The sequence below is a fragment of the Diabrotica undecimpunctata genome, chromosome 8, assembly GCF_040954645.1.
Source record: "Diabrotica undecimpunctata isolate CICGRU chromosome 8, icDiaUnde3, whole genome shotgun sequence".
Classification (NCBI taxonomy): domain Eukaryota; kingdom Metazoa; phylum Arthropoda; class Insecta; order Coleoptera; family Chrysomelidae; genus Diabrotica; species Diabrotica undecimpunctata.
In genome coordinates, this window is record NC_092810.1 from 107,545,267 (window position 1) to 107,689,445 (window position 144,179).

Below are 144,179 nucleotides of genomic sequence, written 5' to 3' on the forward strand. Positions count from 1 at the left end.
CATCAACATTCCCTTTGCATTTATCCCTATGCCGGGTCTGCTTCAATAATTTTCTCGGTAGGTTTCCGCCATGGGTCATAACAATAACAATATCAATCCATCCACTTCACATACATGTCCTACGTAATACGTAAGTGTCTCCCACCATGTCTTCCTTTCCTACTGCTTCCAGCAACTTGCAACAGCTATTCTTCGTATATGGAGATTACTATTTCGACACTGCAACCACTGCATAAACATTTTAACTTAGGCTCCCTTACCTTGGCATGAATTGGTACCCCTCGTAGATTTCCACTAATATATCCATTCTTAATTTTATCCTTTTTATCCCTTTACTCAGCCTCTAAGCATCATCATTTCTTCACCATGTATTCGTTGTTCTTCTCTCTCTTTAACTGCCCAACATTCAGTTCCACACATAGCTATTCCTATAGCAGTTTTATAGAAAATTTTCTTTTAGTTTCATTGGGATATTTCTCTCACACAACATACTATTTTCCTAGTTCCATTACATCCTACTACTTACAAATCCATCTATTTCCTCATTATTCTATAATACTTATCCTAGATACTTTAAAACTATTGGTTTTAACAGTCATTTCACCATAAAAAAGTTATCATCTTATTTGCAACAGCAACTACATTTTTAAATGTCAGATCTTTGATATAAATTATTGATGATTTGATTTTATTAAAAAATTTTTTGCTATTTTATTGGCTTTGGATTGCTTGATTCATTCAACCACAATAGATAATAAATACTGTTTGATAAATATAAAAACATGATGTTTTCAACAGCAAATATAATCATAGGAATAAATTATTCCATTGTATTACTGGTTGCATATCATGATTCACTCAGTTATTAACCAAACAATATGCCGCCAAACCATAACCTTAAAATATTTGTTTTTGTATATAAACTAAATAGGAAATTTTAGATTTAATCACCAGAATGAATGAAGAAGCTATTATTGGGTACCTAGATTTATAAAGAAAATGAAATGTTTAATTAAAAAATATTTGTTTTAGTAAACCAGAGGGTTACCTCGATGAAAATAGTTTGGACAATCCAGAAAAACAAAAGAATGATTCCAATCCGCCTACTATTCCTGAACAGAAAACAATTGAAAGCGAAAAAAAGTTAGAGCTTCCAGGAAATTGCTACTGGTAATGATGCTTATTTCTTGTTAAATTCACTACAGTTGATATTTTAAAATTTTTTTGTTTTAGTGGCAAAGACAGGAATTTGAATCTTATTGAGTTATTATGTGCAAATTGTAATCGATGGTACCATGAATCTTGTATTGGCCATCGGCTGGGAAAATTAGTACCATTTATGTCTAATTATATTTTTCTTTGCAAAAATTGTTCTCCAACAGGGCTAGAAAGCTTTAAAAAGAGTCAAGCACGTAAGTTTTAGTTTGCATTTAATGTTTAGATCATATGAATATCTCCAATTCAACTAGAAGTAGGTTTTCAATAATATTTGCACATTTAACTAAATTAATCACATTTTCACCAGTCTAAAATGAAAAATAGACCTCAGTTCTCAAATACCACATAGACAAATTTAGGCCGTTTTATTGTCATATCAAAGCCTGACTGCTTGTCTTGATAAATCATTTATATATCAGACCAATGAACCCGTCTTAAACTTGTAAGCTAAGTGAATTTACCTGTTGGTAATTATGATCAATGTTACCTAAAACTAAATCTTTAGTTTAAAAGTACTTTATAATTATGTTGATAAAACATCTAACAAGGGTGATAGAACAACAATTGACAATAAAACTATGGTATAGAAAAATAGAACAAAATAATTGATCTGGATAAATGAGATGAATGAATTCTGAAAGATTAATAAAAAAAGTTCTAACCCTAAGAACCATAGAGTGATACCACAAAGAATAGGTAGACAAAGGCAGCAAGATCAAATTGAAGACATAGGCAGAAAACGGGAAAGGGATAGAAAAAAAGTAAGGGAAATATTAGGAACCAATTAATAAAAGAGTTGACAGATTCTCAGTTTTATATGTTGAAAGCTTGACAACCAGAAGAAAGATTTTATAAAAGATAAAAAATTTATATAAATTGTTCAGTCTTCAAAAGTGTAGTGTAGTAGTAGAAAAGAAAATAAAAATTTATAAAAGCATCTTGCCTAAGGATCTTACAAATTCTCTACTAGCTCACAGCTTTCCAGAAGTTCCAGTCTTTTAGATGATCATTAATATTGTAGTTGAATTTGAATTTTTAGGTTTCCATTTTAATGGTTGTATTTGTATTTGAGACATTAATTAATCTTGTTTAATATGAAGGCTAAACAAAATGTTATGAATCCAATTTTTTGTCATCTTTCGCAGATCATCTGCTTGCCATCATGTAGTGGTATTCCTCTGTTTATCTGTTCATGGTCTTCATTAGGTAGACTTGTGTCCACCTTCCATCCTTCATCCTTGCCACGTAGCCAGCCAATGGAGCAACATCTGTAACTCTGGTTCTGTTTTGTAGGCGTTTCGTTTGTGTTCTTGTTTTTTATTGTTCCTCCTATGATTGAACACTTCATCCATCTTTGTAATATTCTTAGTTTTGAAGCATTGTTTTGAACACATTGTTTTTTCTTAGGGACGGTGTTGGCTCACTGTAGGTCATTACTGGCAGAACACACTGAGTGAAGACTTTCTGCTTCAGATTAATCAATATGTTGCTATATTTAAATACTTTGCTATTTTTAACAGCTCCGCATGCTGCTCATCCATGTGTCATTCTTCTTGAAACCTCGTCTTCTTAGTTGGCCTTGCCCATTCTAATTTCGTGTCCAAGGTATATATGTATTCATCAACAAGTTCTACTTCATCTTTCTGTATTTTTAAATTGTTACTGGGCATGCACATGCGGTTCGTCTTGTGTTTTGTTTGGTGGATATTCTTCTTCCTTCAGTACCCCATCTGATTATCTAACATTGGTGATCATATTGGCAATAATAACTTTGTTTACGGCAACTCGTAAACAGATTAGCGGATGTTCTCGATACCACTTTCGGAGATTTCAGAGTCATGATGTTCTTCTTCCATCGATCTTGCCCTGTATTATGAGGTGTAGAAGGTTAAGCTTCTTTGGATGACTCATTACATGGCCGACATATTGTAACTTTCGGATTTTTATTGTTCTTGTTATTTCTGTGCTATTTTCATTTGGTGTAAAACTATTTCATTTCTTATTCGATCAATCCAACTTATCTGCAATACTTGTCAGTAGATTCACATGTCAAAGGTCTCCAATTTTTTCATTAGTTTTCCATTTTTTTGTCAACATAAAAACAGAAGTCATCTGCGTATTGTAAAATGTTACTCCATTTCCATAAGTTAAATAGCAAGGGACTAAGAAATGAGCCCTGAGGTAAACCTTTATTAACTATCCTTGGACCAATCAGTGAATTATTTAGACAAATATGAACTTGTCTATTTGTAAATGGATTGCCTAGGATATAAGCACATTTACTCAGCACTCCTAATTAAACAAGTTGATCAAATAGAAAATCAAGAATAATGTTATCATATGCACCAGAAATATCCACAAATAAAGCAGCTATATATTGGTTTTACAATAAGTTAACTGGATATCAGTAGCTAAGTGTGAAATGCAATCCATATTGCCTTTTCCTCTACGAAACCCAAGTTGGCCGTCTGGGTAAAGGTTTTTACTTTCCATCCACCATTAAAATCGATTTTTCATGATTCATTTAAATGTTTTCAATATACATAACATAAGAGATATTGATCTTAGGACATTAGGATCATTAGCTTTTGGAATAGGTATTACAAGACATTGCTTCAAAGAATCACAATTATCCTGTTTAATTAAAATATTGTTAAAGACATCACAGAGAAATTTAAGTGCTATCGTAGGCAAATTATACAGGGTGAGTCATGAGGAACTTGACCCAACTCAGGGAGCGTATCATGTGGCCACTAAAAAATGTCAACTCCTCTTCTTTATTAATTAACAGGGTGATTTGTGTAATTGACCATTTATTTCATTTTACTGTAGTGTTTATACGGCTCATTTGATTTTTTTAATTTTTGCATGATACAGTACACTACTATCAAGCATTCGACTGGTATTAGCTAAACTAAAAAATTCCAGGACTGGCTTTGGAAAAATTAATTTAGGGATTCGTATTAAATATTACACCCTGATGATAAACTGAGTCACTGCACAACAAAAAACAGTAACTACTAACAATAACAAAGAACAATAATTTAAAAAAAAACTAAAAATATGTACATAGTTATGATAAACCCATAAATTAGAACTGGAAAAGATACAATAATGGTAACAAAATAAAAATAATTCAAAATAGATTTTCGAAATGGAACCCTGCAGCCTGTACACATTTTTGTTGCCGAATTGTTAATTGACGCATTGAATTACGGATACTCTGGGGATCGTTTCTAATAGTATTACAACAATGTATAATTCTATCAATTAATTGTTGTCGGTTATTAATATTCACTGCGTAAACTAGTTGCTTCAATCGTCCCCAAATATGGTAATCAACGGGATTGAAATCAGGGGATCTTGAAGGCCACGAAATAGGACCTGCACGTCCTATCCACCTGTTGCCATAAACATTATTGAGATGTTGTCTCATTGCCAGTAAAAAGTGTGGGGGTGCCCCATCATGCTGAAAATACATCCCTCGGATAGCAACGTTCGCGTTGGCAAGCAAATTCGGCAAAATATTTTGTAGAAAGTTCAAATAGACCTGCCCTGTTAAAGGACCATCAAAAAAGTGAGGACCTACTAATTGGTTATTTATGACACCAATCCACACGTTAACCGAAAACCTTAACTGAGAACGACGTTCTCGAATAGCATGGGGATTTTCTTCTGCCCACACATGTGAATTTCGTGAATTATTTATCCCGTCTCTGGTAAATTGGGCTTCATCTGTAAATAGTGTCCTGTATAGCGTTGGTCGATTATTGTTAATCCATCTACAAAATTCCAACCTATCGATCTCATCTCCAGCATGTAGTCGCTGAACCATTTGAATGTGATATGGGTATAGATTATTTTTTTGTAAGACTCTACTTACTTTTGATTGAGTAACATTGAGTTCTCGACTTACTTGTCTCGTGCTTATTGTAGGGTTCATAGTAACGGCGTCCATAATGTCATCTTCCTGCGCTTCATCTACATGTCGCTCTGTTGTTCCACTAGGAAAAGTGCCATTTTCTCGCAAATAATTAAAAACTGACCCAAATGTTGGATGACTGGGAGTTCGACGATTAGGAAATCTCCTGCGATATTCTCTACTAGTCCCATTACAGAATCCATAAACAAATATTATGTCTGCATATTCTGTGGTCGAAAACTGATGTGGCATTTTGAACGAAAGTAACAAAAGCTCTACCAAAACTAACACAATGTACTTAACGTAGATATGACAGAAGAAATATGTATTCTTGTACACATAAATAACAATTGATAATGACAATAATGACAATGGGTATAAAATATCAAGAAACGTCAAACGGTCAACGCCAACCTTCATTTTAAACTTTTTTAGATTTATTTTTATTTAGTACAGTTGATGCAATGTATTATTATTTGACATAAAATTTTAATCATTTACAATCAACAAAAACTAACACATACAAGAGGTTTGACTTTTTAATCAATTTAATTTATTATTTATCGAAAATAATGCCCCAATACGATCTATGAGTAAAAATTTAAAATTGAAAAACAATTGATTCTATCGTAGAGATAATACAAAGTGACAGTAAAGATGTTAATTTTCTACGTATTAGATTATGTTGTAATAACTCATTTTAATTAAAATGTTTGAAATTTATAACATTTGTTTAAATTATTACCTTATAATTTGATACTTCATTATGGTTGTTCTATTTTTGGTAAGATTTGATCGTTCACTAAAAATTTAATAAAAGTGCGACAACATAGTCGCATATGTCGTTTTCATTGGCTATTTATGTAGTTTGAAAATCACTTATTGCATTTTAAAAAAAATTTATACAGGGTGTAATATTTAATACGAATCTATAAATTAATTTTTCCAAAGCCAGTCCTGGAATTTTTTAGTTTAGCTAATACCAGTCGAATGCTTGATAGTAGTGTACTGTATCCTGCAAAAATTAAAAAAATCAAATGAGCCGTATAAACACTACAGCAAAATGAAATAAATGGTCAATTACACAAATCACCCTGTTTATTAATAAAGAAGAGGAGTTGACATTTTTTAGTGGCCACATGATATGCTCCCTGCGGGACTCTACATATGGTAGAAGTATGTAAAGTTCCTCATGACTCACCCTGTATATCATAAGATAATGGATACCATCAATCCCAGGGGAGGATCTCTTAGAACACTTGATATTAGCAGTTAGTTAATTGATATCTACTAATGGGAGATGAAAAAAAATGTGATTTAAATTCATCCTCAGTTTGATATATTGATGAAGGAACATAGCAAGGAGCTATTTTATGAATCAAATTTTCAACAATAGTTTCATTGTGCACATACAGATTTTTATTTTTTTTTTAATTTTCTTAATTCTATCCCATATTTCAGTTAGATGAGTTGGAGTGTAACGTTTTAATTCCCGACAATTTGATTTGATATTTTAACTTTCAGATTTATTAAAATAATAATTTTCTATTTCAGAAACCCAGCAAATGTGTGTGACAGCAGTGGCGAATCTTCAACACAATAGTTTTAGAGAAGGTACAAATAGACTCTTATTTAACAAAGAAAAAGAAATTATTCCATACATTGACCACCATTGGGAGGCATTGACGACAACTTCACGAAGAGTCACGCAAAGTTGGCATCTAACAGTAACCAAGGCACTAATTAAAGACATCCATATTCTCTTTCTTTTTGAAGACAGCCCTGCTGGGAACATGTATGGTTTAATGAATACAGATTTAACTCAGATTAAGCCTAATTATGAAGCTATGATTAAAGGCGGGATGTTGAAGGTTACTGATATGGGCATTCAGCACAGTAAGTATATTTTTTTATTATTTTATAGTATGTTTAAACTTTAAACAATTACATTTGGTGGACAATGTTAATTAGTTATACAAATTATCAGTTTTTAGTAGATTTATGATATAAAAATAATTAAAAACGGCGAAACAAGTATAATTATTTTAACCAATTGTTTAAAATACTGGGAAATAAGTAAATACATCGTCATTACAAAGAAGCCACCTAAAATTTTTGGTATTTTTTAATTTTTACGAACCCAACAAAAAATTGATTGTCATTAGATGTTTATAATGTTTAAGAATATATTCTAAAGCAGTATGCAACATTTTTCTTAAGTAACAAATGTCAAAAATACTTCTCCCAAAATGAAGATTTTAATTGAAATTTCAAAAATTAGCATTGTAGTTGTTGCTGTTTTCTTTATAAAAATTACAATAAAGTCGTGATTCTTAATATTCTGTATTATCACCTCTAGTTGGAATTACACTCCTCATTCGACTTGGAATTAAATTGATCAAATTCTGGATGTTGTCTTAAGGAAAAGCTTCCTGTTCTTTCCATTCTTAAAGAATTATTGGAGCAGGTATTTTGTTTCTTAGTCTTCATTTGAGTTGTTTCCAAACATGCTCAATCGAGTTTAAATCTGGGCATAACCGACGGTTTCCAGATATTGCGTTACCATTCTGGCTACGTGTGACAGCGCGTTTACTTGCATGAAAATATAAGTTTTCACCCACAAACCAAGCAAAAGGCATTACGTGCTCATCTAGAATTTCGGTAATGTATCGGTGAGCATTCAACGCTCTTCTATCAATAAACACGAGATCAGTACGGCCTTCGAATGAAATGCCAGTCTGAAACATTACTGAGCCTCCTCCAACGTTCGACGAGCAACACGTGATCGTCGAACATAAGCAGCAAATTACGATACATTAACCCCGATTGTCAGCAGTATTGCAGTTCAATAGTCCAGCCGATCAGCAGTTTCGACACATATTGCAGACAAGTTGTCATCAATTAATTTCATATAAATACTGTAAATTTTCATTTTAAAGTCAGTTGTAATTATATTAAATAAAGTGCTGTTACTCTGTCAGTTGTACCTTTAAAAGGGCCTTTTTAAAAAGTACCTTCGGGAGTGACAACCCTTAAGTGGCGCATTCAGTAGATTAGTGGGAGAGTCTCCAGAAGATCCTCGTCGTTCTCAAACGTTTACCCGCTACCGAACCCAAATCCAGGGAAAACTGCAGCTATTTAACCCACGGATTCCAGGCAAATTGGCACAGAAACATATTTATGAAGAAAGCTGAAAAGAAACTTAAAGAAGAAAAGAAACTTGTACCTAAAAGGAATGCATCCAAGCATCATCCTATTACTGTAAGCAAATTTCATCTTATTTCTAATTCTAATATCAATTCACAAGTATCATCCTTTAGAATAAGCGATTCTCTTTCAACAATTTTTGAATCTAATATAGAATCTAGTGAAAATATTAAACCAGATTTACATTTAGTTGATAATAATCATATTTTTAAAACCACAAATTTGTTTGAAATACCTTCTATAATTATTACACCAGCATCCATTTCAAATAATTCTAATATGGCACCCATTTTTGATGTTAATAAAGACCTTTCTATCGTACCAGAGTACGACGGCAATCCAAATGAACTCCACAATTTTATTGATGTTATTTCCATGCTTCTAAACCATTTCTGGGATCATACAAATCCCGAAAATTTTCAAAATCATATGCTTACCCGGGGAATTATGAACAAAATTAAAGGAAGAGCCAGAGAAATTATTTCTGTATACGGCTGTAAAGACTGGCCGTCAATAAAATCAATTCTTGTCCAAAATTTTGCAGACCAACGAAACGAAAACTCATTAACTAGAGATTTAGTTAACCTTCGGCAAGCTCCAAACGAAAACCCCCATCAATTTCATGAAAAAGTTATGAGTCTTTTAAATACCATTTCAAATCATATTGAATAACACACGGAAAACGAGGAAGTTAAAAGAAGTAAAAAAGAATTTTTCCAACAACAAGCTCTAACCACATTTTTGGCAGGCCTAAGAGAACCCCTAGGATCAACGATTCGATCCATGAGACCACCCAATCTCGCTCTTGCTATCCAATATATTCAGGAAGAAAATAACATTAGATATCTCCAAAAAACTCATAATTATTCCTTGCCATCTTCTAATAAACCATCTGCGACTTCACAAACACAGAGATCCAATTTAACTCATACACCTGCTCCTACACGATGGCAGCCTGAGGTGCCTAAGCCCCAATGGCCACAGCCATTCTTTAGACCAAATCAAATCCCTGTGCAACAACAATCATTCAATAATAGTCCAAGAGGGACATTTCAACCCCCTAGATTCCAACAAAATCATCAACTCACTCCATATGCACAAAATTCTAGGGCTAATCAACCCAATTTTCATAAACCAGTTCCACCTCAATCATATAAGCCAACACCTATGAGCGTATCTACACGCCAAACCGGCTTTAATAGACCCCAATCTCAAAGAAACTTCCGCTTTCAACAAACTGCCAGCCCCCGATTCACCGTAGAAGAACTCTTTAATATCGAACAAGAGGAAAATAATTACGATGAAGGTATAGACAATGACACATACCCAGATTACACTTATTATGAGCAAGAAAGCCAAGAATATGAGGAAGATGTAAATTTTCAAACGTTTCAAGACGAAAAAGAAGAAACGTAGTAGAATTGCATTCCTATGCCGACAAAAGAGAGCTTCCTTACATTAAAATTCAAAATCCCCCTCTTAAACTTCTTATTGATACAGGAGCCACTAAATCTTTCCTTAATCCTGATATAGCCAATAAATTCTACAAGAATAATATTAAATATGAACCATTTATCGTTACATCAATTTTTCAAAATCATTCACAGGATTATTGTGTAGAAATCCCAATTTTTCCCGAATTTAACTCCGATATTAACCTAAAATTTTATCTTTTCAAATTTCACAAGACATTTGATGGTCTTATCGGCCTCGATAATCTTAAACTTCTAAAAGCAAATCTCGATTTTACCCAAGCTACTCTTACTACAGAGCATTCTATTCTTCCTATTAATTACTACGTCACAAACAAAGCCCAATTCTATACAGTCCAGCTAGAGCCCCAATCAATTACCCAAGTCCGCTTACCAGTAAAGGAAACATCAGGTACAATCGTCATCCCAAGACAAGAAGTCGAAGGTGCCATCCTAAGAGAAACTCTCACCATTGCCTGTAATCAACTCGCCTGGACCGAGCTAGTCAATAACACCGATGAATACATCCAAGTAGCATTAACTGATCCCATCAAAAGTCAACCCATAAATCTCGAGGAATATCATATATATACGTCAGATATCATACCTACCGAAGACAGTAATCTAAAAGATGTCGATCCTCTCCTTAGAACCGATCATCTTAATACCGAAGAAGAATCTCACCTAAGACGACTGTGCAGGAAGTTTGCAGAGATATTTCATCATCCAGACGATCCTTTAACATTTACTAACCAAATAAAGCACCATATACGAACCAAAGACGAAGTTCCAGTTTATACCAAGTCATATCGGTATCCACACATCCATAAAGAAGAAGTACGTAAGCAGATCACTTCGATGCTTGATCAAGGAATTATCAGACCGAGTCAATCACCCTGGTCATCTCCAATCTGGGTCGTTCCAAAGAAACCAGATGCCTCAGGAAAAATTAAATGGAGAATAGTTGTCGACTACCGGAAGGTGAACGAGAAAACCATCGATGACCGATATCCAATTCCAAATATAACAGACATTCTGGACAAACTAGGACGCTGCCAATACTTCTCAACCCTAGATCTAGCCAGCGGATTCCATCAAATTGAAATGGCCGAAGAAGATATCCAGAAGACTGCATTTAACGTTGAAAATGGCCACTATGAATACATGAGAATGCCGTTCGGACTCAAAAATGCACCCTCAACATTCCAGAGAGTAATGGAGAACGTACTAAAAGGACTAATAGGAGAAATATGTCTGGTCTACATGGACGACATTATTGTATTTTCAACCTCTCTTCAAGAACATATGGTAAATCTTAAGAAAATTTTTGAAAGATTAAGAGAAACAAGATTTAAGATACAAGTTGACAAATGTGAATTCCTTAAGAAAGAAGTCGATTTTCTAGGTCACGTCGTAACCTGCGAGGGAATTAAACCAAACCCGACTAAGATTAAAGCCATCATAGACTATCCTGTACCAAAAACAACAAAAGAAATTCGAGGATTTTTAGGATTACTTGGTTACTATAGAAAATTCATAAAGGACTTTGCCAAAATTACAAAACCACTTACCATATGTCTTAAAAAGGATGCAAAAATTGAACACACCGAAGAATTCTTAAACTGTATCAAAACCTGTAAAAGCTTATTGATTAATGAACCACTTCTGCAATATCCAGACTTCACTAAACCCTTTAACCTCACGACTGATGCAAGCAACTTCGCTATAGGAGCCATACTATCACAAGGTCCAATAGGAAATGATAAACCTATCGCCTATGCATCCAGAACTTTAAATGAAACAGAACTGAAATATTCGACTATCGAAAAGGAGATGTTAGCAATTGTGTGGGCTACTAAATACTTCCGCCCATACCTTTTCGGACGAAAGTTCAAAATTTTATCTGACCATCGACCTCTACAATGGCTATTTTCACTTAAAGATCCAAACTCAAAGCTTGTCAGATGGAGATTAAAGCTGGAGGAATTTGATTACGAAGTAATATATAAAAAAGGCAAATCCAACACCAATGCAGATGCTTTATCCCGTGTCGAAATTCACACGAAAGAATTAAACAGTGTAGACGAGAATATGGAAGAAATAATGAAACTCCTCTCAAAAGATGACGATGATATCTCCATGATTAATCACCCCAGTTCCTTATCCGATCTGGAAGAATTTCTAACCGACCCAGCCGAAGAGTCTCAAAAAACTTTGAATCCGTCAACCCCTTTAGGTGACTTAGATAAAATCATCCAAAAAAATCAAACTGCAACGTTAACTCCCGAAGAAATAAAGATAATAGACGAAATCCTACATGAAGACAGCAAACAGCAAAAATCTAAAGCTCAGCCATCAAACTCCCAATACTTACAAGAAGATAACGATACAGATGTAACCAAACATTCCACGGCAGAAAATCCAATAATGGGAATTCCAATTAGCGAGAAACCACTAAATTGTTACAATAATCAAATAATTCTCAAGATAGTAAACTATAGCCCGGCGAAACCAATCATAGAGCAGTGTTTTGTAACAAAGAAGAGAATGTATGTCCAATTGGGAAAAAATGATCTTCACAACGACATTTTCCAGTTTTTCAAGAACTATATAGATCCGAAAAAGAAGTACGCCATTCTGTTCGAAAATGATGAACTCTACAAATCCCTATGCAATATTCTACGAGAAACTTTTAAAAATTCCGCATTCGATCTTGTCAAATGCAACAGCCTCCTAGAAGATATAAACAGCACAGAGAGACAGAAAGAAATTATAGAGAACTACCATCAAGGGAAGACTAACCACAGAGGAATTAACGAAACCGAAGCTCAAATAAGAAAACGCTACTACTGGCCTACGCTAAAGAAAGACATCGAAGAAGTTATCAACCTTTGTGATACGTGCCAAGCTAACAAGTATGACAGAAATCCAATTAAGCCGAAATTTATGGTAACACCAACTCCAACAAAACCGTTAGAAATCATTCATATGGACACATTCCAAGCTAACGGACAAAAATTCCTTACAATAATTGATGCATTCTCGAAATATGGCCAAGCATATCCCATAGAAGGATCCAACGCAATAAATGTCCTTAATGCCTTCATGCTATTTATAACCCACCATGGACTCCCACACATGATAATCGCAGATAGTGGAACCGAATTCAAAAACGGCCTTGTTCAGGAATTTGTCGATACACACAAAATTTCGATTCACTACACAACACCAGATAATCCACAATCGAACGGAATGATAGAACGTTTTCACTCTACAATTTTGGAACACCTAAGAATACTTAGAGAAAAAAGGAAGACTCTGGGTATTAAAGAACATATGTTGTATGCTATTTTAGGATACAACAATTCCATTCATTCATCAACTAAACAAAAGCCAATCGAAATTCTAAATGGCCATATCGATCCCCAAGATCCATTTGACATCGATATTAACAGAACTCTAATAAATAACTATACACAGAGCCACAGATTAAAGACAAAAGAAATCTACAGTGAAATAAACAAAAAGCTACAAGAAACCAAACAGAAAAATATTGAAAAAATAAATCAAAAAAGACAAACACCAATAACTTATAAACCCAGCACAAAAGTTTACACTAGAAAAACAGTAAAAAGAAATAAACTCCTTCCGAGATTTTCTTCCCGCATTGTGAAAAATAATAATCCCGTAACAATAGACACTCAAGATACGTCAATACACAAAAAGAACATCAAACACCAGCCAAAGACTAATGCTAAAACTGCTTTACAGATGTACCTTAGTAGCAGCCCAACAAGTTCAAATTCAAAACCTGAAGGACAATCCAGGAATCCTCCCAGTTAAACTTGGACAAGCGAGGATACAGACCAGCACTCATGACTTCATCCACTATTTCCATCTAGAACCCATCGCAGAAGAGATTGAATCCATAGAATCTCAGTATATCACCACCAACAGAGCAATAGAAAATGGACTTAGTCAACCATATTTTGACAGCCTACAAAACTTTGATAAAACTGTACAGTACCTCCTCCAAACAGCAAAAGAGAAACTAGACACAATATATCCAAAATCCAGAAGCAAAAGAGGACTTATAAACGGATTGGGAAGTGTAATAAAATCTATTTCTGGTAATCTAGATCAAGAAGATGCTGAAAGATACAACGCTGCCATTAAATCACTTGAAAATAACCAACAGAACATTATTACTAACATCAATAGCCAACTCAGTCTCAATAAAAGAATAATGACAAATTTTAACCAAACAATTTCATTACTTACACACAACCAAGAAATCATAGCTGAAGAGACAAGCAAAATTAGCTTAGAGATGAACCAATTCGTTTTCGATTTTAATGATTATATGCAAGTTCGAAATATCCTTGACCAGATAAATCTAAATTTACAAACAATTATACAAATACTGGATGATCTACAAACAGCAATTACATTTGCAAGAATCAAAACTTTACACAACGGTCTCATTAAACCTGAAGAAATAAAATGGACCGTGCAAAAGATGCTTGAACACCACCCTGCATCACAGATTCCCTATATTCAGGAAGAAGACTTAACCAAATACTATGAAATCATAGACATTGATGGTTACTACACGAATCACACCCTTGTTTTCATTTTACATTTTCCTATTCTTCATTCCAAGTCGTTCACATACTTCCATTTATACTCCCTTCCAACTAATAATCACACAATAATCATTCCACCTGGTCCATACCTAGTCCACAACTCAGACCTTTTTCAGTATATGGATGTACCATGCAAAAGAAGCGAATCCAAATCATTCATCTGTCCTGAGAAATTTCCACAAGAGAATGACCAGACTAATGACTGCATCATCCAAATTCTCCAGTTAATCAATGATGCTGCCCAATGCCAAAGTGTTCCCGTCACTGTCACTACAACGATCATTCAAAAAGTATCCGATGCACACTACATTGCCGTTTTTCCAAAGGCTACGAAAGTATCTACCCATTGCACCACCACTGAAATAGAAGTACTCGAAGGGACCTATCTAATTGAGTTACCGCCAGGATGTGAACTACGAACCAATAATGAAGTTTACATAAATTCCAAAACAACAATTAAAGAAGAACCACTAACATTACCAAAAGTCAAGACCACCACCATTCTGAAGAACCACCCAATAGTCAAACCCCTAAAATTGGACAGAATTCCTTTAGACGAACTACACAAGTTATCACAGGAAGAAGAAAGGTTCCAATCCATCCTTCCAACACAAATGGACCACAGCTACATATGGACACCACCGATATATATCCTGGTAGCAATCCTTTTAATTTTTGGTTTTCTCAAGCTACGCAAACTGAAAAAAGAAAAAGATGAGCAGAATCCAACCACAGCAGAAGACATCCCTGACCAAAGCCAAGAGTCCTCAGAAACAGTTCACAGAGTTTTGTTCATCCCTCACAAAACTTCCCCAGGGGATGGAGAAATTACGATACATTAACCCCGATTGTCAGCAGTATTGCAGTTCAATAGTCCAGCCGATCAGCAGTTTCGACACATATTGCAGACAAGTTGTCATCAATTAATTTCATATAAATACTGTAAATTTTCATTTTAAAGTCAGTTGTAATTATATTAAATAAAGTGCTGTTACTCTGTCAGTTGTACCTTTAAAAGGGCCTTTTTAAAAAGTACCTTCGGGAGTGACAACCCTTAAGTAGCATATCGCTCTCTACGTCTTCTGTTCGTTTTGATGCGACCTTCTGAGCCATAAAGAACCATCCAGGATTCATCACTAAATAAAACATTTTTCCAATCGTCTATCGCCCAATCGCGTGGTCTCCAGCAAATCCAAGTTGGTTTTTTCGATATGCGGCTGTTAACAAAGGTCCTGTTGCTGGGCAGCGTTCCCTTAGACCGAATTTCCTCAACCTTCTTCTCACTGGAGATGTGCTTCATCTCCACCCTTGAGCATATTAAAAACGGTTTTGGATTGTTCTAGCTGTAAAGTACCAATTTTGCAAAAAGTGCGTTTTAAAGAACGGTTTTCTCTGGCCGTCGTGATTTGTTTCGCGCCTGATCCTAGTCGTCTTTCGTGAGATTCAGTTTTTACGAATGGTTGGTATGTTTTTTGGATCCTACAACGACTGACTCCAAGCTATCTGGCCACTTCTCTTTGACTCATTCCATTATCAATCAAAGTAACAATTTGAACAGATCTAGCAAATCTCTCACCCATACTTTAAAATTGAAAGCTAAAATAACAGTACAATAATGAAAGATTTTTGAAAAACAGAATAACTGTATTCTAAGAAAAACAATGTACAAACAACACGTGCATTCTCCGAAGCCGTAAAACTGATGCAATAGTGGGCACAGTGGGAGTTTAGTTACAATAAAATAAATTGCATAAACTTGAAATTAATGAAAAATTCTTATAAAATTCTCTTGGTGGCCTCTTTTTAATGAACGCAGTGTACTATATTAATAGGAAAGTCACCCCTTACATACTTCATCTAATTTACTTACCGTTGCACTCATCCGCGTCATAGCCCGTGAGGTCACATGATACCAACACGAAATATTTAGGCGGTAGGTGTGTTCTTTTTTAGAATCACTTTGCCGAGTACACTGGCATTAAAGCCACTAGACATATTTTATTATATACGCGTAGAAATAATGTTTAAAGATTTCTATTAATGTTAACTTAAAGAAATACACAATAATATGTTTCATTTAATTTGTATAAATACATTATAAAGCGTTTTTATGAAGAACGTTTGTTCGGAACACACTGTAACTGTAATCGAACGAAGGTGACATTTTGGCATAAATTGGTAACACTTATTTGACAGTTGCGGTGTTGATTAATGTTAATAAGTAATGGAAAAAGTGTGTATTCCATTTTACATCTTTATACGACACACACAAGCGGCTCAAATTGTTTGTAACAAGATTATTTTTTAACTCTTGTTTTGTTTCTATTTATTTACATTAAATATTTATTTGTTTTGTTGTATAATATAATTTTGCAATAATTATGTGACCTATTTGATTTCAAATGTATTCAGGAATTTTTTATACTTTGGCAACTATGTCAACTTCGATCTCTGTCAATGATAATGACGTGCAACGGTAAGTAAATTAAATGGACTGTACTAGCCATTGAAAATTAAAAACACTTCCAACTAATTGGATTTCTGTATTACAAAATCTATTGTCATAAAAAATGTAAAACTGCAAAAATAGACATATCAGTCTTAGTTTAGGGTCAGCTGGGTCACCGTAGCCTTTTCAATTTTGATGGGTTTACCCAAGTTTTTTTATGTATTTTTGGGTGCTGATTATGAATTTAGAGGATTTCTATCCGAGTGGTCAAACAATTGTTATAAACAATTTAATTGCTTATAGGGCTCTAGATCGTAAACTAAAAGAGAAAATTTCAAATAAAATTTGTTCAAATTAGATAAAAGAAATAATTTGTTCATTAAAAAGAAACAAAGAAAATGGGCTTACTTAACTTTAATCGAATAATTAGAACTCGAGATATTGTAAAATTAATGCAAAATGGTTGCAAAATAAGTATTTTTCGATCTTAACTCAGCTTCTACGCGTGCAAATAAGGTTTACGAAGTATCGTTTTAAAGTTTAATTTATAGACTTTGGAAAAAAAATGTTAAATTACTCTGTCTTTATTTGTATTAAAGCTATATCCGTCTAAATTTGTAATTTTCTTTAAAAATTTGTAAATTAACATTTAGGAAAATGTTCGTAGGTTTATTTTTATCCAAGATATCGATACTTTAATAGCGCGCTCTGAGGTGCAAGATCCGCTCGAGACAAAGTGTAGTGAATATATATATATATATATATATATATATATATATATATATATATATATATATATATATAAACTAAGGCACACTCGAAGAGTGGTGGGTTTTTCGGTCAAAGTGGAGAAATAAAAGACAAAGAAGGTGGCTACTTCATCTATTTATTGAAGACGTTTCGCTTTCTGCTCAGAAAGCATCATCAGTTCATCTAAAAAGAACAATATGAAACCAAACATCCATAGAGAAGTTACAATAAAAGTGTGTTACCTTACAAATACATGTAGCAGTCAAAGATGTTAAAATTATGAAAAAGCTTACGAAACTGGACATTTAGAGTAAAGTTGTATACAGCAATTAATTGAAACTTGGTATAGTTTGCAATTTAACAAAATTAACACAGCAAAAGAACATGTGATAAACATACATGTATATAAAAAAGTTATTATAAAAACTTAAGTAAAAAACATTAAGATTTATTTTAAAGTGTAAAGAACTAGAAAGATCATGAGAAAGCACTTCCAACAATTTATTTAATCAATTAGATTTTAAATTTAACTTTAGGCAACATTATAAGTTATTTAAATTAATTTAGTATAAAGATAAAAAAATAAAATGAAGTTACCAGTCTTAAGCTTACTGAGTCTCGCCGATAAATGAATTTACAGGTTTAACACCCACGCAAACAACGTGAATAGAGATGGCCTTGAGGTCAAAATGACAAGAACAGCAAGGCGAAATACCAACCTCTATGTAATAGGGCGGTATATTCAAAAAATGTGATAAATTTGGTTGACAACTTGTCGTTAAGAAATCAAACAATGAAAGGAAAAGGTGGTTAAGATCACCATTTATCCTACAGTGATTGATTTGTCAACAAAGAACAAAGCATGCGAAGTCAAACACAAAATCATATATTATAATAATATGACGTCACTGGTTAGCCAGCCAACAGGTGAAGATTAATACAACTTCCACAGTCCAAAGGTTCAAATCATTTCGGACCGTAATGAAAAAAATTCTATGAATCAATTTCAGTTTAAAATTTTAACAACCAAGTTTATCAAAAAGAACAATTACTTAATTATGTAAAAGTGATATTGACAAATAGTTAATAAAATGTAAGTTGATGAATCTAAGTTTAAGAAAGAATATTTATTTTATTTTATTTTTATTTAAATTTATTCTATGAAAATATTATAAAAAAAAACCCATTCTGGGACCAAATTTGAGAAAACAACATATCAGGCCTAATTCTGCAAAATTAATGCATGATAAATTTGGCTCAAATTACTAATGTCGGTTCTCTTATTAAGGGTATTAGGATGTTTTAATATTGAACACATTTCTAAAAACTGCCTTTTAACGAGATTACGTTCAGTGCCAAGAATTTTAACTTCATTAAAGTTTACTTCGTGCTTAGTGCTAATAGCATGTTGGGCAAGAGCACAAGTATGTTTAGATAAATTAATATCACTGCGGTGTGTCGTAAGACGTCCTCTCAGTGATCTCCCTGTCTGACCGATGTAACATGAGTCACACTCAGCACAAGGTATATGATATATTACATTAACTTGTTCCAGAAGGGACAGAGGTGTTTTAGTTTTAGAAAACAAATTCCTGACAGTCTTAGCATTCTTAATTGCAATTTTAACCGGTACGTTGTTATGTTTGTACAGTTTAACGAGTTTCTCAGTAACTTGAGGAAAATAAGGTAACGATGAGTAATGGGTAGTTGGATTCCCAAGTACAGTATTAGGCAGAACAGTGTTGTTAATTGAATTATTTGATATTATTCTAAGTTGGTCACCATTGGGTATGTCATTTAGAGAAGAACCATAGCTTTGAACGAAAAGGTATTTATTAATAAGGGAGGATGGATAGGAATTCTCAATCAGAATATTCTTAAGTAATTGTAGGGATTCCCTTCGATTAATCGGATGTGTCAGTCTATTTAGCCTGCAGCTTAAAGCTTTAATAAGGTTTAATTTGTATTTAAAGGGATGACAAGAGTGGTAGTTGAGAAACCTATTAGAGGCCATTGGTTTCCTGTACCAACTTGTAGTTAGGGTGTTATCTCCCATTCTAATGACACGCATGTCTAAGAAGGGAATACTATTTGTAGTCCTCTTCGAGTGTACCTTAGTTTATTTTGGATTGACGGTCGTACTCCTTTTCTCGATATATATATATATATATATATATATATATATATATATATATATATATATATATATATATATATATATATATATATATATATAATGAACCAGAAGTATTTGCTGACAACGTAATGAAGTAAACGTTAAATATTGGGTTTGCAGCAATAAAAAATGAAACGTGTACTATTGTAATTTTTAATCCAAGCTTTCGGACATTGGTTATTTCCTTTATCAGGGAGCTACAAATGTGATGAATGGTTTGTTAACGTTGGTATAATTAATTAAAAAATTCGCTACTTACAAACTTAATGAGGTTGTATCATCAATGATGTTATATAATGTTGATAAAATTTATCACAGTCTGTCATCTTTGTTTAATATAAAACCTATTTCTATATTTAAAATTCAAAAATTACTTTACATTCACAACACTTAATTATTATAAACACATTCATGATATTGTTATTCTTAATTTTATGCTATCGCCATTAGTTTTTGTCAAGACAATCCAGTGGTTTTTATTATTGGTTTTTCAAAACTCTTCGTGTGTAAATTTAAAAATATTCGTATTAAGTGAAAATCCCACACCCCCAATATCAAGCAACTGGCAGTACAGCAAATTATAGGCCTATCATTAGGTGTATCGTGGCAATATAATTCTAAAAACGTTACAATTGATTGTGATTTTGTTTTGTATGACCCCAGTATCTGTGTGTATACAAAAATTACTAACTTTTAAAAAACTTAATTTGTAAAACAAAATTTTTTAAATGTCAATTGATAAATTATTGTTTTTGTTATTGTTGAATTTATCTAGTAGTAACAAATAGGAGAACATTTCATTTAGATGACCAATATCCGTTCTATGATTCATTGCATTGTTATTTTGGCAAATGTAGGCCATTTCAAGAAAAAGTCTTTTGGTGATGTTACTTTCCTGTTCTACTACTTTGATGTTATTGTAATCTATCCGATGCTCATTTTTAACTGCATGTTCACCCAATGCACTTCTTTCAGGATGTAGTCTATTATCAGACTTGTGGGATGTAATGCGGTCTTTAAGGCATCTTGATGTTTGACCATAGTAACTAAAATCATAGTACTTTTGCAAACCTATTTTGCAATATTTTACATAAACTTTTCATTCGTTAAATGATTCAGAATTCATCTAGATACAATAGTTTACATATAATAACATTGTAGATAAAAGTTTTCTGGGTTAAACAATTTCAATTTTGCAATAACTACTAAGTGAACCTTCTTGAATTTTTTTTAGTTGAATATTTGTGATAATGCCCATTCTCGCGCGAAATGGAGTGATAAAGCCAGAATCTCGATCTTTGGGAGTGACGGAGTGGATTTTGTTCGCCGCCGACCGGGGTAAGACCTTTTGCCCCAGTGTACTACGGTCACTATGAAACATCCTGTGAGTGTCATGGGATGGGCTTGTATGACCACTATTGGAGTTGGACGTTTAGCAGTAATAGAGGGCAATATTAATGCAAAAAAATATCAGGAAGAGATACTGCAAGCCAAACTGCTCCCGACTATCAGAGATTTGTTTGAAGGGGATGCCCAACAATGCATCTTCCAGCAGGATGGAGCGACTTGTCATACGGCTAAGACTTCCATGGAATGGTTGAGAAACCATAACGTTACTGTCCTGCCTTGGCCTGGAAATAGTCTCGATCTAAATCCAATAGAAAATTTATGGCCAAGGCTGAAAGTGTCAGTATCATGCCGAAACCCAAGTACAAGAGAGAACTGATAGAAGCCATCATTACACCAGAAGATTTGACTCGTCTCGTGAACTCCATGCCTCACAGAATCGAACCTGTCCTAAAAAACAAAGGTTATCCCACCAAATACTAATTTTCTTTATAATAACCATTGTACCGACGGCTGTTTTATTTATTTTAAAATTTGTATAGGGTTTTTCATCTTAAAATAGTTATTAAATATTAAGTAGAAGCATAAAACGATGCAATAAAATTATAGGTAAACTTATAAATAACAAATCTTGTGAAAAAGAGGAATGCTGATAACAAAACTAGAATTTTTGTATTTTCCAGAATTTTGGCCACTAGTGTACATTTAAGAATAGGAGAATACATTGACAACAGTTTCATCATCATCATCATCATCATCATCATCATCATCATCACTGGCTCGACAACCCTTTTTGGGCCTTGGCCTGTTCTAGGATTCTTCCCCATTCCGATCTGTTTATATCATTTTCTATTTGTTCTAAGTATCTCAGTTTCGGTCTTCCTCTTGTTCTTTTTCCTACTGGCATCTGTTTGAATATTTTGTTTGGTATTTCGCCTTCTTCCATTCTTTCTACATGTCCTATCCGGATCCTGGTATATTTTGTATAGTTCAGAGTTGTATCGTCTTCGCCACATTCCGTTTTCTTTTGTGCCCTTATATTTGACAACAGTTTACCTGTCAAAAAGTGGCCGCAAATATGTTTAATTCAATTAATGGTAATTCATTTTTGAATAAAAATTTTATTTCGTTAATTTATTTTTTAAATAAAATACGCTGCTCATATCGTATATGCATATTTTTTATATAAAATTAAAGCTATTTTTTTATATATATGATATAGCGTTGAAATATAAACAATATTAGTTAAAAAAACTCGAACATCGCTGTAAAAAACTTCTATTGTAACTGACTAGTCCGAAAACGTTCTGAACTTTACTATAATCCATTTGGATTTTTTAATTTAATTTTTTAAATAAATACACCCTTTACAACAGAACTTTTTTGTTTCGATGTTCGAGTTTTTTTAATACAGTTAGCGCGCAACGACACTGGTTTGACAAGGATGGCCAGTGTTAGAATATTCTACCAAGTTTTAAAGCTCGTTATACTGTTATTGGGTAAGTTGATTAAAGTAAAGTTTACTTTTTTAGAAAAATGAAGAAGTGTGTGTTGTAGTTATATGTTGATAATATGTATATTATAACACTATATATCGACACATGAACTCACACAACTGACAATAGCCATGTTAATCCAGTGGCGTTGTTTGCTAGCTCTGTTTTACTTTATCGTTGTTTTATTCCTCGAACTTTTAACAGCTGGCGACTCTAATTTGCGACCATTTTATACCAGGTAACTTTATATCATCACATTCAAATTAAAATTGAGGCGGTGGCTAGAATAAGGGCCTATAGGCCAATGGGCCTTCTTCCGGAGAACACAGAATTGAACTCTTTATGTTGTTCTCTGTCAGTCTACCAATTTTTTCTACGATATTACGGTTTTTTACGTTGGTATAACACTTTCTTTAGTGAATTGTTGGCACAGCTGAGAAAGATTTGTTTGTGCCTTTAAATCAACTCTGTTTTGGTGAATTTCTGACAATGTGATTGGAGTTATGTTATATTTTAAACTGTAAGTTTAAGTGTATTTTAAAGCAATGGCTAGTTGTAAAGCTATTTTAGATAACGCGGTGTCAAAAGATGCCAAAAAGAAAATTGTTCTAACAGGTTGTATGGCATTAATGGAGCATCCAGAAAGGTATAGAAAGATAGAAAATCCCAAAATTAGCAAAAAATATCACTGGAAATACAAGCTTTAAACTTCTGGTTGTGATGTGCCCATGTACCGTTCCTTTTTTGTTGACTTATATCAAGTAGGAGTGAAGCATGTAAGAATATTACAGAAAAAAATTGGTGAGAAAACTCCACTTGATGAAAAACGTGGAAAACACTCAAATCAAAGAAAAATTTTCGGTGATGTTTATTCTATGGCTTTAGAACATTTAAAATCTATTCCTCCTAAACAAAATCTGTTAAACAGTGACACACCTGGAAAAACAAACAGATTGTACTTCGACAACCCAGACCTAACGATTAAGATCATTTTTGAGCAGTTTCAAAAGTTGTTTAAAGACACTACTGGGAATAATCTTACCACGAAATACAAGACCTATTTCAAGTTTTTCAGAGAAACTAATTTTACGTTCAAAAAACCGAAGACTGACACATGTGATTATTTTCGTGAGTATAAAATCAAACTAGAAAAGAACTGGAATAATGAATGCTTTGTTGATTACGATCTCCATAAAAAGATACTCGAGGCATATTCCAAGCTAAAAAATGATTACTTGAGAAAGGCAACAGATGATAGTAGCATTCTTGTCCTGGAATTTGATTACGCACAAAATGTACCGCTGCCAAAGCTCAGCATAACAAAACAGTTTTATGAACGACTTTTATGGATGTACGTATTCAGTATACACGTGCATAATGATGGATCATTATAATGTATATGTCTTCATATAATCTCAATGTAAAAAGGGAGCAAGTAGTGTTGCTTCATTCATCTTTGACTGTATTCACAATAAATTAGCAGATTATCCTAATACCAAGCATATTGTTCTTCTATCAGGTACAGCTGGAGGCCAAAATAAAAATCAGACTTTGTTATGGTTTTGTTCTTGGATATCAACACTATACAGAGTCGAAGTGACATATTTATCCTGTTTGTGGACAATCGTTTAGTCAGTGCGACAGAAATTTTGGGGTTATAAGACAGGCCTTAAAAAGAGGTCAAGATGTCGAGGAACCCAAAGTCTACTAGATAATCGTACAGTGCAGACAAACTCCTTCTCCTTTCTGCCTCAAAAATAAGTCCTCTACTCTATACTATAATATATGACTGGGATGCAGCACTTATTCCTCATTTTTTGAAGAAGCCTGTGAATAAAGATTGTAAGTTTAAATTACAACAGTATCGCGTGCCGAAGTATAAACCTTGTGGGACACTGGATGCTTCTAAAACCTACTTTGAAATGTATACCCCTTTTAAATATGCAAAAACGTTGCCACTTGACCTTACTCTTACACCTTTGCCTCGGGTTTCTATTAATCAGTCTAAAATCAAAGACGTAAGAGACTTACCTATTTCAATATTTAAGAGAAGAAAGTAGAAACTTCTACAAACTTTCATTTCAAGAAAGCATACCGGCTGAAAAAGATAATGAGAGTAGTGCTGATGACTCAGATGGTCAGGAAATTTAGCGTAAACAAAATAAAAGTTTTCTTGTTGTACAAAGACCTTGAATATTATTTTAAAACCTTTGTATACTATAATATAAATACAACTGTAGTATACTATACAACAGTAAACATTTATAGGTTTTTCTTCTGCATAAGACGTTTTAATCTGCCAAATGTGTTCTCCAGAAGAGGGGCTTATGTAAACTAGTTTTAATACTCTTCATTTGAAAAGAAAAAGGACATATTTTATAAAGGTGTTCTCTATTATTTTATCAATGGATCAAAATTCTTAAAACTTAAACACTTAAACAATGCAAGTAGTGTTGTTTCGCCTAAGGCATGGATCTTAAATATTTGAATGCTTGTTTCTCAAAATACACTTTTAGCAGGTAGGCCCTTCGTATAGCTATCGCCTCAATTATCTTTAATTTCATATAAAAAACATGCACATCACATATATTATGAGCAGCTTATTTATTTAAACAATTAATGAATGAAATGTTTGTTCAAAAATTAATTACCATTAATTGAATTAAAACTATTTGCGGCCACTTTTTGACTGACAACCTGTTATTAATGTATTTTCCCATTCTTAAATGTATGTAAAAACGTTATGAACGTAGTGATTTTGCAATATTTGGGATCTCGTAATATTATCACCAAATTTATCAAAAGTAGTTGTTAGATATCTGTATCAGAGTATCACGACAACTTGTTTTGCCAATCTTTCTGATCTACTCGTATATCACTGTATTTTTTGCCGAATACATTCAACTATGTCTATGATCAAAATGTCTGTTTATTATTTCGTGATGATTTACACGTGAAGAACGCTAAAATATACTATATTATATGTCTAGTACTTTGAATTTTTTCGCTACACGCTATAAATCAATTCTTAGGATTTCTGCTACTCGATTTGAATTTAACTGTAAATAACATTAATTTGGTTAACTAAAAATTTCACAAGACTTTTACGTAATTTACGTATTATGCAACAAATGATTTAATAACTATTTAATAGTGTAAGGACTTGTTTACATACTGTATGAACAGTTTTACTATTACATAAACTTCTTACCAATTGCTGACATTTTACTGTTACATCTGTCATTTTTATACGTTTCACTTTTCATTACCAAATTTAATTTCCGTCGTATTTCATTAATAGTTGCCAAATACTAAATATTTTAGTAGACATCTGTCATTTTTTAAGATTTTTCAATATTCCTGTCAGTTCGTTAGCCAATAGTTGTCAAATGCAAGTTCATTTACCACAATAATCAACAATCTGCAGTTGTCACTGCTTTTATTGTTCATCGATTACTGTATGTAATAATAACTACATGCATAATGGCACGTACAAAAATTATACAGATGAGACCTGCACGTATGTATTGCGATCGTTAACTGATAATAAATACTGTTTATTTTTATTCTTATAGGCCAGTCATGAATAACTTAAATGCGTGTTGTTGCATTATTTAATTGTAAAAGTTGTTTTGTGTACTCGAATTGTAATTGCGATACGCATTTTTTGTCTATTTTTAAATACATTTATTTATCGTTTTAATAACTAGAAAACTCATTAGTAGAAAAAAAATTTTTTGCAACAGATAATGATAGAATTTATTTTTAACTTTTTTTATGTGTATTTAATAATTTAATTTAACTTCTTCTTTTAGTGCCGTCTCTAATTGAGGTTGGGGATGACTTTTGAAAATTCGTCTCTCTCCTGTGCTTTTCTTTATTATATATTATTAGGGTTTGGAGGTCAACTGTTGTCCAAATCTTTGATTTTATCCTGCCAGGTCATTTGTCGTCTGCCAGGACCACGCACCTTATATTTTTCTTTCCGTTATTAGTTGATTAATTTAGCTGGATCACTTAATTTATCATATCACCATTCTTATTGCCTTTATCCATATATACGAGGTCGATTAGTATTAATTTTCTTCGTAAACATGTCTTCTCTAAGCATCTTTTTTGTCCCTCCAGACCCTCTGACCCTCCAGATCTTTTTTGGCTCTCATTTCCGACTTTATTCGCGCGCACTTTAAATTTTATCCTTATTAAATGAATTATTCATATTCGTTCAGACAAATGTATTTGATCAAATTACCAAATATTACACAATATGATTTCAAACCAATGGAAATTTCAAAATAAATATGGCAACCCCTTAAATGATTTGTCACTTAATTATTAACAGAACTTCGACTTCCTCTAAGCAAAATGGATATGTACCGACATTAACACGCATAATATTCGGTTTAAAACAGTTCATTATCAACCTGTATGCGTTCACTGCTGGACATAGGTCTCCCTCAGCTCTTTTCATCTGTCTCTGTCTTGTGCAGCTTGTATTCAGTTATTGCTAACACGCTTCAGGTCGTCAGTCCATCTAGTTAGTGAGCGTCCTCTGCTCCGTAGGTAACACACATTGGTCAAAGATTTTCCTTTTGAGGCATATGGGTAGATCCGATTTAAATACATAGTTTAATTTACCAAACCCTGCCCAGGCTAATCTTATGCGACGTGGGAGCTCACATGTTTGGTTATCTCTGCCCAACCGAATTTCATGTCCTAATCTAAGTACTTATACGATGTAGTCTGCACAATATCCCTTCCATCAACAGCGATGTTTCGATTTGGTGCCATATTAGTCATTATTTGCGTCTTGTTCATATTAATCTTTAGTCCGACCTCCAAAGAAGCGTGATATAATTTTTCAAACATTATTATTCCATCATCCATACGATCGGCTATAAGGACGATGTCATCTGCAATTCTCAAATGACTGAGCTTCTCTTCATTTATGTTGTTGTCATGCTCGTTCAGATGTACCTTCTTACAAGTATATTCTAAAACCGTCGTGAATAGCTTTGGAGAGACGGTGTCTCCTTGATGTACTCCTCGCTCTATACAGAATTTATTTGTTTCTTGTTCAGATAGGCTTACGCTAGCTGTGGCATTTTACTAGATATATTTGATTATATTTGAGTATGTATTTGGTTATGTATAGCGATGGTCTATTCGACATTCTGTCAATGCTTTTAAAATTGTCTGATGGCTTATGGTATCGTATGTTTTCTCGTAGTCGAATAATACCAGTTCCAATGGTTTTTTGTATTCTTCAAACTTCTTTATCAGGTTCTTTATCACTAGTAAGTGGTTGTTAGTGCTGTATCCCGATTTAAATCCAACTTGTTCTCTAGACTGATAGAAGTCTAATTTAGCGTCCAGTCTTTTTTTGATAATTATTGTGAAAAGTTTATATATGTGTGACTGCATTGTTCCATTGAGAAGGAGTTTTTCCTTGGTAGATGCATTCGGTGAAAAGCTTGGCCAAAGCCTGAATAATCTTATGTCCACCTAGTTTGATCGCTTTTGATCACTACATCGTCATCGCCAGGGGATTTGGTATTTTTCATTTCTAAAAGTGCCGTTTTGATTTCGTATAGAGTTATTTCTGGCATTAATTCTGATCCCTGGTTTGTGATTTTGGACAGGGGCTGATCTTGCCTTTCGTCGGTGCTGTCATACAATTCGCGATAAAAGGATTCGACAACCTCAAGGATTTTGGGTTCTATCAGTCCATTAAATCCATTATCCTAGTAAAAATTATTAGATATTCGAATACTAGTGCAGATTCGCACTGAATATTGTGTTTTAACCTTCGAACAACTCATCAAGAACTGTGGGTGCCAATGGGTAACAATATAACTACCTCCGAAAGTTGGAGCCAATAGAGAACGATGAAACTCACAACTTTCTTTGGGATCCAATTGTTAGACCTCGTCTAGCTCAGTCTCTCAGGTGTGAGAACGTCTTATCTTAAAATTAAATCTGAAAAATGTGTTTGGCTGGGACAAATAAACCAAGATGCTAACTAATCATTATACATAAAAAATATAATTTTTTTTAATACTAAATCAAAAATAAAGCAAATCTTCCCTATAGCTTTACAGAAAGATTTTATAATGATACTTATGGCATTGCGATAGATTCGACCGTTACTTGATGGAAGTTTATTTTATCAAGCAATAAAACACTGAAAACGTTTGTTTTCATCACTTCCAAAAAGTTTATTATAATTTATTATCACTACAGCTGTTTCGGCAAAGTGCCTTTCTCAAGTGTGATAAAATTCCAAATTAGTCTTAAATGTGATACATAAATTATAACAAAATTTGTGGAATTGTTGAAAACAAAAGTTTTCAGTGTTTTATTGCTTGACTTATGGCATTGTTGTTTCATGTACTATTGTCTTCGTGCAGTTGGATCACAAATTGAACGTAGTTGGCGTATTTTTTTGGCTTCTGATGATGGTTTGGCAGGTTGGTGGAGATTTAGAAAATTCCACCCAACAAGGGGGAATAAGAAAAGTTCAAATTAGTCCAGAAAACTAAAATGATAAAGCTTGAGTTAGTGACTGCATAGTTTTAAGATATTTCCTTGTCCTTTGAAGATTGAACATAATTAAAATAGAAAATATCAAATTAGCAAGAATAAAATGAATATCATTAATATTAAAATAAATTATTTTAAATATAAATGATTTACATTAAAGATTAAGAATTTTCTTTAAAATTATATTAGAGATACTAACTGCACATGGTTTGAAAAGAAACACGTGGGTTGGAGGTTATGTATAAAAAGTCAAATATGAAATTATAAAAAGACCCTGCATATTGGTTAACTACTAAATAAAAACTTAGCCTAAGAAAGATGTAACGATATAAATGAATTTTGAACTAAAATCCAGCTTAAGTAGACAAAAGACATTATAAAAACTAATCTCCCTTCTACAAAATTGAAGTGACATGACAGAGCAGAGTTGTGAACTGACAGATATACTTTGTCGACTTAAGTGGGGTATAGAAATTTTATGTTTCACGGCATAGAACATAATGAGGTCTGAATAAAGGAATTAGAATATTAAGTGAAAATTAAAGTTGGAATTTAGATTGTACAGAATATGTAGTAAATAGAAAGTTGATGGAAGAGTTGCGCTAACTATTTAGAATAAAAATAGTAAAATAAAAGATAAAGTTAATAGATGAATGAAATAAAAAAGAGTGAACTAAATACAAAAACATGTGACTTTCATAATGTTACAGTGTGAACATATTATGTTCTTGAGAATCTACTATCAAAAACGCTGAAATCGTGTTTGGATAATGTTTATTGGTACCCTCCTTAACCTATGCCCTCTTTTTTGACATCAATTTGTACCACACCTTAACTTCCTCTGATACACGCATTCTTACTTGTATTTTTTTTTTGTCACTCCACTTTTTTAGTATAAGCACCCTCATTCTGCTCTACAATGTTTATTTACTGTTATTATTTCTTTTTAACATCACCTTTTATTACCGAAATATTTCTTTACTTTTTGTTAAGGAGTGTGAAATTTTTAAAATAGCTACTTAATTTAAGATATTAAAATTAAAAAGGGCAGGAGTAAATTAAACATGTCGATTTACACCAAAAAATTACTAAAAATCCTTAACTCTTTTATTCGTTACTCTTTACAAAATGAAACCTATTTGCAATAAAAAAATATGTTCCATATGATTCGTCGTTGTTTTAAATTATATGATCGTGGCACTACCTCTGTAATGTTGTGTCCTTTTGGGTGGAGACACTTTGTACTTTGGAGACAATTTCAGTTCGCTGCTCCATTTGGAGCTGACGTGGAGGTGGTCAAAATGTCTTCATGGATGAGTTGTAGATTACTATTTATTTTAGAATATTCATTGGTTAAGATCTTTTTTCTTACTAGGCCAGATTGTGCTGAATTGTTTTGTGCTGATGGTTGGAAATCCGTTTAATGAGGTGATTTTTATTCAGCTGTTAATATTTTCTTTGCTATATTAAGATGCGTATCTATGTTCATTGTATGGACACTATTTCGTTAAGTCAGCACGCAGTAATTTGCCGCTGCTTAAAGTGCTCTTAGTGTGTTTACCGATGATTACGATTTAGTACTACTATTGTTCTAGATAACTAGCTACCGGTACTTAATTTTTCAGCAGTTGATTTTAGATTTTTTGAACCCACAGTGTCCTGTTCAGTGTAACAACTAGATATAAGCATGCCCAGTTTCTATACTAGACCGAAACATGTGTAGTTCTTGAACTAGAAAATTCTACTTAGCAGGAAGGACATATGATGACGGGGATTTTTGTAAAAGGTGTTAAAAATTAGGAACCAGCCAGTGGACTGTTGTTAAATCATTTTGACATGTTGTCCTGAATTGTCTCATCAGTTAACATTCAGATTTTTAAGAAATCTATCATGTAGGCATAATTATAATATGCCATTTGTTTTGTTGTAGTTTTGTTACTAGTTTTATTGAATTGTCCTGTATCATAATTAAATATATTTATGAAAACATAAGTTCCTTTTATCGACTTGATTTTTAAAAGTTTGTCATTTTTTGTCAGTAAAAACAAAGTTTGTGTTAAGGTGCTATAAATCGAATGTTTACCCATAAAATAATGTTTGTTTAATTGATTGCATTCCTTTTTGGTTTATTGTTGCCTGCGTTTTTGGAAAAAAGTGTTTTTAATACAACAACAAAGAATAATTTACAAAGAGGCCAGATCAAGTAGCGCAAGCTGTTGCTCTGCATAGTGATGGCCGTTCCACTTGGTATATAGAAAAAATGCTTGGCTTTCCACGAAGTACAATATTCGATGCTTTACAAAGATTTCGAGACTATTGTTCTTACTCAAGAAGACCTGGACAGGAAACGACAAGGACAACAAACGCAGACTTTAAGTGCTTCGAGAGCGGACATTTACTGCCACATCTTTGTCTAGGAGACTGGTGTTCGTGATACCATAATTTCACCTATCGTACGCAGAAGATTAAGCGAACAAAATTGATCATCCTATGCACCTGCTACGTGGTCTTTATTGGACGTAGCTGATCGAAGACAACGCTTCGAGTTCTCTCGTGCTCATGCCGGGGATATGGAAGATTGGAGAAACGTTCTGTTTGCAGACGAGTTTTGTTTTACGAGATATTTCCCTGATGGTCGCCAAAGAGTGTGGAGAAAGCCTGAAGAAGGCTATGTCCAATGTTGCTTATCTCCTAAAGTACAGTTTGGTGAATGAGGTATTTGGTATGTATGGGTTCAGTATGGGTTCAGAGCATAATCCCATAGAGCATTTGAGGAACAACTTCGGAAAAGTACACACATCAAAAATGTCACACCATTAATATTCCACTTTTTTCAATAAAAACTTAAAAAACTTTTTTTTTAATACATACCATTTGATTTGAAAGCTTGTGCTCTACAAATCAAGGTATGCCATGTAATTTAATCTGCCATTTGCACTGTTTTATTAAGGCAAAAGTAACAGGGCCTCAAATTCAAACGATTGAGCTTCAAATTGTAGAGAAATAGTGCTTCAAATTTTAAAGAGAGTCTTTAACTGTATTTACTTTCCAATTTTAATAAAACAAGATTATTAAATGCAGAGATAGTTATGGAGCCTCGGCACTTAACATATGTTCAAATGGTAAGTGTTGTGAATATGATTCAGGCTGGTCTTTCACAAGCTGATCTCGCATGTCATTTTGACGTGTCTCGGAGCGAGATTTCGCGATTGTGGCGCCGATGTGAACAATTTGGTAATATACCCGAAAGACATGGGGGTCGCCAACGTGAAACTTCTCCTTGACATGATCCTCATTTGCGTTACATGAAGGATAATACAACGCCACATACTGCAGCAACAGTAAGAGCTTGGTTTAATAATGAGGATATTACACTGGTACCGTGACCAGGACAATCGATAGATGTTCATCCCATCGAGCATGTATATGATGTGCTTCAGGGACAGATTGCTCCTCATCTGCACAATGTTTATACTAGCCAACGCCTTCAAGATCTTCTTAAATAGGAATAGATCCTATTGCCACAAAACGAAATTGATAATTAAATTTTAAGCATGCCAAGGAGATGTCAAGCTGTAATTAATGTTGCTGAAGTAAACACACATTATTAAACACATTTTTTGTTAGATTTTTATGTTTTATATTGACGTTTGTGTTAGAAGTTTCCATTAAATTAGTACACTTCTTAAGTTTTCTTATTATTTATTATTATTTCATTATAAAGAAATCATAGTACACTAAAATTAAGCTTCAGTTATTGCTTATGAATCAGGCCTTATAACAGCCAAAATTTATATATATATATATATATATAAATATTTATATTGTATATATATATATATATATATATAAATATATATATATATATATATATATATATATATATATATATATACATATATATCTTCTTGTAGTGCCTATCCATTTCGGATGTTGGCAACCATCATGGCAATCTGTATTTTGCAAACTCGCGGCTCTGAAAAGATTTGTGGTTATTGTGTTGAACCACGTACGCAGATTTTTCAGTCAGGAAATTCTTCGCCTTCCTGGTCCTCGTTTTCCTTCTACTTTTCCTTTGCAGAAGAATTAATTGCAGCAACCCATACCTTTCGCTGTTCCTCATAATGTGACCGAGGTATTCAATTTTGGCTGTTTTTATTGTGGTTAACAACTCTTTTCCTTTTTGCATTATTAATAAACGTTTGGGTTAGTAACGTGGTCAGTATAGGATATCTTCAGGATTCTACGATAAAGCCACATTTCGAAAGCCTCAATTTTCTTACAGGTAGCGTCTGTTAGAGTCCACGACTTAACTCCATATAATAGTATAGGAAAGATATAACATCGTAGTAACCTAATTTTTATGATTACTGATAAATCGTGGCATTTGAATAGCTTAGCCATTTTTTGAAATGCAGATCTTGCTTTTTCTATCCTAGATTATATTTCTAGGGAATGGTCCCAATTTTCATTGACGTTCGTACCAAGGTAGGTGTATGTTTTTACTCTTTCTATTGGTTGACCATTCACACTGATTCTTTCAATTTGCCGTTCTTTCTTAGAGATCATCATACATTTTGGTTTCTTAATATTCAGTGAAAGTCCATATCTCTGACTCACTTCTGTAATTCTATTCATTAACTCCTGGAGGGCTTCATAACTGTCAGCGAATACCACCGTGTCATCCGCGTATCTGATGTTATTGATACATTCCCCGTTAATTCGAATTCCGGCTTTAACATCTTCTATTGCTTCTTGAAAGATTTCCTCAGAGTATATGTTAAATAATAAGGGTGATAGTATACATCCCTGTTGGACCCCATTTTTGATTTTGATATCGGATTCTCCTGCCTCTGTACGGATAGACGATGTTTGATTCCAGTAAAGATTGCCAATAATTCTTAGATCACAGGGGTTTATTCTAATATTTGTTAATATCTCCATCAGCTTGTCGTGTTTTACTGTATCAAATGCTTTATGGTAATGAATGAAGCATGCATAAATATCGCAATTCGCATCTCTACATCGCTGAAATAGCACTTGTATGCTAAAAAGAGCCTCTCTCGTACCCACTGCGTTCCGAAAATCAAATTGTGTACGGCTGATTTTTTCTTCGCATAGTCTATATTATTTCCTCTGATGCATGATTTTAGAAATAACTTTAAAATGTGGCTCATTATGCTGGTGGTCCGGAAATCATTGCTGGATACGGGTTTTGTTTTCTTTGGTAGAGCAATAAACGGTGACTTCCGCCATGATCTTGGTATTACTCCGTTTAAATATATGCCATTTAATATTTTTGGTAGTCGTTGAATACCGTCAGGATAAGCATTGTCAGGTCCATTTGCCATCTTTTATTTGTGATATTGCTTTTTCCACTTTTTTCACTTTATCTGATGTGATTGGTAAGTGGTCATTACATATGTAGGACAGAGGTTGTTCGGACCTATTATCGTCAAAGATTTCTTGTATGTATTTGGTCCATATGCATATTTCTTGATTTTTATCTGTGATAATGTTCCCCTGCTGATCTTGCAGTTTCCTTGCTGTGTTGGATTTTTGAAGACCAACTGCTTGTTTTACCTTTTTATGCATATTAAATGTATCGTGTTTTTGTTCCAACAACCCTATCTCTTCACACTGTGTTTTTAACCAATTTTCTTTGGCCTTTCGTATTTCCGTTCTTATTTGTCTTTGAATATTTTTGTACATTCTTTTGTTATTTTTTGATTTTCTTCTTTCTTCCATGAGTTGCAGTATATTTTCATTCATCCAACTTTTTTTCTTCTCTTTATTTTCTATTATATGTTCTTCTCTGAGCTTATTAAAGGTTTCACATGGATCTTATTAAAGGTTTCTGGAGTGATTCCAGAGGGATTCTGGAGTGATTTCTTTTGGATTATATGTTTGCTCCATGTTACTAAGCTTTTGAAAGAATTCGTGCGACTGTCTCCTTTGTTTCCTTATCTTTAAGTCTTCTCATATCACATTTTTTGTTACTATTCTGTTTTGTAACCTTTTTAAATCTAAACCTAAATTTAGCAATAACAGGAATATGATCTGACGATACGTCAGCACCGGGGTAACTTTTACCTGAGAGGCATCCATTACGGAATCTCTTGTTCACCATTATGTAATCAATTTAATTCCTTATTATGTTTCCTGGTTGATCTTGCGGATAGACCCAAGTATACAAACGTCTTGGTGGTAGTTTGAAGAACGTATTATTGCAAATTCTTCTTCCTCTACAAATAGTTTTAATCTTTCTCCCCTTTCATTTCTCTTCCCTAGACCAAAACCACCAATGAATTCACCGCTTTTCTCTTTACAAATTTTCGCATTCAAGTCACCCATACTAATAGTTATATTTTCTTCTTCTGGTTTATCGCTGGTTGGGGCATACACTTGTAAACCATTTAATTTAACCGGAGTAGTATATATATGTATATATATATATATATATATATATATATATATATATATATATATATATATATATATATTATGAAAAAAAAAGTTTAGTTAGGCAAAATTATGGCGAGTTTGAAACTATAGTGCCTTTAGAACTGGCGCTGGTTTTGACGAGATTGCTGTTTTGATGCAGTTTATCCCAGAAAGGATAAGAGCTGTTATTTTAACTCGAGGAAGAACTACTCGATTTTAATATCCATATTTAAGAATTATTTAATGATTTCGATTTTGAAAAATATCTTACATCGGAATAAAACATTTTGTACCTTTTAATTTTAATTTTACTCAAAATAAACTTAGTGTCCGGTTAATTTTTCGAGGCCCTGTATATATTTATTATTCTGTAATAAATAAAAAATTTCAGTATAGAAATTATTATAGTTTGTCACAATAAGTTTATTTTTATCCTCAATTAACTGGTCTAATGATGATTTTAATTATTTTATTTTATGATGTCAGTTTCACTGTCAGGCGGTGTTAAGTCTAGAAATACGAAGCGGAAATTTACGGGAGATGTAGGAGCACAAGGTAAAAAAGGCCGTGGAGTCGACTTGGGAACTCCCAAGTTACCCGCCCATGGTTATCCTCTGGATCATCCCTTTAATAAAGATGGCTATCGATACCTGTTGGCGGAACCTGATCCACATGCACCTTTCAGACAGGTAAAAATAAACTAAGTTATCGTTAGATTATCAGATTTATTGATATTCAATTATTATTTACCAATTTTTTAAGATTTTATAGCCAATTTGATTGATTCAATATTTATGTGACTATTTATTATTTATGTAACTATTATCTTTGTATATTTTTTATTTACATAGTTTTTTCCTCGGGTTTCTTCGAGTTTCTTTTTTTTTGGCTGGATATTCAGTGGATATTATATGCAAATAAATTTACATAGTTGGTAAAGAATATTTCTATAAAAGGTGTCCAAATGATTTTGAACACCTCGTCTGTCTCTAATGGGCGTCTGCGATCTGTTAGAGATGAAGAACCTATCAGAAAAATACGTTTCGTTAGTCATAATCCATCATTAACCACTCACAAAAGAAGTTCTTCTTCTTTGTGTGCTGTGCTTGTTTTGAAGCGTTGGCTATCGTCGTATTAACAAGCTGATAAATGTTTCTCGATCGGCAGCTAGATGAAACATTTCCTCGACCGTTCGACCTGCTCATTGTCTAATGTTCCGCAGCCAGGACAGTTGCTTTCTTCCGTCCCAGCGTGATCTTGACCTGAGTGATCAACCGGAGTATAGTTTAGGTCCTCTCATTATATGGCCGAAGTATTGGACCTTTCTTATTTTGACGATGTTGATCAATTCTCGCTCTTTGTGCATGGTCTCTAACACAAGTAAGTTAGATATGTGTACTGTCCAGGGAATTCTGAGCATGCGACGGTAATACCACAACTCGAACGCTTCTAATTTATTAAGATTTTTTACTTTTGTTGTCCAGGTTTCACATCTATAGAACAAAGCAGACCAGACGTAGCACTTCAATACTCTTAGACGTGTGGTCAATGACAGACTTCTACTGCACAATACAGAATGCCAGTTCATAAACATTTTTCGTGCAATTTCTATTCTGGTCAATTTCAACCCTGCAGTCAATCCAACTACCCAGATATCGAAAGTGTTCCACCCTTTCCAGAATTTTGTTATCTAATTTTAGTATTGAGTCTTCGGTATTAATTTTTCTGACCACCATCCATTTTCTTTTCTTTGCTTGGATTGTTAAGCTCTTTTCACTGCATTCGTTGTTTACAGCATTTAACAGGGTTTGAAGGTCTTTTAGGCTCTCTGCCATTATGGCGGTGTCATCTGCGTATCTGATGTTATTAATAATTTCACCACCGATTTTAACACCTTCGCGACGATTATTTAACGCTATCTCAAAAACTGGTTCAGTGTAGGCATTAAACAACATCGGTGACATAACACATCCCTGTCTGACATCACGCTTAATAGAAACTTTGGCTAAAACTTCTTGATCCACCTTAATACAAGCGGTCTGATTGCAGTAAAGATTTTTGATCAATCTTATGTCATACGTGTCCAGATCAACCGAGTCCAAACATTGAAATCGTAGTGTATGTGGTACTCTATCAAAGGCTTTTTCGAAATCGATAAAACATACGTAAATATTTTTCCTAAACTATTTTGTAAGATTATTCACATGCAAAAAAGAGCCTCCCGAGTAGCCATACCGTTTCGGAAACCAAACTGCTCTTCACCAGTTTCCACTCTTCTTCTTAAGGTGCCTTCTCCATTACTGAAGGTAGGCTATAACTACAGAAAATTGCTCTCTATCTTGAGCTGTTCTTAGTATTGAATGTTTGTCCATGCCTGTCCAGTCTCTTACATTCTTCAACCAAGAGCATTTTCTTCTTCCTGGACCTCTTCTTCCTTCCACTTTCCCTTCCATTATAAGTCGTAGGAAGTTGTATTTTTCTCCTCTTTAAATATGTCCTAGATAACTCGTTTTTCTGTTTTTTACAATATTTAGGAGTTCTCTCTCAGTACCCATTCTTCTTAGCACCTCGTTGTTGGTCACGTACTCTGTCCTTCTCTGTAAGAGATCTTCAGCATCCTTCGAAAAACCCACATTTCAAAGGCTTCTATAAGCCTCATACTTGTAATTCCGAGAGTCCATATTTCCACTCCGTATAGCAATATGGAATAAATAAACGTTTTTACAAATTGGTATCGGATATCCAACGATAACGTAGAGTTTATTAGGAATTTTTTCATTCGTTGAAATGCGGACCTAGCATATTCTATACGAGCACATATTTCGACCTCGTGGTCAAGGTTGTTTGTTATCCAGCAACCAAGATACTGGAATCTTTGTACTGGTTCTATATGTTTGTTATAGATACAAATATTAATGTCGACATTTGGTGCACGTGTAACAGCCATTACTAATGTTTTATTTGTGTTTATATTTAGTCCCAAGCTATTTCCCTCTCTGGTTATGACATTCAAAAGTCGTTGTAAACCCTCAGCACTGTCCGCAATAAAGACGGTGTCGTCTGCGTATCTTAAGTTGTTTACGTATTCTCCGTTGATTTTTATTCCTTCTTCAATATTTTCGAGGGCATTTTGAAAGATCATTTTGGAATATATATTGAATAATAGTGGATAAAGTACACAGCCCTGACGAACTCCTCTTTTTATTGGCAATTCTGCTGTCAGACGATTGTGTATTTTGATCGACGCCATTTGATCCCAATATAGTTTTTTAATAAGTGCTACAGTGTTATGGTCTCTACCATGTTGTGTTAGGGTTTCTATGAGTTCTATATGTTAAAAACGATAAAACGCTTTTTCGTACTCGATAAAACAGAGACACACGTCTTTTCGCTGTTATCCACTCACAAAGTTTATATATGCGACAATGTAGTACTTTAATAAAAATTTTGAGCGTGTGACTCATTAAACTGATAAGTCGATAGTCGCTACACTGTTTGGCATTCCTTTTCTTGGGAATAGTTATAAATATTGATTCTAACCAGCTATCTGATAATTTACCGCTGCTGTATATCTTGTTAAAGGAGGAGATGGTAATCGCAACGCCCTCATCATCTAATAGTTGTATAATTCTGCAGATATTTCGCCAGGATCAAAAGCTTGCCTTCGTTTCGCTTGGTCGATGGTCTTCTGAACTTCTGAGATTAGAATCGGTGGGCCAGTATCTCGGTTAGATGTTACTTCCTGGTAGATTCTTTGGCCATCTTTGGTAGAGTCTTGTAATATATTTTGCCTGTAAATACAGCGTTTGTCTGTTAATTCTTTTAGTTTTTTTATGCAAATGGAAGCTGTCGTGTCGTTGGTCCAGTTTCTCAATTTATAAACAGGATTATTGTAGCCTTTGGTCTTTTGTTCCTTTAATTCTTTTTCGAAGTCAATTTGTACAAGTCAAATTACTCATGCTGAGTACTTTAATTGGATTGGATTGGAAGAGTTGGATATTTCCAATGACACAAAGAACATGAGATGTCACTTGCCATACTCACTCTTTTTTAAACAAATGCCTATGAGAAAACTGGGTATGTCCAAGTCGTAAACGGGAAATAATTATTTGCTTTCGTCTGGATACCTCGGTTAGTTGACATGGTCCTGTCTTGGTTTTTATCTCCTGAAGCTTTGATGGTGTGGATTTCCATTTATTGTTTCACTTTTCGAGCAGGTTCTTTATAAAGTAGCTTTTTAGATCCGTACTTACAGATTGTAGGTGATATGGGGATACTGTTGTCGTTTATAGCTTCTTTGGTATCCGCTGCTTCATTACCCGTTATTTTAACATGTGATAAGACCCAGAGAAACTTAATGCTTGTATCATGAGTGTGCAATTTATTTAGTTCTTCCTTTATTATTAAAGGACGACTCCATTTTCAGTTTTAGATGCGTCTGTATAGTATACTGTATAATCGGAATAGGAGTTTATTAGATCTCTGAAGTGTTGTATGATAAGATTAGGGTTGGTGCTATTTTTTTGGAATTGTAATAGACTGCAATTGACAGTTGGAACTTTTATAATCCAAGGTGGAGATGAAGATATATGTTTGTATTGGTATAAGAGTGGAAATTGCTTTCAGTTAATTAGGTTCATTGTATGATGAATTCTGCGGGAATATGGGATATATGATAGAAGTGTAATTAAGGATTAATAGCTGCCTACGAAGCTTTAGAGTGGGTTCACCTAGTTCAGCTTGTATGCTATTTATCGGAGTTGTTCTGTATGCTCCAAGTATAATCCTTGGGAGGTGTTATGTAACGTATCCAAAGGTTTTAACGTTGTTGTGCTGGCAAATGCATATTCAACACATCCGTAATCAATTTTGGAACGAATTAAAGATCTATATAGCATGAGCAGTGATTTTTGTGTATATACCAAATAATATTAAAAATTTGGAGTAGAAAGTCTTTTGTTTCTATGGGGAGTTTTTAATAAATTGTATTAGTATATCGTCTGGACCTGGTGAAGTGTCGTTTATGTTATTAAGTGCTTCTTGAAACTCCCCCTAACCAAGAAGTGTATTGATAGGTTTGAATTCGTCAGAAATTGTAATAGGTACTGTCTTCTTCTGTTGTTTGCAAGTTAGAAATCGTTACTGTAATTTTGACTGGATGAGAATTTTTGATAGGTATCAGATAGTTAATTTCTTGTTCATCATGTGAGTCAGTTAGTAACGTCCCTTCTTTTTCTAGACTTACGATTTGTTGGTAAGTATCCTGTCCTGACATTTTATAACTGTTTTCCAAACCGATGATATATTTGTGCTGCTGTTAATCTAGATATGTATTTCTGTCAGGATTCTTGTTTACTTTTTTTATGATTCTCCTTGCTTCAGCTCTACATTTTTTGTACTCTGTTAATAGATCAGTATTTTGTACTTTTTGTATCGGTTCCAAATTGTTTTACTTAATTTAATAACGACCTTACATTGTGTATTCCACCAGGGAACTGGTTTGTGTTTCTTTAAAAGTTGAGATTTTCCTATGGCTATATTAGCAGCATCCAGTACAAGCTGATTAAAGCTCGTGAGTGTGTCGTCAATGGACTCCGAAATTTTAATCTGATTGCTTAAGTCTGATATAATTTTTTCAAATTCAATCCAATTTGCCTTTTTTAGTTTCCATTTTTGAGTTGTTATTGTATTTGTATTTAAATTAACGGTATGTTTTATTAAGATTGGGAAGTGGCCACTACTATATATAAATCTTTTAGTGCTGTCCAATCAAGTTGGGTAAGCAATGAGGGTTCGTATATGGAGAGATCAATGGCTGAAGATGTTCCCGTAGCCATATTGAATCTTGTTGAAGATCCGTCGTTGAGTAGGCATAGGTTCATAGTGTTAAAAACGTTTTTTAAGATATTTCGCCTTTGTGTTGTTTTATTTGATCCCCATGTAATGTTATGGCCGTTAAAATCTCTCGTGATTATTTATTGGAAAAGATTAAAGTAATTTGGGTTTAGTTAGAGTTTCGTCTGGTGAAACATAAATGCTACAAATATTAAACTTTAGTGGGGCTAGTACTGTTACAGCGACTGCTTCGATATTAATTACGAGGTTTAAATTTTGGACAGGTATATTTGACTTTATATATAGAGCTACTCCTCCACTGGCATAGTTAGGATTGGGTCGGTTGGTGCAAAATCCAGTGTAACCTTTCAGGATATGCGTTGAGTTATTTTTCAAGTGCGTTTCTTGCAAAGAAATTAAATCTGGTGCATACTCTGAAAAAAGATCCCGTAGCATGGTTTAATGGGTATAATAACCATTTAAATTCCATTGTAATATAGTACTATTGAAATGATTGAGTTAAAACACAAATCACTATCGGGTTTATGTTTTATGTTCTAATGGTTTTTCTAGTCTTTTGCGTAGCCGTGTGATTAGATTTTTTAATTTTGAGTCTTTAAAATGAACATGAGTGTCTACAAGCGTTTTAATGAGTAATGTTAAATCCGATGTATAATCCTTAACAATATTATAGACATCTTTAGCTCTGTATGTCTCATTTAGTAAATCCTGAAATTGATAGTAGTTTCAGATCAATTTCGGGATTTGCTAAATGAGACATACATATTTAATGAATGTTTATTCATAAGTTTTTTAGCAGCTTCTGCTTCGGTTTCTGTGTCGATTTTATTTTTTAATTTCTGGCCCATTTGTGTCTGTTGTTCTTGGGGTGGGTCTTGAATGGATGGAATTATGTTTTTATCAGGTGCAGAATTGGTGACACCACTCATTTTTTTGGACGTAGAATTACTTTTATTTCATCCCTCGTGAAATAGTTTGGTTGCTAGTTCTTCTGTTGGAGATGAGGTTTGCGATATATGTCTTTTTGTTGATTCTGTTGATTTTGCCGTTGTTAGAGGGGTCAGATTTGACACCTCCATCAAATTTATTGTAAGAGGAGAAGTTGGTGAATTACTATCGTGGCTCTGTTGTGTGAATCTGCGAAGTGATATTGTGAGGTAGACTAGAAGTTGGAATAGTATTAAGTATATCAGAATTGATTAGGGAAGAGGTTTCTGATGAACATTGTGAGGCAAGATGGCCATTTTGTTTGCATTTGAAACAAAACGATTGGTCGCTAGATAAAAATACTTTGTAACTAACATTATCATGATTGACCACAATAAAATCAGGTATGGTTATATTATCTAGGAGTTCTAAGTATACTTGACGCCTCAAACTGAGTATGTGGCTATATTCAGGATTTGTAGCTCCAATTCTCAAACATTTTATTGGTGACATCAATTTCAAGCCTAGGTTTTGGAGAAGATTGCTCATTATTTCGTGTGGGATTGTTGGACTAACATTAGATAAGAGAAGTCGTTCTGATGGGATAATTAGCCCCAGATTAGAAAGAAGTACTTCATTATTTATTTTTATGGATCCTGTTTTAATCTTGTAGCATCTGAAGTCCGGTGTTGTGTTCATATGTCGATTTTATTTAGATCGATTTTAAAAATAAATATTCTTTTACTCACGTTTTTATGTCTTCTTATAACACTAACTTTGATAAACAGGTATATCACTTTTGTTGATTTATTATGGTGAAAATACTCGTATAAAATTGCGAATATATCTGAGCTGAAATTAAACACACCATGTGATCTTCCTTTCTGAATTTTTGAGAAATCTTTTTATTTGCGTTTTTCTGCGTAGAACCTTCAGACTTTTATATTCTTCTAATGAATTTTTAATCTCAATCGCATTCTGCCAGTTGTCTTCTTTTTCTTCATCTTTTGTTTTTTGGTTTATTCTATTCTATTTTTTGTTTGGAACCATTTTTTTGTTTTTATTTTTTGTTTTTATGTTGCATTTTTAATATTGACTTTCAGATCTTCAGCGTTAGTATCCAAGGGCATATCATAATCATAGTTCAGAGTACTTTTTACTTTTTTCTGATATTCTTCTATATTTTCTGGGGTTATTTATTTCATAATGTTTTTTTAAGAATCATGTCGTTCTTTTTTTTTGTTTATATCCACTTTTGCTCTTATCATCCGGTGGTCGCTTTCCGTTGAAAATCTATTTAGAATACCTACTTCCCGAATAATATCTTTTCTACTACTTATTATAAAGTGCACCGCCTTCTTTATCTTTCCATCTGTGCCGACCCAGGTCGTTTTTCTGTTATGTTTTTTTTTCAAAGCTAGTGTTAATACCATCATGTTCATGTAGGTAATTCAGGAGTGTACATCCTCTTTCATTTCGGTTTCCCAGTCCGCGAGGACCTATTAAAGTCTCTGCACCTTCCGATTTTGGCATTGGAGTTCTCTATGCGAATTGGTTGGGGGTATTTTTAGTCTTGCAGGGGTCTGAAGATACCATCGTAGAAGTGTTCAACCTCATCGTCCGAGTATTAATTGGTAGGTGCGTAGACCTGGATCATTTTTAGAGAATATGTCCGATTTTGGCATTGGAGTTCTCTATGCGAATTGGTTGGGGGTATTTTTAGTCTTGCAGGGGTCTGAAGATACCATCGTAGAAGTGTTCAACCTCATCGTCCGAGTATTAATTGGTAGGTGCGTAGACCTGGATCATTTTTAGAGAATATGTTTTATTCAGTTTGTAAATTAGATAGTTGACTCATAAGCTAGTATTTCTAAGGCTGAGAATATTTTCCATATGTTGCTTTTGGATCAAAAATCCTATTCCTAATAGATGTTATTTCTTCTAGGTAGTATAAGAGGTTTCTAGAGTTTAAATTAATTGGTTTTCTCCGGACTTCGCTTAGGCCTATTATGTCCCATTTAGTTCTTTTTAGCTTCTTTTCTAATTCTGTTAGTCTTTCATCTGTTGATCCAAGGTTCCGTGCTTTGTTTCTGTTCTGTGGCAGACGAATTTTTACCTGCCCCAGATCTAGGAGGTAGATCTTTTTCAATGTGTGGTATTTTACATTTGATGCTCTACCCACCTGGGTACACTTTAATCTGCTTTAAAAGTCGCCATATTTGGGGTAAAACCATAATGCCCCATGCTGGCCAGACGTGTTGAATGATGATTTTAGAGAAGGAATAAGGGATTTTGTTTTTTTAGATAGGCACATAGATAATATTGATATACGTTCCTCTCGGTGAAGGGATTAGAAATAAAGACATGGCTTGCGTGGGTAGAGTCGCATCCCTAAAGTAGAACTGTCCCTATCGGGACCATAAAGGAATACCCGCTACTACTAGAAAAAATTTACATTATGAAAATATATTCAAATACGAATTTTGCAAGTGTGTTTTCTGTAGTACACACACACGCACGCCAACACGCAAACGCGCACACACACTCGCACGCCCGCACACACAGACACATGCGCGGATGCTTTCTTAATTTTTGAATGAATGGAAATAGTGAATAAGCACATAATTATATTCAAAATTATTGAGATAATGATGCATTGTTTATTCTTTTTAGGCATTCGATGAAAGCTCAGATTGGGCTGGTAAACCCATTCCAGGATGGTTGTATCGAACTTCAATAGCCAACACAGTATTGTTAGCTCTACACGACAGAGCTCCCCAGTTAAAAATATCCGAAGATCGCATAGCAGTAACAGGAGAGAAGGGATACTCTACAGTAAGGGCCACTCACTGTAAGTTATTATTCATAAGATATTTTTTATTTTATTTTGGTAAAGATCGTTTCATTTTGCTATTTTTTTGTTTTAAAATTTGTAAACAGTCTTTAAAATTTTTTACTATAACCAATCTTACTAATCTTCCAGACCGAAATTTGAATTTAGGTTTTTTTTCTTTGGTAGGTCTTTGGTAGGTACACTGGGGTCTTCTGATGATCTATTGTGTTTGGTCTATTGATCCATTATCCATAAAGTAGAGGACACTAGTCACAAGGCTAGTGCATTCATCGTAAAAATACGATGTATTTGTTTGGATGCAAGTGCCTCGTGTCTCATGTATTATTAATGTATGTCGACTAAGTCTCAAAACTAACATTTTTAATAACTTCTATTTTTAAGCAACCAACAATATTTGTGAGAACATTTTTTGAAGATGTATAATTTTGTTGTCAAAATACACCCCGTTTGAATAGTGTTTGAAGGGATTTTTTTTTGTTGACGACTTATCTTCTTCTCTTTCTTTTGTTGAGATATCAATAAAGCTTATGTGATAACATATGCTATTTTAATAGTTTTTATTTTTGACTAGTGCCAAAAATTGTTCTGCTTTTTTCCTTCTCATTGTGTATTTCTTACTCGAATTGATGGATATTTTTTTTGTTTTATGTGACTGTTCTAGAAATAAAGTCTTTTTTTAATTGTTTTTTAGTTGTGACACAAGGTGTCTGGTACTGGGAAGCAACTATCGAAGAAATGCCCGAAGGATCGGCTACGCGGATGGGCTGGGGGCAGGATTACGCCAATTTGCAAGCTCCCGTGGGATACGATACGTTCGGATATTCATGGAGATCACTGAAAGGAACACGTTTCCATGAAGCCCTTGGAAAATCATATAGTTCGGGCTATGGGGAAGGTGATACGTTAGGATTTATGATTGTTTTGCCTGTGAATAGTACTACCAAATTAATTCCAAATACATACAAAGATCGTGTAAGTTCAGACTCAACTTACTCTAGTTTAAATTATATTTAGATAGGATTGGAAGTCCATACAGCAGATATATTTTTCATGGTAGCAAAAGTCGATTTCTACATAATATTTACCAACGGTTACAGACAAAAAGCTGGTAAACCATTTCTTAGAAAATTGCAAAAAAAATTAATGTCGAAAAAAACGGCGTGTGGCACTTGGGGAGTGCCGACAAAAGTGACTACTTCTTATAGCGCGTTATTACTTAATATGGGTTAATGAAATTTTATGTCTGCTTATTACCGAATTCTCAATATTCTTCTATTAAACACCACACATTTAAGTTCTTTAAAATTTAAAACATCATCGTAAAGTAAATATAGATTTCTATCAATAAATCATGAAAGAACAATCACAAAAGTGATTTAATTAGGTAAAATAATTAATTTTATATAAAACTATTACATAAGACCCGTGAAGTGTTATCGATTCGTCAAAAACATAGGTGGTATTTTAAAAACATTTCCAGACAAGCAATTGGACTTCGTAAGTCCTAGATTTTCACTCAGCGTGACAGGAAGTAGAACCGGAAGTCGATATTTGAACTCTTTGTGTAATTTTGCGTCGTTTAGTATACGATTTCACTAATTTTAAGTCATTTGTGCCAAAGTTGTTCTCGTCTTGCAAGGCTCGTCGAATAATATATCGCTTGCACTATTTCGGTGACTTTAAAACATTACTTTCGGTTGCAAGTTCAGAACCGGAAGTCCGAGCTGAACTTTCTCACCTTTAATACCGTCTTTGGGTTATACGCTTTTATTCGACCCTCATTTGTCATTCCATCTGTTCTAATAACGGAGGACTTGTGTTCACGGACAGACAGACATGGACTATTTAAGGTTTTCACCATTTTTTAATGTTGTAAAATGAACGAAAACAAAATTGAGAATGTAAAAGGAAATTATCTCACACAAATTAATTACGTGCAATTTTGAAATCGCTGTTGAAAAATTTATTTTCATTAAAATGGTTGATAATAGTTTATTTATTTTCTTTTTTATTAAAAGCTTCAGGATCAGAAGAAGTACAGTCTGAATTTCTTAAACTTCTTGATGGTGAATCTTTAAGAATAATATGTTACATCTTCAATAATATCTATGACAGACAATATTTCAAAAGATAGCTAGTTTCAGAATTTATCACATTTCCAAAGGTATATTTGTGTATACAGTGTAGGTAAAAGTTTATGGTCGGTATGGTAAAATTTAACAGGATATCTAACACAGATATAAAATCATATTTTCAGCGAATAGACAAATATAACAATCATATTTCCCCTTGGTCTCCCCTCCATATTTCTTATTGCTGCCCATTGCCAGTAGTAAGACGATTAGTTCCGATTAGTTTCGATTAGTTCCGATTAGTTCCGATCTGAGATATACATAATATCTCAGGTTCCGATCCTAAGAAACTAGAGGTGGGTCGTTGACATTTTTATCGGAACCGTTTTTCGTAAACTCTAACTAGTTGATTGTTTATTAGTAGTTTCAAATAAGCGAGTACACAAAAAACATATTGGCTATTATATTGAAAGAAACTAACGAAGGATATATTTATTATAACTTAAAAAATAAATTAAACGATACAAATAGTACTTACATTTACATGACACATTATTAAATCGCGAATCGTCTAAATTGACATTTAAAAACATACGTTTTTCCACTTTTCTTGTTGTTTCTTCTTTTGTTTAAAATTAAACCAGATTAAGGAACAGATTTTGTTACAATACTACAATATTTTATAAATATAGTGGTTAAGTTAGGATATACATGGCGATGATTTTTCCACCACTGTAATGGGCAGTTCCAATCTCCGTTCGAAATTTTTTGTGGGTAATATCATCAGACAAATACATGTGTGACTTTTATATCTCTAGATACAGGTGTGTGTTTAGATGAGTCATGTCTAATAAATTCATCAAAAATACACCATGGACTTAAGTCATCTTTATCAGTTTCTTTTTCTTGTACTGGTTGATTTTCACTAGTACAATCTTTTTCTTTTTTTATAGAAGTAACCAGCTTCTTAACTCTTTCTTTTGTTTTTTATAACTAGGTATTCTGATTAATCGATGAGTTTCGATTTACGATTGATCTGCATTTTCGATTTCAAATATTTATTGATAGTTCGACAAAGGATTTATTTATTGTAAATATTCAATTATGAATTATTTTTCTTAGTCCAAATTATTGACCTAGTATTAGAATAATAATTTTATTTTAAAAAAATGCACATTTATAGAAGATGCAGCTTTTATGGTCCGCTTTCTGAATATTGCAATGATTGAAACTTCTCCTGACGCATTTCTGTCCGTTTCGACTACTTTTACTACAAGTACTGACATACTGCCACCGCCACCCAAGCGTCAAAAGGTGATGGATACTTCCATTAATAAAAATATTAGTTCAGAACAAAAGTAACAAATAGATATGGATTTACTAAACCTATGCAAAGACTCGTTTCATCCGTTTTCCATAGTTGAAGAACGAGCTTTTAAAAAGTTTGCAGGGTAGATTCTTGGATATAAACCGCCAACAAGAAAAACTTGTTCATTACGTCAGGATCATTATTTCAGGAATGTTATATCAAAACTGAGCAAATTATTAGATCACAAGTTTTTAAAGAAGTAGAAAATATCTGTATTACTACTGACCTCTGGACATATGGAGTAACTAAGAGTTACATCGCATTAACAGGACAATATTTAACCGAAAATTTAGAATTTAAAACGGTTTTATTAGGCTGCTGCCATTTTTCTGGAAACCATAATTCAGAAAACATCGCTTTTGAAATTAGTGAAATTATTAATCAGTGGGGTCTAAGACGAAAAGTAAATTTTGCAGTAATTAATAATGCCTCAAATATGGTTAAAGCTATTAAAGATGTTTGTAATGAAAATATTTAAATTGTTTTGCTCATACGTTAAATTTATTGGTGGAGGACGCACTTAAATGCTGTCGTGTACAAATAGAAAAATAAAAAGTCTTTTTTTCGATAATTCGGCAAAAAACACATTTAGACTTAGACCAAATCTAAATCATGAATACTGAATTATTTGTTCTCAACTTTCCTAAATTTTACTGCCTTTTAAAGAAACAACAAGTACAATGAGTGGCCAAAAATACTTGAAGTTTAGTGATTGTTATGGTACGCTGCCTGCAAGAATCTCGCAATAAAATTTTAGCAGACGGTAATCTTACATCCATAGTATCCGACGTAGTACAATTACTAATATCGGGTTGTATTGTTTAGTTTATTTTTCAAGTTAAAATAAATATATTCTTCATTAGTTTCTTTCACTTCAATAAATATTGTGTATAGACGATAATAGCCATTATGTTTGTTTATGTAGGTACTCTCTTACTTGAAACTACTGTTCAACAATCATAGTAACTTGTTTACGAAAATCGGTTTACGATTAAAACTTTAATGACCCACCTCTATTCGATACCTCTATTCTTAGTTTGATTCGGTGCTTTGACGAATCGAGAGATCGGGAGGCGAGACGTTGCCAAATAATTTTGTATGAAGCATTTTATTGTGCAGTTTATTATTTTTAATGAGAATAAGGCACAATGTGGCTTTAAAATAAGATTATTTTGATGTTTAAATTTTTAATTCGGAAATCGTACTTAAAATACGAAACATACAAATTTTATTTGTATAAAACGATTTCCAAAGTGGAAATCAAAATGTTATATTACACTTATTGTAAAGTAAAATTGTGGCATATTCCCAATAAAAAACAGTAAGCTGCCATTTAAATCCATTTCGCCCAAATTTGATATGTTAGAACATTATTTAAATGCTAAAAAGACAACAGGTCAAATAAAACCAATAAGTTTGGCAACGTTGAACTTCCCCTTTTGTATTATATCCACTGATGCATGTTCGGCGATATAAAGGTCGGACCTAATATACCTCTCTCCTTTTAAACAGGTGTTTCTCACTTCATCTCACGTTAGGTCCATACCGACCATAAACTTTTACCTACACTGTATAACAGTGTAATTGAATCTAGTGATAACCACAACCATGAAAATTTATCAAAAACATTGTTAAATGGACAAAAATTAAGTAATGGAAAGCAACGTACGTGTGAAAATCCATTGAAGTTGGTACACATCGACATTAAACGAAGAGGCACTAAAACTCTTACTGTAGAATAGAATAGAAATATGCTTTATTGTCACTGAAAATTGTACAATTTTATGGACAAAGCTTACAAAAAGCCAAAAAAATAACAATAACAATTTAACATTTACTACAATTCCATAAATCGTCAATATCACCAAATAAAATATAAGAAAACACACAATATATTGCAAAATTTAAATAAATTACAAATTGCATAATAAAACCTTACGAACTAATAAGTTTAAGTTGCTGCATGTGACACCTAAATATATATAAAAGTATAAAAGTACTTTGGTTACTTGTACATGACCGTACTATAATTTCTTAGCTATTCGTTAAGAATAATATGGTCTTTCAGATAGATAGGATTTACACAATCAAAAGCTTTCGTATAGTTACAGAAAACTGTGGCAGTGTAAAAATTATTTTTTAGTGCTTGATAGACCTCATCCTTATAAAGAGGAATAATAATGGCTGTCTTTAGGCACTTCTTTTGCAACATTTTTAGTACTTCACAGACGATTTTGATAGTACATTTTTTTAGCTGTGTTGATATGTTTTAGATAGGTTCCTCTGTACCGGGTGATATATTCAGTGACAAAGACGTTGGCAGTAAATTTCTTGATGTACAGTAGTGAACGCATATTCTTGGCTGATATACGGATACTTTTGGTAGTTCAGGGTTTGTGATGTTTTGACTTAATTGTAATTAAAGGCATTTCGCCTTATTGAAAATACAGACAGGCCTATTTAAAAATTACCGAAATTATAGTCCACGTCCACAGAGGGAAAGTGCCACCCAGAAGTCAAGCTCAAATTTTTGAATTTATGAAAGTTTGTAGCATGTGTATTTTCTTTCGTATGTATTAAAAATCACCCTGTAGAGTAGAGTATTTATTTAACTACATAACAGATACAAATATTGTTTGTAGCAAGTCAAAAAAAACATACATAGTATTAAAAAAGGAATATAAAACGTAACTTAAATATATACAAACACGAACACATATTCAACAGAAAAACATTTATGGCAAAGTTACGGTAAGCAGTTCAGTGGATGTTCTGCAATGAGTCATATATTCTTCTGAGCAGTAATAACAATGTTTTAGAAGATATTTTTTATAACTTTATCGAAACTATTACAGCTTAGCTGTTTGATACTTTTTGGTAAAATATTGTATGTGCATATGTACTGTATGTATTAAAACACCGCAATATTATTTCAATCCTTTTGCATCGCTGAAATTGATAATAAACACATTTTAAAGTTTGGTTATATATCACGGACGCGTATTCCTTTGGTATATTCTTTGATCGTTTTCGCTTAATATTGCGCGTTAAATAAATATCCACTTAGCTCGCTGAGAAGGTATTGCGGGGAAGAGAATTACATCACTATCGGTAGAGCCACTGTCAAAGGCAGTTGGTTTCGTTGTAGTCCGAATTTTCATCAAATTCGTAATGTTTATTTTTTGTTTTTTCGTCTTTTGTCATGGGAAAATGTGCAGTATAGTAGCAGTGTGGAGTTTAAGTGCAGTTAATGAAAGTTGGATTTGAAAGTTTGACGGGAAAGGAGCTCGGCGTGTAATCTTCAGAAACCCGGCAGATTTTGTTTGTGGAACGTTATATGTGTTATATGGCCACCTAAATGGAATATTTGTAAGCAGTATTACAACAATATTAGGGGTCCACATGTTTTCGAGGAGTATTTGAAAAGCCAAGCTTTGAAGATTGCAATTTTTCGTTAATCCAGTGTCCAACTTCGTCTGTTTGTTTGTCCCTGGTTATTCCAGACCATTTTGCAGCTTGTGAGACACATTTGTGTTATTTGCAGTGTTTAAAAAACCAGTTCCAGCCCCAAAACTTTTAAAGGAGGTATAGTATACAGTGAAATCAGGCACTCGTTTTGTTAAATTTTTTTAGAGTAAAAATAGACATTTTTCATCAATAATTGCTTTCATGACAAGTTAAAAAATTGTAATAAGTAAAATTATTTTCTTGACATTTGGTACCGTTCGCGTCAGAAAAAACTGGTACAACTCTTATAACCGAAAATCGTGTTTTTCAAGTTGTGTAAGTTGAGCTTTTCAAATGTGTCATTCTAATTTCGAAGGCAACGTTGCCAGTTCAATGAAAATATTATACCAAACCAGCTAAAAGCAGGGCTGTGCGACAGGTCGCAAGTTTTTAGTATATTAAAAACTAAAACAATATCGAGCATTCTAGATCAGTCAGTCACATTTATATTTAAACATTTATTTAAACATACATCTTAAAAAATTCTATTAATTTTGAAATTTTTCATTATCTCAGTACCCATACATTGATTCGTGTTTTATTATAATTTATGAAAATATTTCAATTCAAAAATAATGATAGATCATAAATCTAGACATGACTTTAAATTATTATGTTTACTTTCAAATCGAGAGGTGTGATTGGTTTCTCGTAAAGTTTAGCACAAAACTGTATTGAGTTGTGGAATACTACAGTAAATAAAAATCACTGGAAAAATGTAAAATTTAATTTGAAATTCATAAAAAATGAATAATTTTTGCAGTGAACAAGTGTGGAATTTAAATATATGTATTACAATTCGAAAAGTTAATATTTTGTCAAAGCTCCATTATTATTAATCACTTCTTGAGATCTTCTGGGAACTGAGTTTATTAAATTTAGTGACAAATTTTCATCTTCGGCCAAGCTTTCCCAGGTTTCTTCAATGATGGTCCATAAATGATCCCTGTTTTGGGGAACTACATTTAATTTTTGTATTTTGTTGATCATAAGTCCCAAAATGTTCTCTATTGGATTAATATCTGAACTTTTAGAGGGCCATGGAAGAGCTTCAATGCTATTTTCCATAAGGTAATCTCGTACACGGTGGGCTGTGTGGATTGAACAGTTGTCATGCTGGAAAATAAAATTATTGTTGGGGAAAATTTCCCTAACCGATGGCAACATCACATTATCTAATATATATAAATAGGTTTCAGTATTGAATCGTCCTTCAATTCTCCAACACATTCCTAAACCTCCTCTATACATTATCTTATCACTTGATAGAATATAGTTTTCATTAAACCTATTTCGAGGCGGTCTGTAAATCCTAATATGGCCATCATAATGAGACGAATATTTTTTCATCAGTAAAAATTACACGGTCCCAAAAATTGACTGGATCATTGAAAACGTAATTTAAAGCAAATAGGAGTCTACTTTGTTTATGTTCCTCGCTAAATTTGTATTTTCGGGCGGCTGCACAATTTTTAAAATCTGTTCTTCTAAATCTCCTTAATGCTGTAGTTATAGAAGCATTAAAGTTTGTATTAACTTTTGCTTGCCTTGCCGTATGGAAGGGATACGCTCTTAAATAATTAGTTAATGTTTCATCTTGTTGGACTTTAGTAATAACTGGTCTCCCACTCCCTCTCCTTCTATCCAAAGTCTGCTCGTTTTCCCATTTTTTTTAATGTTGTGGATTGTGGTTTTGCTTCTATTTAACTCTTGAGCCAGTTGTAGAATAGACCAACCATCTTCTATTTTTGAAATTAGTCTAGTTTTCTCAAACTGACTTGACTGACGTGGCATCTTAAAAAATTCACTTTGACAAACTTGTTAAATTTGACAGATGGCAAGCAATATTTTTTGTTTAATTTTTATGTGTTATCGTTCGGATATGTTCGGGAAGTTTTCACGCACTGATAACATCTGTAGATACTAAACCAAAATTTTTCAGTTATAAAAGGATTTTTTAAGGCAGACGATGATATCTTACTCCGCTTAATTTTGAAAAAAATATGCATCTCAATGGGTAGGTAAATGTTTTTTGTTTACATTTTATGCATAATAATGTAAAAAAGTAATAGTCTATTTATAGATAAAAACGGATTGCAATTAGGGTGTAGATTCAACCTCTATAAGGAACATTACATTGAGATATTTAATTGTAATGTAATACTGTCACGTTTTGAAAAGCATTTTTCGCCCCGGATATTTTATAGTTTATAATCTACGTAGGATAAAGTATAATGTTAGTTTTTCACAATTATCGTTTATGTAATAAATAATAAATTAATTTAGGTAGTTTGCCTGTTACTAAACTTATTGACATAACATACAGTCAACAGTTTTTGTGTTCTGTGAGTAATTGAAGTATATAGACGCATTAGAATGTTCCCTGTGCCAATACCCTAAGTTTAAATATCGTTTTAACACTAAAAACCATATACATTTTTGTACGTTAATTTTTTACGTTTTACGTTTTATTTAAATTTACTGAAATTCCGTTATCTGTGATGGCAACAACGAATTGATTCACGAACCATTGTGTCCAGTCTGAACACAGGTTTACATTGGGAAAAAAAAAGTGTACCAGTTTTATATGACGGGAAGTGTACATACCTAACCATACATTTTGAATTTGTTTTGTTTTGTTTTAAAAAGGTTAACCTCTATGTATAGCTTCATTTTAAAAGATATTTTTGATTTGTAATAATTTATTTCAGCTACAAAATGTCGATTAACTATAATTTAAATTCTTATAGTGTCCCCAACGTCTAGAGTTTTTTGTAAACCGATAGCACCATTGTAAGTCGTTTTTGTATTTTGTTATTATTATTTACATTTGTAACTGTTTATGATGAGATAATAATAAATATGTAATTATTCTCCCTAAACCAAGAGTATTATTTCTTTTAAAAATATTCTAACCCTTTTTCTATCCAGCAGGAAGATTCTTGTAAGCGGCGTCCATTTTAAATAGCTTAGGAACCTTCTTGTGTTGTTTTGTCCAGGAAATCCATGTAAGTACTTTTGTTAATTTCTTCCTTTTGTAGTTACCCCATTCCAGTCCCCTTTTCATTACATTTCTCACGACCCAGCTCTCCAAACAAACCAAGAGTAGCCGTTCGCAAACGATTCGGTTTATTTTGCTTACCCTATCCCCAGTCCAGCAATTTCTGTCCCCAATTTTCAACCCCCTATAAATGATCCCAATGTGGTAGGCAAGATAACCCGTTACAAGTTCTGAGCAGAAAAACTCCTACCTAATTATTGGGTTTTCAAGGACGGTTTGTTGAGTGTGGAACTTGGTATATACTGCTTCATGATCAGATAGTCCTGCATTAATAATTGTAGAGCGTACATCAAGGGGTGAGAAATCTGAGACAATATAATCAATTATGGTAGATGTTGTTTTAGTAATTCTTGTAGGAGAATTAACGGGCATTGTGAAACCATACGATTCGAATATATTGACCAAGGATAATTGGGTAGCACAAGCAACAGCGTAATTAATATTCAAGTCATCACATAGAATGTTTCTGCTTTTATTGGGCATGTCCTCTAACAAATTTATCAGATTCTGAAAAAATAGTTCCGTGGAAGAATCAGGTGATCTATAAATGCAAATAATGTATAGATTAAGAATCTTGTTAAAAACCAATGAAAACTCAAGAAAGGCTTAATTTAACAGAAAGTCATATTTTGTTATAGGAGAGAAATCATTATTTATAGAAAGAATTAGGGTGCCACCATGAGCTGAACTTGGACGATGATACCTAGCAATTAAGTGGGATAATTTTCTACAAAAAAAGGTTCGTTGACTTCAAGCCAGTGAACTGACCGCAACTATCAGGGGAAGTCCTAAAACTAAAATAAGTCATCTGTTTTATATCTTATAGAACGAATATTAATTAGAACCATGTTAAAGTTGTCATCATTAAAATAATTTGAGGTTTTTATTTCCACAGAACACGTCGTATTACTTAAAAATTTCGTTTTGGAGAGACAACGGCATAGTAATTTCGGTGACATAGTAATTTTTCCGAAGTGAGAAAGAACCTAAAATCAGCAAGATCAGCTTTCACATCAGTTTGACTAATTCCATAGGTATAGTTAAATTCTAGAAGGATTTTTCATAGATCTTCAGTCTAAGTGGGAAGTCATTCGGAAGCCAAAAAGAGTTTAACGCTTGTGTTGGTGAATCCTTCGTAACATACTATAGCAGGTTGGTCGTGTAGAAAAGCAAGATGTAGCTTAATGGCTTCTAAGATATCCGGTTCCTTTAATTTTGCTATAAGATTTCGAGTTATCGGTTAATCTAATGCTATAGGTCGGATAACGGATCCAGATTTATCGTTGGTTCCAAAGTATCCTTTTTAATGAAGTTAATATGAAAATGGAAAGCATTGTTAGATTTGCAAATTTTGATGGTCTGCTTGTCTGTGAGTATTTTTGTGTTTTTCACTTCATTTTTGTTGTTGCTTAAAGTGGCAATTGGATTTTCCAAGCTAACGGGGCTTCTGATGTTCTTCGGACTTATATTTGACTCAGACGAAGACGTTCGGAATATGAAGATTCTGTAGAGATGGACCTTTTAATGTTTACACCAGGTGGCCAAATTTCCTTATTAAATAATAAGTCAATGGTGGTTTTAGATTGTATGCCTATTTTGAATGAGGAACCACTCGCTGTGTCGGTATCTTGAAGGAGGGTATATCTAATATACCTAGCTTCTTTTTAATAAAGTGAACAACTTGTATAGGGGTTTAAATTTGGGGTAAGTTGGTAATAACTAAGTAATGGTATTTATCTTCTGTAATTTTTGGCTGTTTCTCTGCACTTGATTCAAAATGTTTAGGGACTTAAGCTTGAGTACCTGAGGTGGCAGAGAAGATATACATTTCATTTTGCTTAACCATTTACAGTTTACGAGCGCGAAAATGGACACTATGTGCCGTTGGCATTCTTTTTGCTTTCAAATAAGTTAGCAAAGTCATGTGGCTGCCTTAAATTGCAGATTTTATCTCTGATAACCGTGGTGGAGAAAAATTCAAAAAGTTGGACTAACTGCTGCGTATTTAAAGGACAATGATGTCGGGAAATACCTTAGATGTATGTTTGGTATACCTTTCCTAGATCCATTAGACGTAGGAGAGTGACTTTAATGAGATTTGCTGACTACTTGGTGGACAACTTTATTTCTGTAGAGGCAGACTTCCCTCCTGGGATGTGGGTGGAAAACAGTTTATCACTTGAGCGTTAACCAATGCTGTGAAAGTTTCTATTCTAAATTTAATTCGTTATTTTACAAACCGCGCCCTAATATATTTCAATTTTTAGAAGTTTTAAAGGATATTCAAATTGACACTTATAATAAAATACAAAGTTCTGCGAAATCAAAAAAAGTATACCGAAAAGTACTTTAAGAGCGTCAAAAAATAGTTGAACACAAAATAGCGCAATTAAAGCAAAATAAAATTAGTAAATTTGATTTTTCAAATGTATTTAGATTTATAGCAAAATAAATGCCTAGTTTTAATTTATATTTGTTTAATTTTGTAAAGGTACAGTATCTCCCGGATGTTTTTACACTTTTCGAGTGAATATGATATTATGTATAGTAATATTCCTTTAATTATATAAGCTATAGTTAAACGTTAATTAATAGAAGATTCTAAAGTAACTAAAAAATATATTGCATAATTTTTCTTAAGGATGAGTAATTACAACGATTGCCTGATTATAATAAATTTACACGCTACCACTGAACTGCACTCGTTGCTGACTTTTCCGCAGTTTATGGTTTTGAAACGATAACCTGGCAATACTATTCAATGTTCTAATATACAATCTGAGTGTTGTATCTGATAGCATTTCTTCTTTTTTATTTTAGCCTTTGGTAAAATTCAAAAGTCATTTATACTACGAAGACAAAGATAACGTTCAAGAACGATTAAAATCTCTTGTACCTTTGCCAAAAAGCCAAATTATCTTTTTTAAGAATGGAGAGTGCCAAGGAGTTGCCTACCAGGACATACACCAGGGTTCTTATTATCCAACTCTTTCTCTGTATAAGAATATAACTGTTTCCGTTAATTTCGGACCCAATTTCAAGTATCCTCCTCCTATTGAGCAATATAATTATAAACCGGTAAGTTAAAGTAGAGTGTTTCTATATGATTACTACTTGTTTACATCATTGTGACGTATTATTTATGAAATTATATTTTTTAATTAGATTAATATAAAGAGAAACGAGAGACCTACATGAAGTACAAAACATCAAATACTCCAGAATCCCGAGACACCTATAGAAGAATACGAAGTGAAACAAAACAGTTGGTAAAAAGAACAAAAAATGAACACTGGGGCAGTTTACAAAAAGGATGGAAAGCGACTTCTACGGTACACGAAAACAAATATGGAGATTCATAAGAAACCAGCGGAAAGAAATGGCAGAATTGAAGGAATTCAATAACATACAAGCAAACGAATGGGAAAGATACCTGACGGAACTGTTTAAAGGAAAGGAACGTAATCAACACAATAACGTACCTGAATTAAGACACGAAATAGAAATTAGTTTTCAGGAAGTAGAGATAGCTATAAAATCACTCAAAAATAGAAAGTCACCAGGACCACATGGAATAACCAACGAGCTTCTAAAACACGGAGGAGAAAGTATAATCCTAGAAATGACAAAACTTATACAAAAACTAATATTGCGCTGCAAGATACCAGGCGCATGGAGAAACAGCATAATGATACCAATGTTCAAGAAAGGAGATAAAGAAGACCTTAACAAGTATAGAGGTATAAATCTACTGAAGCTTACCACAAAAGTCCTAACCAACAAAATCAATAAACTAACAACTTTATTAGATGAACAACAATGATTCAGATCCGGAAGATCCTACGTAGACGATGTATTTGTACTAAGACAAATCACAGTGGACACCTTAGCCCCTACCAGGAAATCTGCTAAAACTAAAAACAATGCAAAGGGCAATGGAACGAAACATGCTTGGAATATCACTAACAGACAAGATTAGAAACACCGAGATAAGGCGTAGAACAAAGATCACGTGGAATCACCACAAATATCGTGGAAGAAATAATAAGAAGGAAAAGGCGGTGGGCCGATCACATAGTGTATTTTAGCTTTTACTTCATCGGGACCAAGTGCTGTTTAATTTTTTTCCGTTTGTATTGCCCATGTAACCTCACTTTCTGTAATACATGGACCTGTTATAGCAATCGGTGTATAGTGTTCTACTCTTTCATCTTTCATTTTTCCAGTCTTTCAACTGTTCATTGATATCGAATATTCAGTGTCCGTTTTTGCCTTCTAAACTTTGGGATAGTTGTTTCCGTTTGATTTCGGCGATCTCTTTTAATTTATTGTGAAGATGAAATGTATTGTGTTTTTGTTTTCATAGTGTTCAATTTCATTACATTCTTTACTATGAAATTGTGTTTTCGCATGTCTTATCTTCTGCCTGATAATTGTGTGGATCCTGTTGTATTCGTTTTTATCTTTATTTCTGATTTCTCTTCTTTGGTCAATGAGTCTCAGTATTTCTTCTGTCATCCATCCTTGTTTTCTTCTTGCTTTTACTGTACTTAATTTTGGTTCTTGAACGGTCTTTAATATCTTAAAATTCTCATCCAGTTTTCATCAGTACTTTCATCTTTGCTCGATGTCAACTTTAGGTTATAATTACTCGCCTTAAATGTTGACCTGGAAGACTTTGACATTTCGCGGCTGAAGAGCATCGTTTGCTCAGTGAAGTACAGCTCCTATTTACACAATTCGATTGATTAGAGTCTGGGCTTAGTCTAAAATACCAACCAATAAGATATCTGCGCATAAATAGGCTATCTGAATTTATAATATATTTGGATGATGCAATATGTTAGTTTTATTCCAGAAATAATCACGTACATACAATTTTTTGTAGCTATCTATACTTAATATTATTCTGAAGCTATTTTCTATTTATACGTCAATAAACGTATTTTAACCTTTAATTGTGGCTTATTCCCATTTAAATAGTAATTAATCTATCTACACTTGTTTTAGAAGAAAAAAAAATGGTTCAATGAATAAAGCCGTGAGGAGAAATTTACTTACCTTATATTGATGATACTGTATATCGTTTATTATAATTTATTATTCATAACATTTTTAAAATCATCAGAATATCTGCATTGTATTGAATGTCTACTTAATTATGAAGCCCAGAATACGTATGAATCACTGGTAACAAACTAAAGGAATAAAAAAAATACTCCATTGTGGTGAACAAATGGCATCGCTAATGCAGTACACAACGAGAAACAAGCATATCAAAAGTGGCTGCAAATAATGACCCAGATGATAAACGAACATATGCAAGGTTAAACAGAGAAGAAGAAAACCTAGTAACAACAAATACATAGTTCAACAAATATTGAAAAACCGCCAAAAACTTAAGAATAATCAGAAAAAAAAACGAGTGAATAGGGTTAATAGAAGAAAGATCTTGGGTGGAACATTACTCACAATTCTGACTAAAACAAGACCGCACTTTACGAGCACCATCTTAATTATATATGCACGATTATATGCATTATATATACGATGAAGACTACGAAATACCAGAATACAGGACGTCGAAGATGCAATAAGAATTCTAAAAAATCAAAAAGCATGTGGACCAGAAGGTATACCGAACGAATTATTAAAACACTTCCCACGAGTATTACCAGAGTTACTAGCATATGTTTTCACCTTATTCTATATAGGACATGACTTACTACCGGAGTGGACAAAAGCCACAGCCATATTAACCAGGCTACTCCATAGCACCTACACTCTTAAAAATATATCTAAATGCGGCGCTCTCAGTGTGAAGAAGCAAGTTCTGCAATAAATATGGGCATCCCAATAGAAGACGACGAGAAATTATACACCATTCACTTCGCTGACGATCAAGTAATTCTACCCGAAGACGAGAGTGATATGAACTATATGCTTGAACTAGGAAGTACATCAAGTGAAGCCTTACAACTAATGATAAAAAAAACAGAGTACTTAGTTACAGGGGAAAACCAGAAAGCCTAAAAATTTAAATACATTCCAAAATTAAACAAGCAAAATCAACAGTTACACGTACTACTTTGCAGTAATCAAATGACAAAAGAAGATAAAAGGATATAATTTAAAACAACAATAGAAGGTATTGGGTTGTAAGACGATCTGGGAAATAAATCAAGGAAACAAATCAAAAATTAAAGCCATGGAAATTAATTATTGAAGGGGATGTTGCCGGCTTACTAGACATACGAAGAATTCGGAGGATTCCAGAGGAACGAAGATATTCGGAGAAAAATTGAAATTCTAAACATCTAGTGATCTAGACAGTATAGACACAATTAAAGCCAAAAGACTAAACCGATATGGACACATGCAGAGTATGCCTGAAAATAGGTGGCCAAAAAAGATAAAAAAAATAGACTTCGCACACTAGAATAAAAGGAGGAGAAGATGTCAAAGACGCAATGGCCTCCAGCGATTTAAAAATTGAAGACTGGCTGGACAGAAAATACTGGAGATTAGGATGCGAGAAACGGAGCCAGCTGTGTAAAACTCGCCTATTATATGTTATACATAATGAATTTTTATTTTTTACAATATTCTACTTTATATTTTTTATTTTTTTTATAAACTTCTTATTAGTTTTGTCTTATAAATGTCAAATTACGGTTGTTACTGTTTTTTTTACAGTTGAAACATAAAAATATTTATCGAATATAAAATATTTAACAAATATTTTTATCAGTTAAATTTTTTTAACAATTTATTAATTTTTAGGTGTCAGATCGAGGAGAAGAAGCTATAAGTGACCAAGCGTTAGCCGATCTTGTATATTTAATAGAAAATGAGGGGAAACTAAGACTAGACAGTTTTGTACTGTAATAGACTTTTTTCTAATCGTTTTTTAGTTGTACAAACTAAAAACAAATATTTTATATATTTAATAAAATTATGTCTGAATGAAATTTCAAGGTACACTAAACGCAAAACAAAGTTCATTGCACGTTAGATGGTCATATAGAGAATTTTTTATATAAAAATCTGCGATAGTAGATTTCCAACTACCAAGTCTTTGATTAGCTGAAAAGTCTACAGGACTGTCATAAATAAAGTATTGAGCGAACGTCCAAGAAGAACTTCAAATACAATTCCCACTGTAGAAATGCTACTCTAGTTTCTAGAATGTAGAAGTTATGATGTCAATTTTGAAAACATTTGCTATTTAAAAAAAAACAACAGCGTGTATGAATCTTAAAGATATATTGTGTTTTATCGCACTGAAAACGGTATTTTGTTTGCTGTATTTTTGTATATTCCGAATATTTTAGCTTCTTATCGCTTTCCAGTTGGGTTAAATGATGAGTATGACTGAGCTCCGAGCTCCTATTTCTCACTATACTACCCATGCTTTGGCTATTTACTTGCGAAGTTCAATTCAAAGCCTCAGATCCACTTTCGATTTTATACGGCTGCGTTTGAAATAATATTTCTAACTAGAGTCGGAATTGAACTATAAATCCTGTAAACTAAATACATCGAAGTGATTACGTCAGCTTACTGAGTCATCGGGACGATTTCTTCGTTGTTTACTATTATAAATATTCTATTCAGATGTGCTTGATACTGTTATTATGCTAACAAACTTTGATTTTTTTAATTTAAAAAAACTCAAAACTTTTGATTTTTTTTACATTATCTGCTTCTAATTTCACTAGTTTATCTTTTTTCGTGCAACAAATACTTCTTTATTGGTGTATATTTGTCATTAGAAACATATTTCTATGCTTATTCTTTATTAAGGTTTGTTATTTTATTTGCAACTCTTATTAGTGTTGAGATACTGTGTATTACTTCATTTGTTATTATTTTGATCTTGATGTTGTAACTTGATCTTAAAACTCGTCATGGGCACAGAGCACTGGCACACAATTTCAATCCTCTTTCCGTACCATGTCCTTTACTGAACGTTGGCTATCATAATTTTATTTCCATCAGCTCTGAAAAGGGACGACGAAGAGTGATTAAACCATTCACGTAAAATACGAAGCCATGATGTTATTCTACGACCTGGACCTCTCTTTCTACATATTTTGAACTAAATAATAAGATGGAGGACTTTATAACCTTCTGGGTATCACATGACATTTCAACTTCAATAATCAATAACTTGTCTAATCCAGCTTCCTTCCCCATCTCCCCCACCTCTCTCTCTCTCTCCCTCTCTCTGTCTGCGTTTCTTTCTCTGGTTCCGCTTAATATTTAATCCTGTGTTGCATGAGTTTTTTTTAATCATAAATTGTATCGATGTAAAATTGTTATTAATTGTTCATAAAATTTTATACAATTATAAAAAAAATATTTCATGAAAAACAGTGTATTTTATAACAAAAAAAAGTATGTGCCATTTGGAAACAGTATTCACAAAATTTGGATTGTTATAAAATTATCATATACTAATAACCTATGGTAAATTCTGAAAATTGCAAGACAACTGCTTTTGGAATGAAAGTTTGTTCATTTTACATCTTTTTCTTTTGACAATCCATCCGGACCAATATGAAAACTGATCCGTTTGTATATGTATATTGCGTCGTGGTCCAATCTACTTTTTTTATATAGTTGTTCTAGAGTTAAACTTCTAGGCCGACCTGATTTTCGTTTTTGTAGGATACCAATGTAAGTTGTTTTGCGAAAATTGTTTTTAAACTGAGTAGTGGTAGAACATCATCAAATTTTCCCCTATTGTCGCTTTATTCGCATATCTAAAAGCCAATAATTGACTACTAAATATGTATTATGTGAAAATCTGACACCATTTCGTGCATTTTACTTGAGGAGGAAGAGGTAAAGGAAGCATTAAGGAAATTAAAAAATAGAAAATCACCAGGAGAAAATAACAATCCCGAATGAACTTCTAAAGTACGGAGGACCAGACCTCACTAAACAACTATTAAAACTAATCCAAAAAATAATAAAACAAAACAGAATTCCACAATCAAGAATGGAGATCAAGCATCCCAATACCTCCCTTCAAAAAGAGAGACAAATTGGACCTTGAAAATTACAGAGGAATTTATTTATTAAACACTACACTAAAATTAAGAACCAAAGTGATAAAAAATAAACTGAATGAAATTATGATAATAGAACAACAAGGATTTAGGTCGGGAAGATCATGCACGTTATATTTATAGAGACAAGTGCAAGATAAATTATAAGAATATATCAAACCGCCATATTTATGTTAGGTACACCTTTAGAGAGATTTGACGGTAAAATTAAAGCTACGTTATCCTTATTTACGCAAGAAAAATACGTACAGGAATAATCAAAACGATCGAAAATATCTACCAAAACAACAAAGTAGAAGTAAAAGAAGAAGAAGAACTGGATGAAACAAAATGACCCAGCTAGCAAAACGTTCCTTGATTGACTTATTGGTCAGAGAAGAAGAGGAAGACCCAGAACAAGGTTCCTTACTAACATTGATGAAGACATGAGCAATATGGGAATATGTGCTTGGCGGATAAAGGCGATGGATAGGGACGACTGGAGAGAAATTCTTCAGGAGACTAGGACCCACGCAAGGTTGTAAAGCCAGAATGATGATGATGATGGAAAAGAACTAACTGACCCAATTGAAGCTAGCAATGGGACTGATTACATAGGGAGATTCCCTGAGTCGTCTGTTGTTCAACCTGATTATGGATGAAATAATAAAAAAAGTAACAAGTAAAAAATAATACCAAATAGGAGAAGAACAACTAAAATATTCTGCTATGCAGACGACGCAATACAACCCTCTCAAAGTGAAGATGGTTCATAACGTATGCTGCACCAATTTAATATAACCGCCAGAAAATTGAACATGTTAATTTCCTCAAAAAAAAAAAATGCATGGTTATAACAAATTTACTAAGTTATAAATTGGAGCTGGAAGGTCAGATAATAGAACAAGTGATGATGTTTAAATATCTAGGCAACACAGTATCTAGCTACGAAAAGTTCGAAACATAAGTGGAAGATCAAGTGAATACAGCAAATAGAGCCGTAGGTTGTTTGAATGAAACAATATAGAGAAATAAAAATATTGGGAAAGAAATGAAAGGCAGAATTTACACAGATTTGAACAGTCATCAGACCAATCGTGACATACGCGGCAGAAACACGACCTGGCATATAGAGGACAAAGAGAATGTTGGAAACAGCAGAGATGAAAACTCAAGGATTGGGTAAGAAATAGAAGAGTAGAATGGAACGATCATATAGAATCATATGGAAGACCACGAAAAGGATGGAACGACAACTTACTGGAAGCACGTTGAAAAACAGAGTTATGTCTACATAAAAAGAAGAAGCTTTTTACGTGAATTGGATATAACTCTAATTAGGAATACTGAAGATCTACTTCCTTCATATGTTTGTTGTATTCTAGTACAATATTTGTACAATCAAAATTGTTTTTTAACACTGTCTCTACGAAAAAACCTTTCCACTTTATGTAATGGTTTAGATCCACAGTAATCTGAGAGTAATGTAACCACTGGACTACGTACATGCTAGTATTTTCATAATTTGCTGTATATTTTGCAAGACTCCCCTTGGCAATGGGGGAGGCAATGACCTTCCCATTGGTCATTTAGGTCACGTGGTCGATAAACCTGGTCCATTAGAAAGATATGTAGGGACTGCTTTGCCTCAGTTTTCTCTGTCGCTCTGTGGAATATGCTTGCATTGCAACAGTTAGCCTATTTGTAGTATATGTCAATGGATACAGAATATTACACAGGTTAATCGAAATTTATAGTGGCAACACAATATGTTCCAAAACCAACGCTCCAAAATGGGAACATTGTGTTTAGATATTCTAAATTATAGAAACGAATTATTCACGGGACTTTTTAATGTTGACCCTGTTTAAAGGGAACCCCGTTTGGGCTCATGATACAGTAGAGTGTTAAATAGAGGTTGTGTCTTTTTTTAGGTTATTTAAATGCGATTCTTTCGTTTACCCCGAGAGCTGCCCACTAGTAAAATTTGAAGATACGCTTAACTGAACTTTATTCTCAAATTGTAGTTTTTACTTTGACATGTGTATTTCGCTATAAATATGTTATAATTTTAGCCATAAACTTATAATCAGACTTTTGTCAATATTTGAGCATGATGCCTTTAACACCGATTCCACATAATATCGGATCTTTTTGTGTCATTTCACCAGAAAGTAAATTCAGGGTAAGTTCTTTCTTTGTCTAACGGTTGTTTGCTCTGACAATAAACTTAATATCACTTCATTGTAGTTTCTGTTACTTCCGTAGGAATTAAAGTCAAACCTTTGGCAATATCCATTATAACAATTTAACTCCTAACTAATAAACTGACAAATAAATAAATTGGCATATTGATTAACCAGTGACTTAAGATTTTGAGTTTTAATTTGTATGTATGTCTTGTCTATGCTAAATATTTATCTTTAGTTGCCAATAGTAAAAATCGCATACATTAATATTCAGTTGACGGAAAAATATCTGAATTTAGACTAAAATGTTGTTGAATTCTTTTGAAATCATGTTGGTATCGTGTATTAATGATACCATTGAATCTATCGTTTGTAATGATAATTGTTTTGCCTTTATATTACTATTTGTTAATACTGTTTCCTTTGTTTTTTAAATAAAATATTTAAAACTTACTGTCTTTTATTTTGCACAAAAGTTCATCTTTAAAATCACTGAGAAATGCAATTGTTCGCAAAAATTTGTTCTAAAATAGTTTAAAATAAGGCGATTCAGTGACATTAAAGCAGATAACAAGAAACTAAATGTGAAATGTACAAATAATACCAAATTTTAAACAAAAAAAATAAAATCAAAGTAGAAAAACATAAAACGACTTCAAGGCTCAACCACAGAATAAGAAACAATCAGAACCCACTCTCCTTGTCAAGATAAGTACGAGCATCTCGTTCGGAATCAGCCATGTTTTAAACGGAACCAGTACTGTTCAGTGCTTCAGAGCACGGATAGGTAACAAACTCTCAGAATCTTTCGAAATAAGTAGTGGCCTGAAACAAGGACATGCGCTGTCATCTCTCCTCTTTAATATCATCCTGGAGAAAGTAGCAAGAGCAGCACAACTTAAAACAGAATTACTGACAGTAAATGGACCAAAATTACTACTAGCATACGTAGATGACATTGACATTGCGCGAAACACAGTCACCAATGTGAAGGGGACTTAATAAATTGGAGGTAGAGGCAAAGAAAACTGGTTTAAGGGTAAACGAAGAGAAAACCAAATACATGTGCATCAACCATCGAGCAAAAAGACAAAAGAGGGAATGTAAAGGTAGTGGGGGCAAAAATATTGTTAGACAGGAAGTGCCATCTTGAGAGGCCAAATTAAACAAGGAAAGAGAGTCTTTCCTTGTTTAAGAAATCAAATTTAGTTGGGTTATGTTATTATTTGTCCCAACTGTCACATGAAATCTTATTTATATTGAAGTTTTTTAACAATTGTTTCACATTTTAGACTGTTATCGTTAATATTTAATTAAAATTTTTTCGTCTAAGACACATTCTGAAAACTATTTTATAACTACTGTTAATAAGTGTCGGAAAATTTAAATTTGGCGCATTCGCATTTCCGGATATGTCCGCCATCAGAGGCCACTTTTTTGGTCGCCTTTTCATAACGATTAGATTCCCTCTTTTGTCTTTTTGCTCGATGGCATCAACACACAAAAGGGACGAGATAGAATAGGACAAAATGTTACAATAGATCCATATAACTTTGAAAGAGTGGAGAGTTTTAAATATCTCGGAGCAACAATCACTGCAGATAACGATATCGCGGAAGAGATTAAAGGAAGATTTCAGGCAGCAAACATATGTATGTAGAGCCTCCACAATACTATTAAATCTAAAAGCCTAACACGAATGTCAAAGATTAGAATATATAAAACGGTGATTAGACCGGTGCTCATGTACGGGTGTGAGACGTGGACCCTGACCAAAGAAACTGAAAGAAAACTTAGATGTTTTGAGAGGAAAATCCTCAGAAGAATCTTTGGGCCTTATCACATTAATAGCAACCAATACCGAATGAGAACAAATGCTGAGGTCAAGCAGATGTATAGAGCGAGCGATTAAATCCCAAAGTCTAAGATGGACTGGCCATAGACTCCCTAATAACCGCCTTGTCAAGTTAATATGGTACGAAGCACCCACAGGAAGAAGGCCCTTAGGACGTCCACGAATCCGATGGAGAGACAATATATGGTCAGATCTAAGAACAATCTGGCTACCGACTATTATGGACGAACGTTCAAGATGGAAGCAAGTTGTGCAGTCAGCCAAAACCCACCCCGGGTTGTAGTGTTACGAGAAGAAGAAAAAGTGCTGTTCAGTGACCTTTTATCTGGCGTGCATGAAAAATTAACCCGGTTTAATTTATTTACGGCAACTATATACATAATATGCACTAATTTATCCGTACTTTTAGTTGAAGAATAGATTAAATTATTTCAAATGTACTAAATTATTAATATCTAAAAATTTAAATTACAGTTTTGTCGTAGCTTGTCACAAACTTCTCAATCCGAGTCTATGTTTCTGTTTAAAATATGGCGATCGCGTGATGACACACTTCAAAGGCGGCACCTGAGAGTGGGCATTCTGATTGTTACTTATTCTGTGGCTCAACCAAAGGCTTTAATTTTGATATTGGAATAAAAGGTACATTACATAAATTCTAATGATTATAAAGCTTAAATAGAAAGAAATCTTGAATGCAATAGGAATATATTTAAAAAAATCGCAGGAAAATGTACAGATTCAAAAATAATATTCACCTCATCAATTAATGCTTGTTAAGATTGTATTGATTGTAATGCTTGGATGTACTTGCTGGAATATAAGGGAAGGGACATAAAAAACCACTACTATTACTACTACAGCTTAAAAGCATTTTCAACACAGTCAGTTCAGCGAAGACGGGATCTTCCTCGATTCTACCCCAGTTTGCTTTTCTGTCTGTTATCAGGTCAGATTCTTCCTATATTATTTCTACATTCCTTGAAAGGAATATAGAACTAAAGATTGAATAGTAAGGAAGACAAAACGCAACCGTCTTTTACGCCTTTCTCTATTGGAAATACAACCATTGGATGCAAATAGCATGTATTCGGGACATATTAGTTTTCAACAATGTTGTACGTCGTATAGAGTTAATATTAAAAATGTTTTTTGAAAGAGCTTTTAGAGAGACTGATAATGGCATAAAGATTAATGGACAGGTTGTTAATGACCAGGCAACTAAACCTAAACTAAACAAAATAAAAACCGATAACTATTTATTGACAGATTAAATATAGGAGAACAATTTGGTTTAAAAATTAACACAGATAAAACGAAGTTAATGGTGGTTGGCAGAACACCGATTATATACCTTCGAGTATAAAGGCGAATGGTTATAATATTCGATAAGTCTTCATGTTCAGATATCTCGGAAGCTAGATAATTAAGAATCTTAACCCAAACACAGAGATATGTATCAGCATTGAACAGGCAAGAGTAACATTTATGATTATGAGAACTCCGATTAGCAACAAGAGTTGAATTTATCTGCACGGTACTGTTTTGTGAAATGCTACATTTACTCAGTGATGGGGTGGAGACATAACTGGGAGACTGGCGAACGATAAAAGCTAACGTTATGAATTGCCTTTGAAATATGAGTGTTCAGAAGAATCCTTAAAATTCACTGGACGGATAATATAACAGACGTAACCTAACTGGGTCATTATGAGATTGATGGGATGTGATTACGGTGGGTAAGATTGAAGATAAAAAAGGCATCGGGAGAAGGAAATACTCGTGGTTAAACAATATAAGGAAATGGACAAAGCTTGACGCCTATGCATTTCTCAGAGCCGCACAAGTTCGAACCTGGTATGCCAGAATTGTCGCAAATATTTAAAGCACCTTAAGAAGAAGGTTGTAGGTCATATTTTATATCAAATTACCAATATACAAGAAATTCAAAGTAAGAAACCGGGTAAGAGTGATTCTTCCTAGCGAGAATATAAATCATACATTAAATTTAGGATTTGGTTTTCTAAACGTTGCATAACAGAGGACAAATGTACTAACATAGGAATTTATAACTTGTATCCGCGTCATACCAATTCGTCTAGGCAAAAATCCCTTCGTGAAAATGATTTCCCAATAATCTATACTAGAGTAAACTGTAAAATACAATAGGTTTGATTTCGGTACAGCGTACCACCATTCGCTGATATCCATATTTCCGCCCCTTGGCATCCTCAGAGCGAACCTTTTATTTTTAATCCTTCGTAATCTATTTGAATTGAAATAACTTAGTCACCAATAATTATTTAAAAGACGATAATCTACAGGCATATATATTCAACTACCTCTTGGAAATCACAGAGTTGGTCCGTAATGGAGGTACCAAATATAACATTGAGTATTTGAAAAAATGTATAGTTCACATCTCTGTACCTATACTGTAAGTAGCTATAAGTTTTCTTACACCGGCTATATCTTCAGCGTAAAAAAAAGTATTGCACTAGTCTCTTAAAGAATGTGCCACCTGGGTTTTTTACATTTTCCACTGAAAGATTAAAAATATGACAAAAGTGATTCCTCCTTACTTATTCCAACCTTGCTTCGAAATGGTTTCAGACCCTTTCACCTACTTCTAACACTTTAGCTAGAATAGAAGCTCTTAACTTTTATAAATTTAAAGAAAAAATTAAGAGCTACTTTATAGTGAATGCCCTTTTTTCATTTGAGGAGTATTTCTCTTTCAATTTTAATCTGTTGTAATTATTATCTGAATGTTATGTTTGTTAATATATTGTTTTGTATTTATATTTCCCCCTCTCCCTCTCAGTATAATATATAGGTCAATAGTCTAAAGCATAGCCAAAACATCTCCACTAAAAGCAATAGTCAGGTTTACAGCCTTTTCTTTTTCGAGCCATTCACTCGCTTTTGCAGATGATTTAAACTGTTTCATGTACTTATTTCATGACGATTTTCCGTCGAAAGCAAGACGAACAGAACTTCCACTCCCTTCAAATGTCGCACGTGGCTCCAATAACTTACATTTCGTCTCGTCGTCTTTTTTTTATACTTAATATAATTGATCAGATTCTTCTGTCTGCTCTCCTTGTTTCTTTCATCTTCTTTTCAATCTCCTTTATCTTTTCTTCGAAAGAAGAAATTTCGACAGGAACTTTGTTTTCCAACGATGATATCGTGTCTTCAAGAGAAGAAATCTCAGAAGTGATTTTATTTTCTAAAGAAATAACGTCCATAGAAACTTTAAAAACATCAGAAGAAACTTTGCTTTCCAGAGAAGTAATATCGTTAGAAACTTTATTTTCTAAAGAAACAATCTCCGTAGAGACCTTATAAAGTTCGTGTGTGAACTACAATCAGTAGGTCTCATTTCCAGACTTGACTTTCATAAGAGGACTTATCAATACCATACAGGCGCAATACGATAAGTGAACTCTTAAAAGTGAATGAATGAAAATATAATTTTGTTTCCATAATTTTAAATGGATAGCATACCTAGATAAAAATATAGAATTTATCTATCTATCTATCTAATTAGCCTTCTTCGGTCCATCTTTGGACATAGGCCTCCCCAATCCTTTTCCATTCTTCTCTGACTGTCGCTATAGTCATCCACCTAGAGCCCACGTGCTTCTTGATATCATCTGCCCATCTCATTTGGGGCCTTCCTCTTCTTAGTTTATATTCCCACTGTCTCCAACTTATAAGAATTTTGTTCCATCGGTCTTCTTTTTGTCTTATATTGTGTCCGGCAAATCTTCATTTCAATTTTGCAACTTCTTGTCTAACATCCCTCACTTTTGTTTTGTCTCTTATCCACTCGTTTCTCTTTTTATCCATTAGTCTTATGTGCAACATTTGTCTTTCCATTGCTCTTTGGGATTTTATGATTTTGTCCATGTTTGCTTTTGTAAATGTCCACGTTTGGGAACCATAAGTTAGAACAGGGAGTACGCATTGATTGTATACTTTGGTCTTAAGATGCTGTGGATATCTTTTGTTTTTAAGAATGTAGCTTAGTTTGCCAAATGCCGCCCATGCCAGTCTAACTCATCTTTTTATCTCTGCTGTTTGGTTTTCTTTGTTAAGTTTTATAGTTTGTCCCAGATATATATATATATATATATATATATATATATATATATATATATATATATATATATTTAACATTTATGTTGGGATTTGATTTATAATTTAGATATACCTATGTTCATATACGCAACAAAAAATATTAAAAGTAAGAGCTTTTCGAGGAACTAACCATCATTTAATAAATAATTTTTATATAACTGTGCTGAATAATGTATTTCGAAACGGAGAAATTATTCATTTATTGATATTACAAAGAAAAGGTCTCTAAAACGTTTTTAAGCAAGCCAAAAAAAGCACATTACAAGGCATGAATGAATCAAATATGTAGCACCTTTTTTGTAGATGTATTATTCAAAAACAAACTGAAGTTATTACTATAAAAAAGGATCTGTATAGCTGGGGCTATGCTTAACTTAAATAAAACAACGATTAGATAGAAAAAAAAATCACAAATTTCATTAAAATTATTTTTATTTTTTAAATGTTAATATAATTTGGTACATTGATTTGTATAATGTGTAATATTTTCTAAGTAAGTTTTTATATAAATAAATAGTCTATATATAAATGTACCATTAGATGAAACTTTGAAAACAATTTAGGACCAAATTACAAAATGATAGATTAACAACTAGAACCAAATTAAATGTGTCAGCTATAACGGAACTGTTGACATTATCTACTGACAACACTTATTTTCATCTAAACAATGATTTCTATAAACAAAATTTTTAGGCTGTGCTTTAAATCCATTATTAGCTAATATATTGACGGAAGATTTCAAAACAAATATTCCTAATCAAAATTTAAAGCCCACAATACGTTGGAAATATGTAGATGATCTGTTGGACACACTTCTGATTAATATAAATAAAAGATAAAAAAGAGGAGTCAATAAAACTTACAATGGAAAAGAAATAAAATAAATCGTTGCCTTTTCTGGATGTTTTAATCTCAAAGGAAAATAGTGGATATGGGACTCATGTATATAAAAACCAACACATATGAACATATATCTAAATTATAAATCAAATCACAACATAAATGTTTAAAAGGGAGTCATTAAATCATTATATGATAGAACTAAAATTGCTTGTTGTAATGACAATTCGTTTTGAAAGAAAAATAATGATTAACATCTATTTTAGTCAAAAATGATTATCCGATGTCGGACGTCATGCGTAAGTCTGTCAGTAATTTCCCCGATTCAAATTCATAATAGGCAACCTACATTACGCGGCTCAGAGTAGTGGGTCAGGCTCTAGACATTAGTTATATAATCCTGAACTTGTTCTACTTCATCTTGTCCGATCCTCATTGTGATGTTTTCATCTGTATTTGTTATGCTTTTGGTCTTGCTGTAATTCATATTAAGGCCTATCTTTCCAGCTTCTACGTCCAGTTCTTTCATCATTTCAAATAATTCTTCTTTTTTATCTGTTATCAATGCGATGTCATCAGCGTATCTTGGATGGTTCAAGCGTTGTCCACAAATTTTTATACCTTTTTCTTCCCATTCTAATCTTTTAAAAATATCTTCCAGAGCCTGATTAAAAAGTTTCGGTGATATTGTGTTACCCTGTCTCACGCTTCTATTTATTTGTATTGATTTTGTTCCTTCATATAATATACTTGGCTTCCTTATATATATATTGGCTATTAGTTCCGTATATCTGTGGTCAATTCTGCTGTTAATCAAAGAACTTTTCACTGTCCAATGTTCGACACTGTCGAAAGCCTTTTCGAAATCTATGAACGCTATATATAGAGGAATGTGGTATTCATTTGCTCGTTCTATAAGTATTTTCATACTTAGTAAATGGTCACTTGTGCTGAATCCCTTTCTAAAACCAGCTTGTTCTTTTGACTGGTATCCGTCGAATTTTGTCGTCAATCTATTGGTTAAAATTTTTGTGAGTTTATACATTACATTGAGGAGTGTTATAGGACGGTAGTTTTTTATATCTCCTTTAAGTAGCAGATATAAAAAAAAGCAGATTTTAGCATTTTAGTAAACAACAATTTTTGACAGCTCGCACTCCAAGAATATAGTTTATGTTCTTAGAGTGCAGTCGTTATAGCTGCAACATTACATCTTTCATGAAACTAAAAAGCTTCTTGGGATATTAGAAGGAGCAATAGTTTAGTAACTAGCGCTGCTAGCTAAAAATCGTAACAAAAGTTCTAATTTTTGTCGTACATTGGTCAAATTTCACGTATTTCGTTTTTATATTTTTTGTTTAAATAATTCAGTCAATTGTCCTCTTAAGGATCTTCTTCGGTAAGTTTCAGATTACAGTAGACAAAGCTCCCAGATGAACTCTGCGACATACTCAGTATTTATCCCAGTAAGTCCTCTTTTGGTTTAGAGATATTAAAAAGTTGACTAAAACAATAAATAATTTCACTTACAACCTTATCAACAGCTTCTTTATTATTCTTTCATCAACTTTCACTATGAGCCCGGACATCATACCACAAATGCACTTTTCGAGAACCTAGTATCCACGATTATACACAACGGGAACTAAAACTATATATTCAGTTATGCGCCTGTTTACTGAGACAATAATACAAAAAAAAAGAGGAAATAGCAACACGCACAACTGTTTGGAGTAGTTTTATTGATTGTTGTTGTATATTCTGTATAAAATATAAAAAATTATAGAAAAGGGAATATAAAAATTAAAAAATATAAATTTTGATTACATACTTATAAAAGTCGGTAAAATAAAACAATATTTTTTGAATAATGCCTTCGTTTCTTAAATTCCAATTTTTAACATTCATGTGCTGGAGGAGGTTCATAACCAGGTAACGGAAGTAAAGTAGCGTATCGTGATGTTGATGGAGAAATATGGAGGATAGTTCTGTTCTGTAATTCTTGAACCTCACGATAATTCCGTAAAAGAGGATCTCCGTTTTCGTCAAAGATGTACCGTAATGCATTGAGCTAAAATGAAAGAGTAATAATTAGACGTATTTGAATTCCTTGTAATTTGCTTTAAAAATGTATGCAAAAAATATCGCTATTTTTTAATATCGTTATAAAAAACAACGATCAATAAAATATAGATTTTAGATTTTTATAATAGATCTCAATGTATGTAAACATGCATGGAAAAATGAACATAGGGTTCAATGTAACGATTTAAGTATAGTCCTAAAAGAAACAGATGGTAAAAAGAGAAAAATCAAAGAAGCTGCTCTAATTATGCCAGAAATGGGACCAATTGCGTCTCTAAATTCCTCGGCAGAATGCAGTGGTATCTGACTACCCCTATTAAAATGGACATAAATATAATAAAAAGAAAATACCACATTAGTAAATCAATAACATATCGAGGATACATCATTTATGTTTTTAAATAACATACTTATAAAATCGAAGTTTGGTGTTTATTGAAGTAAACTAAATGTACGACTAAATACTTACCATATCAGGATAGTATTATGAGGTTTTTTTTATTATTTACTATGGAAACACTAACCGGAGAATTTTACTCTCATCATTGCATGTCGTTGTCTTTTTAAAGATTTTCTGACGGATATTCTCAAGTTAAAGTTGATTTCATGTAGGGGAGGGTAGTACACAATGAGACAAAAAACACATTTTTATTTCTGACATTGATATTTTTGAATTTGTCTACAAAATAAGTTAACCAAGCATCAATATGATTATTTCCTCAATATAATCTCTCATGAGTGAAGAAACTGAAAAAATTCCCTCATGATTATTTTTCTAGCCGTCTACATCTGTCTCATTGTACACCATTGGTGGTACTCAATGAGTCAAGTGGTGGTACACAATGAGTCAAGTGGTATTATTTCAATAATTTGTTAAAGTAAATACATAGGTACAATAGAAAAACTGAAATGAAAGAAAATTTTAACGGATCTTATTACTATCAAACTTTACATCAAATTTGAAATAAGATGTAAGACGCTTGTTTTTTTATCTACATTTTTTGGTTTTGGTAGAAGCGATACAACGTCTGACCTTGCTACTGCAGCAATGTCTTTAACTAAAGGAAAAATAAAGCAGCCTTGAAGCTTTCCACTTTTTCTTAAAAATGACACTTAAATTCATTATCGTCTAATGTCTTTAGAGCTTTAGCAACATAAAATATATTGTTTTCAAATTTCACTAATACAAAACTATCAATAGAAATTTCGGTACTAGATCAATGCCCTAATCGTCTTCCAACTGTAAATTTTTACATTCATCGCCAGAAGAATCATCGTAATTGATTAGTTCTTCACTCTCCTACGATTCGTTTATTTTTTTTCTGCTTTGGTGCTTAGCCGCTTACCTTATTTAAATTGACCTTAATTTGTTTATTATTATGAGGAGTCATTTTTTTGGTTGTTGCTTGCAGTTTTAACTAATCCAAGTCAGGTGTGTTAGTTAAAATTGCAGTCTTTTTAGTTTTCCTTGCCTTGGCACCTTTTCTCTTCTCTGCTTTTGGAAATCCTTTAAACTCATGAGAGAAGATGAAAGAACTTGAATTTGCAGATAATACTATTGACTTAGAGTTTTGAGACATTATCGGTTTTTCAGGTGTGCTTGGTGGAGATACTTTTTCATTTTCAGGTGTCTTCGAGGAGAATGATATAACTTGATTGGCTGTTCAGTTTCATTTGGTCTATCAGTCACAAAACTGCCAATAAAGTCAGCTTTAGAAAAAATGTCTCTATTAAGGGGAAAAATTTCAGTTTTATTAAAACCTGACAGAATATTAGTAGGTGTTAATGCTTTCATATGTGCCTTTCCTACACATTGTGCTATCTGGTAACTAATAGGTTTACCAGGATGGTTCAGCAACCATGAGTCTATAGCGACATTATAATACGCTTTAAAGGGAGAGAAAATTGAAATATCAAGGGGCTGCAGTTTGTTACTACAATATGGAGGCAGAGTCAGTATGATTACACCATTATCCTATGTCAGTTGAACAACTTTATATGTTACGTGACTCTCATGATTGTCGTAGATCAGTATGGAAGGGTTTTAAATTGAACTGTTGCTAAACTTGATTAAATATTTTATAACGTCGACAAACAGCTCGCTATTCATCCATCCACTTGGATTTGCCAAACCCAGTGTGCCAGGTGGAGCTCCTTGTGTCATATGCTCCTTATATTTCCTTGGAAAAACCATAACAGGAAGCAGAAACTTACTATTCGCACATACAATTACACATGTAGGAATAAGAATATCCCTTTCACCGCTAGTACAACTATTCAGCTGTTTTACACCTTTCTCCGCCACGACTTTCTCTTAGGTTTCTGCACTGTTGTTATACTAGTCTCATCAAGGTTGTATATCCTGATATTTGACACAGCTGATAGATATCTAGAATAAACGGCATGTAAATTATAGAAGAACTTGTTGAAATTGTGTGGATTAAATTATGTTAATCTTGATAAACTGCTGGTTGACATATACTGAGGTTCCCACGTCTATTAAATGAACGGAACCATTGGAGTCCAGCTAGTTTATCTTTGATCCAATTCGCTGGAACTGGAATATTGTTTTTAATTGCCATATCGTATGCTACCTTTCGTGCTTAAATGGTTGTTAATCCGTAGCTCATTTTGCTACAAGTTTTGATATAGTCACACAGAGAAATTTCCTGTTCCTCTGGAAACACACATCGTACATCATAATTGGGTTCCATTCGATCATAATCTGGATTAGTATGTTTTTTTGCGACATATCTTTGTAATGTCTGAAATTTTACTCCGTGTTCAACGGCAGCAATTTTTAATGATTTTCCGTCCAAAACATCTTTTACGGCACTTGCCATATCTGAATGTCGCTCGACTCCTTGGTTTTTCTTTGCGCACCATGTCTGTAACAAACATAATAAATTTCATTCTACTTATACAACATATCATTATAGCATAAACACTTGGTACAAATTTTCAAATTTTAGTAGTACACAATGGGACAGTCTCATTGTGTACTATCATCCGGTGTCTCATTGTGTACCAAGTAGCATTGTTGTAAACAAATGCAAATAATCATATTTAATTTTTAGTTTTGAGACACGACTATTTGAGGTTAGACTAACTTAACTGTAGTATTTCACGCATACACTTGCAAATTGACACAAATCAACAATTAGTTCTGATAATAAGTCAACAAAACTATATAAAAAGTAACTTCTTACCTTAATTAAACAGTTTATCACTGTAACTTTTACGAGGTCACGACTGAAATGGTGGTATTTTGAATAGCGCTGTAAAATGACATTTCTAAGATAATGTTGGTTGCAGAATTGAAACTTGGCGGTAAATTAAAAACAAATTAGATTGTCTTATTGTGTACCATGTCTCATTGTGTACTACTCTCCCCTAATCGAATGAACTATCTTACAATAAAGTCGTCCCAGGAACACAACTCAGCAATATTGGCAATATCATTTTAAAGTCGTCTACTTTAAAATATGTAATATATATCTGAATTGTCAACATAAATGAGTCAGAGTCCCGGGAGGCCAAATGAAGTCACCACGCCGGAAATGATCAACAAAGTCAATGACATGATTATGGCAGATCGTCGAATTAAGCTCCGCGAGTTAATAGAGGTCCTAAACATTTCCTACAAACGCGTACACAACATCATTCACCATCATTTGGACATGAAAAAGCTATCTGCGCGATGGGTGCCGTGTTTGATGACAATCGATCAAATACAAAAACGTGTGACCACTTTGGAGACGCTTTTGGCGATGATACGGCGCGATCCGAAGGATTTTTTCGCCGATTTATCACCGTTGATGAAACCTGGGTGCATTATTACACACCGAAAACCAAAGAACATTCGAAACAGTGGCGCAAACGCGGCGAAGGGCCGCCGAAGAAGGCAAAGAGTGCACATTCGGCTGGCAAAGTGATGGCGACTGTTTTCTGGGATGCAAAGGGCATCATCCACATCGACTACTAAGAAAAAGGAAAAACAATCAATGGTGAGTACTAAGCAGCATTATTGGATCGATTCGATGCCGCACCGGTTTGGAACGCAAAAAAGTGCTCTTTCCCCAAGACCGGCTCACCGATCGGCCGTCGCCATGGCAAAATTACACGAATTGGGCTATGAATTGGTTGAACACCCACCGTATTTCCCAGATCTTGCCGCCAGCTATTTTTTCCTGTTTCCAAACCTAAAAAAATGGCTCGGAGGACGCCGTTTCGCAACAAATGATGAATTTGTCACTGACACTTCGGCCTATTTTGAAGAGCTCGAGCAAAAGTACTATTGGATGGGATAAAAAATTGGAACATCGTCTTACTCTGTATCGAGCTAAAAGGCGACTATGTTGAGAAATAAATCGATTTAATTCCAAAAAACTTGTTTTTTCTATCAAAGGCTAGTTTTATTATATCAATCCACCCTCGTATTGACAGTCTTATGACATGGAAAAGTTGTTCTGCGTTTCGTTTCGATGCAAAATCTCGAATTTTTCTCAACCAAAAAGCTTGCTTTCAGCCAAAGCGTCTTCGTCCTTCTATTTTTCCCTTAAGAATTAGCTTATTTTACATCTGTATTCTCTTAATGTATGTGCCAGACAAGATAGTTCTCTACATTTAACTTTAGAACCTAAGTCTCTATTATTATATATATTCAAATATAAGTACTAAGAAGAGTATATTAATATACAGTGATGAGTGCCTTAAGAACCGGCAAAATAACGCAAAAGATAGAAAACATAATACGTTGTGAAATAAAAAGAGATGAAAGTAGTAGAGGTGCGAAATTATCGATAGAAACCTCTAATTTACATTACATTATATTAGGACTATCGATAGTTTCCCACCTTTAGACGTTAGCTTATGAGCTAGTTGACTTCAGTCATAATATTACAAGTATGATGTCGAACATTAACATTTTTTAAATTTCGCATAAAGTAAAAACTGATAGAAGGCAATAAAGCAAATGTAAATAAACAGTTTAATTAACAGTAATTTGATAATTAGTTCTGTGTTGACGAATACAGAATAACAAGCTATGATAATTCTGTATTGAGAAGAGTGTATGCGACGTCTCAAATCATAGTTTATTATTGATCAATACTTTAATTTTGGATAAAAAAATACTCCTGACTGTTTTTAATTACATTACGTGATACGTATTACTATGACTGAAGTCAACCAGCTCGTAAGCTAACGTCTAAAGGTGGGAAATTTTCGATAATTCTAATGTAATGTAAAGTAAATTATAGGTTTATATCGATAATTTCTCACCTCTACTACTTTCATCTCTTTTTATTTTACAACGTATTATGTTTTCTATCTTTTGCGTTATTTTGCCGGTTCTTAAGGCACTCATCCCTGTATACTCTTCTCAGTACTTCGATCTTAGTTATGTTTGCTCTCCAAGTAATACTTAACATCCGTCTATGTATCCACATTTTTATTGTTTTAATTCGGTTCATCGTCGGTGTCTTTAGCGTCCATGGTTCTACTCCATACAACAGTGCTAGTCAAACATAATTTAACCATTATTTCTAAACGGAGATGTTTATTACAAAAAAAATATCCTTAATTAAAAAAAATCTTGAATATATTGCCTGTGTTCATTTTAAATAGCTAAAAAGAAATAAGAATAAGACTTACTCACAATTTTTATATATATATATATATATATATATATATATATATATATATATATAATATATATATATATATATATATATATATATATATATATATATATATATATATATATATATATATATATATATATATATATATATATATATATATATATATAATCGGGGAACCTACAGCTTCTGCCGCTTCCCGCATTTCGATCGCCATCTTTTTCTATCTCTCCAGGTGTCTTCATCAATGGCTCTGTCTTTCATGGTTTCCATAACACCTTGTATCCAAGACTTGGCTGGCCTTCCTCGTTTCCTTCTATTACTTGGATTGTATTCCACAGCTCTTTTTGGCCATCTGTTGTCGTCCATCCTCTGTACGTGTCCATACCATATTAACTGTCTAGTTTCTATTCTTTCAGAAGTTGTATGTACTCTATCTGTTTTTCTTCTAATTTCAGAATTAGGTATACGTTCTACTCTTGATATACGGCAAGCTCTTCTCAGGTAGTCCATTTCAAACGTGTCAACTTTTTTCTTTCCTTTTACTGTCATTTGCCAACATTCTGCTCCATATGTAAGAATGGGCTCTACAATTACTAGATAGTCATTTTAGTTCTCATAACTCACACAATTTGAGAGGTAAAATGTTATAAGACAACAAAAAACTAGTACATTTTTGCCAGTTCCTCTCCTCACAAGTGATGTAGTGCCACTAAGTGCCCCGTTTAAATTAAATGTATGTTGCGTCTTTTTGAATGTGTTCTGTTTGTCCCTAAGTGTCCTTAAGTGTTTTTTAATTTTAAATTTATTTGACAGCACAATAATTTCTGCCCAAATACAGACCAAATCGATCATAATCTGATAATTACAAGTTGGAGTTATTGCACCTCCAAAACTTATACATCTACCTTTTTATATATTTTATCATATTGCTGCCTGTTCTAACTAATTAAATTTAATAAATTAACAGACATTTCCAAAATATACCTCTTGAATAAATTAAATAACTTTTAAATAATATAACACATTACTTTCATTTCAACAAACAATCTACACAATACCTACTTCCTAGTTTAGTTGTTAATGTCTTTTCCCCTCAAGAACTTTCGCCTCTATTTGTTTAATAGTTACAATAAAACCGATGATCACCCGTCGCCAGTATACCATAACAGTTTGAACCATGTTTTCTAAAACACTTAATGATAGTCCTTGTATCGGCATGTAAGTATATTATTTATTAGTTATTTATTTTTTTAATTAAAGTAGGTAGATTGTTTTTCACTTAATTTTTACTTTGAGTATTCCACAAATTGTGTATACCAATTAGTCGTTGTTTCATCTGAGTCAAAAGCTTTTCTAGTTTTTACATTTTTTATCGCATGCTCTAGTTCTGATTTCATGATTTGTATAGCCTTTTGAAATTTCTGCTCTGTCTCATTATCTCGCAGAACTTCGGTACTCCCTAATGTTGTTGATGTATTCTTGTGGATTTTAAGACCCTATTCTTGTTCTTAACTTCATTTTTATCAGAAAATTATCCATGTCTCTATCCTCCCCTTCATAATATGGTTTCTTCATTCATATGACTTCTTACTTCTAAGAAGTTACTATCCCTACTGGCATCTATCAGAACATGATCGATCTGATTTCTTTTGACGCCGTCGTTGGAGACCCACGTTTTTTTGTATATTTTCTTGTGTCTTAATATTTTTGATTTTATTAGTAGGTTGTAGGATGCAGAAAAGTATATTAACCTTGTTCCCTTATAGTTAATGACATTATGGAGACTATAGTTAACTATTGTTGGTCTGTATGTTGCTTCCTTCCCAATCTCTTGCATTAAAAATAATATGCATGTCTTGCATTGTCTTGGAAAGATTATTTGTCAGTTCCTCTGTTGTTGATCTGGCTTGCATAATATCAAACTGATTATCGGATACTTCGCTTTATTCGCGTATATGTTTATCAATTACTCTCTCCCATATTTTCGTGATGTGACTCTAGTATTTTTATGGCCCTGTAGTTTGTACATTGTTGTATACCACCCTTGTTTTTGTAAACAGGTACTAATGCATTGCTTCTCTATTCACCAGGTATTTGTCCCCTTCCATAATTCTACATCATTTGAGCTGTGGGTGTACAGAAGAATTCTGAAAATATCATGGACAGAACACGTCACAAACAAAGAGGTTCTGGGAAGGATGAACAAAGAAATGGAAATTTTAAATTCAATAAAAACAAGAAAATTAGAATATCTGGGACATATTACACGTGGAGAGAAATACACCTTGCTCCAACTGATTATGCAGGGAAAGATCCAAGGAAAGAGAAGCATAGGGAGGCGTAGAATGTTATGGCTGCGCAACCTGAGAGAGTGGTACGGATGTACATCAAATGAACTTTTCAGAGCAGCCGTCTCAAAAGTCCGAATAGCTATGATGATTGTCGACCTCCGCAGCGGAGATGGCACTTGAAGAAGAAGAAGATAATTCTACTAAATGAATATTATGTTAGCCAACTTGTTCCTACCTATACTTTCTCATGTCTATACTTTCCCAGGAATATCATCTAGTCCAAATGCTTTTCCTTTCTATATTTTTTGTGTGCTTAAGTCACTTCCTCGTTTGTTATTTTGGTGCCTATTGCTGTTATTGTCTCTATTAACTCAACTGATTTTCTGTCAAATTCTTCTTTTAATGTATGTACTGTCAAAATACTTTTAACATCCTTTTGGAGAACTAGTAATTTATTTTTATTACAGATATTACTATTTGATTAAAATCCTTTGCTTTCTGTGCTCTATGTTTGGCTATTTTATATATCTTTGTTGCTCCTTCCTTGGTATCAGGTTGTTTGTATAGATTTGTATATGCTTTTGCTTTAGGTTCTGCTACTGCTTTCTCTTCTTTTTGGCGACTGTATAGTTTTGAAGATCTGTGTCCGACCTATTTTCTTGCCACTGTTTATGTAATTTTTTTTTCTTTTTAGCTGCTTTTTTTAAATAATATGCTGCTTATCTCTTTTACTTTTTTATGCACGTTCTTATTCTTGATGTGCCTATGCATGACGAATGTTGATTTGTCTGCAACAACGCCAGAAAGCTGCACGTAAAAGAAGTAATTTGTAGCAAAAAAAAATGCTTTTCGTTTCAAAGGCAGTTTCAAATTTCAAATATAAATATATATAAAATCGCCAAATCAAAGATATTGATAATGAAATAAAAATTAAATATTATATAAAAATATATTATTAATAAGTTGTCCCACCTGCTCAATTGAGATTCCTATAGGTTCTCTTGTTATTAACCACATAATGTAATGGATACAGTCTTCAGTACTAACAGATCCCCAGTAAAAAAAGTAGTCATCTTGAAAAGGTTTAATCAGCTTTGATAAGACAATATTTTCAATTTTCTTTGAACTATTTGCATCTGATATATGTTCTAAGGATTGTATTATTATTTGAAATGCTGGATTTACCTCATCTTGAAGCTAAAATTATTAAATGAAATTAAATGAAACAACATTAAATTAATAATTTTAGTAGAGTCTAAAGTCGTATAAAAAATCGTCCTATATACAGTGCGTAAATATTTTTGCTCGACATAGGTAATATACATTGAGATAATTGTGGCAACTGCGCTTTCTTAAGCCCACTGCTGTCGTCAAGACCACCCGTTGGAAAATCATACATTTCCAGAGTTGTGGATATTTCATTATTTTTTTTGGAATTGAATTATTTTATTATAAATTAATCCTATCATTATGTCTCTGTTATTGCCTTTGTCGTTCTGTAAATATCGTAATTACCCGATATTACCTTACTATTATGGGAATATGAGTACGTGACTTCCTACGATTAAAGCTTGTACCGAAATCAATTTCTTAAATCCACACATATCATTCAAAAATGATTCATGTTGCCTAAAAACTGTTATCGACAAGTAAATATGTGCTGCGACGGCGAAGACAGTACTATCATGAAATTCATACTTGTCATTGGATTACATTTTTGTTGATTATTGAAAATTAAATAGTCTTGATAATATCTTAATGGGAATTTCATAACTGGTAAATGATCAATCAATCGGCAAAAATGTTATTTAAAACATGTGAACAGTTTTTGCAATCAGTGTTTATCGTTGTTATAGTATCGGCTGTTAAATATGTGTTCTATTGCTTTGTATTAAGAGTTTTCGTACTTATTTTATTGATTAGTTTTTTATTTTTAGTTAAAGTAACACGATTTCCCTATATTTCATCAGCTTTTCGTAGAATAAAAATAGATATAATCAGTGGTATAAGTCTGCGACATCCACGTTATAGACCCGTCTCATAAGACAAAAAACAAACTATCTGAAAGGTATATGATCGACTAAAAAACACCACCTTCAACGGAAGCTGTTAGTCGCATTTCTTTTTTAACAGGAGTAGCAGTGGCAACAGTTGAACGTATTGTGAGTGGGAAAAAAACTAACAATGGTTTTAAATCTCCAGCTGCAAATCGGCGCTGACGAAAACCTGGTTTGTTTAAGAAAAAATCCTCCGTAGAACTGTACATTCATTTTTCTTTGAAAATAGGGCTCCAATTCTAAAATCTACGTGAATTACTATGAAAAGCATAACAAGATTTTAACTTTCGATATACAAAACGATGCTGGAATTCCATGTTAACAGATAAGAAGAAAATTATATCATAGCGACGGAATTGTCTACTCTCAATTCATAAATAATATCGTGTGAGAAAACGAAAAATTTATTACCTCGACGAGACTTTAGTTAACGCCGGATATACAGTCGCCAAAGTTTGGCAAGATAGAACAGTAACAAATGCTTCATTTTAAACTATTTATTTTACCTTCTTTTTCAGAAGAATGTTTAGTTTTATATGAATCGGCAGTACCATGAAGTTATTCCTAGAAAACGACGGAGCTCACGTACATTTTTAGGTGTCGCAAATTTGTTTATATCGCTAGTTTGCTCCGGGTCGCTTTTTATTCCTTTTGCATTCCAACAATATGCCCCAAATATCTATGTTCTGTCTAGCAAAATATGCATTTTCAAAGTTTAATTGTAATTTAGCCTTTTTCAGTATTCGAAAGACTTCTTTTAGATGATTTAAATTCTCTTGGAGTGTCTTTGATATTATTACAATATCATCTAAGTTGGCGAATGACAACTCTATATCGGGAGATATTACTTAGTAGGCGTTGAAAAATTGCTTCAGCAGGCCAAATGGAGAGGTTCTATACTGAAAGTGGCCTTTTACGGCTAAGCTAAATGCTGTTACTAGGCGGCTTGCCCCTTCCAGGGGCATTTGGAAATAATCTTGTTTTAAATGAAGGGTTGAAATAAATTAGCTTCCTTAATTTTTCAAACGTCGATGCAGAATATGTAAAGATTGTCTTTTTTCCTCACTAGTACAATCGGTCAACTTCACTTGTGGAGGTGTTTACCGATGAATCCTTCTCAACTTCTGGAGGTTTCGATAGTTCCTTCTTTTAACATCTTGTCCACTTTTTGGTTGATGATTTGTAATATTATGTGGTTGTGCCGTCTATACGGCTGTTGAACGGGTCGCATCCTTTCTTTCGCTCTAATTTCATTTCGTGTTTTATTAAATGATTGTAATATTTAAAATCCCAAGGGATATGAATTAGCTGCCAAAATTATGCTGTACCAATAATTGTTCATGAACGTTAAAAGATTGGCTTGAAGGAAGTCACAAATCTATGAGTTTGCAATGCCAATGATTTAGAATAAATCATTTAGAATAAATCAATGATTTCTACTTTTGTATGACATCAACACGAGGATTCCCGAGAAAAAATCAAATTATTCGAACATCACATCTGTAAAAAGACCAGTTCCTCGTGATAAAGTTACTTAACTTCCAGTACCTCCAAAGAATATTAAGAAGATGGATGGTAAAAATATTTCTGGCCTACGGACTCAACCAAATTTTTTTCTGAATTTACTTTCTCATCTTCCTCCATCAAAAGAACCTTAAGATTAAAATAGTGGAATTTGTTAGACAAGAATCTCGTATTTTAGCACAAGGCAAGAATATTTTACCTGTTACGTTTCCAAAGAGGATGATTTGGTGTAGGGTAATGATACTGCAGGGCTTCTTTAAGAATATAATTGTTCCAGAAGAATATATAGAATGGAGACTTTTTGTTGATGCTTTTAAGATTAGTTTAAAAGCCATTTTACTTCACTATTGTAATAAATACCCTTCAGGTCCCTTCGTGTATGCAAAAAATATAAAAGACAATTATAAAAATTTGGAGGTATTACTTGAGCAAATAAAATATTCTCAATACCAATGGAGTATATGTACTGATCTAAAAGACGCAATTGTACTTACTGGCTTGTAGAATGGATATACCAATTTTGGCTGTTTTTTATGTGATGGGACAGTCTTGCAAGAGATAAACATTATGTAGTGAACAATAAAAAGTGTAACACCTAAGGTAAAAATGTATCTCAAAAACCTCTAGTGCCACTAGGCTAGAAGTTTTCCTGCCACTACTTCCCATAACGCTGAGACTCATGAAAAATTTTGTCAAAACTATGAAAAAAAATGGTAAAGCATTTGAGTACATTAAAACTAAATTTCTTCCGATCATTAACACGAACTTGAAAGAAAAAGGAGTTGTGTTGATCCTCAAGTACGAGAGCTTATCACAGATGTAGCTTTCAATTTAATGTTAAACAGAGCAGAGAAAAGAGCTTGTGCAGCTATAATAGAGTGTATCATAATTTCCTCGGTCATACGAAAGATGAGAGAAGAAAGACAAGACCCAGATATCATTCAAGAGCTTCTTTGCGTTTATGAATATTTAGGATGCAACATGTCACTTAAGATTCATTTTTTAGATTCACACTTAAATTTTTTTCCTGAAAATCTGGTCGCCGTATGAGATAAGCACGGTGAAAGGTTTTAACAGGATATATTGTACATTGGAAATAGCTATAATGGGAAATGGCCAGCAGCAATACGATTGTTGCTGCTAGCCAGTTGATCGATTGTCTGTTGTTTGTTGGTTGATTTACCGAGAAAATCTAAGTGAAGCAATGAAAAGAAAGAAATCTACAAACCATCACATGATATATTTAGTCATAACTTTCATGATCTGTACCTGAAAAAATTTAATACTGTAAAACTTGAAACATACAATCAATACTTTATAACTATTTTTATAGTTGTTACACTAATAGTATCGTTTTTTGATTAGTTGATGAAGTATATGTGCTGTGTTTATTCCCATAGTAAATTTCGCGTTTAGAGCACCGAAAATAACGTTATTATGTATGAAAAGAAAATGGAGGAAAATGTTTGTATTTGTTTTGTTGTTCCAGGTATTGGTTGTTGTGGCTTAATATTCTTGTCTCTGACTATAGGATATATACGTTGCAGTAGATGATTGTGTACTATACATCCACGATAATTGGCATGATCATTTCCATTAGAGTTTATATAATTTAGTTTATTTTTATCGTATGACAAAACAAACCGGAAACTTAAAGCGAAATATGTACAATGCTTGTGTATTATGGATGTGTAAATATGAAGTAAAGATCATGTCCCTTACCGTGAAGGTTATTAAAAAACTAGAAATAAAAAAAAAGAGTAAATCAAACGAGATATGCTTGGAGTATCTCCAAAAGACAAGATTAGAAACATTGAAATATAGTCTATGAGATTGCTACAGTACGAAAAATAACAAAAGAAAATGGGAAACACCTATATCTAGGACTAGATGAATCAAAGTTGGTAAAAAGAGAGAGAGAGAAATAATTACACTGTACTTATAATGAAGTAATTTTGAAAAACAATGTTTTAGGAACCTAGGATCAATAATAGTGAGTAATGTAATGAATTAGTAAAATATGGGATGATCTAGATAGAGCAGGTTGGTCAAAATATAAGCAAATTTGAGTAGACACGTTTTGTGTACCAAAAAAATTAAAATAAATCTAGAGATTTGTTTTATGGAGTAGGGAAAAAATTTATTCCAAATGATACCTGACAGACAATAATCAAACGAAACATATTGTTAAAGTGATATCGAATCTGATAAAGAAGTGCACAAGACAACAACCCATGAGCTAGCAGAAAAGGTTAAAAGCATTGACAGAGTGGCAAATAGACTTTCATTACACTAGCATAATTAAATATATCTACCAAAATACCACGGCTAGCGTAGGACTGTCTGAACAGAAAACAAATAAATGCTGTATACAGCGAGGAGTACGCTATTTATGACGCTTTTAGAACATACTTGTAATAAGGTAGATCTGGATGAGTATGGTATCAACATAAATGGAGAGAAGCTCAGTCATTTAAGATTCGTAGATGACATCGTCCTTATAGTCGATCGCATGGATGAGGCAATATTAATGTTGGAAAAATTAAATCACGCTTCCTTGGAGGTCGGACTAAAGATTAACATGAACAAGACGCAAATAATGATTAATCTGGTGGTAAATCATAATATTGCTGTTAATGGAAGAGATATTGTGCAGACTGCATCGTATAAGTACTTAGCTCTTGAAATTTGGTTGGACAGAGATAACTAGACATGTGAGCTCCCACGTCGCATAAGAATAGCCTCTCCAGCGTTAGATAAATTGGACTATGTATTTAAATCGGACTTACTTATATGCCTCAAAAGGAAAATATTTTACGAGTGTGATGCATCACTTATGGAGCGGAAACATTAACACTCACAAAAAAGGTAGTGAACAAGATTCGCATTACTCAGAGGGCTATGGAGCGCCAAATGTTGGGTGTGTCTCTGAGAAACCGAATCCCAAATGAAGAAATACGTCGTAGAATAAAAACAACAGACGCAATAGAAATAATCGCGTCGCTAAAATAGAGTTGAGCAGAATTCGTCGTCAGACTATCAGGCAAACGATGGATAAAACCTATTGTCGAGTGGAGGCCAAGACAAGAAGCACTACGGAGCAGAGGATACCCACCAACTAGATGGACTGACGCCCTGAAGTGTGTTAGCAATAACTGGATGCAAGCCGCACAAGACAAAGGCAGATGTAAAGTGCTGCTAATCAAAGTATTTAATTCCTGTATCCTACTTGTACTTACACATGGAGCTCAAACCTGGACATTCACTACAATAAACATAAAGAAGATCAGAAAAACTCAAAGAGCTATGGAACGACAGATGCTGGATATCTCACTCAAAGGCCATAAAACATATGAAAACATTCGTAATAGAACAATAGTAAAAGATGCTGTCGAACTGGCAGCTACACTGAAATTGAAATGGGCTGAACATAACGAACGTCTTACGGATGGCCGATGGAATAAAGAAATCGGGGCCATATGAAGCCAAAAGACCACGAGGAAGACCGCAAATACGATGGAGCGACGATATTAAAAGAACTGCAGCGCCAATGTGGAAACGTCTTACAAACAACAGAGATGAATGGTGAGAATTAGGAGAGGCCTATATTCGGCAATCCGAATAGAGAAGAGGGCTTAAAAAAAAGCAGACGTATGTCCAGCAGTGGACGCGTGCTGGTTGTTAATGATGATCCTTAAATGATAGTGAGATTCATATTACTCAATATATAAACATAGAGGTGGGCAGACCTTGTAGAGAAATAAAAAAAATGAAGATAATGAATAAAAAATATCCGTACAGACGTCTACACTAAAATAATAAATTTCTAAAAAATGTGTATCTAAACTAACTAACATTAAACAAATACACCAACGCTGCACATCCGTCTTGTTCCTTTAAAGCCGCTTCCTGAGTAAGGTAGCTGCTCTTAAAAAAGAGGACATGAAGTTCTGCTGGATATTTGTATCCATCCACACTGTGCTCGCTACCATCCATTGCATCAGCTCCCCAATGAAAGTGGAAATTGGAGAAAACGTATTTCCCAATAAGTGGACCGTTCGTAATGTACGGTCTTTCTTCTTTCCATTTTGCACTAAAAATTACTGAATTATTATTTAATAGAAGACAAATTTTCTTATGGGTTCAAAAAAATGTTGTTTCCTAAAATGCCATGTGGAACTAAGTTTTTATTTACTGGAAACTTACATAAAAAGACTCTTAATTGGTAATTTTCAATAAAAAATATCTATAAAGGAGTGTATGCAGGCTTTCGCATGTGGTATTTTATAAAAGTACATTGCATTCAATTCATATGTAACTAGAGGTCATGGAAAATAATTTATTCCTGACGTTTGATCTGCAATTCTGGCCGATATTTTCAAAGACTATGCAGGAGTGCCGGTCTCAGCTTGTACAGAGGAGGGACGCTGAACTGAGTAGAAGTCCTTTAGTACTTTGTGCAAGACAGACTGGGCGGGGAAGTCCTAAACCCCGACACCGCGCTTCCCAGTGGCTGATAGGGAACGTTCCTGTAGATATGCAGGACAGTTTTAACCTTTAACTACGGGCTACGGTGTACACAGTACACCATGCGTGTTAAGTTGGTTGCCGTTTCTTAAAACTATTTTCTGCGTTTACGGCGCTCGACGTAACCTATCAGTATAGTATCAACCATTGTCTGTTACAGTCGATACGTGATTTTTGATCGAATAGTTGAGTTGTGATAAAAAATATCAAAGTCAGTTAACGAACGGTGCCTTCAGTACACCACGCACATAGTTATGTAAGTAAATTTAACTAATGTTAAACTTTAAATTACCTGCAAACGAGTTATTTTCTCTGTAGTAAATGTTACATTGTACTTTTTATACAAAAATGTAAAATGGAAACTTAGGAGAAATATTTTTTATAGGGATCGAGTGCGTGTTAGAAACCCCAAAAGTCTCACACAAGATGAGCTTAGAGCTATGGCTGAAGCATTGTTCGAAGAAGAACCCGAGGAAAAAGTTAGGGGAGAAGAGGATGCTAGTTCGTCAGAAGAAGAGGAAGAAATTACGGAAGACTACGATTATAACACTGAGTCGGAGATAGAATTAAATGATAAAGAGTCTTCTGATTCAGATAACGAGAGCGATGGTAAGAGTTTAGAAAGCGATGAAGATGAGTATTTTATAGCGAAAGATAAACAAACAAAGTGGTATAAATATTCAGTGGTGAGCAAATGTAGCAAAACTTCCAGCAAAAATATTGTAAAAATACTTCCTGGGCCAAAGCTGAGTGCTAGAGATATTACCAATGGGAGAAGTGCTTTCGAAAAAATTTTTAGTGACGGCATTATTGAAAATATAGTTGAGTGTACAAACTTGAAAATTGCAAATATGCATAACCGGCCGAGACGGGCTAAAGACACAACAAAAACAGAAATTATGGCATTTATCGGACTGCTACTTCTTGCAGAAACTAAAAAGCAAAACCATCCACATTTTCTTGAATTGTGGACTAAAGACGGAACCGGCTCAGAAATATTTAGAGCGTGCATGAGTGCTGATCGATTTTTTTTTGCTTGCTGCTCTAAGATTTGATGACAAAAATAGTAGAGGGATACGCAAGGAAACTAATAAGCTTGCTGCTATTCGAGTTACACTGGATTGTTTTGTGGAGAACTGCAACAATAACTACTGTTTAGGAGAAGAAATAACAATTGACGAAATGTTAATATCTTTCAGAGGTAAATGCAGTTTTATTCAATATATCCCGTCCAAGCCTGCAAAGTATGGGTTAAAAGTATTTGTATTGTGTGATGCCCAGACATTTTATGTTACAAATTTAGAGGTGTATTGTGGTAATCAGCTACAAGGACCTTACAACAAATCAAATAAACCTGCTGATATTGTACATCGTTTACTTCAAAACTGGAAAGGGAAAAACCAGAATTTGACATGTAATAATTGGTACACAAGTTACTCATTGGCCAATGATCTTTTAAAAGATAAAGTAACAATGGTTGGCACACTAAAGAAAAATAAACGGGAGCTGCCGTTGGAGTTCCTACCACATAATGAAAGAGAAGTTGGATCGTCCCTTTTCGGATTTCAAAAAGAGGTAACTATAGTGTCATATGTCCCCAAATTTAATTTTAGATTATAATTCTCACAAAGGAGGTGTCGACACAGTAGATAAAATGTGCGGTACATACTGGGTATCAAGGAGAACGCAAAGGTGGCCGATAGTTATATTTTTTCAGCTCCTAAACATCGCAGGAATTAACAGCCAAATCCTGTATAGTGCTGTAAATATGAACAATCCTCAAAAATATAGAAGGATATTTTTAAAGGAATTATCTTTATCATTGTTGAGACCACACCTTTCAGAACGAGCTGAAATACAGAGTTTGCCCCTAGATTTAAAACTATTCCTGAAGAAATATAAAGCTACTGTAGTGGAACAAGAACAAGAAGAACCACCAGCAAAAATACGAGGAAGGTGCTATTGCTGCGGAAGGCGTAAAAATAGAGTGACAACCATTTCGTGTCAGACATGCAGGAGAATGGCTTGCAAAGAACATTCCACCATTATTTGTCCTGAGTGTATTAACTCAAATAACCAGGAAGAAGACGAAAGTGAATAAAGACTCGTATGTGTTTATTTTTCTACCTAGTTAAAAATTTAATTTTCGCATATTTTTTTAGGTTGGTGTTTCAATATGTAATAAATTACTGTTTTCGTTTTTTCTCACTGGTTTACCATTTTGAATTATTTTTTAGTTTTATTTTTTATTATATAATAACTAATTATTGATTAAACACAAGTTGTGCAATTTAATATAGTTCTAATTATTAAAGAAATTTTGTTTCTGTAGCTATTTGTAACTGGTGTATAGACTACACCGCGCCCGTATTTGAGATTCATGGTTGGGCGCCCGTAGTTAAAGGATAAATAAGGCTTCTCCAAATAAGTACCCGCGGATCAACTGAGGACATGACACAGGTCAGCAGCTGTATCATTAGTGGCCCACGGCTAAGGAATACAATTAGGTAAAAAAGAAAAAAATACTGAAACTAAAATAGGGATGCATGGTTATGGCACACGAAATGAAAGAGAAGAAAAATTATATAACTTATTAGAACAACAAAATTTATATGCCATGAACACACACTTGAAGAAACAAGCAAACCGAAAATAGACGTGGATATCTCCCGATAAAAAGACGAAAAACGATATCGATTACTTCTTGTGTGGGAACAAAGACATTTTTGAAGATATAACTGCTCTCAACCGATTCACAACTGGCAGCGATCATCGCCTTTTAAGAGCAAGGATTCTTGTTAAACAGACGAAAACCAGTAGAAACAGGGCACATAATTATTGTAATCAGATAGATAAAGTTAAAATGCGACAGAAGGAAGATAAGTACAGAAAAGTCTTAAGAAAAGAATTTGTGGAACATTATCAACAAGAATATTCCGACATGAACACAATTAATAAAGAAATGCAACGAAAGCTCTTGAAAGTAGGACTGACTATTGCAAAGAAAACGAAAAGTAGAGAAGACAGAATAAGTGATGGAACAAATCGGTTGATGGAAAAAAGACGTACATTTCTAATCGAAGGAAAGCGAAACACCGATGGTTCCAAAGAATTGAATAAACAAACAAAGAAGGGAGTAAAGGAAGATTTAAGGATCTACAATGAAAACAAGGTAGAAAATAATAGAAAAGAACCGAGGCCTGAAATGCTTAAGATCAAACTTAGGAAAGCCTATAACAATCTCATTAAAGGATAAACATGGAAAAAAATAAGCAAAAAGAACGAAATCCTAAAAGTTACTCAAACATTTTACCGTGATTTATAATCCTCAAACAAGAACTCAGATAACACTGCAGAGGAAGATCTTAAGAAAAAGATAACAAATGTCAACTTAGAAATACTCCCTAACATAGGATCCTTCGAAATAAAACAAGCTATGGCACAACTAAAGAACAATAAGGCTCCGGGCCCAGATGGAATACGGGTAGAAATGTTGAAGGAGTGGAGTGAAATTATTCCCGCAGAATTGAAATTTTTTTTCAACGAATGTCTTCACAAAGGAGAAGTCCCAGATGATTGGAATGAAAGTTTGACAATACTTCTCTTTAAAAGACAGGGGAGATCTGAAGAACTATAGGCCAATCTCCCTGCTGTCCCAAATATACAAACTGTTAATGAGAGTAATAACTAAAAGGTTAACGTCGAAGCTCGATAGCTATCAACCGGTAGAGCAGGCAGGATTCCGAAAGGGTTAACGTACAGCGGATCATCTTCTTACAGTCAGAACACCAATAGAGAAAGCCAATGAATATCACTTGAACTTATATACATTGGCTTCGTTGATTATGAAAAGGCATTCGACTTCATAGAACTTTGGGCAATAGAGAGAGCTATGAAAATCTGGAGAATAGACTCCCGATATAGAATGCTCATACATAATATTTACAAGAAAGCTACAATAAAAATACAAATAGATGCGAAAAACAAAGCTATACAAATCAACAGAGGAGTTCACCAGGGAGATGTTATTTCACCAAAGCTATTCACACTTGGACTGGAAGACGTGTTTAAAGACATTAACTGGGCAGATAAAGGAATACATGTTAATGGAAGAAAACTGAGTTATTTAAGATACGCTGATGACATTTTAATATTCGCTACAAGTTTCGAAGAACTACAGACTATGATGACGCAACTATTTCATGCTTCGAAAAAAGTAGGTCTTAAGATAAACTTGGGGAAAAAACAAAAATAATGACAAATACACCGAACATTAGAGAAATAACGTTAAACGACATAAATTTAGAAACAGTAAGCGAATACATCTCCCTGGGACAGATAATGAAATTTAACAAAGGAAAATAAAACTGCCAAAATTACCAGAAGACTTTGAAAACTAGACTTTACGATCAGAGTATCCTCCCTATACTCACGTATGGTTCACAGACGTGGACACTCGTCTAATATGGATAAAATAGTAAAGGCACAATAAGCGATGGAAAGATCAATGCTCAGGGTGAGACTTATAGACAAAAAAACAAACAAATCGATTAGAAGCAAAACAAAAGTAAAAGACGCAGGAGAACATGCTGCCAAATTAAAATGGAGCTTCGCAGATTGCAATGCCCGACTGAAGGATAAAAGAAGGAACCATGAAATACAACAATGGAGACCATGGTTAGGAAAGAGAAGCAGAGGAAGACCACTAGTGAGATGGACTGATGATATTAACAAGATCGGAGGACACAACTGGAAGCAAGTGGCGCACAATAGAAAACACTGGATTGATTTGGGGGAGGCCTATGTCCAAAGTTGGATTACTTAAGGCTAAAGAAGAAGAAGATGCAAGAGTGAGAGTAGACGTTACTTTCTGTCGTTTCCGTCTGTCAAATGTGATGTATTTGTGATATTGATAGTAGTCGTGTGCTCCTATTGTAAAAGCAATTTAACGTCTTTAGGAAAGAGAGCTCACCTACATGTTCACAATGACAATGTAATTTTATCTACCGATAAATATAGTAGTAAAACCCGAATATTATAATAATTAAAGCGTTATAGACCAGGAAACTAACGATTTTCCCTTGACACTCCTTAATAGAAGATCTAACAACTGTTTTTGTTAAATTTGTTGATAACAATATGTAATAAACAAAATACGAAAAAAGACTAAACGTCATTTTTTACTTTTAAACAATAAATAAACGATGCAAGATCGCTTTTACTTTAAATATTAGAGGTAAAGACCGGTAAATTATATGAAAGAGTGACACATATTTACTAAAAAGTATAAAAACTTTAAAATGAGGGTTTGTAAAGTTATTTTGCTATTTTGTTGCTTAATTATTGCAAAAATAGCTTCAAAAATCGATTTTTTGAAAATTAATAATAACTTTATACCGAAAATAAAAGTTTTTTTTAATTTGTTTAGTTAATTTGTGAATTGTTTATTTAACCAAGTAGGGGAGATTCATGTACCTTGTAGCTCAGTCTGGTTATGCAAAAATCATCGATTTCATGGCAAAATTTTTCGGAGATATCTGAAGTTTTTAAGACATAGGTGGGGGTTACTAGATGACGAATAGATGAAAAGGTACTCGTATTTTTACCTTGCGTTTTTTTTTAAACAATAATTTATGGTTACTTCTATATTGGTAATAACTTCTATATTTTTAAAGCTACAGACTTGTACGTCCAACCATTGGATAGCTGGTAAAAAAACTCACATTTAACAAAAAACCTATGACCAATAGGAACGAAGTTACCGACTATTTTTTTAAAAATCTATTTTTTTAAACATCATGTCTTCATTGTTTATAAACATGAAGAAGTAAAATTTGCACAAATTTTGAATGAAAATCTAAGCTTTATATTGAAACTTATATCAATAAAATTCATCAAATTTTTCGAAATTGTGATCTATGTAGTCCTATGTAGAACTCTTCGACTGTTGTTAATATTTTTCATCTCATTTTCTGTTTGTAGTTTATTTTCCAGCTCTGTTTTTTAGTTTGTTAATTTCTATTTTTCCCTTTTGCAGGCTCCTTAAAACTTTCATGTCCTTATTGTGCTCCATTGTTTATAGAGTTTTTTCTCTTTGCATTTTTTTATGTCTTTTCTTACTGCCTTTGTGATTGTATTATTTATTTTATTTAGCGCTCCTTTGCTTACACTGGTTATTTCTTTTATCTGTAGCCTTTGGTTTACAAGGATTTTCGTAAGTTGTAGCATTTGTATTTTCTTTCGTATGTATTAAAAATCACCCTGTATGTATTAAAACACCGAAGAATATTTTCAATGTATTTCTATTTCCTATTGTATATGTTAAAACATCGAAAAAGTATTTTTAATCCTTTTGAATCGCTGGAGTTGATAATAAACACATTTTAAAGTTTATTTATATATCACAGATGCATATTTCTTCGGTATTCTTTGGATCGAGACCCGCTTTAGGATATTTTGCGCGTCAAATAAACAGAAATTTTTTCGTTTACATTTGGTTTTTATCGAGTTGGGCGAATGATGTCACTCTGCAATAGATCACCGAAGTGGTTACTTCATTGTTTCGAGTCCGGATTTTTTTAAAATTCGTAATGGCTTTCCGTTTTTCGTTTTTGTCATGGAAATATAGAGTATTGTAGCAGTTAAATGTGGAGTTCAAGTTAAGGTTGGGGAAAGTTTTTGAGAGAAGACGCGGCGTGGGTGGCCTGAAGGAACTGGCAAATTAGTTTGTAAAAATGTTAATTATACTCAAATGTAATGTGTCAGTTTTTGTCTGAGTAATCACTGTTTTGGTTCGTGCTGTGTCTCACCTGAGGTGTTTGTAAGACGGTGTTCCAAGCCAAGTTTCGAAGATTGCGTCAAGATAATCCCATGCCCAGCTTCCATTCTTATTTTGTTGTCCCCGGCCATTCCAGACTATTTTTGCAGCTTGTGAGACGCATTTGTTTGTTTTGAAGTGAGTTAAGTACAGTTTTAACCCCAGAACTTTTAAAGGAGATATAACATTCAGTGAAAATCAGGCCCTTTTTTTTATTAAATTTTTTTAAAGTAAAAATAGACATTTTCCATCAATAATTGCTTTTATGACAAGTTAGAAAATTGTAATAAGTTAAATTATAAATATTAGGGAGTAGCTAACTGTTATATTAATTATTCTATTAAGTTTTAAAATTTAGTATTGACATATGACATTTAACATTATTTTCTTGACATTTGGTACATACCTAACAATCAATTTAGAATTTGTTTAGCTTTGTTTTTAAAAAAAGGGTAACCTCTATGCATAGTTCCGTTTAAAAGATATTTTTCATTTGTATATTTGTATTTGTATATTTGTATATTTGTATTCATTTCCGCTATGAAATGTCGCCCAACAATAATTTAAATTCTTATAGTGTCTGCAACGTCTAGAGTTGTAAATCGATAGCACCATTGTAAGTCATTGTAAGTTGTATTTTGTTGTTATTATTATTTATATTTGTAACTTTTTATGGCGAGAACAATAAATATGTAATTTTTTCCCTAAACCAAGAGTATTATTTCCTTTAACAATATTCTAACCCCTTTTTGCATTTTTTAGGAAAGAAAAGTCTCTTTTCATCCAGCAGGAAGATTCTTGTAAGCGGCGTCCATTTTAGGTAGCTTAGGAACCTTCTTGTGTTGTTTCGTCCAGGAGATCCATGTAAGTACCCCCTTTTGATTCACTTTTTGTAGTTACTTCATTCCAGTCCCCTTGTTTCATTCATTTTCTCACGACCCAGCTCTCCAAACAAACCAAGAGCAGCTGTTCGTAAACTTTTCGGTTTGCTTTGCTTACCCTATCCTAAACCCAGCAATTTCTGTCCCAAATTTTTAACCCCCTATAGTAATACGCAAAATAACCGTGACAATGTTGACTTAGTTTTTCATCCATTTTGTTTGTTAGACAATATTTAGTTTGAGCTTGTTGCATGGTGTTGACTATTTGTTTGTTCAATACATTGATGTCTGTTGTTGTTGTGTTTTTAATGAATTATCAATATATTTATAGAATACGGGTAGTTGTGGTAGAATATCAAAGTAGAGTTTCAATAAAGATTGTGAAAAGGGTGTTTACTTATGAGGAAGAAGACTAATTAGTTCAATATTGTCTAAAAGCATCCAAATTTCACTATGGCATTTGCAAAGAGTACTGTCTGAAGTTAGCATACAAATATGCAGATATTTAAAAAAAAAGCTTACAAAAGTTCTTGCGACATAAATAAAGCTGCTGGCAAGATATTTTATTACTGTTTTATCAAACGACATCAAAATCTAAGCCTGCGAAAACCAGAAGCCACAAGCTTGGCCCGTGCTACAGCTATTAACCAGGCAAAGGTTTCTTCGAGCTTCTAATCAGTTTTTTCTTAAAGTTAGTTAAAGACCTTAGCCAGAAGGTTACACGAACTTTACTTTTTTTACCAGTTTTTTCAATTATACAGAGACTTACTGCTTCAACATAATTTTACTTCTGAAAATATATACAATGTATACCGGTCTGGGTTATCTACTGTACATACGTTTACCCCCAAAAGAGGCACACAAGTGAGCAATGTGACATCAGCCTTCACTATTATTGCTTGTATCAATGAACTAGGAAATTAGGTGCCTCCTTGTATGATATTTCCAAGAGTGCAATTTTAAGCCCCATATGATTAACGGCGCACTCCAAGAAACATTGGGTCTTGTTACTCCCAATGGGTGGTCCAATGCTGAAAAGTTTGAAGGTTTTTAAAACCATTTCATAAAACATGTCTGATCCAATGTGAAAAACAAAGTGCTCCTAATCATGGACAATCACAAGAGTCACTTGTCTATTAAAATTAAAAATTTGGCTAAAGAAAACGGCGTAGTCAGGTTTACATTCCCTCCTCATACAAGCTTGCAATGATTGGCTTTTGCATCATCCAGGAATGCCACTCACTATTTATAACGTTATGAAGTGTTTTGTTACTGCTTCTTCTATGACGTTTACACATTTTAATATACAAACTTGTTTTAAAGTGACCCAAATATGGCCATTTAATGATATTTTTGAAGAACGCGAGTTTTTAAGCTCTTTTGTCACTTATAGACCTATGCTGGATGAGGAAACTGTTTCAGATGAGCCAAACATGGTGTCAAACACAACTAATTCTCAAGTAAATGTAGCTTTACTTGGCCCATCTAATCCGCTCAACGGTCAACAGCAAATGAAAGGTAATCTAGCTATCACGGAATCTTGAGTGTCATATACATCTACAGGTGCAAAATAATGTACTAAAAGAGATACTCTATTGTAACCAGAAGTCGTTCGACCCTACCCAAAGGCTCCGCTAAGAAAAACAAAGTCTCGAAGCAGAAGGGGTAAGACTAGGTGTTAACCGATACACCTGAAAAACATGAATTAGAAGAGTTAGCCGCAAAGAAGAAAAACCGAAGTAAAGAAAAAAAAAAAGAACAAACTGGTAAGAGATTTTGTAAGAAAAAAATTACGAGTCTAGTTATGAGGAAGACATAAATCCAACGTTTGAGAGCGATAACGACCCATGTGCCGATATATAAGTAGAAAATGACTGACCGGTCAGTGCCACGAGAAAAATCTCATTTCTCTGGACTAGATACTCGAGGAGGATAGGTGTTTCCTCTACGTGCGCTGCTGCATAGTCTTACATAATATCTACCGTAGTTGCAAACGAAATGTCAGAAATTTCACACCACTACATATAAGCTCCGAATAAAATGTTTTATTACAAAAATTATACACTAAATGAAAATCAACATGATCAAATAGTCTTTAGAAAATAATAATACCTACTTAATAATAAGAAAATCTAAATATATATGTACTAGTAGAAAATAGAGTATAAAATATGTATTCTTAGTACTCGATAACAGACTGTTTCTAACCCTAACTAAACTTTGGAAAAAAATAAAACTTTAGAAACTGTTTACAGTTTTTGCAGAAAGGAAGAGGTATAACTCAATAATGTGGGGTATCTTCACTTATGTTGCTGTAACATGAAGTATAGTCGATTAAAAATATATTTGTATAAGAATATTTGTATAAAAATAAATTTTATATAGAAATTTTATATTATAGGCGACTTTAATGCAAAAATTGGGGAAGGTCGACGAGGTCAGACTGTAGGTCTTTATGATCTAGGATAACCTAACGATTGAGGACAGGGATTGTATGAATTTTGTAAAGAAAACGATATGATAATTGCAAACACCTGGTATAAACTATCCAAGCGATGGCTATACAATTGGAAAGCCCCATTTGATGATGGCAATAATCCTGAATCCTCAAGAAATCAAATATATTATATTTTACTACATTTCCTGGGACAGATATTGGATCTGATCATCAACCACTTGTAGCAGATATTAAACTAAGGTTAAAACGAATTCAGTGACAAGAACCAAAAACCAATTTACTTAACGTTGACGATATAAACATAAAACATAACATTAAAAAAGAATTTAACAACAGAATAAAAAACATTGAATAACAACTAGAACTATGGAGTGAATTTAAAAACCAAGTTAACGAAATCTCCACAAACAATGATTATAGAAAAAACTTAATCAAGAAAAATAAATGGATGATAGAAGACATCTTCAAATTAATGGAACAACGTTGACTGATAAAATCTAATGAAACAGAATATAGACACCTGCAGAGAAGAATAAAAAAAGAGATCAAATTAGCCAAACAAAAATGGATGAGAGAAAGATGCGACGAAATGGAGGATATAATATCTAAACACGACTTATTTAATGTGCACAAAAAACTAAGAGAAATGAGTAACATATTTAAAAAACGAGTTCCCTCTATACTTGTTAGTAATAACAGTGATAACAAAATTATTGTAAATGAGAAAGAAATAAGAAAAGAATGGCAGGTGTATCTATCAGAGTTGTTTGAAGATGACAGGAATAATATTGCCGAATTCTACTAAAACTGTACTGACGGCCCAGAAATTATGAAATGCGAGGTAGAACACGCTATAAATAATGCTAAAATTAGAAAAGCTTGTGGTCCAGATGATACACCAACTGAATTACTAAAACTAATAGAGGATGATAACAAAAAAGTTGTAGTAAGACTAGTAGAAGTAATTCAATATATAACACCGAAGTGATTCCCACAGATTGGCTCAAATCCATCTTTGTCGCAATACCTACCCAAAAAACAAAATGCGAGAAAATGCTCAGAATATCGATTAATTAGCCTAATGAGCCACACTTAAAATTTTCCTAAGAATACTTCACAACAGAATTAGACGCAAATGCGAAGAAGATCTCGAAGATATCCAATTTGGTTTTAGAAATGCTATGGGAACCAGGAAGGCACTTTTTGCGCTTAACATCTTATTACAAAAATGCCGTGACCTAAGGAAAGATGTATTTGCATGTTTCGTGGACTTCGAAAAAGCATTCGATAAAGTACGCATGTAAAATTAATGCAAATACTGAAAAATATCGGAATAGATGACAAGGATATTCGTGTCATTAAAAATTTGTACTGGAATCAAACTGCTATCGTAAAAATTGGAGATAACTACACCGATGAAATCTCCATACAACGAGGAGTCAGACAAGGTTGCATTTTGTCGCCAACATTGTTCAATGTTTACTGGGAGCAGTTATTTAAAAAGACACTTGAGAGACAACCATATGGAATAAAAATCAACGGAAAACTACTTAATGTGATTAGTAGACTTAGGCAAATATGCAAATTGCATATTTTGCATATAATGCATAAAAAATGCAAAAAGGTTAAATTTTGCATATTTTTATAAAAGTGAGCATAAAGTGAATATAATTTGAAAATTTGGTGTTAACTATATATCTTTATATTCAAACTTACAGATAGTGTGAAAATGCCAATATTTAATTTTGTTTTATAATCACTTGGTATTCAAATTCTTGGTATAGTAACTAATAAAAGACAGCGGCTTATAGTTTTGTCACGTTTTGTGCTGGAATTAAGGGTTTGTGTTTGCCAGTTTATGTCTCTAGGTAAAAATTTTTATTTTGATCGTCAGTTTCACTTGGTTTCACTTTTGTTGTAAAATTGGAGGCGTAAACAACGTGTATTTCTAATTGTGAATAATTATTGTGCTTTGAAAATGACGAAAATAAGCAATGTTTCAACTTGGATAAAACCTTACAAAGAGCTACCTATGGATATGGATAAAGTTTATTGCTCCTGTTGTGGTAAAACCGTAAGTACATACGTATTATTTTTTAGTTTATTTTAAAAATTTACACGGTGGTACAAACAAAGATTTTAAAATTGGAGATTATTTTTAAGAAAAGTACCGACACAAGGCTAGTTCGCAATAAATCGATGTATTTTTTCTTTTTTCAAGCATTTTTGAAGCTCCTTGCGATAAAAAATAGGATAGATACCTATTTAAAATTCAAATCATTTAATAGTAAACTGAAAGATCGCTAACATTTTTTTTTCTAACAATAGCATAGTTTGCTTTAATTTTGCTAAAAACAAAAACATATCATACACTGGACTTAATTAAGTGCTTTTAATTTATGCTCACAGTATTTTTTCTTTAAATGTAAACAGAAAAGACCAAGAGCCTCTTGTAAATATTTGGGGGTTCTTCCTTCTTGCACAGTCATTTCTTGACATTTTCAAGATTACTACACACAATGAACAAGAACAACTACCCACAAGAAACTTTTAACGAAGATTTGTGTTGTGCATTAGTATTTTCTAATATACCGTTTTAAAAATTATCTAATGAAAACTTTAGTTGTTTTTTAAAAAAATATTGCAAACAAAACATTCCCAGTGAACGAACTCTAAAGAGAAATAATGTCAATTTGTTATACTCCTTAGTTATCCACAACATAAAAGCCGAAATAGGTAATAATTACTTTTACATATGTGTGAACGAGACCTCTGACTCGTCAGGAAAATACATTGTGCACTTATTGATTGGTGTACTTAGCCATAAAACCTTTCCAAAATCGTATTTTATTTCCTGTAAGCAAGTGGAAAAAACCAACGCTCTAACAATATCACGGTTCCTACAAGAAGCATTAACAAACTTTTTTCTTCTTGCTGCTGTGCCTAATGATAAATTATTGCTTATTTTATCTGATGCAGCACCATATATGGTGAAAGCAGGACAAAATTTAAAAAATATTTTATTAAAACTTGTTTAGCGCATGGAATAAACAGAGTTGCGGAGGAAGTAAGAAAAAAATTTCCACTAGTTAACAGTTTAATAGCGAGCGTCAAAAAGGTATTCCTGAAATCACCTGTAAGAATACAATGTTACAGAGATATGCTTCCTGCTGTTCCGCTGCCACCGCAACCCATTTTAACACGTTGGGAAACATGGTTGGAAGCAGCTAATTTCTATGCTGATCATTTTGTTGATTTAAAAACAATAATTAACCTTTTAACGGATGATAGTTGCCAACCATTTATTGGAAGCTAAGCAAGCCTTCTAAAATAACATCCTCCAACAGTAACTGTCATTCATAAAATCAAATTATAGTTTTGTCCAGAAAACTAGCTGTGATATTTTCAGAACCACATAATTTAGAACCATCTATTATAGTAAATTTGAAAAATGCCCCAGTTGATGTCGAAAGAAGTTTTTCTATTTACAAATATATGTATTCAGATAGAAGTCATAAGTTTTTATTAGAAAATTTTGAACATCATTTGATAATCTATTGTTACCACAATTCAAAATATTATTTATATGTTAAAATAATTGTATATGTTATGTATTTATAATATTGTAAGTATTTTTGTAAAAAATATGGTAAATCTTTTTTATTACATGCATATTTTCTAGATAAATATGCATATTTTGCATAAAATACTGCATATTTTTGCATAAAATACTGCATATTTATGCGCATATTTCATGGTTTTTTATTTGCATATTTGCCTAAGTCTAGTGATTAGATATGTAGACGATACAGTAATTCTGTCAGATAATATTGAAGGTCTCCAAATTCTGCTTGATCGTATTCACGAGGTAGGAGAGGAAATCGGCATTAAAACAAACTCAAACAAAACTAAATTTTTAATGTTTAGTCGTGACCTACATCCTGATGCAAAGCTTCAATTAAACGGAGTCCAAGTTGAGAAAGTTCACAAAATGACATATTTGGGAACTATGATAATGGACTAACTAGATTCAGACAGAGAAATAAAACATAGAATAGCAATGACTAAAACTACTTTTATGAAAATGAAGTCATTTCTTTGCAATAATCATCTCAGTATAGAACTAAGACAAAAAATGGTTAAGTGATATGTTTGGTCCGCACTTTTGTATAGTGCAGAAGTTTGGACGCTTAAAGTATCGATCATGAACAAAATTGAAGAATTGGAAATGTGGTTTTATAGATGAATGCTGAAGATACCTTGGACAGCAAGGAAAACTAATGATGAAGTACTAAGGAGCGTCAACAAAGATAGAGAACTGCTAAAGACTGTTAAACAACGAAAAATGTCTTATCTGACAATTATTTCATATTGCAGAAGATCGAGAAGCCTTCGCAATGGTGATCGCCAACGTCGGATAATTCTGATATGGCACGCGAAGAAGAAGAAGAATAGACAAAAAATAATTCTAACACTAGAACACTAACCATTCGTATTCAAATCAGCATAAAGTCTAACAATTTAAAAGTTTTTAAGCATACTAGTTCTCTCGTAACAAGGGAGGGATTAAATGCTCTTGTTGGACTACTAATATTTTCTGGAGCAGAAAAAGATAACCATCTCCATAGTAGAGAGATGTTTGATTCCTAAATGTCTGGTTCCGTTTGTAGAGCAACAATGAGCTGCGAAAGATTTGATTTTCTTCTACCTAATCTTAGGTTTGATGATAAAACCAACCACAAAAACTGAAAGAAAAAATATAGATAGGTTTGTCCCTATCCGGGAAATATGGAAGGAATTTATTTTTAATTGTAAAGAGTTCTATCGACCAGGTAGCTATGTAACTATTGACGAGCAGTTATTAGCTTTTAGGGGCCGGTGCCCTTTTATGATGTATATCCCGAATAAGCCGGCCAAGTACGGAATTAAAATTGTGGTGACTTGCGACGTGGGTACCAAGTACATGTTGACCGCAAACCCTTACCTCGGCAAACATACGCACACAAATGGAGAATCTCTAAAAGAATACTATGTTAAAAAGTTGACTGAAACTATTTACGGAAGTTACCGAAATGTCACAATGGACAATTGGTTCACTTCAGTGAACCTTGTGGGTACTCTTTTAAAGCCTCCTTACAACCTTACAATTATTGGTACTTTGCGGCAAAATAAACGAGAGATACCCCCTATAATTATTAATCTAAAAAACAGAGAAATCGGAAATTCAAGATTTTGCTTTGACCGAGAGAAGAAGTTAGTGTCGTATAAATCCAGAAAGAACATAACTGCTCCAGTTTCATCTACAATTCACGAAGGTTTAGCTGTTTGTCCAACTACTAAAAAACCAGAAGTAATATTGCACTATAACCAAACAAAGGGAGGTTTAGACACTTTCGACCAAATGTGTGGCCGCCGAAGTTGATCCCGAAAAGCTCCAAGATGGCTGCTTTGTATGTTTTATGCTATGATCAACATAGCGTGTATGAACTCTTGGATTATATATAATCATAATTTATCAAGAAATAAGCAGAAACCAATAACGAGAAAGGCTTTTATGTTAAATCAAAATCAACAACTCACAACATTATGGAATGCTTGAAAAGCGTTTTGTGATGCCGATTTTGCAACGCTCGGTGAAGCTTCTGATTAGCGATTTAATTCAAATTTCTGTGGAAGTTGCTGATCTCAATCAACTTTCTAACAAACATACTACATACTACATCTGTTCCTCCAAAAAAAAACCAGAATTTCGTCACTTCATTGCAATCACTGCAAACGAGCATTTTACGCAGAATACCGTGATCTTTGTTGCGTTACTTGTGACCTAGGTAAATGACTTTTGAATTTTTTTGCATATTTTAGACATATAAGTAAATGTTTCATATAAGTAAATGTGTTCATTTAAAAAATTAATTAAAATTTCATCTTAATTGTTTTACTTTTTTGAAATTGAAAAAAATCGTAAATATTAAGAATGGTTAGTGTCTAGGGGAGTGTAAATTAAGGTTAGTGTTCTGGGGTTAAAAAAGTCAAGCTATTTACCATGATTAATCAACGTAGTAAGGAACAATAATATGAAGAGATTAGTTAACGATACAATTCAACGTACAGATAGTGAGTAGAAATAGTCTCAAGCAGACGACAATTTAAGTAGATGAAACAACTAAAACTGTGGATCAACATTCTGGAGAGTAGTATAAAAAAGGTTGACTATACAGGGTTTCAAAAAGGTATGTCATAAATTAAATCACGCATTCAGGGGACAAAAATAAATTGATTTAATCCAACTTACCTTAGAACGAAAGTGTACACAAAAAAAGTTAGAGCCCTTTGAAATTACAAAATAAAAATTGTTTTTTTGCATTATCTCCTAAACTACTTAACATTTTGTAATAAAAATGGACACGTTACTTTCTTGTTCTGAAAGCATTTTTCATATAAAAGAAACAACAAAATCTAAGAGCACAGAAAAATTTTAACGGGGGTGTGCAGCCCTAAAGCCCCCCAAACTTTTGAGTACGTTTAAATCAAATGAATTTTGTGGCATTATTAGTTTAACACATTATTTTTAAAACTTTTTTGCCTCTTATCACTTTTTCAAAAAACTAGTTTTTTCCTAGTTGGCCATAAAATTACAATTAGTTTCTACGGATACAATAATTACAAACAGTTCCATCAATAATAGACAATAATTTGAAGCTATCATTTATTGTGTGAATAAGATTAATATTAAAAATTTTGATATTACAATGGCCTACACATTTCAGGAAATGATGCAGATGTGCATTTAACTTTGGGTAAGTTGGATCAGATTAAATTATGATTTCAATAAACTACCGGGAATATCGTAGGTGAATGCCTTGCAGCCGCAAGGCGTTATGCAGTAAAATACCCCAATCGAAATACACCCGATAGACGATTATTTCTGACCATTGATCGTCGCTACATTCCAACCGCAAGTTGCTAGCAATAGTGGTCGTCCAATAATGGATGCAACTGATGAAGACATTTTAGAAATCATTGAAGAAGTCCCTGGAACAAGTACAAGGGTAATAGCTGCTCAACTAAATGTTCCTCACGTAAGGGTTTGGAAGCGTTTGAAGAATCAGCTGCTTAAACCCTATCACTTAACAACGGTTCAAGAGTTATTGGTTGAAGATTATCCTAAAAGGATTTGATTTTGCGATTGGTTGTTACTGGTAAACACTCGAAATGGTAACTTTATTAGAAATATTTTGTTTACCGACTAGGCTACCTACAGTAGACATAGAATAACAAACCATCATAACGAGCACATTTGGGCCTACAAAAATCCTCACGCCAAAAAAACGACTCATCAAAAAAACGACTCATCACCAAAGAACTTTCAAAGTTGATGATTTAAATGGTGATAATTATTTGCAGTTCTTGGCAAACGATTTACAAGAGTATTTGGAAGAAGTGAATATTGCAATAAGGCAAATTATGTGGTTTCTACAAGATGGCGCTCCACCGCATTACAGTAATGAAATCTGGGAATACGTTTGAACGCAGTATCCTGGTCGGTGGATTGGAAGGAGTCGTGACGCACCTATTTCTTGTCCACCCAGAAGTCCAGGTCTTAACCACATGGACTTTTGCTTTTGGGGGTTTATGAAAGAGAAAGTGTATTCTGTAACAATAGAGGACGAACAACAATTGAGGGTTAGAATAATTGAAGTTGCAAATCAATTTCGTCAGAAAAATATGATTTTTCAGCGCATTCGGTTTTCCTTATTAAAACGATCCCGAATGTGTTTTGAAGAAAATGGGGGTCATTTTAAACATTTATTGTAATATTATATTTATAGAGGTTATAGATATTTTTTGTACTTGTTAATTCATTTAAGCCATTTATTTAGTTGCTCGTAATTTTTTCATGGTTAATGACAAGGGCCGTAACTCAATAAAAACCTGTTTTTTGAAAAAAGTATCAAGAGGCAAAAAAATTTTGAAAACAATGGTTTAAACTAATGATGCCACAAAATTTATTTGATTTGAACGTACTCAAAAGTTTGGGGGGATTTAGGGCTGCACACCCCCCTTAAAATTTTTCTGTGCTCTTAGATTTTGTTGTTTCTTTTGTATAAAAAATGCTTTTAGAACAAAAAAGTAACGAGTCCATTTTTATTACAAAATGTCATGTAGTTTAGGATATAATACAAAAAAACAATTTTTATTTTGTAACTTCAAAGGGCTGTAACTTTTTTTGTGTACTTTTTTGTACTAAGGTAAGTTGGATTCAATCAATTTATTTTTGTCCCCGGAATGCGTGATTTAATTTATGACATACTTTTTTGAAACACCCTGTATATTGAAACAAAAAAGCAATAAAACGACAGAAAGCAGGCCTAGCTATTCGTGCTCCTCGAGTTTTACATGCACTCTCTTATCAAGGCAAAAGCAGACCTGACTTTATCGCCTGTCCACGCTTTAAGAATTATATGATGTCGGAAGAGAAACTAGAGGATTTTATATATAAAGTACGTTGGTATATATAAAGCACAAATATATAAAGAGGCTAGTTAGTAGTAGAATTTAGGAAAAGATACAAAGGAGAAATAGTTTTAAGGTTACAAGAATGTTTTTAAAGAAAAAAGCAATGCAAGGACATTAAAGTAACCTAAGGGCAAGCAAAAATATATCAAAGATAACACAAGATGATTTTTTTATAATTTATAATATCTACTTACTGGTATGTCCCGTATTAGTAATTTTAGTTTTTTTTGGAGGGGTTTCGAAATTCATCCAGATTAACGATGGTAAATTCATCTCTTTAGCATTCTTTAGGTTAATATCTATAGGAGATTCAAAACATCCTTCGGTCATTGGTAAGTCTCTAATCCACATCAGTTTTTTGTACACAGAAGAAGAGCCATTTTGACTTTCTGTATCACTTTCTCTAAAATTTTCTTCGATTTCTAGTTCGTGTTCTCCGTCGGTTAAAGTACTTTCAGATTTATCATTACTATCGTTAATTTTGCTCATAATATGTATTGAATTTAATGATATGACAGTTTTTTAATATAAATAATTGTGCATTTACATGACATGACACATTTATAAGTTTTGTCATATCTAAAATATCTAACACTTGTCACTTTAATCGCTAAATTGTCGGTGTAGGTATCAAAATATAAGTAAATTAAAAAAGTCTGTTGTTTCATTTTATTTAGATTTATTTGAGTACTACATTTGAAGGGCTTGGGGGAAAAAGGTAACAAGCCACATAAATCTAAAAAATTAGATTTCCTCTAAAAGATACCTGTCAGTGTGCAACGAAACTGCTGATCAATTATTTCAGATATTGATAAAGAGATGGCGCCTCTATACGCGAATTTCTTTCTTAACAATTGCCAAAATTCAGAACTTTTTGATTAGAAAAGGAACATGCCAGAGGCGATTTTCAAGATGGATGACTATAAATTACGCCAATCTAAAAGAAAAGTTGATTTTGAGAGTAGTAGTGGAAGTAAATTCTCTGATTTTGATTCAGATGACGATCTGAATGATAAAGATTACAGTGTTACTGAAAGTGACTGTTCAACAAAAGGAGTTACACATATATTGGTGAGTTTATTTCTATGCGGCTTATTCCCTTTTTTAGCAAAATATTTTGTTATTTTTAAGCTTAATAGAAAATTTCATATTTTACCTATGTATTGAAATATGTATTGTTGCCTTAACGTACAATACGTCTACATAACGCAGTAATGTTGTGTAACTACAATGTGTAGGTACTGCGTTATATCTCTGGCTGCAGTATTTTTGTTCATATGCCTAGCAGAATTTCTACGAAAAATGTGTGTGGCTTATTACCTTATTGCAAAAAATTATACATCTTTTTTTTTCAGGACGAAAATGAGTCCAACGATCCCTCGGATCAGAAACAAGATATTTCTAGAGGTTATCTAAGTTTTCCAGAAAATTCAACGCCCTTACGCTGGAGAAAAGTTCATTCTAAGAAAAGGGACCGGGAGAAAACTAAAAGAAATCTAGGCCATGGGTACCAAACATACCAAGGGACTGAAATGGAACCTAAATCTATTGGAGAACCATGTAAATGCAAACACAAATGTAGAACAAGCCTGATGGGGAAAGAAAAAGAAATTTTTCATGCATATTGGAATCTCGGTACTCGACAGCAACAAAATAACTACTTATTTGCTGGAATAAAATGCATTCCCAAAAAAAGAAGTTACCCAAAAAAATCAAACGCCAAACATCTTGTAGAAGTGTATCATTTAAATATTATATAAAGATTAATGCCACCGACAAAGAAGTATGAAAATCTGAATTTTTGGCAGTTTATGGTGTCCAGCAGTCAAAAAAGCGAATATATAATATCTGTTGCCAAATAAAGGAAGGAAAGTCTACTCCAAAAACTGATAAGCGAGGAAAACATACAACCAGAAAAAACAAAATATCTGAAGAGAGAATTCTGTCCACCCATCGACATATTCAAGCAGTATCCAAATATTCCAGCCATTACAGCAGGCAAGATAACCCCAACCGCACTTACATCAGTCACGATTTGTCCATATTATCTTTATATACAGATTATTATATACCTTGGTGCAATGCCAAACATTGTCCCAGTGAAAGAAAATTATTACAGAAGAGTTTTTTGCTCGCAATATAATATAGGATTTAAACTGCCAAAAAACGGATACATGCCGAACATGCGATTCATGCCCCGCTCGAATCAAATAAAGAAAATGCTGAAGAATGTCAACAAATTAAGTTAAAGTTAGAGTTGCATCAAAGAAGGGCTGAGGCGATGCAATAGGACTCGATAAAAGAGTCTGCACATGCCAAATTAACAGATGAAAAGGAAGTAATTTCATTTAATTTACAACAGCCATTGTCAGTGGCGAATTTGACCGTGGGAAAAGCATTTTATTTGAGAAAGGCATGAATGTACAATTTGGGCATCCATAACTGCAGCAGAGAGCAGGGGTACATGTTCACTTGGACCGAAAATGTGGCAAAGAGGGGTAGTGATGAAATTGCCAGTGCACTACTAAAATATATCGAAATGTTCCTAACAAATACTGACAATAAAGAGCTTATCATTTACACCGATAACTTGGGGGTCAAAATAAAAACTGGGCTCTGATGTCAGTATATATGCAACTAGTCAGAGAAAAACAGTTTTTGGCTATCGAACATCGTTTTCTTGTAAGTGGGCATACGCGCTTACCCTCAGATCGTGATTTCGCCCTAATTGAGAAGAAAAAGTAATTTACGGCACAAATCTATCATTCCAATCAATGGTGTGACGTTATAAAAAAAGCCAAAAAAAACCAATCCATTTGAAGTTATCAAGATGCAACAAAAAGATTATATTTCCTTTGACGAGCTGTAAAGGCAAACTAACAAAAAACAGACGACAGACGAAAAAGAACCTTTACGTTTTAGTCAAGTTAGATGTTTTAGATTTGAGGCGGATAAACCCAACACAATGCTTGTGAAACACTTTTTAATTTGATGGAAATCGAATAAAAAATCTAAGAGATCTTCCTCCAAAATATACCCCATCTGTACCTCTTAACGAAAATAAGCTAAAAAATTTAAGGGAACTCATGCCTTATATTCCTTTAGTTTATCACGTCTTTTACGTTGAGCTGGTCGTTCGGCAACAGTCAACAGACCTCGCAGAAGATCCGGAAACGGAGAATTTTGACTTGGACGAGTAAAATAGAAACATCGTCTTAGATAAAAAAAAACTTAAAACAATGTTTTTGTAAAAAAGGAGTAAGCCACGTTGCTCAAGAAAAATATTTTTTCTGTTTTAGATAAGAGTTCCGTTTGTTTTTTTAGTTTTTAAACTGCTTATATTCAGAATAAAGCTTCATTTAAAAAAATATTGTTGTGTTATAATAAAAACTCTGATTTAAGGATTTGATTTAAAGTTTCAAACTAGGTTTTCTCCATTTTCTACTTTTGTGGCTTGTTACCTTTTTCTTTCAAGCCCTTCATTTAATATCGCGATGGTGTTTGCTTAAAAGTTGATAAAATTAAACACAGACTAGTGAAGAATATCTTTGCAGAATAAGCAGCATCTTTGGTCAGGCACACACGTACACACACGTACCTACTTTACAAATGTTCTTTCTTACGAAAACTACTAACGAACTACGCGGATTTTCTCGACTAACAATACTTTTTAAAAATTCATGTCTTTTTAAAAAGTCACTGGAGTCTGGAATCATCTGGAGTGGTCAATGTTTTATCTTTTCTACTTTTTGTAAAAAAAAGTTTTATCTTTAAATTTTTTTGTGAAGAGACCGATTTGTAAAAACCGGTTCGTATAGAAGTTTTTGGTTTTTATTCCTCAGTCTAATTGTATTCAGTGTAAGAAAATGCCTTGAGAAGACAGTAAAATTACCACCATGTCAGCGATTTTGACAGGGAAGAATTATTGCGTATAGAGATATGGGTTTGTCGAATCGTTTGGCCGTGGCGTTAATTGTACGGCAATGACGGTTATGCGTGTCTGTCGTGTATGGACAAGCGAAGGTAGAGGAACACAAAGAAGATTAACTGCTCAACCGAGGCGTACCACAAAGCGTCAAGATAGGCGCTTTAGATTACTGGCTCTGCGAGACCGTTTTGCTACTACGCGTCAAATTGCTGACCAATGGTTTGAAGTAGTAGGTAGACCTGTTAGTATGCGTAGACTATACTGCCATATTCGAGCCTTTGGACTGGTTTAATTCCGTCCACGACTAGTTGAATGACCACGTTGAATGCAAACCACTGTCATCAACGTTTGAATTGGTGCAGAGAATGGCAGCATTGGGTGGCAGAATGGCGTAATGTAGCATGAATCACGATTCTGTTTAGGAATGCATGATGGTCGTAGGATGGTAAGACGCCACCGTGGAGAGCAACGGGATATCGGGTTTGCTATTGAGAGGCATGTACACAGAACAGTTGGAGTAATGGTTTGGGGAGCTATTGCCTATGGTAGCCCATCACTACCTGTGTTTATTTGAGGCAATATGACAGTTGCGCGTTGTGTTGATGACATCTTACAAACCACTTTACTGCCTTATCTCGGCGGCTGTCGAGACGTCCTTTTTGAGCAAGGCAACGCGCGTCCCCATCGTACCACTTCTGTCCACTTTGTACCATCTTCCACAGACTCTGGCACAGTTAATATATGAAATTCAAGTTGCTTGGAACGAGGAGCCATAGGCAGACATTGATCATCTCATTTTGTCAATGCCTAGACGTATACAGGAGTGTATTCAGCTACGGGGTCGGCAAAGACATTATTAATTTTTTTTTGATTACTTGTTATTAAAAATTAAAAATTCTTGACAACGTTATTGTTTCATTCTTGATGTAAATCTACCATGTTGATGATAAAAAATTAAGTTCAAGAGATGATTCCTTCTGGGTGTAACACTTCTAATGTCACTGAGTATATATATATATATATATATATATATATATATATATATATATATATATATATATATATATATATAGTAAACCTAAAGCTAAGATTAATACTATTATAAAAATTAATATTAAACTCACCTCGAATCAATATCCCACTGTCAGAAATGTTCGCGCCAACTCCCACGCCAATCTACGCGCCAATCTACGCGCCAATCTACGCGCCAATCTACGCGCCAATCTACGCGCCAATCTACGCGCTAATCTACGCGCCAATCCCCACCCTAACTTCCACGCCAACCTATACCCAAGACACGTCACCATCGACGGTATAAATGAACCGCCTCCTATTCCCAGTGGTAGTAGTGAAGTGAATATTGATCAGTGTAGTAGTGTCTGGGGGCTCGGGAGACTAAGGTCTTTATAGGAGGGAGGAATTTATAGTCACTGTTTTAACTTTTTCTAACCAGTGTCAGAACCAGCGTAGGAGCGACTGATAAATTCCATGTGAAGGTAGAATTCAGTTTAGGCCAAAACAGTGGCCTAAACATTAATGAAATAAAAACCAAGTACATAAAGGTCAGTAAATCGACAGGGCAAAGAAACCTACAGAATCTGACAATAGGAGACTATAACATCGAAAGCGTGAAAAATTTTACATACCTAGGTTCACTAGTTACCGCAGATAACAATGTCAGTGAAGAAGTTAAGAGAAGAATATATATCGCTAATAAAACATATAATGGACTAATTAAACATCTAAGATCTAACAACATCACAAGAAGCACCAAATGCAAAATATACAAGACCCTGATAAAACCGGTCCTTGTATATGGATCAGAGACATGGACACTATCGAAAAGCGATGAAAACCTATTAGGCACATTTGAACGAAAAATCCTTAGACACATATATAAGGGGGTAAAGGAAAATGACATATGGCGCAAAAGATATAACTTTGAACTGTACACAGCATACAACGAACCCGAGATCATAACATCCATAAAGATCGGACGTCTGCGCTGGATGGGCCATGTTGAACGAATGTTGGAGACTGAAACACCAAAACATATTATGAGACAAACACCAGTAGGAAGAAGGTCAAAGGGAAGACCCAAACTTAGATACATGGAACAAGTGGAGCAAGATCTGAAAACACTTAAGATTACCAACTGGAAAAACAAAGCAAGGAACAGAACAGAATGGCGGAAAATCCTAGAACAAGCCAAGACCCAGAAAGGGTTGTCGAGCTACTGATGATGATGATAATGATGAAGGTAGAATTACATCAGGGCTTGGTCCTAAGTCCATATCCATTTTTATTAGTATTCTTCTTCTTCTGGTTCCTATCCGTTTCGGATGTTGGAAATCATATTGGCAATCATGACCTTGCTCGCTGCGGCTCGAAACAGCTCCGTTGAGGTTTTCTTAAACCATGTTCTTAAATTCCGCAGTCATGATATTCTCCTTCTACCGGGTCCTCGCTTACCTTTGACTTTACCTTGCAATATAGACTGCAGCAGGGAGTAACGGTGCTGATTTCTCATAACGTGTCCCAGATATTGCAATTTTATGCGTTTGATCGTAAACACAATCTCTGGTTCCTTCTTCATTTTTTCTAGAACTTCGTTGTTCGTGATCCTTGCTGTCCATGATATTCTCAGCATTCTTCTATAAAGCCACATCTCAAATGCTTCAAGTTTTTTAATAGTGGTGTCTGTAAGCGTCCATGCCTCCGCCCCGTACAACAACACAGAGAAAACATAGCATCTCAAATGTCTCATTTTTGTATCCAGGGATATGTTGTGACTTTTGAAGTTTATTAGTATTAGATCAGATAAAAGAGTGCCAAGGAGACATTCCTTGGTGTTTAATGTGTGCAGACGATGTGGTGTTAGTAGGGAATACTGAAACGAGATTAGAAATAAGACTGGAGCTGTGGAGACAGTGTCTGGAAGGACAAGGTTTCAAATTGAGTAGGTCAAAATCGAGAATTTAGAATGTCCATTTAAATATGGAGTTATAAATGCAAATAAGGTGGTAACCTTGGATAATAAGAACTAGCTGAATGAAATGGAAGGTGGCGAGCGGTGTATTGGGCGACAGAAAAATTCCTATGAAACTGAAAGGTATATTTTACAAGACGGCAGTGTTGTAATCCATGACCAGCTCTAATGTATGGTACTAAATGCTGACTAATTAAAAAGAAAGAAAATCAATGTAGCGTGTGACTGAAATGAGAATGCTAAGATGAATGAGTGGAGTAACACGAAAGGATAAAATCAAAAATGGGATATATGCGAAAATATTAGGAAAAGTTGAGTCGAGAGAGCATAGATTGAGATGGTTAGGGCACATTCCACGTCGAAATGAGAATCAACAATTCGAAAAGTCGCTGAATATCAGGTTCCAGGAAGAAAGGAACGCCCAAAAAGACCTTGTGAGAGACAGTCAGACAAGACTTATCATTTAATCATATAGGGATAAGAGCAAAGATGATCATGATAAAATATTTAAAATTTTTATTTGTTATTATAAGCTAAAACATATTACAGAAATAGTGCAAAATGTAAAGGATAAACACTTAAAGACAGATAGATTAATAAAGAAAAAATCATGGATGACATATAACCTTTTAACTTGCTTGGTTAACTTGGTTTGCTTTAATAACATTTTTCAAGGTGTTTTTATCAATATATTGGATTTTTTTAACAATTGGCAGTTCTTTAATTTCCTTCTATTTCTATTTTATGTATTATTTAGATCAAATTTCATTATCATAATATATATATATATATATATATATATATATATATATATATATATATATATATATATAAATATAAATATATACATGCTATTTTCTTATTTATTTATTTATTTATTATATTTTGAAGACAGTCTGTATGTACCTACGCCGTGAATGTAGGTTATCATATGGCACCACCGAGTAGCGATTCTTAAATTCGGATGTTGCGACAATCGATAACGGTGCCAACGACAACGTTTTCACCGAAACGGCGGCGTCGACGCGCCTTGAACTCCGACGGCGCAACTGGCACAACAGCGCCGCTGTTCACATATCACGCTAGATACCTCCCGTCCCGATTCGGGAAAGTCACCAACATTAAGTTTTAACTACCGAATTAAAAAGTATATTTACCGGAATTGTTCTCGGGCTATAAACTTTCCTGTTCCGGAAGAAACACCAGAAAGATCATAAACTATTATTCGTAATAATAGTCGACCTAGAATTTTACCACATGAACTATCAAAACTCATTTTTTTGTTATAAAAAAGAAGATTAGCTTTTATGTAAAGTTGATTGAGTAGAAAGAGTATATTTTAAAATGACAAACTTCTTTTACTGTTGAAAATTGTCAACATTTTATATAAAAAGCAGCTGATTATAGCAACCCTTATAGAATAAATCGTTTAGTGCATCTAAAATCCGGTTCCACCAGAAACTATTCAAAAATATTAACGACATTATTGACACTAATTTCATCTTAGATAATATACCATGTATAAAAAAACCTTTTTTTTTTTCGGTCCATCATCTTGCACTGACAGCTGACAGCGTGGTCCATCTGCTTCTAAAGGAGTCTTTAAAGTAGCTGGACTTGTTCCTGGACAAGCAGCTCATTTCAGACACTATCAGTTCTCTTCGAGGAACCAAAGACAAGTATAAACTTTCTAGGCAGACTTCTACTAAAGGAAGTTATAAACTCGCTAATTATAGATCTATGGATCTATGAAGTCTATGAAGTTAATAAGTCTTAAACTATGGATACGAGTACGATTAGAATATACGGACTACAAGGATAAGGTCAAAATATTATTTCTATTGGATGAGGAAATTCTTTAGTACTAGAACAGTTTATATAATAACTACTAATAGAGCAAAGATAAAAATGCTATATATATATATATATATATATATATATATATATATATATATATATATATATATATCGAGAAAAGGAGTACGACCGTCAATCCAATATAAACTAAGGTACACTCGAAGAGTGGTGGGTTTATCGGTCAAAGTGGAGAAATAAAAGACAAAGACGATGGCTACTTCATCTATTTATTGAAGACGTTTCGCTTTCTGCTCAGAAAGCATCATCAGTTCATCTAAAAAGAACAATATGAAACCAAACATCCATAGAGAAGTTATAACCAAAGTGTGTTACCTTACAAAGACATGTAGCAGTCAGTGATGTAAAAAATATGAAAAAGCTTACAAAGCTGGACATTCAGAGTTACCGTTGTATATAACAATTAATTGAAACTAGGTAAAGTTTGCAATTTGACAAAATTAGCACAGCAAAAGAACATGTGATAAAAATACATGTATATATAAAAAAAAATTTTATAAAAACTTAGTAAAAAACATTAAGGTTTATTTTAAAGTGTAAAGAACTAGAAAGATCATTAGATTGCACTTCCAACAAATTTATTTAAAAATTATATTTTAATTTTAACTTTAGGTAACATTATAAGTTATTAAAGATTAATAGTAATAAAGAAAAAAAATGAAGTTACCAGTCTTTAGCTTACTGAGGCTCGTTGGTAAATGAATTTAAAAGTTTTGACACCCACGCACAACAACGTGAGTAGAAGTGGCCTTGAAGTCACAATGACATAAACAGCAAGGCAAGCTACCAACCTCTATGTATTAAGGCGGTATATTCAAAGAGTGTGATAAATTTGGTTGACAACTTGTCGTTAAAAAACCAAGCAGTGAAAGGAAAAGGTGGTTAAGATCACCATTTAACCCTACAGTGATTGATCTGTCAACAAAGAACAAAGCAAGAGAAGTCAATCCAATATATCATATATTGTAATATTATGACGTCACTAGTTAGCCAGCTAACAGGTGAAGATTAATAAAAAATTCCACAGTCCAAAGGTTCAAATATTAAGGACCATAATGAAAAGGATTCTATGAATCAGATTCAATTTAAAGTTTTATCAAACAAGTTCATCAAAAAGAACAATTACTTAATTATGTAAAAGTGTTATTGACAAATATTAATAAAAAATGAGTTGATAAATCTTAATTAAAGAAGGAATAATTTATTTATATTTTATTTTTATTTTTATTTAAATTTATTATAATAAAATGTGATAAAGAAAACCCCAAAATGGGACAAAATTTAAGTAAACAACATATCAAGCCTAATTCTGTAAAATTAATGCATGATAAATTTGGCTCAAATTACTAATGTCCGTTCTCTTATTAAGAGTATTAGGATGTTTTAATATTGCACACATTTCTAAAAACTGTCTTTTAACGAGATTGCGTTCAGTGCCAAGAATTTTAACTACATTAAAGTTTACTTCATGCTTAGTGTTAATGGCATGTTGGGCAAGAGCACAAGTATGCTTAGATAAATTGATATCACTGCGGTGTGTCGTAAGACGCCCTCTCAGTGATCTCCCAGTCTGACCGATGTAACATGAGTCACACTCAGCACAAGGTATATGATATATTACATTCACTTGTTCCAGAAGGGACAGAGGTGTTTTAGTTTTAGAGAACAAATTCCTGACAGTCTTAGCATTCTTAATAGCAATTTTAACAGGTACGTTATTATGTTTGTACAGTTTAACGAGTTTCTCAGTAACTTGAGGAAAATAAGGTAAAGAGGAGTAATGGGTAGTTGGATTCCCAAGTACAGTATTAGGCAGAACAGTGTTATTAATTGAATTATTTGATATCATTCTAAGTTGGTCACCATTGGGTATATCATTTAAAGAAGAACCATAGCTTTGAGCGAAAAGGTATTTATTAATAAGGGAGGATGGATAGGAATTCTCAATCAGAATATTTTTAAGTAATTGAAAGGATTCCCTTCGATTAATCGGATGTATCAGTCTATTTAGCCTGCAGCTTAAAGCTTTAATAAGGTTTAATTTGTATTTAAAGGGATGACAAGAATGGTAGTTGAGAAACCTATTAGAGGCCATTGGTTTCCTGTACCAACTTGTAGTAAGGGTGTTATCTCCCATTCTAATGACACGCATGTCTAAGAAGGGAATACTATTTGTGTTGGAGTCCTCATTATTTATTATAATAAATTTAAATAAAAATAAAAATAAAATATAAATAAATTATTCCTTCTTTAATTAAGATTTATCAACTCATTTTTTATTAATATTTGTCAATAACACTTTTACATAATTAAGTAATTGTTCTTTTTGATGAACTTGTTTGATAAAACTTTAAATTGAATCTGATTCATAGAATCCTTTTCATTATGGTCCTTAATATTTGAACCTTTGGACTGTGGAAATTTTTATTAATCTTCACCTGTTAGCTGGCTAACTAGTGACGTCATAATATTACAATATATGATATATTGGATTGACTTCTCTTGCTTTGTTCTTTGTTGACAGATCAATCACTGTAGGGTTAAATGGTGATCTTAACCACCTTTTCCTTTCACTGCTTGGTTTTTTAACGACAAGTTGTCAACCAAATTTATCACACTCTTTGAATATACCGCCTTAATACATAGAGGTTGGTAGCTTGCCTTGCTGTTTATGTCATTGTGACTTCAAGGCCACTTCTACTCACGTTGTTGTGCGTGGGTGTCAAAACTTTTAAATTCATTTACCAACGAGCCTCAGTAAGCTAAAGACTGGTAACTTCATTTTTTTTCTTTATTACTATTAATCTTTAATAACTTATAATGTTACCTAAAGTTAAAATTAAAATATAATTTTTAAATAAATTTGTTGGAAGTGCAATCTAATGATCTTTCTAGTTCTTTACACTTTAAAATAAACCTTAATGTTTTTTACTAAGTTTTTATAAAATTTTTTTTTTTATATATACATGTATTTTTATCACATGTTCTTTTGCTGTGCTAATTTTGTCAAATTGCAAACTTTACCTAGTTTCAATTAATTGTTATATACAACGGTAACTCTGAATGTCCAGCTTTGTAAGCTTTTTCATATTTTTTACATCACTGACTGCTACATGTCTTTGTAAGGTAACACACTTTGGTTATAACTTCTCTATGGATGTTTGGTTTCATATTGTTCTTTTTAGATGAACTGATGATGCTTTCTGAGCAGAAAGCGAAACGTCTTCAATAAATAGATGAAGTAGCCATCGTCTTTGTCTTTTATTCTCTCTTCGAGTGTACCTTAGTTTATATATATATATATATATATATATATATATATATATATATATATATATATATATATATATATTATAAAGTTTTATTTTGAGGTTGCAGTCATTAGTAGGGCAGGAAAGTGCATAAGTTGCCTTTTCATATTTCATTTATCAAACGATTTGTGGATGACTTAATACTTGCTTTACCTGCAGACAAAATAAATGAAACTTTACAAACTTTTAATAATTATAGTGAACATTTACAATTTACATGTGAAAAAGAGATAGAAAATAGCATCCCATACCTTGACATACAAATCAAACGTAATGCACAAAATGTATTAAGCACTGAATGGTACAGAAAACCTATATTTAGTAACAGATTTATTTATTATCATTCACAACATCCACCTCATATGAAAATAAATTTGATATTGGCTTTAAAAAACAGAATAGTCAAATTATCACACACCAATAACATCAACAAAGGGTTATTGGAACTGAAAGACATTTTATTAGAGAATTCATACCCAATTAAAATAATTAACAAATTTTTATTTAACAATCCTAATACTAGAATGATTGACATGAATCAAACAAGAGAACCAAATCAACAAATCGTGCAATCTCAATTTACTTTCACATCACTACCTTACATACCAACATTAACACCCAAACTAACTAAAGTGTTTTAGTTAGTTTGGGTGTTACTCAAAATAATTTTGGTTTTGATAAAAACCAATATTTTGACGACGTTTCGGCAAGGTCTGTGGCAAGTGCATTGTCAAGTCAGGTAGGAACGCTTCTTGCTTGTGCTTATAGTAAACTCAGATCTCCTGAGGACAAAACTCAACTGAATAGGGCTACTTGCTTGTTTAAAAGAGAAATACATAAATACAAAGGCCAAGTCATAAATGAATTTCTTGAAAGTCTCACTGCGATGGATGACACAAATTACTCTCTTTGGAAACTCTCCAGGAAATCTAAAACATATATATGATGAACCCATTAGAAAGGAAGATTATGATTTGGCCAAGACCAATGACGATAAAGCACAAGCACTCGCTAATTATCACAGCCAAGTTTTTCAACCTCATTCCAGAATTATCTTAATGGAAAAACAAGAATTCATTCACGAAAACTTTGATGCACTCTGCCGGATGTTACCTCCTATAGAAAATATCAAAAATATCACAATGTTAAAGATTTAGTTAAAGATTTAGTTAAAAATCTCAATATTAAAAAAGCTCCATGGTATAATTTAATATCGGGAAAAATGTGCAAAAATTTACCTGAAGAAGGATTTTGGTTGGTTATGTACATCGAAATATCATTCTATCGTCCAATCAGTTTGCTTCCTATTATTTCTAAGATATTTAAAAGAATACTCCTTCAAAGCATAAATTCTATAATCGACAGACAAAAATTGATACCGGATTATCAGTTTGGATTCAGACAACCACATGGAACAATCGAGAACATACATAGGATTGCTAAAGTAGAAAGAAATGCAATTGAAAAAAATACTGCTCTGCAGCCTTTTAGGATGTCTCACAAACATTTGATAAAGTGTAGCATGGGGGCTGCTATCAAAAATAAATACCACTCGATACTTTTAGGTCAAATACAATGAAGCAGTATCAAACATATCTTTAATTCTATCGGGAGTACCTCAGGGTAGTATAACGGGACTTTATACTTACTCTATACGGTAGATATTCCCACAAGAGTAAACAGCACAATTGCTACCGACGCAGACGATACAGTAATAATGGCTTCTAGCTCAGTTCCTATTACAGCGTGCCAGCATTTACAAATTTACTTAAATTATTTAGAGAAATGGTTAAAACTGTGTAAATGGCAGCAAATCAGCAACATATAACCTTTACTTTACGCAGGGAGAGTGTACCATATGTGCATATAAACAATACACATAATACGTACATACATATGCGTACATAATAAATTATTTGTTTATATAAAAGGCTATGATAACATCGTTTGTCCAGTCAAATCATTTGTCCAGTAAGGTAACAACGCCATCTAGGAAAGAAATCTAAACTACCAATATTTGACATTTTGATCATATTTTGTTCTTGAAACGATATAGTTGATTTATTGTTAATTCATTTTAAAAATTGATGATTCAAATATTGTTAGTCATAAATTTTACTACTTCACAGTAATTATTTTTTTCGAAAATTGCTAAAAATGTAGGTTACTGTATTTGTAAGGTAAGATCAATGACGTAAAATATATATATTTATAATATGTCACTGGGTAAGATAAACATGCACTCACTATAAAAATAAAATAACGTTTAACAAACGTCAACGCTTTACCAAATAAAATAAAATAAAAACTAAATTAGATTAAATAAAATTAAATAAAGGTAAATTGATTTAAATAAAATTAAGTCAAGTTAAACGGAATTACGTAGAATTAAATATTTTTTGAGCATTTTTGGTAGAATAATTCATCGGATTGTGACGTATGATATATCATTGGAAAGGAGAGATAGTAGCGACTATGTTGAGAAAGAAAAAACATACATTGCGCCATTGCTAAGAGGGCGTTACAATATATCGCCTTTGTTATTGGTCCGATTGGAGCGTGTGATACGTTAAATGAAAGGGAAGGATACCACAAATATATTAAGATATATTAAGAAAAAACAAACAAAGCGACTACCAAAAGGGTACTACCGAGCGTCTTTATTATTAATGAAGGTATAGTTACATACGAGATGTCATAGGGAACTTTGCACAAAAATAGTTTAACTAAAAAACAAATTTTGAATTATTGGCATAAAGAAGGCCGCTGGATGACTACAAAATAAACAACTAAACCAATCCTAACATGCGACATAGCCAATGAAAGGGGAGGATATAACGAATATATTCAGGTAAAAAAAGAAACAAGGCGACTACCAAAAGGACACTACACAGTATGTTCATTATTAATGAAGTATAGCGACATACGAGGTATCATAGATCACTATAGATAAAAATAGATTAACTATAAGACAAATTTTGATTTATTGCCTCAAAGAAGGCCTCTGGTTGTATACAATTAAACAAGTGATCGAATCCTAACCTGTGACATATTTAATGGAAGGGGCGAATATAACGAATATATTTAGATAGAAAAAACAAACAAGGCACTTACTAAAAGGGCACTACACATTATGTTCATTATTAATTATAGCGATATTATTGAATGTATAGCGATATACAAGATATCATATGGGACTATGGATAAAAATACACAACTGATCGAATCCTAACATTCGATATTATTAACGTACAGCGACATACGACATATTACATGACACTATGGATGCTATTAGACATATTTACTTTATATGTAAAGCATAAGGTAAATATACCGTAAATTCACTTTATTGACATGAAAAGGTTCTTAGACTGATTATAAAATAAACAACTAGCTCAATACTAGCTTATGACACATCAAATATGCACGATATAGTAAAAAAACATGATGTCAGGTCAGAAGTGAAACAGATCATAATTTATATTTACTTGGATTATAAGCAAAAAGTTTATTATTTTAAAAATTTAATGACTAACTGTAGATGACAATTAATTGGAATCCCCGTCGAATGCGACGGGCAAAGTTACTAGATAGAGCTATTGCTCTAGTGTACAGCATCTAATTCTCATTTACTGAAACTTCAGCGTTTCCAATCTAAAGTTTTGAGAGATATCACCAATGTACCGTGGTATGGGCCCAATTATGTTATACATCTTGCCTTCAGATTCAAAACATTAAAGACATCATTGTCTCACTTAGTAGCACTTACAAAAATAAACTACTGAACTCTCCAAATACGCTCGCCAAGACCTATTTAAGAGACCGATAAAAGGACGACTAAAACACCGTGACCACCTTTCTATACGCTTAAATACATAAACGTACATTCTATCATTTTATATCTAACTTCTTCTTATTCTTCTTCCTCTTTATTTATAAGCAATTTTGTTCGTTTAATGGTGGATTAATACTTTATAAATTCTTGACTTCATTTCAATGTTAATGTGCTGTTTCGCCATATAGTGTTATTAATAGTTGCTTTTTATACTTGATCTCTCACTTCTTTGTCCAGGTCTCCATAGCTAGACAGTGTAATTCCCAGGTATTTTATTTCCATTACTTGTTCAATACTGATGCCATCAATTTCTATTTTACCTCTGGTTGGTTCTTTACTGACTACTACTGTTTTAGTTTTCTGAGATAAGATTGTCATCATTAAATTAATTTGCTCTTATGTTAAATCTGTGGACCAGTATTTGCAGACTATCTTCATCTTGGGCTATCAATATTGCGTCGTCTGCATAACATAATATTTTTATTTCTTTGTTTCCCATTATATACCCTCTTCCTTTGTTAACGATTTTGACGATTTCATCCATGATTAAATTGAAGAGAATGGGGCTCAATAAATCCCCTTGTCTTATTCCGTTGCCTATTTCTAAAGGTTCTGTAATTTGTACATCTATTCTGACTTTGATTTTGTTGTTTTGGTAGATGCTTTCGATAGTTTTTATAATATTTAGGGGAACTTATATCTATTATACAGAAGATGGATTACATGTTTGAGCCTTACTCTGTCAAACGCTTTCTTTAGGTCAATCAGACACAACAATGCTGGTCTATTATACAATTTGCTTTATAACGAATATTGCATTTGTATACGATCTTCCACTACAAAAACCCTGTTGTTCATCTGCTAAACTTATCCTCTGATTTATTAGCACTTGTAAAATTTTAGTTGTAAGTTTTAGGGTAGTATTTAACAAGTATATCTAACTGTGCTATTTTAACTATGCTGTTTTTTCAACATGTTAACATTATATGTCTTTGTAAAGTGTTATTTATATTTCAAATATTTATATATATTAGAATTTTATCTCAAAAGATTTTTGTCACTGGACGGATTTCCCCTGTATTAATTACGTGATACACTTATTGATTATTGTTTTTTTTTTATTATTAGAAACAGTTACTATTTTTATTGGGAATAAACCCAAATTTAAGTTTAAAATAACTTTATTTTTGACTTTTCGATTTCAGAAGTTAAATGTATTTTAAACTTAAATTGTGGCTTATTCCTAATAACAGTAGTAATTGTATTAAGATGCCACAAGAAAATAGCTTCAGAACAATACTATAGAAACAGACTACAATAAATAAAGAATGTAAAAAAAACTTGCAGTTTATTCTTATTAACATATCGACAAATCATGTTTGGGATCCAGCTACACTACTTGTCTATAATAAAATAAAATTATTTACAAAACAATGCATATTAATATTTTCTAACCATTGGGAACTAGCCTATTAGTTCTATTCTTTGTCGCATGCCAGCCATTCATTTGGCCCACTTCGTCTTATTACTACCGGGATGGATATAAGCCGCAGCTGGCATATGCAACAAAAAGTTTCTTTACTTTTAGAACCCGTGCACCTGTTGGTATTGTTCAGGAAAATAAAAAACTAAGCTAATTCTATCTTTAAACAAAGCTGTATCGCAACTTTTTTTAAAAAGGAGTATTTACTTTTATTTTTGGGCAAATTCATAAAACGTCTTTAGGCGTATTATTAGTATGTATCTCCGGATGATTTTGGAGATAAATCTATCGTGGTGATTTATACTAACTAATAAAATATCAACTTTTAGACACAATTCATCTTATTAATCAATATAGTCTAATTCTATAATAGTACAATAACTCCAACGCCTATCAAGTGAATGTTCTTTTTTTGGAAAATAGTTTAGTATTTGATCGTTTAGTTTTGAATACGCGTCAGTTTCTAGATTAATCTTCCAAAATTGATCTAAATTTCTTTTCTTGGAGCGTCTTTTAAGGTCTACAAACAGAGCACAGTAGTCGCTTTGTGCCAAATATAAAGAATATGGAAGGTGTGTGTACAAAAAGGGTGTACATATGTGAAATTATGAATATAATTTCAGTTGATGAGGACTGTATTACATAGGGCTGGTTCAAATAAATTAGGATATGTGGTAAAAGGTTATACAGATTATAGCAAATTAAGTTTAATATAAAGTCTTACCAATTCTTCTGCTGCACATACACACACTCGCGGTATTTAGAGGCTTTCAGTCGCGGTTGTTCTTCATACGGGGAAACTGTCCGGTTACCGGTTTCTGAACACGTGTTTCGCGGTATTAACACTTAGATCACGATGTAGAGCACATTTGCGTCTGTATACGATTTAAAATAGAACTTGCGGTATTTTTCGCGTAACTATAAGCGAGAGAGATAATTAGAGTGGAGAAAAAGCTTGGTAAGTCTGTACCAAGCGATAGAGAGATTATACGTCTGCCTAGTAGGACTCAGCAGACGACAGAGAGGACGACTGTTTCTAGCAACAGTCAGCAGTCAAGAGAGAGTGTCCGTTATCATCGAGAGACGATAGGGAAGAGAGTGACTTTCTTTGCTATCTTACAACTGTCTGTATTTCTAATGGAGTGGGGTTAAAATGTGAGTAGGAAGGGTTGGAGAACGGGAAATAATTGTAAAATTGTGGTAGAATGGTAGCTAGTAATACAGCGAAAAAATGACATGATTTTTCGCATGTGAAAAAATTGAACATACTGGGGGCGAGCGAGAAGAGTTACGCCACTGGAATAGGGTATCAAATAGTTACTTCGAGAACGGGGGTAAACCGGTATACATTAGGGACATTGTTGTAAAAACTAAGATAACTAAGAACTATTTAAAATCTAGAGAAACTAAAGTCTAGAGAAACTAGATACATATTTGGCAGAAAGTGCCACTATTGGTTAAAGGGTAACCTAGCTACTTTCTTTATTGACCTAAGATATTCGCCATTAGGTGTGGATACCCTAACAGTTCGAACAAGAGAGTCTTTGCCTGGGAGCACTTCGATAATCTTTGCCAGAGGCCAGAGGAGTGGGGGAGTCTCTTCATCTTTAATAAGTACAACATCACCTATCTTTAAAGGATCAGTAGCGATGTTCCACTTACTCCTACTTTGGGTCACATGCAAATATTCCACCGACCACCTTTTCCAAAAGGTTTGATGAATTTTCGAGATATGCTGAAAGAGGGAAAGACGGTTCTGTGGTATTTCTGAGAGATCTGGTTCTGGTGGACTTGTGAGACTTTTTCCTACAAAGAAGTGTCCGGGCGTTAAGACTGAGAGATCGTTTGGATCATTTGAGAGCTGAGTGATAGGTCTTGAGTTTAAAATGGCTTCGATTTGACAAATTATTGTATAAAAAACTTCAAAGGTAAAACGAAGATTTCCTACAAGACGATAAAGATGGTATTTGGCACCTTTAATCCCTACCTCATGCAACCCAAATTGAGAAGGGTTACGAGGCACTCCAAATTTAAAACGAATAGAGTTTTCAGAGCAGAAATTAGTAATCCTCTGCGAGAAGTTCTTACTTTTAAAGAGTTCGTTTAACTCAAGAAGCTGATTGCGGGCACCATAGAAATTAGTAGCATTGTCTGACCATATAATCTCGGGAGCACTCCGCCTTGCAATAAATCTTTTAAGGGTGAGAATAAAAGCATCAGCTGTTAAGCCGGTGACAAGTTCGATATGAACACATTTGGTGGTCATACATATGAAGAAGGCTATGTATGCTTTGTATAATGGAGCCTTTCTAAGATGAGAGGATCGGATCATGAAAAAACCTCCGTAATCTACTGAGACCTTTTGGAAAGGTCTTGTCGAGAGAACACGATCGGGATGGAGATCTGCCATAAGTTGTGTTGACTTGGGTGTCATGAAACGGAAACATTTCACACAGTCGTGTATTATCTTCTTTGTTTGTCTTAGTCCAGAGATAGGCCAATATTTCGAACGAAAATTTGACAACGTGGTCAAGGCACCTGCATGTCCCAATTTAACATGCATTTGTTTTATCATTAATTTGACAACTGAATGATTAGATGGTAGTAGCAAGGGATGTTTCTGTTCGAAAGAGATAGGGGCAAATTCTAATCTACCACCTACATGAAGAAGTCCAGTTTTCTCAGAGAGGAAGGGGTTTAGTGCCCTGATAGTTTTATCAGAGATTATTTTCCGATGTTTTAACTCATGAAATTCTTTAGGAAAGGACTGTGATTGTATGTACTTAACAATCACAGTGGTGGAGGAGCTTATTTCACAAACTTGCAGTGGTCCTAATTGTAAAGGTGAATTAGTATGTCTTTTTCTTAGATTTGAGAGAAAACGAAAAACATATGCCAGAGTTCTCTGAATTTTTGAAAATGACGAACATTTATTAAAAAGGGTTTCAAGGGTATTATTCACTTGAGATATGTCAGAGGTTGTGCTTAAAGTGACCTGAGAGTGTCTGAGTTCCAGTAAATCTCCCGTCCATTCTTTTATCCTGAATTGAGAGTAGTCTATTACACTGGAAACTAAAAAGGGGGGACCTTCGGTCCAAAATTTTTTTAAATTTGACTGAGTGATATCTGAGGCTCTAGAGGGCAAATCTGCTACGTTTAAAGAGGAACTTACATGATGAAATAAAAAGGATTTACTTAATTCTTTGATTTGACTGACACGATGAAGTACAAATGGCTTCCATGTAAATTTAGTTGTTAAAATCCATGTTAAAGCGATGAGGCTGTCTGAAAATATGTGAACTTCAGATATTGTGACGTTTTTTGAAAGAACCTCAAGTACCTTTCTAGTAAGAGTGACACCTAATAAGATACCAGACAATTCTAACCGAGGAATAGTTAGTTTATTTTTTAGTGGAGCTATTCTAGTTTTCGATGCTATGAGGCGAGACGTGACTGTGTTGTCACTATACACGACTCGAAGATAGACACAAGCAGCATAAATGTCCTGAGAGGCATCGGTGAAACAATGTAATTGCATATCCGATTTAGGCAGTGGAAGTGTCAGGCATCTGGGAAATGTAATTATGTTAGATATTGATTGGAATGTATCCAATAATGATTTCCAATCCGGGATCAATAGGTCATCCAGTATATCACTGTACCAGTCTAAGGGCAATGACCAGATAAGTTGTAAGAAAGATTTAGAGTGTACTCTAAAAGATAAGAGTTTTCCTAAGGAGTTATACATTCGAGAAACATAGGTACATAATTTTCTTTTTGTTAAGGGAGGCGCCTCTTCACAAATAGGCAACTTAAAAGAAAAATCGTCTTGATAAGGTGACCTGTTAATACCTAGGACCTTAGAGAAGCTACTAACTAAGTCAAGATTAACTTCTGAAGTGAAGATCATATTATGCTCATTTGAAAAGGCACGAGAATTTAAATATATTTTATAGAGTTGGAAACCGTGAATGTTCAGAAGCGAGCGTAGTTGAGAATAAAGTATGTGTAACCTTTCCAAGTTATTGGCGCTGGTCACGATATTGTCGATATTTGCATAATTTTTTATAGTATGAGAGGCTACTGAGTGTGTGGTTTGGTTAACAAAAGTTTGAACCTGAGGGACAGTAAACAACGGAGTAGGGCACGTTACATTAACGTTCACCATATCAGGAGGCGGCAATGCACACTGGGCCTCCAGTAACAGAATATGGTTGGGCACTGCAGGAGCTGTTGTTACTTGGCCCTCTACGAATGGTAGGGCCACGGTAACAGAAGAAAAGGCAGGTTCTACAGAATCTAATGAATTAGATTGTGAGGTGGTATGAGTAAGAACAGTTTGTATTGAGAGAAATTTGATGACATCCGTGTCAATACGAGGCTGTGAGAGGAGTATTTGATTTTCGTGTGTTAGTGGAGGAACAATGGATTTATTCCGAGAAGGGATAATTTTCAAAAAATTGACATGTACAGCACCTTCACAAGGTGTTGCAATTAATAATAAATCAATAGATTTTTGTGTAGGAATTTTATTGAAATGTAAGAAAGTGGGAGTGAATATATTCTGAGCTTGAATAGAGAGTTTATTAACCTGTCGTATATTTAGAGCATTTAAAGTTTCATGTTGAGAGATATCTTGAATTTGTATACGAGTTTGGGGAGGTATATTTGCCAATTCCGCTTGCACACCGCAAGAAGGCGGTACTTGAGTTAAGTTTTCAATAACCAATGGAGACAAATTGACAGTTTTTAGAATAGGAGCAGGGATTAAAATATTTTGTGTATGTAAAACTTGACTTGAAACCAAGGTATTGGATTCTTGTAATATTTGTGGGGGAGAAATGTTAAGAAGCACGGGAGATGCAGATATTACAGTTTCAGTAATCATATTTTGTTCTGGAGTATTTTGAAAAGTGACTGTTTGTGCTGGTAACACAATTTTTAAGAGAGGCTGGCCTATTACATCTTGAGTACTAATGTTATTAGAAGTGTTTTTATAAGTCGGCTTTTGAAGCTCTTGCGTCTGAGCTTGAACAATTGCAGAACTAAACGAAGTACTTATAGTTATTTCTTTCATCTCTTTGAACTGATTGGGAAGGGAGTCAGAGTAAAATGTATTTTTAACTTCTTTTTGGCCATTTATATTCAAATCAGTACTTTTAACAATGTGTTTACTGGAAGTATTCGCCTTAAATTTTGTATCAAATTTAAAAGCCTGTTTAGCTTCCAGTTTTTCTTCTAAGAAACATAAAGCATCCATATATTTTTCATAAGTAATATCTACTTCCTCACTTTCGAGAATAGTTTCGTCGTCAGCCAGGTTTTCCAAAGCATCCAAATACGATTTATAAGCTGCCCTAAGCTGAGTAATATATTCTCTAATTCTACAATTAGAGAGGCCTTTTTCATTTGAACTAACAACGTTCGCAATTCTGGCGATATTTCTTTGTGAAACGTGCATTGCATAAAAATATTCTGCAATTTCTGCCATTTTGAATTGGAATATATTATAGTTATATAGAGTATAATACGAGTGTACCAGACAGAAATGAATGATAAAGAGAATAAAACCTACCGACCCTTGGAAAGGGTACAAAGAGAAGAGAAAAAATATGTATATAAGAGTGTAATGAGATTATCAGTTTCTTGTTTCTTTTTTGTGTGAAAATTATATTTGGTATCGTGAATTTAATTTAAATTACCACTAATAGAGATAATTTTCATTGATTTAATAAAGCAATTAATATGCAAATACTTTCTAAGAGCAGAGATTATTGTAAAAATTTAGTTTGTGTCATCAAGCGATTTGAATAAAGCGATTATTATGCTAGGGATTAATGACAATAACAGCGGAGAATTCTTGTAAAAATTTATTATTCAGAACAATAGGACAAAATCCCAAATTATTTACCTAGATATGTACCTATGGCGAAACGTGTCAGAGAACAATACAATTAGTTGGGATTATAATAAGTATCTTTGGTTGACAAAAGGGCTGGAATTTTTACTACGTCACAGGTATCTATCAATGGGTAATTTTACCTGACTTTTTAACGTCCTTTAACAATAGAATCATAAAATTGGAATTTACACAGATAAGAATTATTAAACAACGATCTATCAATATATTGATTTATCAATACATACGTATATACATATATATCAAAGAACATATACACATATATAGAAATACATAATTTCGAAGGACCAAATCTAATGAGATTTACAGCAGAGGTAAGATTTATCTGAACCGAATTAGATCAAAATATGTTCAATCGAGCATGAGATAAAACAGAGAGAATGAGGATTTACATATGACTCAAAAGTGTACCAAACTATGTAGAATCAAGATGTGAGACAGAGAGATAGAGAGTGAGAGAGAGATTATGATATTATGATTTATATCCGACTCGAATAGACCACAATATGTACAAAAAGGGTGTACATATGTGAAATTATGAATATAATTTCAGTTGATGAGGACTGTATTACATAGGGCTGGTTCAAATAAATTAGGATATGTGGTAAAAGGTTATACAGATTATAGCAAATTAAGTTTAATATAAAGTCTTACCAATTCTTCTGCTGCACATACACACACTCGCGGTATTTAGAGGCTTTCAGTCGCGGTTGTTCTTCATACGGGGAAACTGTCCGGTTACCGGTTTCTGAACACGTGTTTCGCGGTATTAACACTTAGATCACGATGTAGAGCACATTTGCGTCTGTATACGATTTAAAATAGAACTTGCGGTATTTTTCGCGTAACTATAAGCGAGAGAGATAATTAGAGTGGAGAAAAAGCTTGGTAAGTCTGTACCAAGCGATAGAGAGATTATACGTCTGCCTAGTAGGACTCAGCAGACGACAGAGAGGACGACTGTTTCTAGCAACAGTCAGCAGTCAAGAGAGAGTGTCCGTTATCATCGAGAGACGATAGGGAAGAGAGTGACTTTCTTTGCTATCTTACAACTGTCTGTATTTCTAATGAAGTGGGGTTAAAATGTGAGTAGGAAGGGTCGGAGAACGGGAAATAATTGTAAAATTGTGGTAGAATGGTAGCTAGTAATACAGCGAAAAAATGACATGATTTTTCGCATGTGAAAAAATTGAACAGTGTGAAATCAATTCTATTTGCAATTTATGTCCTTTTGTTATCGTTCTTATCCACTTCGTACATGGCGTAATATTTTGGTCAATGACCATTTTTCTTATTCATTTGAGGCAATATTTTGAAACTTCTGTGGATTTAAAATTATTTGACTCACTCGACTGCTTATATGATTTTAATTATCGACAAACTCATATTTATTGCGCTGGAACCTCTGCAAAAAACCCTCTAAATAATCTATACGTTCTATTCTTAATCTATTCTGAGCAAACACGGTAATGTGATTTATAAATTATGCATAAACATATAGTTTATGCAAAAACGGTGAACGCTTTTTGATATTTTCAACTCTATTTACACAATTTCAATTGATGATTAAACAAAACAAATTTCGGACTTTTTTTGTTTTCCGGGATATTTGCAGAATTAGCGCTACTAATCTTCTTATAGCATACTCCTCTTGGTCTTGTGTGGCTCTAAATAGTGTATGGGCATCGATGTTTGTCCAATCCAATCCCTTATGTTTTTAAGCCATGAGTATTTATTTCTTCCGATGCCCCATTTTCTTCCTTTCCATAATAAGCTTTAAGAACTGGTACTTGGAATTTCGAAATATATGACCCAGATAAGCAGTTTTTTTTATTTTTATTATTGGCAGCAATTCCTGTTCTCTACCCATTAGATTTAATACATTTCTGGTGTGATCTGTCCAGAGAATTTTAAGTAGTCTTCTAAATACCCACATTTCAAAGACCTCCAATCGGTTCATAACATTGACCTTTATGGTCCAGGTTTCTACACCATGTAGCAGTATGGAGTAAATGTAACATTTTACAAAGCGATATCGAAGCGTTAAGTTAAGGCTCATATTAGTATATGCTGTTCTGGCTTGCTCAATCCTGCTACGTATGTCTGGATGTAGATCTTCAGTTATCCAACTACCGAGATATCTGAACTTGGGGACCTTTTGGATGTTCTTATTGTTTACTCTTATATTTAATTGCATATTTCGTGTTCTGCTAACCGCCATTACCTTCGTCTTGTCTATATTAATCTTCAAGCCCGGTCGTTCTCCTTCAATGTTTATTCTATCTATTAGTCGTTGTATCGCTTCTTGGCTATCAGCTATTATGACTGTATCATCAGCATAGCGAAGATTACTAATAGTCTGTCCGTTGATTTTGATTCCATCTTCAGTGTCACTTAAGGCTCTATCGAAAACCGCTTCAGAGTAAAGATTAAAAAGGAGGGATCACAGAACACAAACCTGTCGTACACCTTTTTCGATTGAGAAATATGATGTAGATTCCAGTCCTACTCTCACGGATGCCACTTGATTCATATTAAGGTTCTTTATGATTTTAAGGTCATTCTCATCTATCGAACGTTCCTGGAGCAATCTTACTAATTCTGAATGATTAACACAATCGAACACTTTCTGGTAATCTCTAAAGCATAGGAAGACATCTTTTTACCGATCTCTGCATTTCTGAAGTAGGACAGTTAAGCTATAATGTGCTTCTCTTGTGCCAAATCCTTGTCTGAAACCGAACTGTGTGGGGCTAATGTCTCTTTCACATCTGTTGTATATTCTTGTGTGAATTATCTTTAAGAAGAGTTTTAGGACCTGGCTCAATAAGCTGATCATTTGGAATTGGTCGCAACTATTAGCGTTCGACTTTTTTGGGATTGGTATAAAGGTTGATTGAAGCCAATTCTGTGGTATTTGACCGGACCCATAAATGTCATTAAAAAGATCTACAATGGCATCTATATTGTCTTCACTGAACATTGTTAGAACCTCTATGTATATGTCGTCTGGGCCTGGTACTTTCCCCATTTGTACCAGGTATTCGCAATGACTAATTTTTCTTCTTGACAGAACTGGATTAGCATATCACCTCTCTCGTTTCGATTTCCTAAGCCAAAGTCACCCACGACATCTTCAACACGTCCTCGCCCTACGTTCGCATTGAAATCTCGCATGATTATAAGTGTCTGGTTTTTCTTGATCTGTTTCATTAACTCCTTAATCTCTCTGTACAATTGTTTTACTTCATTTTCAGGCTGGTCCAAAGTTGATGCATAGATTTGTATAATGTTAAGGTCAACAGGATCGGCTTGAACCTGTAGTAGTGTTGCACTATCTGAGTATGCCATAAAGGTCCTTACTGATTTGTTTGAGGCTGTGTTAACTAGAAATTTAACTCCGTTTTAATAATGGGGTAGGTTATTTCCTGAGTAATATTGTGTCGCTGTTTCTTTAGTACATTTACCACTGTTAGGCCATCTGATTTCGCTAAGTCCTATGATGTCTAGGTCGCATAGTTCCATTTCTTGTATTATATTGTTTAGTTTACCGGAGGTGTAAAGACTTTTAACGTTCCAAGTACCCAGTTGTAGCTTTGGGATTTTTCCCATTTTTGGGTGGTTCGTAGCATTGTTTTTCTTCGCGGAGATTTTTAGCACCCCTTGGCCACTTATGGTCTGCCACGGACTAGGGGCCGTTGCGTGCAATGTATTTTTCATCCTTGTCTTTCTTGGGATGTCCTTGGAGACCTTTAATACGGTGGTTTCCCAATGCCTTCCGTATTCTTATGCCATTGACATCCTTTGTTCATCTGCCTTTTAGAGACAGTTTCCCACTCTAAGGACAAAAGAGTGCCCTGTATCACGTATGCTCATCCGCCCTCTATCCAGAGACCGTTGGCAAGGTGAGTGGAATCGCTTATACCGGCGATCGTTTAGTCAAAATTTATTTTATACTAGCTCTAAAATCTGGGGTCGCCACTTCCGCCATTCTCGTCGTACCGAAGGTATCCTTCTCCGCCGTGATTACCGTTGTGGTCTTTATCCGTAACCCTGGACAAGGGACCCTAAACAGGTACTAGTTCCCCGGGTCAGGGATCACCTGGAATCTGTGGAGGGCAGGGACTGATTCATTTTCCCTGATAGGACTGTCCAAGGTAATCCAAGGAGTTCCTACCCACTACCCAAAGTGCTCCTAATGGACAAGGGAAAAACTCGGGTTCGTTAGGAACAATATTGAAGCAACAGCAAAAGATGAAATAGAAACAGAAACTTAGGCCCATAAAAATAATTGTTTTGACGATGAATACAAAAATGCAACAAAAGAAAAAAAGCCTATAAAAAAATGCTAAATGCTTACCCGATGAACTGGAATAGCTATGTATAGAGAATTACCAGACAAAGAGAAAATAGGATAGACAACAGAAAAAAATGAAATCACTTAAATAAGGAACTTCAATATATAGAAAACCTTAACAGAGAGAACGAATTCAGATCATTCTATGTAATATAACTTCTTCAAATTATGGCAATAAATGAGTTATTAAAGTGAGCTAAATCTCAGCTAGATCGACTAAATAGTTTGTAAGTTATTTCATTTGTTTATCCCGGAAAACAATTATTTAAACAACTAAACGGTGACTCTAGAGCTATTTCGTAGATCACAGTTGATTCTTTTAGACTTTAATTTTACGATATATTAAAAAATATTCAACATTTTATCAAAATTGTTATTAAATCAACCGTTTGAAAAAGGCACAACCCTGCCCCTAAAAACATGTGTATACCATTGAAAAGTGGGATCCACATGTTCGAAGATCAAACCGGTCACACTTCGCTATTGAAGTGGTATCTATCTGACCCCCAGGCTTTTCCTCCACCTCTCCTCAGCGTGTGACTTACGTGAGGAGGCTTATGATCTGAAAGTTACTTTCGGTGCTCTGGATAATGGAACACCCTCTGTTTTTATTGATTGTGGTTAAGCCACCTAGCTGTAGGGGTAGCACACATATCGGCTTTTCTCCCTATTTACTTTACTGACTAAAAGAAAAAAAGTGTGTGTTCCGAACAGAGAGCCACCAGCCTGGGCTGTCGGACTCTCTGTCCGAAAAAATGTGTGTGCTCGTCGACTCAGCCGCCAATTTAGCAAAATAAATTTTGTTCTCCTCGCCGGCTGGGTATTCGAGTGGGGTCCGGCCACCGAGCCCATGTATGCCGCACATGACCTCGGTGCTCGAAATTCGAGCTAGGATCTACATACGATCTGCCTGAGGGGCCTAAGCCTATGCGGCTGTTATAAAAGGTCTGACGGGCTTTTTATATTTATATATAATATTGGACTTGTTACATAGAAACACTTGATGTTCACGGTTCGATAAGGCTTTGGCTTATTTAGATACCGAGCGGATTTTTTTGTTTTTTATCTTATATCTACTACTAAATCTAACTTAACTATGTGGCGTGCATTCCCAAGTGTATACTGCTTTCACACACCCCGTGTATATGTTTTTTTTTGAGTTTTTATTTTTTATCTAATCTAAACTAATACTACGTGTGCGTGTCTTGGGGTGTGCATTTCCAGGTGTATATTACCCTCACACATCCCGGTGCATATTGTTCTTATACATTTGTATATCTTCCTCTCTCCCTCTTCGCTGGAGTTTTCTTCGGAATCTTCTACAATTTCTTCATCTATAGTTCCTTCTTCCTCTTCCGTTATCTTTTCGACATTGTCCTTATCTTCGCCATTGTCGATATTTACGGGGGGATGCGGGTTTTTAAACTCCTTTAACAAATTATGTTCTAATTCGTTTACGTTGGGAGACGGCGGGTTGCCGTACTTTGGATGATAGCACCTCCGTACTATCACTACCTGGGGGGGGGGGGGGGGGATTTACTCATATTGTCTTACGGCCGTAAACATAATATGTTTATTATGTTCAAAAAATAATAGGGGTTTGCTACTCAGAAGACTCTGTTCTTGCCTACCCGTCCGACGGTTTTCCTGGGTGTTGTCCCAGCACGCTTAGTTGCAAATAACCTCTGCGAGGAGCCTATAAAGGCAGCTTCTCGACAGTTTAATTAAAAACAACCTCGCATCCGCTTTTCACCTAGTTAGAAAATAATATTACCGGTGCCCCACACGGTGTTTTAAGCACCGAGAGCTGAAAAGTTCTGTGACCACTCGGTTAGCTGCTCCTTCCTAAGGCACACGTCTGCACTTTTTGACCGTCGAGTCGAACTGTTTGAAAAAGGAGGTGTCTTTTTAGCTTATAAACATTTATACTAACTTGACATTTCTATGTTACTCAATTGTAAGTAGGTTCACTGAAAAGTTCGCAAAAAAACACAATTAAAACATATAAACTTCTATGATCAATAACAAAAAAGATGGCATTTTTTTTTCTTAAATTATATTTCCATTGTTTATTAACCTAAGCCGAAAAGAAGCTGAAAATTGAACAGATTATAAAAAAAGATCTACATTTTATGATACATTTTATAGATAGCATATACCGAGAAGAAGAAAAACGTTATAACCCGCGATGGTACTCGTAAAATACCGCATGTCCAAGCTCCTTTTCTTTAGAATGAAACTTCAAATTATAGCGCGCTGAAAAAATTTGCGATATCTTGGATTTTATGCCACATAGAAGCTTGATTTTTTTATGTTGCGGTAGTTTGATTAAATATTACAAACTGTGCTATTTTCTCCTCCTAGAAAAATCGAAAAATCTCGGAAAAATTATTAATATTTCTTAGGACTGTCAAAATATTTTATTGAGAGAACTGTCAATCATTTCAGCTCCGAATAAAAAGTGGTTTTTGTTGGTTTATGCCAACTATTCAAAACATGTTTGTTGCTAAGTTTGAAACTAATGTGTTTTCTAACTAAAGAAAATAAAAATTATTGTAAGGACAGTTCTTATTCAATCCATACGAACCCATTTCAAACATATCGTATTAACGTAAAGAAAGTATTTATTTTTATTTTTTAAAAAGCCAATGTGTCAAAATAATTATCAAAAATCAGTATTGGTTCTTACTCGAAAATTTTCATATAAAAAAAATTAAAAATAGATAGCAAATTAGAAACTAAGACAGCAATCACTTTTACAATCACAAGCAATTTTTCTATCATCAGTACCAAATATAAAAATACAAGAATATAATACCAATAATACGAATGTTAGTGCAAACAAAAAATATCATCTTCGCGTACAGAATCTTCAACAACAGGGCATGCAATTACCTTACTAACACTACACTCATAGAAAATTTACAAAAGAATCACAAATCCGTTTCAATACAAGGAAACGATATAGATATTAGAAGATTAATTAAAGAGTAGAGTGGACTAAGTGCCAAAACTTTTGATTTTGAGTTATTGCCATAGAAAAGTTGTATGTGTCATGCTATACGTCCTAACAAAGGCATTACGTTCCATTCCTAATACTAAACTTTGTATAGGTAACGTAAGATGGCACCAGCGGTATGTGTCTTGCCTGTTACTTTTCAAATGGATTATGTACCATATTGTCAAATTTATTATTATTAATTTTGTGGTGATTAAAAAGTACAGTTTGTTGCAATGAGTGAAGTGAACACCAGAAAAAGTAATGGTACTGGCAGCTTTGGTAAGGAACAAGCACAACTTAACCTATAACCATAACCTATCATGTTGCACTCTGTCTTACTTTATATATTTTTTATTTTTAGGCGATTTGTAAGTGCAAATTTAATTGCACAACTATCAGTTATCGCTGGAAATAATCCTTGTTTGAAAAGTTTCACCAAAAGAACACCAAAATTCAAGGTACTTATCTGATAGGTCTTATACAGCTTCTGTGAATTAGGAGGCGCCGACATGGTACCTCTGAGGTTCCCGAAGATAGTAGACGTCAAACAATAGTAAGCTTTACCCTACCCAATAAAGATGGAGCCTTTGCTCCAAGTGTGAAGGAATACATTTATGAATACCTTTCCTGTAAAAAAATTGCTGGAAGTTCTTGTGAATAAAAAAAAACTTGGCGAAACTTCTTTCTCAGATAATAGGACGTCTCATAAAAAATCGCTACATTCTGAAGATGATAGTTGTGCTATAATTGAGCACATTAATTCAATACCCCGCGATATTGCTCATTATACAAGGGCAAAGTCCAGTAACGAATACTTGAGCCCGGAGTTAAATATTAATAGACCGTTCAGAACTTAACAAGAGATCTAGATACTAAAATAACTTATAAATTCGATAAGTCTGTTTTCAAACGCGAATTTCCAAATTTGTCTTTAAGATAGATTGTACTATACAATATGTATAAACAAAGGTAGTAGCGATCAGTTGAAATGTGAGCTCGAACTTTATCAAAGGAACGCCGAAAAAGCAAGAGAACTACTCAAGCAAGATACAATAGATTCACAACCTGGTATGTAGCAAGGTTTGCTGCTTATACATGGATCTGGAACAGGTCATGTTTGTGCCAACGTTAGTTCACTCTGTCACAGCATTCCAGTTTCAACTTTGGAATACACATAGGGACACAAATAATGCCTCCATGTTCCTTTGGCACGAAGGATTCTCGGGACGTAGCACAAACGAAATTGCGTCGTGCCTGCTACGTTTCTTAAATGGCGGCTTTACTGACAAGAAAGACATCATTATTTTTAGCGACAACTGTGGTGGCCAAAATAAAAATAAATTTATTTTGTTTGTGCCGATATTTTTGGTGTCTAATAACGTATACGATTCTATAGAGCAAAGATTTTTGATAAGCGGCCACAGTTTCATGCCCTTTAACAGAGATTTTGCCCTAATATAAAAAAGAAAAAAATTATAAAAGCTATCGTGCCGGAGGATTTGATCAACGTTATTATTTTCGCAAGATACACTCCACCTTTCGATGTTATCGACATAAATATCCTTGGTTCTGTCCTTTGAACATCAAAAAGACTGCTGAGAAAATGGTAAATACCACTAAGCTACAAGTTAGCAAATCAGTTAGGATACGTGTTGAAAAAGAGAATCCTATAAACATCAACACCACCCATTCATTTTCAGAATTTAAATCATGGCGTGAAACTAACATTTTAGAAAAGAACAAGACCCTAAATGATTTAAAAAAAATTAAATTAGTGATAATGGAACCAGAAAACAAAGTATCAGCGAACAAGAAGAAGAGCCTCAAATCGATGATAACATACCTCAACAATCTTCAACACCAAGAGTTCTACAAAAATTTACTAGGATTTCCTCAAAAAATTTTTCTAAAATTAGATCTATATGAAGACTTGGAAATAGTCAAAGAAAAGCAAAGAAGCCCCAACTGCGTTAATTGCCATGTATCTTTTAACAGTGACTTTCAACCCTTACACCGACAACTCTTCTCATAACCCACACTTCCCAAATTTGCCTCATCTTCTTTACCTGACCTTCCTCTATAAACGTCAACATCTTTAATCCTTTTTAACAATTGTTGCTTCTTTAAACAACCATTCTCTTTACACTATTGTCACAACCCCCCATCCCAATCTTTCCGACCCTATTGTTAACTTCATAACCATCCACATCTATCATACCTCACTATTTCATCATTTTTACACTCTTCACGTTTACATCATATTCCTGTCCATTCTTCTTTCTTCTGCTATTTCTCTGTCATTTCATATATCTACTATCCACTCATTAGTTTTAAACTCAGTAACCATTTAAACATAACCCAACAATTTATCAGAATTTACTATTTCCCACTTTACCAAAATCCTTAATCAACCATTGTTTCCCTCTCTTAGTCAACAACTTAGTACAGCACACTCACAAATCAAATTTCATGCTTTTATATACCGAATTTAATACAACCAAAATATAGTTTGTTCAGGGTTCTAGATGCTTTGAGCATGAAGGACCTCTATTATCTCTAATTTGTTGATTAACTCATTTATTTTCCTTTAACCCCCCTCCCCTTTATTCTTTAGTCATTTCCTTTAGATTTATTCTTATCAAGCCTCTGAGGAGCTCAGCCTTTTCAATTTTAAATTAATTCCATATGTTATAACTTTAATTCCTTCAGCCGGAAGATTTCTAACCCTTTTCTCAATTTATTAGACATTAGAATAATGTATTACATTTAAACACGAAGTCTTATATTAGCTACAAATATATACTATTCAATTTTACCTTGTCCTAGATGTGAGCAACATAAAAGGACAATTCCATATATCTAAGCTAATTTGTCACAAATTACACTTTTTAAACCACACTCCATACGACAAAGAGTAACATAAGCTGCCTAATGCATACGTCATTCTCTTAAACATGACCTTTAACAACATCAGTAATTTTACATCTTTTATATCCAAAATTAAATAATTAAAAAACTTAAAATCCCAACACCTGGATTGCTGTTATCATTTTTAACATCATCAAAGTTTTGAATCTTTTGGCTGTAGTAATGCTATGTTTAACTAATATTGTTTCATGGTACATTGACATTTTGTTTTCGACACCGTTCATGGGTATCTTGTCAATCAGTTACCAGCTGAAGTCCGTTCGAAGAGGTTTACTCTCCGGACGCTGGAACTCACTTAAAGCATGGGTGTATGTTAAATTAAAATATTAAACATCAAATAATAAT

General features: G+C 33.6%; 2 protein-coding genes across 3 annotated transcripts; one reads left to right on the top strand and one right to left on the bottom strand.

Moving 5' to 3' along the window:
• Positions 1–857: 857 nt before the first annotated feature.
• Positions 858–67,012, top strand: ash2 (Set1/Ash2 histone methyltransferase complex subunit ash2). Of its 2 annotated transcripts, XM_072540703.1 has the most exons (9): positions 858–978; positions 1,033–1,170; positions 1,234–1,412; positions 6,695–7,036; positions 36,157–36,359; positions 45,127–45,304; positions 45,999–46,279; positions 58,137–58,394; positions 62,100–67,012. In XM_072540703.1, the coding sequence occupies exons 1-9, from the start codon at positions 956–958 to the stop codon at positions 62,202–62,204; spliced, it is 1,707 nt and encodes a 568-aa protein (XP_072396804.1). In that variant the 5' UTR covers positions 858–955; the 3' UTR covers positions 62,205–67,012. The 2 variants fall into 2 exon arrangements, with proteins under 2 accessions (XP_072396804.1, XP_072396805.1); XM_072540704.1 differs by lacking the exons at positions 858–978; positions 1,033–1,170; positions 1,234–1,412; positions 6,695–7,036 and adding an exon at positions 26,071–26,203.
• An 8,122-nt stretch (positions 67,013–75,134) lies between these two features.
• LOC140448519 (carbonic anhydrase 2-like) lies at positions 75,135–110,781 on the bottom strand. Its single transcript, XM_072541602.1, has 4 exons — positions 110,402–110,781; positions 90,863–91,110; positions 84,399–84,623; positions 75,135–75,476 (listed from the first exon to the last, which is right to left on the bottom strand). The coding sequence occupies exons 1-4, from the start codon at positions 110,694–110,696 to the stop codon at positions 75,303–75,305; spliced, it is 942 nt and encodes a 313-aa protein (XP_072397703.1). The 5' UTR covers positions 110,697–110,781; the 3' UTR covers positions 75,135–75,302.
• Positions 110,782–144,179: the final 33,398 nt, after the last annotated feature.

Bases quoted from the DNA above. Each gene is read 5' to 3' on its own strand.
- ash2 (XM_072540703.1), top strand. From the start codon at position 956: ATGAATGAAGAAGCTATTATTGG. The intron at 1,413-6,694 runs GTAAGTTTTAGT...TTTCTATTTCAG, and splicing joins CTTTAAAAAGAGTCAAGCAC to AAACCCAGCAAATGTGTGTG. The intron at 45,305-45,998 runs GTAAGTTATTAT...ATTGTTTTTTAG, and splicing joins TACAGTAAGGGCCACTCACT to TTGTGACACAAGGTGTCTGG.
- LOC140448519 (XM_072541602.1), bottom strand. From the start codon at position 110,696: ATGAGCAAAATTAACGATAGTAATGATAAATCTGAAAGTACTTTAACC. The intron at 84,624-90,862 runs GTTAGTTAGTTT...TAATAATTTTAG, and splicing joins CGTTGGTGTATTTGTTTAAT to CTTCAAGATGAGGTAAATCC. The intron at 75,477-84,398 runs GTGGGACAACTT...CTTTCATTTTAG, and splicing joins TAGGAATCTCAATTGAGCAG to CTCAATGCATTACGGTACAT.